The sequence below is a fragment of the Ascaphus truei genome, chromosome 3 (genome assembly GCF_040206685.1).
Source record: "Ascaphus truei isolate aAscTru1 chromosome 3, aAscTru1.hap1, whole genome shotgun sequence".
Classification (NCBI taxonomy): Eukaryota; Metazoa; Chordata; class Amphibia; order Anura; family Ascaphidae; genus Ascaphus; species Ascaphus truei.
In genome coordinates, this window is record NC_134485.1 from 162,997,160 (window position 1) to 163,141,338 (window position 144,179).

Below are 144,179 nucleotides of genomic sequence, written 5' to 3' on the forward strand. Positions count from 1 at the left end.
CTCGGACTGACTCTCAATCTCTCTCTGACTGACTCTCTCTCTCTCTGACTCTCTCTCTCTCTCTGACTGACTCTCTCTCTCTCTCTGACTGACTCTCTCTCTCTCTCTGACTGACTCTCACTCTCTCTCTGACTGACACTCTCTCTCTGACTGATTCTCTCTCTCTCTGACTGACTCTCTCTCTGACTCTCTCTCTCTCTGACTGACTCTCTCTCTCTGACTGTCTCTCTCTCTGACTGACTCTCTCTCTCTCTCTGACTCTCTCTCTCTGACTGACTCTCAATCTCTCTCTGACTGACTCTCAATCTCTCTGACTGACTCTCTCTCTCTGACTGACTCTCTCTCTCTCTGACTGACTTCTCTCTCTGACTGACTCTCTCTGACTGACTTTCTCTCTCTGGCCGACTCTCAATCTCTCTCTGACTGACTCTCATCTCTCTCTGACTGACTCTCTCTCTCTCTGACTGACTCTCTCTCTCTCTGACTGACTCTCTCTCTCTCTGACTGACTCTCTCTCTCTCTGACTGACTCTCTCTCTCTCTGACTGACTCTCTCTCTCTCTCTCTCTGACTGACTCTCAATCTCTCTGACTGACTCTCTCTCTCTCTCTGACTGACTCTCTCTGACTGACTCCTCTCTCTCTCTGACTGACTTTCTCTCTCTGACTGACTCTCTCTGACTGACTTTCTCTCTCTGGCCGACTCTCAATCTCTCTCTGACTGACTCTCAATCTCTCTCTGACTGACTCTCTCTCTCTCTGACTGACTCTCTCTCTCTCTGACTGACTCTCTCTCTCTCTGACTGACTCTCTCTCTCTCTGACTGACTCTCTCTCTCTCTGACTGACTCTCTCTCTCTCTCTCTCTGACTGACTCTCAATCTCTCTGATTGACTCTCTCTCTCTCTGACTGACTCTCTCTCTCTCTGACTGACTCTCTTTCTGACTGTCTCTCTCTCTCTCTGACTGACTCTCTCTGACTGACTCTCTCTGACTGACTCTCTCTCTCTCTCTCTCTCTCTCAATCTCTCTCTGACTGACTCTCAATCTCTCTTCTGACTGACTCTCTCTCTCTCTCTGACTGACTCTCTCTCTCTGACTGACTCTCACTCTCTGACTGACTCTCTCTCTCTGATTGACTCTCTCTCTCTCTCTCTGACTGACTCTCTCTCTCTGACTGACTCTCTCTCTGACTGACTCTCTCTCTGACTGACTCTCTCTCTCTCTGACTGACTCTCTCTCTCTGACTGACTCTCTCTCTCTCTCTCTGACTGACTCTCTCTCTCTGACTGACTCTCTCTCTCTGACTGACTCTCTCTGACTGACCTCATCTCTCTCTGACTGACTCTCTCTCTCTGACTGACTTTCTCTGACTGACTCTCAATCTCTCTCTGACTGACTCTCTCTCTCTGACTGACTCTCTCTCTCTCTGACTGACTCTCTCTCTGACTGATTTTCTCTCTGACTCTCTCTTTCTCTCTGACTGACTCTCACTCTCTCTCTGACTGACTCTCAATCTCTCTCTGACTGACTCTCAATCTCTCTCGGACTGACTCTCAATCTCTCTCTGACTGACTCTCTCTCTCTCTGACTCTCTCTCTCTCTCTGACTGACTCTCTCTCTCTCTCTACTGACTCTCTCTCTCTCTCTCTGACTGACTCTCACTCTCTCTCTGACTGACACTCTCTCTCTGACTGATTCTCTCTCTCTCTGACTGACTCTCTCTCTGACTCTCTCTCTCTCTGACTGACTCTCTCTCTCTGACTGTCTCTCTCTCTGACTGACTCTCTCTCTCTCTCTGACTCTCTCTCTCTGACTGACTCTCAATCTCTCTCTGACTGACTCTCAATCTCTCTGACTGACTCTCTCTCTCTGACTGACTCTCTCTCTCTCTGACTGACTTTCTCTCTCTGACTGACTCTCTCTGACTGACTTTCTCTCTCTGGCCGACTCTCAATCTCTCTCTGACTGACTCTCAATCTCTCTCTGACTGACTCTCTCTCTCTCTGACTGACTCTCTCTCTCTCTGACTGACTCTCTCTCTCTCTGACTGACTCTCTCTCTCTCTGGACTGACTCTCTCTCTCTCTGACTGACTCTCTCTCTCTCTCTCTCTGACTGACTCTCAATCTCTCTGACTGACTCTCTCTCTCTCTCTGACTGACTCTCTCTGACTGACTCTCTCTCTCTCTGACTGACTCTCACTCTCTGACTGACTCTCTCTCTCTGACTGACTCTCTCTCTGACTGACTCTCTCTCTGACTGACTCCTCTCTCTCTCTCTGACTGACTCTCTCTCTCTGACTGACTCTCTCTCTCTGACTGACTCTCTCTGACTGACTCTCTCTCTGACTGACTCTCTCTCTGACTGACTCTCTCTCTCTCTGACTGACTCTCTCTCTCTGACTGACTCTCTCTCTGACTGACTCTCTCTCTCTCTGACTGACTCTCTCTCTCTCTGACTGACTCTCTCTCTCTCTCTCTCTGACTGACTCTCAATCTCTCTGACTGACTCTCTCTCTCTCTGACTGACTCTCTCTTGACTGACTCTCTCTCTCTCTGACTGACTCTCACTCTCTGACTGACTCTCTCTCTCTGACTGACTCTCTCTCTGACTGACTCTCTCTCTCTCTGACTGACTCTCTCTCTCTCGTCTGACTGACTCTCTCTCTCTGACTGACTCTCTCTGACTGACTCTCTCTCTGACTGACTCTCTCTCTCTCTGACTGACTCTCTCTCTCTCTGACTGACTCTCTCTCTCTGACTGACTCTCTCTCTGACTGACTCTCTCTCTGACTGACTCTCTCTCTCTCTGACTGACTCTCTCTCTCTCTCTTGACTGACTCTCTCTCTCTGACTGACTCTTTCTCTGACTGACTCTCTCTCTCTGACTGACCTCTCTGACTGACTCTCTCTCTCTGACTGACTCTCTCTCTGACTGACTCTCACTCTCTCTCGGACTGACTGACTCTCTCTGACTGACTGTCTCTCTCTGACTTTCTCTCTCTCTCTGACTGACTCTCTCTCTCTGACTGACTCTCTCTCTCTGACTGACTCTCTCTCTGACTGACTCTCTCTCTGACTCTCTCTCTCTCTGACTGTCTCTCTCTCTGACTGACTCTCTCTCTCTCGTCTGACTCTCTCTCTCTGACTGACTCTCAATCTCTCTCTGACTGACTCTCAATCTCTCTGACTGACTCTCTCTCTCTGACTGACTCTCTCTCTCTGACTGACTCTCTCTCTCTCTGACTGACTCTCTCTCTCTGACTGACTCTCTCTCTCTCTCTCTGACTGACTCTCTCTCTCTCTGACTGACTCTCAATCTCTCTGACTGACTCTCAATCTCTCTGACTGACTCTCTCTCTGACTGACTCTCTCTGACTGACTCTCTCTCTCTCTGACTGACTCTCTCTCTCTCTCTGACTGACTCTCTCTCTCTGACTGACTCTCTCTCTGACTGACTCTCTCTCTCTGACTGACTCTCTCTCTCTGACTGACTCTCTCTCTCTGACTGACTCTCTCTCTCTGACTGACTCTCTCTCTGACTGACTCTCACTCTCTCTCGGACTGACTGACTCTCTCTGACTTTCTCTCTCTCTCTGACTGACTCTCTCTCTCTGACTGACTCTCTCTCTCTGACTGACTCTCTCTCTCTGACTGACTCTCTCTCTCTGACTGACTCTCTCTCTCTGACTGACTCTCTCTCTCTGACTGACTCTCTCTCTCTGACTGACTCTCTCTCTCTGACTGACTCTCTCTCTCTGACTGTCTCTCTCTCTCTGACTGAGTCTCTCTCTCTCTCTGACTGACTCTCAATCTCTCTCTGACTGACTCTCAATCTCTCTCTGACTGACTCTCTCTCTCTCTGACTGACTCTCTCTCTCTGACTGACTTTCTCTGACTGACTCTCAATCTCTCTCTGACTGACTCTCAATCTCTCTGACTGACTCTCTCTCTCTCTCTGACTGATTCTCTCTCTGACTCTCTCTCTATCTCTGACTGACTCTCACTCTCTCTCTGACTGACTCTCTCTCTCTATGACTGACTCTCTCTCACTCTGACTGACTCTCTCTCTCTCTCTGGCTGACTCTCTCTGACTGACTGACTCTCTCTGACTGACTGACTCTCTCTCTCTCTGACTGACTCTCTCTCTCTCTCTGACTGACTTTCTCTCTCTGACTGACTCTCTCTGACTGACTTTCTCTGGCTGACTCTCAATCTCTCTCTGACTGACTCTCAATCTCTCTCTGACTGACTCTCAATCTCTCTCTGACTGACTCTCAATCTCTCTCTGACTGACTCTCTCTCTCTGACTGACTCTCTCTCTCTGACTGACTCTCTCCTCTCTCTCTGACTGACTCTCTCTCTTTCTCTCTCACTCTCAATCTCTCTCTGACTGACTCTCTCTCTCTGACTCTCTCTCTCTCTGACTGACTCTCACTCTCTGACTGACTCTCTCTCTCTCTCTCTCTGACTGACTGACTCTCTCTCTCTGACTGACTCTCTCTCTCTGACTGACTCTCTCTCTCTGACTGACTCTCTCTCTGACTGACTCTCTCTCTGACTGACTCTCTCTCTCTCTCTCTGACTGACTCTCTCTCTCTCTGACTGACTCTTTCTCTGACTTTCTCTCTCTCTCTGACTGTCTCTCTCTCTCTCTGACTGACTCTCTCTCTCTCTGACTGACTCTCAATCTCTCTCTGACTGACTCTCTCTCTGACTGACTTTCTCTGACTGACTCTCAATCTCTCTCTGACTGACTCTCAATCTCTCTCTGACTGACTCTCTCTCTGACTGACTCTCTCTCTGACTGACTCTCTCTCTCTGACTCTCTCTCTCTCTCTGACTGACTCTCACTCTCTCTCTGACTGACTGACTCTCTCTGACTGACTTGTCTTACTCTGACTTTCTCTCTCTCTCTGACTGGACTCTCTCTCTCTGACTGACTTTCTCTGACTGACTCTCAATCTCTCTCTGACTGACTCTCAATCTCTCTGACTGACTCTCTCTCTGACTGACTCTCTCTGACTGACTCTCTCTCTCGCTGACTCTCTCTCTGACTGACTCTCTCTCTGACTGACTGACTCTCTCTCTCTCTCTCTGACTGACTCTTTCTCTGACTGACTCTTTCTCTGACTGACTCACTCTCTGACTGACTCTCTCTGACGGATTCTCTCTCTCTGACTGACTCTCTCTCTCTCTCTCTGACTGACTCTCTCTCTCACTCTGACTGACTCTCTCTCTCTGACTGATTCTCTCTCTCTGACTGACTCTCTCACACACACTCTCTCTCTCACACACACTCTCTCTCACACACACTCTCTCTCACACACACTCTCTCTCACACACACACTCTCTCACACACACTCTCTCTCACACACACACAGACACTCACATTCACAGACACACGGGAGAAATCGGAACGGGGGGGGGGGGATCGGAACGGAATCAGAGCGAGGGGATCAGAGTAGGGGGGAGTCGGAGCGGAATAAGAACGGGGGGTCGGAACGGAATCAGAGCGCGGGGGGGAGCAGAATCAGAACGGGGGGTCGGAACGGAATCAGAGCGGGGAGATCGGAGCAGGGGGGGGGGTCGGAGCAGAATCGGAACAGGGGGGGGGGTCGGAACGGAATCGGAGCAGGGGGGAGCGGAATCAGAGCAGGCGGCCAAGGGGGAAGCAAAGCAGGCATGGAGCAGTACTCACCTGACTTTATCCATGCAGCAGGAAGAGGCAGGCCTGGCTTTGCAAGCTCAGATAGAGCTTGCTGCAGGCCCAAAAAAAATTCTGGCAGCGTGCCAACACGCGCCAGCCAATCAGGAGAGGGGGGAGGTTTTTCGGTCCATAGGCTGCCATCCTGTCACCTCTGATTATTGCATGAGGGAGGGATTCTCTATCTCATCTAGTTATACACTGTTTTTTTAGACACAGTTAATTTTCATTGCTCAAAAACAGCAAGCTTGACCCTACCTGTCCTTCTAACTATCGACCTGTCTCCCCTCCTGCCTTTTGCCTCCAAACTCCTTGAACGTCTTGTATTCTCTCGATTGCTACACTTTCTCAACACCTATTCTCTTCTAGACCCTCTACAATCTGGCTTCCGCACTGCTCACTCTACTGAAACAGCCCTCACTAAAATAACAGACAACCTCCATGCTGCCAAAGACAGAGGTCATTACACTCTGCTCATATTACTCGACCTCTCTGCAGCATTTGACACCGTGGACCACCCTCTTCTCCTCCACATTCTCCATACTCTTGGTATTCGGAACAAAGCTCTATCCTGAATCTCCTCTTACCTCTCCCATCGTACTTTCAGTGTCTCTTTTGCTAACACCTCCTCCTCGTCTACCGATCTCTCTGTGGGGGTACCCCAGGGCTCTGTCCTGGGACCCCTTCTCCTCTCTTTACACACTCTCTCTAGGTGACCTAACCACATCTTTTGGGTTTAAATATCACCTCTATGCTGACGGCACACACTTACCTTTCAACCTCTGACCTTACACCTGCTATACAGACCAAAGTTTCTGAATGTCTCTCTGGAATATCATCCTGGATGGCCATCCGCCAACTGAAACTTAACATGGCAAAAACAGAGCTCCTTATACTTGCTCCCAAACCTGGCCCTACTACCTCCTTCCACATTACTGTTGGAAATACGATCATTCACCCAGTAGCCCAAGCACGCTGCCTAGGGGTCACACTCCATTCCTCTCTAACATTCAAAACTTTTCTAAAACTTGTCGCTTTTTCCTCCGCAATATCACAAAGATAAGCCCTTTCTTCTGTTACTCGTCTGCTAAAACTGACTCAGGCCCTCATTCTCTCCCGTCTCGATTACTGCAACCTCCTGCTGTCCGGCCTCCCTGCCTCCCCTACAATCTATACTAAACGCTGCTGCCAGAATCACTCTACTCTTTCCTAAATCTGTCTTCGCGTCTCTCCTCCTGAAATCCCTCTCCTGGCTTCCGATCAAATCCCGCATCTCACACTCAATTCTCCTCCTCACTTTTAAAGCTTTAGACTCCTCTGCCCCTCCTTACATCTCAGCCCTAATTTCTCGCTATGCACCATCCCGACTCTTGCAGTCTCTCAAGGATGTCTTCTTTCTACCCACTTTGTATCTAAAGCCCTCTCCTGCCTTAAACCTTTCTCACTGACTGCCCCGCACCTCTGGAATACCCGAATAGCACCCTCTCTATCTACCTTTAAGACCCACCTTAAGACACATTTGCTTAAAGAAGCATATGAATAGCACTGTGGATAATCCTGGACACGATACATAAAGCTTGGCCCCCTGCAGACGCACTTACTAGAATTCCCTCCTACTGTCTCTATACGTTCTACCTACCAATTAGATTGTAAGCTCCTCGGAGCAGGGACTCCTCTTCCTTAATGTTACTCTTATGTCTGAAGCACTTATTCCCATGACCTGTTATTTATATTATTTGTTATTTATATGATTACAACATGTATTACTACTGTGAAACGCTATGTATATTTATGGCGCTATATAAATAAAGACATACAATACAATTTTAGGTTAGAGGTTTTTTTTGGCACCAGTGGTCACAGCACTTTTGCCTTTTAGCCTCACTAAGTACAGTTTAGTCACAATTTTTGTTATAATAGTTGAGCGCTTTTTCGTGTGGTATTTTTTAGTCTATTTAGTTCATGTTAAGTGTACCTGATGAAGAAAAAAGTCTCTAAGTGCGCTCTTCGCCTTCAGAACAAGTGGTGTGTATATATATATATATATATATATATATATATATATATATATATATATATATATATATATATATATAGTGGTTGACAAATCACCAAAAAATCTACTCGTCACACAAAAAAATCTACTCGCCACCTAGTACCAAACGTGTGCTGCTTGGGCCAATAGGAGCTCGCCACGATGTTAAATCCACTCGCCCGGGGCGAGCAAATGTATAGGTTTGTCGAACACTGTATATATATATCAGTACCGTGTTAGCCGTGAAAGCTCGCACAAATAAAAGCATTTCGTTAGCCACAGAACGGTATCATCTATTTATTTTTTGATTATATATATATATATATATATATATATATATATTTTCAGAGCCGAATCCCTAAATGCACCCTTAGACCTTCAGCTAAAAGTTCTGAGACTAAGAGAGGAGTTATGCGATCAGGAGCCAGCTCCGTGGTGTGGCTAAATTCAGAGCTGTCAGCTGAGAACTCCTGCGTGTGCACCCACTGCCTGACTGACGCGTGTTTTGCATAGAAACGCTTTTTCAAAGGCTTGTATGTGGGGAGCACATACATGTATGCAGGTTATCTTCACATACTGTGTTTAACCCTATGTATGTTTTCTGATAAGGTGCTAGCAGCATCTATAATACTCAACACTGACTGTACTGTTACACGAGTACCATTTGAGGTAGTGTAGTTCACATTAAGTGAGCAGTGGACAATTTAGTACCACATTGCACATCTGAGGTAAAGTGAAGGGACGCATTAACCCTTTCACCACCGTGAGGTATCCTGGACTTTATCATTAAAAGTTTCTATTACAGGATACGATTTTGTGTTTAATATTCTTTTTAATCACCATTATTTTAAAAGGATAACAATAAAGTTCATGTGTTTTTAGCATTACCATAATACTACTTGACGTAGTGCCCAAACTGGGTTACTTTTCTCTTTTTGTGTACAGTACAAGTTACTTACCCAGGGAGCACTGTCATAACTACACTTTAAGCAGTTGTGGGGGTCCCCTTTCTAGTGTAGGAACGAAGGTGTACCTATTTTCATTTGCCCAATGCTAGATGCTGAAAAAGCATGACAGGAAAGACTGGAATTATGGGGTTTCTAGATTACGATATTTTCGTTTTTCTGGTAATTTTCTCACTGATTCAGTACTATACAGGTCACCAAAATGTGGGTAACCGGTGCATCAGAATATATAAGTCCCAATAATAATTAATGATTCTTCTGTAGGGAACACTCCAATATGATGGTGAGCAATGATAACATACCCTAATAGGGCAAGGGACTAGTACCTAGTGCTAGCCAGCACAATGAACAGTACAAAGGTTGTCCCAATCATAATAACTTAGTATAGTATGTAAGAGAACACTCACTTTTGATTCCAATTCCGTCAGCGGAACAGTCCCATCAGGAATCCTGAACAGCGTGCAATCCACCAAACAGAAGAAGTAGAATGGGTAAACAAAGGCAGGGCACTGCCTGCAAATGATGGAGGCTATTGGTAGCAAAAAAATCCCTTCATTCGTTAAAAGGATTTTTTTGCTACCAATAGCCTCCTCCATCATTTGTAGGCAGTGCACTGCCTTTGTTTACCCACTATACTGGTCACCCCCTGCGAAGATTCATAACGTCAGAATACGGTCAAGTATAATAATCAAAAACAGAACCAAATCCGTCCACTATCTGCTCTGATTTTTACCCTGGCAACAGACCCACTGGACGCTCGTAAAAAAAACTAAATCAAAATATATTTGGCATCTACAAAATTGTCTGAATATATTGGCTCTATTTGCAAGTTATATCTTACTCACACAGCCTCTGATTTCCCTCCCCAATCTTTTTTGGGGCGTTGGCTACATTTGCATCCCTTTCAGGTTTCAAATAAATACTTCCAAATCAGTTGCACTGAATATCAACCTACCTCCAGATGTGATTAAATTGACTTTTACTTAACTTTCATTTTATTTATCTGGGCAAAATATCTTACCTCCCATACTCCAGCATTAATATTACGGATTAGTTCAAAACCTAAAATGGAAACGCCCATAAAAAGTATTGTATATCATGGCTGTGTAGAGTACGCTCTGTGAAAAATAACCTTTTTCTGTGCATTATGTATCTTGTTAGGACACTACCTGTACCCTTGGTTAGAAAACATTTGTGCAATCTCCAAGCTGTCATCTATGTTTATATGTACAGTAAATAAAAAATATCACTTGTGAGCACATTCACATGTCACACAGGTCTGCAACACTGCATTTCCCCATTATCACTTGGCATACAATGCTTCCACTGCAGCCAAGGATTCTGTGAAATGACATGCAAATGAGCACATAGTTCATATGGAATTATGAGAATATCTTTAAGTTTAGTTTATTATCTTTCAGTGCCTTGCCTAAAAATCTATTATATTGCATCTCCATTGAGTCAACTGGTTTAATGGCACTCAGAATAGCTGAAGGCACTACTCTGGCAAACTAAAAATCTGATTCCCCAAACATCAGTGTGGAATGGAAAACAGCAGGAATCTATAGTCAGATCTACTCTGGAAAATCTGTCTAATCTTTTGGAGAATAGATAACATTATAGCACTTATCTCTCAATAGGACTCACAGCACTTCACAATTACACTATAGTGCGCAGTACGCAACACATTTTTATAGACAGTTCCTTCCCGGATGAGCTTACAATCTATATTTTCTGGCACCTGAGGCACAGGGAGATAACGGGACTTGCCCAAGGTCATACGTAGCGGACAGCAGGATTTGAACCAGGTACCCTTGCTTTAAACTCAGTGGCATAATCAGTCATTGCCTTTACTCACGAGCTGCCACTCCTAGATAAATGTAAGTGAACAAATAACGTTTTATTTATTTTTACTATCAGAACCATAAGATCCCCGATTAACGAGGTGATAAACTTTCTTCCCCACGGTTTTTTTATTTCCCGTCTTGTTCGTTTACGTGGCAATAGTGATTGTAAGAACATCTAACTTTACATCCCAATATACCCAATTACCCCCTTTTTGTGAAACGGAAAATTCAAAAGTTTTATAAGAAAAAATCTTGGCTTTATTTTAATTTTTTAAAGTACTGTATATACTAAAAGGAGAGTATAATGTCAATGTTTTAGTTTTTTTTTCCCTTCCAGGGAGTGATTGCAGAAACACCACCTGCCATTGTAACGTAACAGAGGAATGGCTGCCAAAGGATTTAGTGGGTCCAGTTAGTAGCTAGGGCTGCTGATGTGTATTTTCAACATGCCCTCTCTTTCTATCACAGGCTCCTGAGTTGTAGGTAATCTGCTATGCAGGTTTCAAACTTCCTATTCAATAGTCAGAAACAGCACACGGTTAAAGACAGTAACGTTTATTCACTTGAATGGCAGTTGATGCATTGGAAGTTCGCTAACCTGTCTCACTATTGGCAGATTCACTACGAACCGATGTGGGGTGGGTAATCCAGCATTACCTGATATTTTAGTCCATTTTACTTAACATGGAATTGTGATGTGATACCCAAACGCATAGTGAATTACAGCGTGTGTATATATAGGAAAATGGCTCGAATATATTTATGCTTCTGTGAAAAGGCTAGGAGTAGGTATTTGAACTGGTTGGCACCACACCTCTTGTACAATTGTCAGTCCCGTTTGTCTAGTTCCAGAAATGCCAATCCTAATTAAAGAGGATTTAATATGCCTTGTATGTCAGTTATCCCTGACCTATTTGTGCGTTATGTGGGGCAGAACAGAACGTCTGGTAGCGTCAAAGCAAAAGGAAATAAATATACACTAAAAAGTAAATCTGAACTAATACATCTAACCACAAATTGTGAGCACTGGGAAAAAAAATGAAAAAAATAAAGGGTAAATGTAGTGTTCTAGCATCTCTACTGGCACAAAATGGTTCCATTGTCTGAATGGAACCAGTACTCCTCTTTCCAACAGCTGGGAGGCCAAGGCCACCAACATGTTCTTGAAAAAATTAGTAGACCATTAGATATGCTGACTTTTGTGCCCTTCGTGTCTAGGGCAAGGGGATGATGAATATAAAACTGTAGATCATATCATAAGTAGCCCAATATTCCAAGTACAGACTATAATACCTGTAAACATATTACAAAGCAACACGACCCAGATTATTTTCTTCTTGTTTATTAAATATTGCTTTATAGGACATGTTTACAACACGCCCAGACCATTTTTAGGTTAGGATTTAAAGCAGTCATATTAAAATACAGGTTTCATTATAAAGTTTGTCACAGTTTTACAGTATTCAAAATGACAAATAATTCTTTAAAAAAAAAAACCCAAGAAGAAAATTTGTTACATCAAATTAAACACATTTACATAAACAAAAAAAGTTTGGCATTTTCATAATCATTGCAGTATAAAACAGAATATTAAATCTGTTCCTGGCAAACTGATATTTAAACCTCCAACCCAGCTTGAAATGTGTTGTAGTAAAACACGCTGTACAAGAGCACTATACAAAATTTTATTTTTTTGATCATTTATATATATTTTTTTTGATGAAAGAAGTGCATCTCTGAAAATATCTGCCAGCTTTAGCTCATCGTACTCGTAGACAAAAATCCAATGGCAAAATGTTTTTTTTTTTTTTTTGTCCAAACATTTATATTTGAGAAAAAAAAAATATTTCCATACTGATTGCAAAATAGTGTTCACGGACGCCCACCAGGGGGCAGTGTAAGATTAGCCATTAAATCGCGTACCGCCGCAAATATTGTACATTCACCTGAGGGAACAAAAAAAAGAATTGCATTAGAAAAAACAATTGGCAAACATGAAGTCTGATATAAAGTCTGATTTTAGTTTCACAATGCACGGTCAGCAACCAAGGATTAAGCAGCTGTCACGGAAATGGCTTGCTTGATGGCTGTGCTTCCTCGATGCAGATTTTAATGTACGACTGCTTAATGTAGCCAGGAAAATTAAGCTTTAAGCGACCTGTTTATTTTGCTGTGTGCAGAATATTAAAATATGTAGAAAGACCACTGTATGGAGACCAAAAGGCTGAAACAGGCTTGTTCATCCATTGTTCCATGTGAATACAATATTTAGGGCGCCTTTTCTTTACTGTACTCATTATACCTGGAAGTTTTATATCATTTATATTTATATCATTTATATCATTACCCATCCTGGCTGAATTGTGTAGAAAGGAACAAAAATAAAAATAAAGAACTGTTAGAAATTACTACAAAAGCTAATCTGCCCTGTATATCAAAAGACATTAACGTTTTGTGATATTAACCACATACGCCCTTATTTAGTGCGCTGTAATGCCACTTCTCCTGGACAAAGTTTAGTCCCATTGGTTTGAATAGATTTAATACCTTCTACGCAACAGAAAATCAGAAACACAGCATACTGTATGTAGTTGGGGCCATAGAGGGCTAGGTATTAGATGCCAAAACCAAACAATCACTTTAATTTTTTGCTTTCAGAAGATTGGGGTAAAGGTAACAATTGACTCAATATTGACATTTCCGGTAACTTTATTGAAAATTGATTTTCTTTATAAAAGACAAAAATACTCAATGCTACATCCAACGTGACAAAAAATACATACAGTAGTTAAATACTTCAATGTTATTATTCTCATGAATAAGAATCATTTAGTTAAACCCTTTGGCCAAAGCCACTTCACAGCATGACCAGTATATGCAGGTCCTAACACTACCTGTGAAAATTCTCATTAACCTTTGCAGTGGAAGGAGAATGGCCATAATGGACCGGTCCTGCACAGGAACATGGAAAATCCCCGCTGGGGTTGTGTGTTTATTGATTTTCTTTATAAACCCAACAAAGTATAAGGTCTGAGTTGATGTAATTCTGTCTGCCTTCATCAAATGTATTAAAACTAATACCAACAACAGACGGTGCATTGTGTTGGCATAATTGGATTGAGACAGAGCCCTCAAGAGTTTTTAATATTTGGTCTATAATTTTTATTCAAGGCTGCCAGTGTAGTGTGCTAAACTTAGTTAAAAGAAAATACATGTGAAGATACATGTCACAGTACTATGTACATTTGCGTGAATTGACCTTTAAATTAATTTCTATCCCAAAACGTAGTTTTTTTGCCTGTGATGTTGAACACACACACACACGTTGGGGGGAAGTTAATGAGAATTGGGAGCGCCGTAAACCATTCCATGAATAAAAGTTACTGTTATCGTTAACTGTACATTACCTGCATTCATCCAAATGAGTAGGGGATGTCTTGGACACACCTCACCGTGAAGCAGTAAAGTAGTTTTGACTGGTCAAATGTGTACCCAAACTGTAGCCTTTAAAATAACATTTCTGATTAATTACCTGGACGTGGTGGATTCATCTCTGCAAATCTTTTCAAAATGTTGCTAACCATCAAAGGAGCCGCTACTGAAGAGTTCTGCTGACGGGGAATGTCTGCCTGCTGGGTTGTCCCTGAGGCCATGTCGTAGATGATTGGGACAATAATACTGACAGCCTCTGGTGGCACCGAAGTCTTTTGAGTGAGCTGAAGCTACGGACAGCAAGAACGGGAAACGTTACAAAACTATATTCCATGAAAGCCTTGTTTTCACGGTGCAGTTATATCAAAAATCAAATCTGAGCTAAATACAGTACAATATGAAAGTTGCCAATTATCAGTACTACACTACATTATTTCCTTCCCAAAATTACAAATGCAATTGTGAGAAATGCCACTGCCACTTGACACAATGGTTAATATTTCCTCTTCCTGAATCACCTACTTTTCTAATCCTCATTGTTTAATGATTCCCAACCCTAAAATGAGAGCAATATCAGGCTTTCAGATTAATCTGATTCTAATGTCATGTTCTGTGCCAGGCAGCAGATTTTCAGAGAACTTTTTCTCCCACTTAGAAAAGTTCAAAGCAATTTAGTTAAACCTACACCCTCCCCCAAGAGTAGAGAGGACTGCACCTTTAAACTCTGATGCCGGAAGGGACTAAACACTTACAAAAAACAGCATTTTGGATTTAAGCACCACAGCAGGAGTTCCTGGAGGAGCAATGGGTGGTGCACTGGGAGGAATAGTCAAACAGAACTGCACATTCCATTTCAGCTGGGTTGCTTGATCCGGAAACTGTTTAATGGAAGGGGGAAAAAAAAAAAGGAAACGGGAATTCAATCTCTCATCCATCCTGGATAGTTCTATGCTTTGATCTTGAACATAATAAATTTTATAAGGAAGTCTTTCAATATGGAAAGCTAAACACCTTTCTAATAGGATCAATCACTCCATACAACAAAATACAGGAGTTATAGTACAAGTAATCACTCACATAATACCACGTAGCCTTCCTGTGTGTATACACACACACACACACACACACACACACACACACACACACACACACACACACACACACACACACACACTTTGGCCTTGGTCTGTCCACTACTTTATGAAGGCCTTCCATGTACTGCAGTTTCGAACCTCATCTTTTCCATGTGGCTCCAACAAATTTTCTGATTTCTTAATCAAATCTTATTTTCGGTCGTCGTCTTGGTCTTTTGATATCAATTGCAATCCAATCAAGCACCAGCGATGGTCATTTCTTTGTGCCGACCAACAGCCATGAATTTTTTTTTTTTTAAATCTTGTGATTATGTCACAAACTTGTTTCCTTCCGACCCCATTTTTATTCTTCTCTTTAGGCAATACCCAAGATGCATATCTCCATACTTCTAGTTGTCTGAAGCTTCTACACTATCTTTGCATTTACAGTCTATGCTTCACATCCATACATGAGCACAGGCACAATACATTGGAAAAGTTTCCTCTTGAGGCACAGTGGAAGGTGGAAGGGTGGTCTTGTTTCTTCCAAATGCCTTTCATCCCATCTTCATTCTCCTATTGATTTAATTCTGATGGTTCCCATCCATTGTTACATGGTGGCAAATGCCTAGTTCTGGTTCTTCTAGTTGTATTCCATTTATTTGGATCTTTGTAGAGTTCACATATTTGTTGATCACTGTGGTCTTGCTGAGACTCATATGGAGGCCTGCCGTCTTTTTTGCGTGAGTTCCATGATTTGTTGCTGGAGGTCTTCTGGACAAGTGGCAAAAATAATGTCATCGGCAAATTGTATTTGAATAAAGTATTCACAGTTGAATTGGGTTCCTTTTTCTTTCCAATTCAAGTGTTGCTTTGACACAGTATCCCTGTCGCATACCTTTACTTACCCTGATCTTGGTTGTACTGTATCTTCATGTAGTCTAATGGTTAATGTGGCGCCTTGTAAAACTTCCTTATATTAATGTATGCTATTTAAACACTATCTTTCTTAATGCAATTAAACCGGCTGAGGTGTAGACACACAGATGTTTTGTGCAATCTACAAATCCTAAATGGGAGTAGTAGATTGTATTTATTACTTTGGGAAATCTCTTATTGTACAACTTGGATGTGGTCCATTGTGTTGCATTAACTGTGAAATCCCGGTGTAGGTTTGTGATCACAGGTTATTATGGATGATTTACATTGAATTCAGAGTTTTCCCGCATCATTTTTGTTTTTCTTTTCTTCTTTCTTTGTTGTGCTACTCCACCGGACAGTATAAGGGTATAAAGGGTTCATTTTACGGAGCATCATTTATTCTTGGAAAAGGCTCCATTGGGAGCCAAAATGTAAAATAAATCTGCAAAATTATTTAATTGAGTGACTGCCTTCGCTGTTCTCTCTGTACAATACTTATCAGTATTCAGGCTTACACGTTAATCATTCTTTAGTTGGGACTGACAGGACTGCACTGCACTAAATCGGATATAGAATGTGAAATATTCAAAATATTTATCTTGTATATTTATTATTTGACATTATGTTTAGTGTGAAGTTAGGACAAATCTTATCTAAAATACAGATGTCTTTCGTTAACCTTGCAGAAAAATCTCTAAAGTACAATATAATTCACAATATTTGGTGAACACACACTTGGGCAAAAATGTACTTGAAAAACAAAATGGACAAAAAAAAAATACAATTATTGATTTTAGTTAAATGTGACTTTTGCTTCCAGTTCAATGGAGTACAAAACCAAAGGGAATTAAAGGTCAGGGACAAAAATAGTCATGGTACATATTAAACAGCAGTACATAATAGGCCCATTTAAATATCTCCAGCTACAGCTATTATGTTCACTTTAATTCTGCATTTTAAGTAATAAACGAAGCTTGAAACATAATCACAGAAACCTATTTCTGATCCCTCCATTGGGGTCTTCATGGGAGGGAGAATAAGTGACTTTGCAGTTTCAATTACTTCCCATCTATAGAGCACTATAAAGATACATTGAAAATAACTACAAATGTAGGCCATTCATCAAGAAATTGAAAAGTTCACAATGCATTCGGCTTTTGTTAGAAACTAGTTAAAGGCTCATATCTAAATGAAAAAAGTATGATGTTTTAGGTAAATTCTATGATTGTTATGAGAGTCACCCTCTGCTTTTAATATAAATACATACCTTGGTTAAAGTAACTTACCAGTTCTAGTTTCATTATGTGGACACAGTCCCTAAGGATGTGTGTCGGAGCCCCTAATAACTTTGTAAAAGCTATCAGTGTATTCGCTTTGAATGGTGGACCCGCGACCTAAAACCAAAAGAATGTAATTAATAAGTTATACACAGTCAATGTCAATTGGTAACAATTGTTTGGAGGCTTGTGATTCAGCATCCCTGGTTTTAAGCCCATCTTTAAATAGCAGGTGTTGTGATGCACCTGTGAATAACCAGTCTATTAAGACTTCTTCCTCCATCAGAGCGGTAAAGAGAAGGTTTTCAGATATTGTTAGGACATGCAGAAGAAGGGAGACTGTGGCGATGTTAGCAAGCGTAAAATGCTTTAGCCAAAGAATATAACTAAATGACCCTCACTTATGAGAAGAAAAAACATAAGTATTTAACTATATAGTGCGTCATATTAGATGACGTCAGCGCGTGCCGTGGGGGATACAAAATACTACAACATTATTAACCAAAAAAGCATTAAAACAATCGCAATACAAAAAATACAGATACAAATACTAGGTATGACTTTCAAGGGTGAAAGAACACTGGAAAAGAAAAATAATACATAAATAAAAAGAAATATCATGAAATAAATGAATCTCTCTATTAAAAGAAAGAAAATACCTAACAAATGGATGGACTAGTTGACTAATATATAAATACATACAAGCACATATTGGTATAGATTGATAACCATTATATACAGGTATATATGTACACAAATGTATAAAACGTCAACATCCATTTGGAAAAACCAAAATTTGTATAATGAGCTGTGATAAACCTGGGAATGAAATAACTAGGGCCAACTAGTGTACTCAATAGTATAATAAATGAAAATAGATAAATATATCAATTAATCATAGATACTATAATGAAATATTGTGTATCAATTAATACACTATTGGCATGGAAGAACCATATGCTTGAACCAAAATTGTATTTATATTCTAAGTTAATAATGAAGCCATACAAGTATAACACACCTAAAGTAAATGTGAATGAGGGCAGTGTACAAAACAGGGAAAATTTATATAGAAATTGAACAATTATATATATGGACACCTATAAAAACTAGATGGATAGTATAATTTGTTAAAAAAGGTGATATATGATCATAATTCTCCCTTCTCAGGATTTAACCTGCATAAAATGCAGGACATCCCCCAGAGATATGAGGAAATGGGGCAAAAGATTAATCAATTAATAAACAAAATGCAGCAGAGGAAGACAATTATTGGTCAATGTAGATAGGGTGCCAGATCCCATTCAGAGTTAAGGCCGTAGGGTATTCTGGTTTTTAATGTGAAGATCCAATAAAGTTCTCGTTTATCTAGAAGTTCTACCCTATTACCACCTCTGATGGGATTTGGCACTTGCTCTATCCCCATGTAAGAAAATGTGTAAATACTTCCTAATCTGCAGTTGGTAAAATGTTGTGCCACTGGGTGAGTGAGATCTCCCTAATGAGTCTCATATGCTCCCTAATACGAACCTTCAGGGAACGTGTGGTACGGCCTACGTACTGTTTACCACATCCGCAATTCAAAATATAAATCGCGAATGTGGTATCGCAGTTAATGAAGGACGTACTAGGGAACTCACACCCAGTGGCAAACGATGTAAATGATGAACCAGGAAGCATATATTTACATGAAATACATTTAAGACATTTGAAACTCCCCTTAGGTAACCATTTAGTATTGTTATTTTGTTTGCTAGAAAAAAGACTAAGGGAGACTGAATTGGCAATGGTTCTGGCTTTCTTAAAAACGAACTGGGGACCTTCCGCATAAACATGTTTCAAAAGAGAATCCCCCGAAAGGATCTCCCAATGTTTTTTAATAATGCGTTTAATTTAACCTACTTGAGTGTTGTATTGAGTAATGAATAATGGCTGATTGATAGCCCTAATATCATGTTTGGGAGATTTTTTCCTTTGCTTGAGCAATAATTCTTCCCTGGTATATATTATTCACTTCCTCTAATGATTTTTCCAGATCTGTGGGTGAGTAGCCCCTATCTTGGAACCTTGTGAGAAGTTCATGTGATTGTTTGATAAAATCCTCATTGATGGAGCAAATTCTTTTTAATCTTATCAATTGTCCCTTCGGAATGTTTCTCAGAAGGGACTTCGGATGGCAGCTGTCAGCCCTGAGAAAGGTGTTGTGTGAATTAGGTTTCCTATAAACATCTGAACTAATAAACATATTAATATCAATAAATAATAACACGTCCAGATAATGTATGTGATGAAAATTATATGTGTGAGTGAAGTGTAAATTTAAATTGTTATCATTAAGGTAATCTATAAATAATAAAAGTGAATCTACACCCCCGTGCCAAATAAAAATAAGATCATCTATATAACGTTTGTAAAAGTGATAAACTGTCGATAGGGGTTTCTATCACCAAACACGTGTTTCGACTCCCACAAACCTAGAAATAGGTTTGCATACGAGGGGGCAAAACTGGTGCCCATAGCGGTTCCACGTGTTTGGAGATAGAAAACCCCAAACATAAAATAATTGTGAGTGAGAAGAAAGTGAATACAATCTAAAATAAAAGTGCTCTGTACAAGTGACAAAGTGGAGGGTTCAAGAAAATGTCTGACAGCTGCCATCCCCTGATGATGGTCTATAACCGCATACAGGGATGTGATGTCCAACGTTACCCATATAAAACCTTTTTACCAAATGATTCAATCCAACTGTTCCAATAGGTCGCTGCTGTCCCTAATGTAAGAGGGAAGTTCTCTTACAAAACTCTGTAAATAATGATCCACATATCTGGAAACACCATCTCCCAAAGATCCAATACTAGAGACAATTGGCCTCCCAGGTGGGGAGACCAATGTCTTATGGACCTTTGGGAGATGATGAAAAATAGGGACTGTAGGGTATGGTTGAAATAAACAAACATTCTAACTCCCTATGATCAAGGGCTCCTATCTAGAGCCATCATCTAAGAGAGATCTAAGTTGTTTAAGAAATTGTAGTGCGAGATAGACTTGAGAGATAAAGCCTTGAGTGATACCACATTCGCGATTTATATTTTGAATTGCGGATGTGGTAAGCAGTACGTGGGCCGTACCACACGTGCCCTGAAGGTTCGTATTAGGGAGCATATGAGACTCATTAGAAAGGGAGATCTCACTCACCCAGTGGCACAACATTTTACCCAACTGCAGATTAGGAAGTATTGACACATTTTCTTACATGGGGATAGAGCAAGTGCCAAATCCCAGAGGTGGTAATAGGGTAGAACTTCTAGATAAACGAAAACTTTATTGGGTCTTCACATTAAAAACCAGAATACCCTACAGCCTTAACTCTGAATGGGATCTGGCACCCTATCTACATTGACCAATAATTGTCTTCCTCTGCTGCATTTTGTTTATTAATTGATTAATCTTTTGCCCCATTTCCTCATATCTCTGGGGGATGTCCTGCATTTTATGCAGGTTAAATCCTGAGAAGGGAGAATTGATCATCATATATCATCTTTTTTAACAAATTATACTATCCATCTATTTTTTATAGATATAGATATATATATATATATATATATATATATATAGATATATCTCTATATCTATATACAGGTAAACCCCGTTATAACGCGGTCCTCGGGGTCCACCCCGAGACCACCGCGTTAGTAACGGGGTCGCGCTAATTTAAAAAAAAAATGGCCGCCGCATGCCTGATCGGGAGGGAGTGAGGGGGGAAGGAAGGAAGAGGTCTGCACAACATGCGGGCCGCATGCGGCCGGTCTGGCCTCTCTGTGCGGCTCGCGATGACTCTGGCCGGGCGCCAGTTAATTAAATAAATAAAAAAAAGTTTTAAAAAATGGCGGCGATTCATCCCTCCTCCCTCCCAGCCCCCTCCCTCTCCCTCCCAGCCCCCTCCCTCTCCCTCCCAGCCCCCAGGTTTTGCAGTGCGCGGTAGCAGGCTGCCGGAGAGGTCAGAGCATGCAGGGGGCGGGGCTTAGTACCGGGGAGAGAGGATGTGCTGAGCTGATCTAAAAGGTAGGTGTGTGTGTGTGTGTGTGCGTGTGCGTGTGCGTGTGCGTGTGGTGTTAAAATGGCGGCTGAAGGACAAAAGATGTTAAATCCAGCAACGAAAGGGTTAACCAGCAATAGGCCAGGCCGTAAGCTGCAGGTACCCTTGGGCAGGAGAAGGGTTTAAAGGGATGCCTCAGGCAGGGCTGTACATGACAAGTGAGATAATCCTATTATATTCATGCTGCCTTCCCATGGCGAGGGGGGGGGGGGTAGGCTGCTGACATGTGAGGGGGGGGGGTGGGCTGCTGACATGTGAGGGGGGGTGGGCTGCTGACATGTGAGGGGGGTGGGCTGCTGTCATGTGAGGGGGGGTGGACGGGCTGCTGACATGTGAGGGGGGGTGGGCTGCTGACATGTGAGGGGGGGGTTGGGCTGCTGTCATGTGAGGGGGGGGGCTGCTGACATGTGAGGGGGGGGTGGGCTGCTGTCATGTGAGGGGGGGGCTGCTGACATGTGAGGGGGGGTGGGCTGCTGATATGTGAGGGGGGAGGGCTGCTGACATGTGAGTGCTGTGAGAGCTGTGTGCTGTGAGCTGTGTGCTGTGTGTAGTGAGAGTGTGTGCAGTGAGAGTGTGTGCAGTGAGAGTGTGTGCAGTGAGAGTGTGTGCAGTGAGAGTGTGTGTTGTGTGCACAGTGTGCAAAAAAAAACCCCGCATTATAACCGAATTGCGTTATAACGGGGTTTACGTGTGTGTGTGTGTGTGTGTGTGTGTGTGTGTGTGTGTGTGTGTGTGTGTGTGTGTGTGTGTGTGTGTGTGTGTGTGTGTGTGTGTGTGTGTGTGTGTGTGTATATATATATATATATAATACTGAGTTAAGTTATGGTGAGTAAAAAAAGTGACAAAAACCCTCCACAGGAAAGCAAATATGCAAATATAACTGTATGCTCATCTGCATGTCTTAGGCAGGTCTGCAACCCCGCCTTTCCCCATTATCACCCAGCATACAGCACTTCCACTGCAGCAAGGGATTCTGGGAAATGACATGCAAATGAGCACACAGTGTCACTTTTTGCCTCAAAAACCATTTTTAACATGGTTCTCTATAGGCTTAAGCTTGCTGCATGGTCACAGCTTTGAGCACAGCCAGGGTGAAGGTGCATACCCAGAAAACCACCCACAGACAGCTGTTTCGACCTTGATGGGTTCACTTATTAAATAAGCACTTTGCAAGACTGTGGGTGCAGCCTTTTCTTTGCACTGCTCCTAAAGACCCAAGCCCATTTACCTCACTTAAAACATCAAACGTGTGTGTACACACACACACACACACACACACACACACACACACACACACACACACACACACACACACACACACACACACACACACACACACACACTTTAAACAATAGGTCAATGACATTGAATTTAACGATTCTAGAAGTAAACATTTCCTTTTTCTTTGTTACGTGGAAAATGCTTGTTTACAAAGAGAATAGGCAGATTATAAAAATCCTATGAAGGTAAAAGATAAAGAAAAAAAAAGTTTAAAAATACTTGTCTGTTTTAAAGAAGCCAATCACTTACATTTTGTCTATTAAAAATGCCACTGTCATTGGTTCTCTTTGATCCCAAGTCAGACCATTTTAAAGGAGGGGGCTCAGAAAACCGAATCAATAAGTATCCTTCCCTTAACCAGCCCACCCTTGGATGTGGAAAGGAGGGCAGTTCCTCCTGAACAGTGAGAAGAGGCGCCATAGCAGTATTTTTCAACAGAGGTTCCTAGGAATCCCTGGGTTCCGCTGGCATCCCTAAAAGGGTCCCTGCAATTGTAATGTCATTTGAAAATTGTACCAAATACAGAAGAATTTACAATGAATCTGATCTCAGACGCACTTTTAGAGAGAGTTGGGGTTCCTTACAATGCATCTGATCTCAGACACGCTATTAGAGGGGGTTGGAGTTCCTTGCAATGCATCTGATATTAGAGGGGTTGGGGTTCCGTAGAATTTCACAATATAAATTATAGGGTTCCTTAAACAAAAGAAAAGGGTTGAAAACCACTGTGCTAAAGGAATACAAATCTGTTCCAAATTCCAGCTTCAAACTTTGAAACGCAATTTAAAATACTTATAGGTATTTGATTTCTACATCATCCAGATTGCCAGGGTTTGGTTTTGTCCTGAAAGGGGAGAACTAAACAGAACATGAAAATAAATACCCTGGTTTCAAAGAATTTCTCCAAAACTTGCAGCTCCTCTGGCTTCCACTGGCCAGCGTTTTCAGGTGTAACTTTCAGCTGCAAAGTCTGGTTGGTAGTTGGGTTAAGAGCCACCCGACACTTCAATACGTCTGTCTTGAACATTATGACCCCCGGTTCATTGGAGTTTATTAGCTGCAGCTGAAATAAATGTGGAAATAACTGCCGTTACACTAAATAAACCTTGCTGACAAATGAGTTACGTTACTGAATATTATATTTTCAACCAAAAGAGAAAAAACATTGGACATGTGACCAGGAATGTTAAGCCTGCAGAGCTGCTACCTGCACCCCCTGTGGAGATGTGTTATCTAGGTAGCAGGGGGTCTCTGCATCTGAAATTAAAGCCGATCAGCTTCCCACCTATTAAAAATTTCTGACACGTTCTGCTGCTTTAAAGCAGCAATCCCCCCCCCCCCACAGACGTCTGTGTGTGTGCTCTTTAAAATAATGTTTGTTTTTTTAAATCAATTACTCTAGTTCCCGAGGTTACCATGGTAACCTTTAGGCTGCACTGTGCTCTGAAGAGAGCGCCATTTTAACCTCCACTTAATATTTCAAAAGCTTCTATCTGCTCATCAAAAAAAAACAGAAAACTGTTGAAAATGGCAACTGTAGATCTGTTAATGTAACATACAAAAATAAAATTACTTTGAAAGTGAGGGTGAAGACATTAAAATGCTATGCAACTCAAAATGGTTTACATACTGTCTCTTGCTGGATTATCCTCTGGAGATGCCGCCTCATATTAACCGATCCAAGGAACCTCTCAAGAGGAGAACACAGGTAGCTGCCTGCCAGGGCTGGTGCTAATCCAGGGGTGGGAGACGGCAGTAGCAAGACTTGCAAGGCACTGTGGGTGAGGATTGTAGGTATGGATGCAGCCCAAGAGCGCTGAGGTAGTTTACGAGGTGGAGGCATATTCGTCGGCATTGATAGAGAACCTGATTAAAAAACATTTTTTTTTTTAAAGTGCCAAACAAATGGCAATGGGCTAAAGTGAAGGGGGTTATTAATTCAAGTTAAAATACAAAAAGTATTCATTCTCTGTATCTCTCTCCAAACAGGGCCTCTTCTATACCTTTCAGTGGCCGGGATGCACGACTGATGAGGGGCATCCAGAGCTCAAGCCTGCACTAACTGCCAATGGTTTGAATAGCAGTTAAAATGGGATTGAGCTCCAATAACCCTCATTGGATTTTAGCTAATCTCCCCCCATTGTTAATCAATTAACCAGGTCTAGCAACACAAAACGATGTAGTAAATCTTGCCACCCATGACATCAAATATGAATGTGTAACATCTAATACATCAGGAACATATCCACTTTTTTAATCTCGTTATGACTTGTCATACTGTTAGGACAATTCCATATAAAAAGAACACATAGCCAGCCGTGTGTACCATAAAGACCATAATCCATTACATATAAAATACATGGCCGAGTGCGTATTATAAAGAGTAATCAATTACATATAAAATAACACAGGCATGTGTGCCGGTATTAATAAGACCGCATATCAATTGCATATAAAATACACTGGCATGTGACACTAGTAAAAAGTGAGCCATTACATATAAAATAATAAATGGACAAACACCCCTCCTCCCCGTCACAGTATGTCCAACCGCCTGTGAATAATCAGATTACGGATAAGGTGAAATTTAATAATGGAATGGGAAGTACAAATATGTGAAGCAATCTTCAAAATCCAGGGGGAGCATGGGAAAGAATCAACAGGGGAAAAAATAAAATATAGCATCTAAGTGCAGGTCATATATATCTTGGCTCATACAAAATGCCTATACACAGCGCAGAAGGTGTAAATAAGCAAATTCAAAACTGTGGCTATGTTCCTCTTGTGTAGGGGAGTCAGATAGTTCTTGCCTCAGTGAAGGAGAGAAATAGAAACCATAGCGCAGGTCAAAAAGTTAAAAACAAACTTTTATACTATGTAGGCATACTATTTACTCCTCACACTATTTAATTTCTTATGCCTGTAAAGTGTACATCATATATTGCTTTAAGAAAATATTAACATGTTTTACACACACAGTTACAATAGCTTCCTAAATGTCCTTTCAGATATAATTGGCAAATCCAAGCCTTATAGCAGGATTACTATACTATGGGGATGCATAATGCAATTCCCCTATTCCTTTAAATTCCTCATCCAAAAGTTCTTCTCATGCTTATTTCTGGCATATTTTTTTATGCAGAATGTTCTATGTATTATGTTTCACATATAGATGGTCCAGTCTGTGTGAAACCTGTCATTGTCCACATTAGATGTATTCATTGTGTAAAACCATATGCGAGGACTCGAATAATTTTTGAATTAGTTTTGAATTGGTTCTTAATTCAATCCACTATGTATAGTATATTACATGAGGGGGGGGGGGGGGTACACTCCTGATTAAGCGAAGAATTAGAGAAACGCGTCGAGTGGTAGCTCCCAAGCTACTACAGCACTTTAACGCGTTATACAGCAAGAAACCGAAAAAAAATGGATGCGACGTCGCGGAGCTTACGAAAGACACTCCGCAAGGCAGCAACAGTCACAGAAGGCATCCCAAACCATTGGTGTGAATGAGGAGACGGAGGCTGTGAGATGGCGATGACTCCCAACGTCCAATATACCTGCTGTGTTTTATTCACAAAGTGCGAGTATGATTCTTATCTTTTAAATATAAAGTTTTTTGCTCTATGGTTTCTATTTCTCCCCCTCACAGAGGCACCAACTATCTGACTCCCCTACACAAGATGAACATAGCCACAGTTTTGGATCTGCTTATTTACACATACTACACTGAGTATACATTCTATATGAGCCAAGATATATATGACCTGCAACCTTTAAAGGACAGCTGCACTTGGATAAGTTTTATAATTTTTTTTATATTTGCACTATGAGGCTGCTGTTTTTTTCCACATATGATGCCTGTATGGGGAAATACCAAACCAGAGATGGACTACCAAAGTTATCATTAAGTGCCTGTGCCCCAGTGTACACATATCTTACCATTATTTCTCAAGCTTTAAATTGTGAACGTACTTCACCATATACTGTACATCTTTCCGCTTAGTTTTGAGGTTGCGCTGATATATTCTCTGAACTATTTCATCTTGGACTGGGAAGTCTTCAAAATGTGGCACTTTTTACACTGTTTAGTTTAGTATTTTAGATATCCCTGTGGTTGGAGATTATCCTTATAGTTTGCCATAATCATGGGAGATAACAAATATGAAAACTTTTGCATAATAACTCCACATACCAGCTCGAGGGGAGTGAGATGCATCAGGGATAGGAGAGTGGAGCGAAGGATTGGCTGGAGACATTCCAGGCATGCGAGCTGCTGGTGAGGGACCGGACACTTGAGGAGAGCCTGGCCAATTCCCTGCTCGCTGGCTGGGTGACATCATGGCGTACGGTGAACTAGGGTCTAAGGTACCTGTGCAAGTTGCAAAATGAGATTTAAAATCACACCCTCCTCTTACTAGCAAAATGTACTTAATACAAATATGTACTTTGCGCTCTACCCAGGTATGCATAACATTGACAAACATCAACTAAATCAAGTACTACTAGTCAAAATCCACAAATCAGTCTGTAGCTGCTAGCTTTAGAAGATGGGGGTTTCCATTCCCTTAGAGTTCAAAACATATACAATATACATAACTGTATTATGGGACGGTCAGTCTTCATACTCTACAACCCTTTACCCATCTAACAATTACAGGTTACAGTAATGAATAGTGAAGAAGCCATATCGTCCAATCATAAGGTCACTAAAACATAACAGCAGCAGATGTACTGTAGTTAACAAGACTAGTTAATTTAAGGATATTGCCATTATTTTGGGACTACATCCCTATTGCAGTTTTGGGACTACATCCCTGAATTTGTGCTAGGAACTAAAGGATAAGGCCTGGGACCCGCTGCGCTCGTTGGCGCGGGCGGCAATGTAGCGAGTTCCCCACCAGCAGGGGAATCCTCGCGAGCCGGTCCCGGTCCCCCCTGGCGGCACAGCTGACTACACGCTGTGGCGCGTCAGCCGCTAGGAGACACAAGAGAATGGTGTTTCCTAGCTTCGACGCGTCACGTGGTGTGGCTGTGAGCCAATGGGGAGGGGAGGCTGCGGGAGGAGGAGAGGCTTCGGGGAGCGGGGAGGAGTGTGGAATGAAAGCAGCGTGAGTGCCTGTCTGTGTGTGTGTCTGAGTGCATGAGTGCCTGTGTGTGTGTATGTGTGTGCCTGAGTGCGTGCGTGCCTGTCTGTGTGTGTGTGTGTGTGTGTGTGTGTATGTATGTATGAGTGCCTGCGTGTGTGTGTTTTTTTTACTTACCTGCAGCCCGTGGAGGGAGGGGGGGGGAAGAGTAGCGGGTCCCTCCGCTCAAGCCACGCCCCCCCCTCCCTGTCAATCCTCCCGCTCCGGCCCCCCACGTCATGGCCGCGCCCCCTCACATCATGGCCGCACCCCCCCCGACCCGTTTGGCCACGCCCCCCCGCTACTACTGAAGTTTCCTGTAGACCGCAGATCGCGGTACAGCGAGTTGCACGCGCCGCCGGCAAGCAAGCCAGCCGTGCGGACGCGTGCAACGGGACCTTAGCCTTAGAGTCCAGCTTTAAAGTGAAGTAACTTTGCACTAAAAGTAGCTCTGGTTTAATATGGATAGATTTGTGTGCGTGCTAGATTTAACTCTCCGTTTCATCTTCCAGCAGAAGTACTCACCATGTGGGCTGGCAAAATTAGCAGTCTGAACCATAGTAATCCCCAGGGAGGAAGGAGATGGAGTGGGACCAAAGGATGCAGGTGAGGGCGCTCTCAGGGCACCACTAGGGGAACTGGCTGCATGCAGATTTCCTGGAAAAACAAACAGACTTCATTACAACTTAACGTACCATAAATAATAATTTGTTTGGTAACAGAACAGTGACAGCACTTCATCACATGACGTGAAATAGTACAAAGACCGTTGCATTCGAACATGGTATGCACAAGACTGCTAATTCGTCTAACCAGGGAGAAAATTTGACCAGCTTCTCTAGGAGTTAGGCTACATCAGTCTTAAAATTGTTTCAAAATGTATGCTTACACTGTAGAATTAAATTTACAATAAAACAGATGGTGTTTTTTTGCTTTAGGAGTCAAAGGGCAGCCATGTTATTTGTGGTGGAAGCCCGTCAGCGGTAATCCTCTGAGACAGAACAAACCTGTTCATACCATCCTTTTGTGGTCGTATGCAAAGTAGAGAGCAGAGCAATTAGTACATAATCTCAATTAACTTCAGCCTCCCAATGTCACAAATGGATAAGGACATCAAACATAATATTTAAATTTTCTGTCATTTGGCTTTTCCACTGTTGAAATGTATTTAACATCTGGAAACAATATATATATATATATATATATATATATATATATATATATATATATATATTTTTTTTTAATAGGTATAGATAAAATCGGTCTATAAAGAGGTTTAGGGACAAGGGAGTCAATTATTCATTTGAAAAGTGCAATCTTTCCAGCACAACGCTTTTTACAGCTTCTTGTGAAGACCACACTAGTATGCTTTACAAAAAAATTTTTTTACTTAATATTTCTTTATACTAATATTTTATGATTTCTTTAAAATCAATCATGACAGTTGGTTAACTAATGGTTTTAACCAGCTTGAAATAAAATTGGATTATAGGTGAAATAATGGCATCTCGCACTCAAAATACTATGAGATCCAGATAGAGAAATTATTTCACTCATAGTATCATACACAGAAATATATATATTTTTTAAAACAATCCATTATGTCTACTAGTGTTCCCTTTGAGGGATAGGGGGTCTCTTATGTGTCCATGCACCACTGCATATTCATTCTACCTATTACTATTTGGTGTTGCCGATACTTAAAACATTTTTATACCATAAATTGGATTATAAGAAGATAACACCAATAAATTTAGACCCCAGACTTGGAAGCCATCTGGTCCCCAAATTCTATATCGCAACTTTAGGATCCCGGGTAGACTAGAAGCAGTATTGAAGTTGAAAGCGACCATCTTTTCCCATCACCTGCACGTTAGCATGTGCTCCTTCCAGAAAATTACTCTAAAAATCAGTTAGTAAATACAGCCCAATATCTAAGCAGTGCAACTACATAAAGCACCATCCAGCTCTAGAAGATAGCTTAGGCTAAGCTTGTAGTAGGCGTGCGCAGGCACATCACCAGGCTGGTTCACCCTCATTGGCTGAACTGCTCACGTGACGTGAAAAAACAAAATGACATCTTTTGAAAAATCTGCCGCACTATGGCGGCCCCTATCAGCTGCTGCACTTTGTTCTCGCAGTGCACGAAATCACACGCACCGTCGCGTCTACTATAAATCGTAGCCTTATGGCCCATTCACATTCATGAGGTACCATCCAGCGCTAGAAAGGTGTTATATGGGGAAGCACTGTTTTGTAAATATGGGTAATCTTTACCCAGCTGAACATTGGTTAAATACGGGAGGGATATGCAGGCTCGAATAATTTTTTGATCGAAAGATGAAACTAAATGGCTCCTTGATTAAAAAAAACTTCGGATCAAAATGTAGAATTTCACTAAAAAAATTGTAAGCTTGGGAAGAGCGCAGGTTTTTTTGCATTTGTTTTACATATTGGTTAAATATTTTACTGGTGGCTTTCACCTCTACCTTCCAGTTCGCTTCCATAGCGGCTGCAATGCGTTGCTGGCCCCTGCGACAGTAAATATGGTAGTGGGCTTAAGCACAAGCTGCGTAAAAACGGCTTGCCATTAAATACGGCATTTCTTACCTGGTGACTGGGAGTGCATCATGGATGGAGACGGCGTAACCGTATTGTGATAAGATGCTGGTGGTGAAGTAAGTGGATACGCACCCGATGCTCCCGACTGCTTCGGAAATTGCTGAAATTGGAAAAGGCTCATTAGAAAATCTCTTGATCTCGCAGTCTGAACAGATTTAACGTTACCACATTAACAACAACAACACTTAATATTTACTGCTTGAGGAAGCTGCAAAAGCGCAAGTTAATGTAACAGAACACACTAATGCATTTTATTTCTAAACGCCATGTGATAGAAGACAAATGAACAGATGTGCTTACGGGAATATAGCACGTTAGGCACCACTCGTAGTCCAAACAGTTAGCAGAAGACAGGCTTATTTATCACACACTTCCAACAGCAAGATACAACTACTCTACATTAACACTAGCAAGGATTACTTTAAGAAGCACTATAAACATGAATGTGTTTCTAATTAAATTAAGAGTTCTAGTTCCTCAAAATGTCACAATCACAAGATTATTTCAGGAATGCCCAATTACAGAGCAAAGAAGATATCTTCCTCATTCTTTAGCTCTATACCTTCTACTAACACAATCTTAAGAGATAGGAGATAGAAAAAGGCAACATTTCAAACACTCTCTCCCTCAACACTTTGCACTACAAGTTCAATAGATAAGAGTTTTTGAACATTTCAATGACAAAATTATAGTGTGGTTCACTGGATGTTTTGTCTTTGGGAATATTCTCTCAACTGTCTGAACTCTGCATGAACCAAAGTTCTTCCGAGCACGCACAATTTTTTTTCTTTATTTTCTGAAATGTTGATATTGCTACACATTTTTTCTTGGACAGTTTTCCTACCCTATACTGCTGTATGTTCTCCTTACTTTCAATTTGTCTTTCATTCTGTCCTTCAAACTTTTCTACGTACTGCAGAGTTTAGCGGTCAACAAGATACTGTACTTTCCAAAGCAGCTAACAAAAAAAATGCACAGTACCGATGTCAAAGTGGGAGATTTCAATAAACAGTCAGATATTTAAACTAAATGATGAGCAGTAGGCCTGGATCCTGTGGCAGATGGGAAATACTGTGTCCAATGATTTGCAACATTAGGGCCTTTTCACCCCTCTATTATAGTTTTTGCCAGATTCAAGATGCAGTGTAGTACCTGCTGCGTTTGCTGCGGTTGTAGTTGGGATATCAACGATTCCATCATATCACCTCCAATAGGAGATGGAGGGTTGTCATCCTCGTTGACTGAACGTCGCCGCGCATCCTGATTGCTGTCGACAAACATATTCAGGAAAGTCTATAGGTAGAGGAAAAAAAGACAACTGCCGGTCAATTTTAAATCAAGATTGTCGGAATAAAAAAAAAAATAGCGAGCTTTTTCAGTTATATTAGCAATGCCAAGTTAGGACTGGTCACCAGCAGAAGACTGCATAAGGCTTGTTATATAGTAGGCGCTGGTGCCCGTGCGCGTTTAGTTAGGGTACAAGCAGTGATGCACGCGGGTAGGGGGCGTGACTTACGTCACAGCGTTAAGCCGCGCTGTGATTGGTCCACAGTGTGGCAGCAGCACGAAAATACAATTTTATTGTAATTATCCTGGTCTGCAGCACACAGCCTCCCTAGTATAGAAACGCCTGGCTAACACAGCCAATTCCAATTGACACGCGCACTATATTACAGGCCTATGGCTACGGCCCCGCTTTCTGCTCTGCACTCGCGCCTGCCAGGCTGGCGGTGCATGCAGCAGAGTTCCCCGGGCTGCAGTGAGCTGCAGGGGGAAAGACAGAGGGGCGTGACGGGGAACACGGTCATGACATCATCCAGCAGGTTCGTCCTAATTCTCTGAACCGCCGGGGGGGCATGGCCTAGCACTCATTCGCTAGTATTGCTCACAATTTTCTTGACTGCAGGAAAAACAGCCCGTGCAGCGCTGCGCCCACCCATTGCAGTGGGCCCAGCCCCATTGAGGGACGGCTCTTCTCCCCGCAGCAGGGACCTGGCCTAATGCCTAAAGACTTGCTGCACAATATTATGTAGAAGGCCAAATAAAGGATCATCTATTGATAACTTATAGGACAAGGTTTCACAAATTTCTCGTTATTTTGATATGGAGCTACAGACTCCGTTTTATAATAAAAACAGTGCATATCTGGAGAAGATCTGTATTTTCAAAGAGGGCAATAGTTTTGACTTGGGCCCAGATATACAAAAGGCTGCTAAGCTTTAGCACACCTTTACTCCAATTCAAATGAACGGGAGCTAAAGGCCTGCTAAAGCTTAGCACCCTTTAGTGTATCTGGTCCTTAAAAGTAATTGCATGTGTTACAGCGCACAAACAATGCATTAAAAAAATTGTAAACAAGAAAGCAGCCAACGAACTGTACCTTTAGACCCGGAGCAGGATAAAAGCCTTCAACTATTTTGCTGTTGTCGAAGAGACTGTAAGCTCCATCACGTATTGCCACAACACCACGGCTTCTACAGTAGATGTCTATGCAATACATATTTCTAAAGGCCAAGCGGATGTGTGTAGGTGACTGAGGGAGAATAGAAAAGCACTGGTAGGCAGTGTTTATTCGTTGTGTGAGGCCTAGCATTGGCACAGTTGGAAGCTTGTTGATGGCAGTTAAGGGAGCTTGAGTATCAAACAATACCTAGCGAGAAAAATGCAAAGCAAAATATCAGGCATGTTTAATGCACATTTCCTCGGCTTATTTCCGAACATTTTTTTACCCCCCCCTCCCAACTCATTTGAAACAGAACTCTGTAGTGGAGACTCCTCAATTGCATAGACATATAATTGTGCATACATTTTTAACAGCACCTGAGGAAGGACAGAGATGGCCACTAAGTCTCCCAATATGAAGTCCTTCAGTTTTTTGTTTTTTTATTGGCTAACCCCAGCAGCCACTTTGTTGCTCCCTGACAGGGACGTCAAATTAAGTATCTTGGCAATCTAGAGCAGCGGTGCGCAAACTGTGGGGCGCGACCCCCAGGGTGGGCGCGACACTGCCGACGGGGGGCGCGGGGTTTACAGAGGCCCCGCGCGCTTCCCGAAGGCACTTAAATTAAGTGCCGGGGGAGCTGCAGGGCCTCTGTAAACCTAACTTACCGTGGCTCCGGCGGCTTCCTCCCTGTGTCGCCATGGCAACGGGGCATCAAAATGACGCTGCGAGGTCATGTGACGTCATTACGCCGGAGCGCGGGTAAGTTGGGGTTGGGAGGGGGGCGCGGGAGTGAGGGGACAGCCGGCAGGGGGGCGCAGGGAAAAAAGTTTGCGCCCCCCTGATCTAGAGCAGCGGTGCACAATCTGTGGGGCGCGACCCCCAGGGGGGGCGCGAGACTGCCGACGGGGGGCGCGGGGTTTACAGAGGCCCCGCGCGCTTCCCGAAGGCACTTAAATTAAGTGCCGGGGGAGCTGCAGGGCCTCTGTAAACCATACTTACCCGTGGCTCCGGCGGCTTCCTCCCGGCGTCGCCATGGCAACGCGGCGTCAAAATGACGCTGCGAGGTCATGTGACGTCACGTTGCTATGGCAACGTGACGTCATTACGCCGGAGCGCGGGTAAGTTGGGGTTGGGGGGGGCGCGGGAGCGAGGGGACAGCCGTCAGGGGGGCGCAGAGAAAAAAGTTTGCGCCCCCCTGATCTAGAGTATGCCGAGCTGGAAGCACCACGGTTCAAGCACCAATACTAAATCCCCCCCTCCCCCTTTTTTTTTATATGTAAAGCATGTGACATTGTACAATTCTACATTTTTACTTGAGCTGGCAAACGTTTGGTGCTCCAGTTATAAATCTGTAAAAATCCTGATTGTGTGCCCAACAATGTCTGCATTTTTGTTAAAGCAATCCTTCAGTTAGTGTAACTCAGCAGCTACAATGTATTACTAAAGTAACATTATCTATGGTTACAGTTTGCAGCTCAAACTGCTGGGAACATTGGCAATACATTATCACAAACAGGAAAGTATTGCAAAGATCTTGCACTGCTTGGGATGTGCACTAAACCCCACTATAGAAATCCAAGGATGCTTTAAAACTCATTAAAAATGGCATGAAGCTGAATAATTAAAAAAAATAAATGATCTAATACTACAGAATTTATGTTCTTTAAACCCACATAACATTTCACGTTTTGCTTCTTTTAGTCAAATGTAAAACAAAAGACATAAACTAATAAAATGAGCAGCAGTGACTGATACTTTAATCCTCTGTTGGCACTGTCACACACAGCTATCCCTACAGTACTGGAGAAAATGTTTGTTCTGCATCTACCGATGTTAAAAAGACAAAAAGCTCTGGATATAAATGTAGAGAAAACGGCAAAAAATAGTTGGGCAGAGTATTGATGTATATTTAAACTTCCTGCCACTAGTTGAAATTTCTCCAGCAGGAATTAAAGCAGCAGTTCAAACTGCTGTTCAAGAAAAAAATAAATTATATATATATATATATAAATATATATATATATAAATATATATATTTATATATATATATATATTCCATTCAATATGTGCATCTATACAATATACACACTGATCATGTGACCAGGGGTGTGCCAGAATCTGTTTCATTAGAGGAAGGGGGGTGTGGCTTTGTCAATGGTTGCTATAGGGACAAAAAAATGCTTGTTACATTATAATACATTAAGTCTCTTTTTTTTTTAAATGCTACAAGTATTTTCTCATAGTACAGAACTGATTAAAAAAAAATATGTAGGATATTGCTTGAGCTGCAGCTTTAAACTGATTAATGTTTCTATCTTTTTGAAGTTAAGCAAAAAACGTTAAACACATTCTGCTTAAAAACAGTTTATAAAGAGCTAATTTAACATCTGTAGTTTATGTATTTTGCAAAAGAAATGTTCATTACCATTATCAGTAGATAACCAACACAATGTTTAACAAAATACCTGCAATAACTGCACAACGTTTGGCGTTTTGTTGAACATCTCCTGCAGCTGGTGAAGAATGATATTGTGACAGTTACTGCAACCAGAATTCGGGCCAGTGGTTCCAAGCGAGATGTTAAATTTATGGTGGATAGAATTCCACTGAATGCTGATCTGCAACAGGGGGGAAAAAAAACAAAACATCAGGACAGACAGGACACATGTGGTATTAAAGACCAGCATCGCTAAGGGATTACAAAAATGAATCTAAGAATTCCAGTTTATGTGCTGTCCTCAAGATTAGTGCACAATGCATTGTCTTGTCCAGAAGTGGTCAACTCCAGACCTCAAAGGCTGAGCCACTGATTGAGTCACCAGTGCTGAAGCAGGGATGTCCTTAAAACCTGACCCGTTTGTGGCACTTGAGGAACTGGAGTTGGCCACCCCTGTTCTAGCCAGTCTGTACACAACGCCTCCATATGCAAGGTGATGATGCCAGAGGGTCTTTGAAAGCATTGAGTTCCTGGGGGCCCTGGCAGCAAAAAGTGTTGAGACACTTGTCCAACATGTCTAAAAGGAACACTTCTAACCATACTATCTACTGCATACATTCAACTTCAGGTCTTGCCAAAACATGGTAGGATTCAAGTGCAGTATATCAAATGTAGGTCTAGAAATATTCTATTAATATCATCCTGCGTTTAAAACTTTGTGTTGTGATTATTTTAAGAGTCAGTAAGCAACTATATCCAAGACAATTTGTCTTGTCTTTCAATGACAAGTGTACAGCAAATAAAAATATCACTTCAGAGCACATTCACGTCTCAGACAGGTCTGCAACCCTGTCTTTCCTCATTAGCTCTTAGCATACAATGGTAACAGTAGGAAGGGGAAGCAGGGGCAATAGGAAGAGGCAGGCCAGTTCTGAGCTGACACATCCCAATAGATTTGCCATATTGAGTGAAGATATTGAGAATGTCAGGGCAGAAATGGCAAGGCTGAGGGAGACTGATTCCTATAGCAGCCAGGGGAATAGTTCCTCCAGCACAGAAGGTACTCAGGATGCTCAGATACCAAGAAAGATTGTGGTAGTAGGGAACTCCATTATTAGGAGGGTAGATAGGGCAATCTTTAGCCATGCCCGCATGAACCGAATAGTTTGTTTGTTCTACCGCAGGGAGACAGTCTGAGATTAGGAAGGCTAATGCATGACTAAGAAAGTGGTGTAGGAAGGAGGGTTTTGGGTCTTTAGAGCACTGGGACTCCTTTTCTGAGAGGTGTCATTTTAATTCTAGGGACGGATTGCACCTCAATGAAGAGGAATCTTCTGTGCTAGGGGGGTGGAGGGGGGGAGAGAATGTTAAAAAGGTTGGAGATTTTAAACTAGGATGGAGGGGAATAAAACAGATAACGAACTAAATAGATTAGATGAGGAAACAAGGTGTTATGAAGGTAGAATGAGGGCAAGTTCGAGTTTGACAACCAGCGAAACACCCATAGTAAATACAGAAAATACTAGAAAACTTCTAAAGACGAAGCCAAGTTGGCGCAGAAAGTAAGGAGCAGATAAAATAATAGTAGACAGGAAAAAAAAAAAAACCCTTAAATGCATGCTTGTTAATGCAAGAAGCCTGACAGATACAATGGGGGAGCATGAATTAATAGCTGCAAGGGAGCAGTATGATATCATTAAGTTAGAGTTATTCCCTTTTTCGGAAGGATCGAGCAAATCAAAGAGGAGGTGGAGTATGCTTATATGTTAAACCGGATCTAAAAACTATAATAAGGAAAGATGTTTATGAAGGGAATGGTGAAAATGTAGAGACGCTGTGGATAGAAATTAGCAGTGGAGGTAAAAATATTAAGAAATTGTTTGTAGGGATATGCTATAAACCACCAAATATCTGTGAGCTTGAAGAAGCTAAAATACTTTTGCAAATGGAGAAGGCATCAAAACTAGGTCATGTTTGCATAATGGGGGATTTTAATTATCCAGACAGACTGGGGCAATGAGATTAGCATAACAAAAGGAACAGGTTTTTGGGGGTGCTTAAAGACAATTACCCAAATTGAGGATTCAACCAGAAGAGGGGCAATACAGGATTTGGTAATATCAAAATGTAGAAGTAATACCCAAAACTTCCAGGACTTGAATATGTGTTAACATTGATCATAACATGGTCTCATTTGAAATAAATGATCAAAAACAGATTACTTGGGTTCAACTTTATAAAGGCAGATTTTAATAAACTGAGGTCTAATCTACAAGTAATACACTGGGATTATGTTTTTGCAGGGAAAAATGTAGAAGATAAATGGGCAGTCTTTCAAACATTGGTAGAAAAGCACACTTATCAGTGTGGCTAAATAAACAGGTAGGGGAGGAAATGGACAAGAAGAGGCAGGCGATTCTTTAAATCAGAAGGGATCAAAGCATCATATCAGAATTATAAGGAATGCAACAAAATTTACAAAAGGGCAATCAAATTAGCAAAAATGGATAATGTAAAATGGATTGCAATAGAAAGTAAGATCAACCCTAAAAAGTTCTTTAAGTACCTAAATAACAAAAAAAAATTAGAAATGAAAATATAGGACCCTTTCAGTGTGAGATGGGTAGGCAGATTAATGGAGATAAGGAAAAAGCAGAGGTATTAAACACATTTTGTAGTGCTGCAGGAGAAAGCCACAACCTCCATATTAATGACCAATTGGTTAACTGAGGAAGAAGTTAATAGGCGGCTTGAAAAAATTAAAGTAAATAAGGCACCTGGCCCCGATGGCATACATCCAAGAGTTCTCAAGGAGTTAAGCTCAGTAATAGCCAAACCATTATATTTAATATTTAAGGACTCCATTTCCACAGGCTCAGTACCACAAGATTGGCGTAAAGCAGATGTGGTGCCTATACACACACACACACACACACACACACTGTCGTCCTACACACACACACACACACACACACACAGTCGTCCTACACACACACACACACACACACACACAGTCGTCCTACACACACACACACACACACACACACAGTCGTCCTACACACACACACACACACACACACACACACACACACACACACACACACACACAGTCGTCCTACACACACACACACACACACACACACACACACACGTCCTACACACACACACACACACACACACGTCCTACACACACACACACACACACACACACACACACACACACACACAGTCGTCCTACACACACACACACACACACACACACACACACACACACACACACACACACACACTGTCGTCCTACACACACACACACTGTCGTCCTACACACACACACACTGTCGTCCTACACACACACACACACACACACACTGTCGTCACACACACACACACACACACACACAGTGGCCCCCCCCCACACACACACACGCTGTCGTTCCCCCCCCCACACACAAACTTCGGCAGGTAAATGGCAGATGAGTGTTAATACAGATTTACGTAAGGTTATGCATTTGGGAAGCAAGAATAAACAGGCAACCTACAAATTAAATGGGGATAAATTAGGGGAATCCTTGATGGAGAAGGATTTAGGAGTGCTTGTAGACAGCAGGCTTAGCAATAGTGCCCAAAGTCATGCAGTAGCTGCAAAGGCAAACAAGATCTTATCTTGCATTAAACGGGCAATGTATGGAAGGGAAGTAAACATAATTATGCCCCTTACAAAGCATTAGTAAGACCACACCATGAATATGGAGTACAATTTTGGGCACCACTCCTTAGAAAAGACATTAGGGAACTAGAGAGAGTGTAGAGAAGAGCCACCAAATTAATAAAAGGGATGGACAATCTAATTTATAAGGAGAGGCTAGCTAAATTAGATATATTTACATTAGAAAAGAGGCGTCTAAGAGGGGATATGATAACTATATACAAATCTATTTGGGGTCAGTACAAGGAGCTTTCTAAAGAACTATTCATCCAAGGGCAGTACAAAGGACATAGGGTCATCCCTTTAGGTTGGAGGAAAGGAGATTTCACCAGCAACAAAGGAAAGGGTTCTTTATAGTAAGGGCAGTTAAAATGTGGAATTCATTACCCATGGAGACTGTGATGGCAGATACAATAGATTTGTTAAAAAAAAGATTGGACATATTAGAAAGGAAAGGTATACAGGGATTTACCAAATAAGGAAACATGGGAAGAATGTCCAGGGATTAATCCGATTGACAATTCTTGGAGTCAGGAAGGAATTTATTTTCCCCCTTATGAGATATCATTGGATGATATGTCACTATTTTTTTTTGTTTGCCTTCCTCTGGATCAATAAGGAAGTAGAGATATAGGATAAAGTATCTGTGGTATAAATTTAACATAGGTTGAACTTGATGGATGTATGTCTTTTTTCAACCTCATCTATTATGCAACTATGCAACTATGTAACTATGCTTCCACTGCAGCCAGGGATTCTTGGAAATTACATGCAAATGAACAGTGTCAGCTCTTGCTTCAAACCCATTTTAACATGGACCCATGTAAGCTTGATCAGTGTGCAAACAGTGTGCAAACATAATACTTCGTCATATATTGTCAATAGAGGAGAGAAAAGCCTTTTTTGTATGCCCTCAGTTCATGTAATGTATGAAGTTACAACGCAACCCTTAATATTATTTGCAGGTATAATCAAAACCCAACATATAAAACGTGACATGGGGTGGAAAACACAATATAATCCCCTTAACTGGGAAAAGCGTCAGTGAAATGACTGAATATGTATGTAATAGTCACTTATAAGTTTTAGTGTGGCCCCAACGTCACCAGTCAGTGCGATTCAGACCAGTGCTAGACAAAGAAGAACGGTATAAAAATGTGGGAAGGAATGTGGTAATGTCACTGCATTAATCCCTGCCTATAAAGAAGCAAACTTGGTTTGAACACCAGTATCAGCTTTCCTTGCAACGTTTTTCAATGCAATTTTGATGGCAGAGGCAGATCGATTGCTCTATGGAAGTAGAAATTTTGCCTGTAAAATGTTATGTATAGCTCTGTACATACATGAAAAAAAAGCGTCTGGCATTAAATTCTTAACATCGCCATATGTAGTATTCGGTCTCTAAATCACAGAGGACATACAAAGAAAAGCCTGGGAATCACTTCTAAGATGATACATCCACGTTGTGACATACAATCTTCTACCAGAAAAGATATAATGAGCTATCATTCACTTGTGAACTCCGTCCTTGAAATACTTATTTAGTTCACATTTGTCTCTTTGCACTTACCGAGCTCCCTTTAGTTGCACCGTAACACAGGATAAGCTTGCGATAATTGTAGACCCTAACCTCTGAGAAGAGATTTAGGTGAGGAGGTATATCTTCGGAGACAAAATAAACGAGCAAGATTAGTTTGCAGTCAACCTAAAATAGTTTACAAATGCAGCGCAAGATAAAATGATTTCTTAGACAACGGTACCTGATAAACACCGTGAGAACTCCAATACACATTCATATAATCGGGCAATACTATTCCAGTCATTCAGGAACATCTCTACCAATTTTCGCCCACCTACTGGTTCAGACAGTGGATTTTCATATGTCAGGTAGACATGGCGTGTTGGACCTAAGATAAGGAACAGGTAAGAGACCATCACCTATTCCGCAGGAGTGTCAAAAAGACGTGTTAGGGTCAAGAATTCCATCCTACCTTGTTCCCTGGAGACAGTGCTGTTTAAAGGACAGTTTGCAAACACCAGCTCGGCAACCCATGTGCGGTTGTTCCTGCCTTGTAGTCGGAAAGTGCAATCAAGTAGCGACTGCTCTAGTGCCTTCTGAGTTTCTTCGCCTGTTCCTTTACATGGGGGAATTCTTTGGCAGAAAAGAAGACATGTGAAGATAACAGAAAATCGATACCCAACTTACAGTCATTTTCTTGGAGTCCATTCATGGCAGTGCACACCAATTCCCTCCCAAAAGTTATCATGTCTAAGACGATGAAGGTTTTCTAGTTAAATAATTCAGCTTTTGAACCGAGACTACCTGGAGAGGGAAGGAGGGGCTATTTATGGTTTTTCCCCAGGTAGAGATTTCTGTCCTCTCAGCTGGAGGGTGGAACATAACCCATTGGTGGCCACCGACATGGGGACAACCAGGAAACGTTTTTATAAAGGGTCATTCACAATTAAATATTCTGTGGCTCTGAAACAGGACTACTATTTCCCAGTCCCTGCTAAACATTATAAAACAAATTGAAATAATACTTGTGAGCACATTCTCATGTCCCAGGCTGGTCTGCAAGACTGTTTTTTGCCATTATCACTTAGCACTTGGGTGTGCAAACTGGAGGGGGGGGGGGAAGACGGGAAATTTTGTAAGGGGCGCGGCGCTTACAGAGGCCAGAGAAAAGGTAGGGGGGAGTGCAAGTAGGGAGGAGGCGCAGACCAAAGTTTGTGCACCCCTGGCTTAGCATACAATGTATCCACTGCAGCCAGGGAGCCTGGGAAATGACATGCAAATGAGCACAGAGTGTCATACATACAGTTACATAATAGATGAGGTTGAAAAAAGACATTCGTTCATCAAGTTCAACATATGGTAATTTTAGACGACATACTTTATTTTATGTCCGTACTTACAGTATATTGATCCAGAGGAAGGCAAACAAAAAACCCCAGTGAAATATCATCCACTGATATCTCATAAGGGGAAAAATAAATTCCTTCCTGACTCCAATAATTGGCAATCATTACTCCCTGGATCAACATCCTTCCTATGTTTACTTATTTGGTATATCCTTGTATACTGCACCTTTCCTTTCTAAAAAGATGTCCAACCTTTTTTTGAACAAATCTATTGTATCTGCCATCACAGTCTCCATGGGTAATGAATTCCATATTTTAACTGCCCTTACTGTAAAATAACCCTTTCCTTTGTTGCTGGTGAAATCTCCTTTCCTCCAACCTTAAGGGATGACCCTATGTCCTTTGTACTGCCCTTGGGATGAATAGTTCTTTTGAAAGCTCCTTGTACTGTCCCCGCATATATTTGAATATAGTCATCATATCCCCTCTTAGACGTCTCTTTTCTAATGTAAATATATCTAATTTAGCTAGCCTCTCAAATTAGATATGGGGTGCACAAACTTTTGCCCCTGCCTTTTGTCCTCTGGTGCTCACGCGCCCCTCCTCGCTCTGTGTGGCGTCGACACACAGCGTCATTTGATGCTGCGTTGCTATGGCAACACGCGTGTGACATCACACCACGTCAAATGATGCTGCGTTGCCATGGAGACGCTGGCTGAAGCAAGGTAAGTTTAGGTTCCAGAGGCCTCATGCAAGACCCTGGCATTTGGTTTTGATGCCATGGGGAAGAGTGTGGGGCCTATGCAACCGCCTGCGCCCCCCCAGAAAAATCACGTCCCCGCCGCCCAGTTTGCACATCCCTGAGTTAGATTGTCCAGCCCCTTTATTAATTTGCTGGCTCTGCACTCTCTACTTCCACAATGTATTTTCTAAGGAGTGGTGCTCAAAATTGTACTCCATATTCAAGGTGTGGTCTTACTAATGCTTTATAAAGGCGCATAATTATGTTTACTTCGCTTCCATCAGTTTAATGCAAGATACAATCTTGTTTGCCTTTGCAGCTACTGCATGACTTTGGGCACTATTGCCAAGTCTGCTGTCTTCAAGCACTCCTAAATCCTTCTCCATCAAGGATTCTTTTAATTTATCCCCATTTAATTTGTAAGTCGCCTGTTTATTCTTGCTTCTCAAATGCTTAACCTTACATTTATCTGTATTAAACCTAATCTGACATTTAACGGTCCAAGTTTCCAGTCTCTTTAAGTCATTCTGGAGAGACATTACATCCTGCTCTGATTCTACTACCTTACACAATTTAGTGTCATCAGCAAAGATGGAGACTTTGCTCTCTATTACTTTGAGGTTGGCATAAACACATTAAAAATCAGGTGTCCCAGTACTGATCCCTGAGGTACTCCACTCACATCTTTAGCCCAACCTGAACAAGTTCCATTTATGACAACCCTCTGTTGTCTATCCTTCAACCAGTTTTCAATCCAAGTGCAAATATTTTTATGGAGTCCAATTTACTTTATTTTTGTACACTAACGTCATGTGCAACCATATCAAAAGTCTCTGCAAAATCTAAGTGGACCATTTCAACTGCATTACCCTGGTCTATATTGCTACTTACCTCCTCAAAAGAAACAAATAAGGTTAGTTTGGCATGAACTATCCTTCATAAATCCATGCTGACCATTACTAATAATTTTGTACTCCATTAGGTATTCCTGAATATTATCCCATATTAAACCTTCAAGTAACATCCCAACTATTGATGTCAGGCTTACAGTTCTGTAATTCCCCGGTGTGACCTAGCTCCCTTTTTAAATATAGGCACCACATCTGCTTTACGCCAATCTCGTGGTCCTTAGGCCCCCCCCTCCCCCCCTTCATAAAAACACTTGGGGGGGAATGCTGAAAACAGATTGTGGATTTAGTGCGTTCCAGGTCTGCTTCACTGAGGTGGCTGATAACCAGTTGTACTGTGCCCAAAGTCCCCCTTTCCACACAGGACACTTTACCTCTATTCAGCAGGGTGAGGCACGAGGTAACATGTGGATAATGATACCTTACCTTCCACTGAACTGAATTGAAGTTGGTATATTTAGAAGCAAGTAACACAGCTAAATGTAAGTAGATGTGAATACCCACCACTTCAGAAAAAGAAAGGGTTACATCACAATCTTACCTTAATATTCGGATAGCGTGACTAAAACCATCCCCTTCTATCTGGACACCTTGGTGTGGGATCTCCATGTTGGATAACTGAAAAGAAAAATGCATTACACTTAAGCAAAACATTACAGACAAGATCACTAACTGAAACATGTAACATATCCCAGATAAATTAATGAAAAGTTCACATGAAAATGGCTCGACATTTACAGAGCTATGCAGGGCCATTTGTATCTTCTAGGGATTAAATTAGTACTCGACAGCATTTAGGATATAATTTTTGCATCTACAATACACTTGCATATATTTGACAAATGGAAAACTAGCACTGGTGCTCGGTTTAGTCACAATTATTTGACTAGTAGGAATTTGTATGTCTACGTGGCTACAGATTTTAATACCTCCTACCTTTTCAATTTTTTTTAAAAAAAAACACGACATCAATGCTGTAGGAAAGGACAGTCCTGTTGGCCATAGGGCATACAATCAAAACTGCAAGCATCTTAATGGCCTGCATCATCTCATTACACGGTGCAAAATGGTTATTTTTATTTCCCTTTCCTTTCTACACCTAGTCTCCAAAACAAGCACACAGCACCTTTAAAATACATTTTGCAAAACATCTAGAATGCACAAAAACAGCCTTTTACACAGATTTGTTTTCATATATAACATGCAACTTGTGTCAACAGTTAAGAAGTATCATTCATTTATGGATTGGTGTAATGACTGAAGTCTTTTACCTCCATCCGAAGTCCAATAAAGGGCATGTTGGAATCGCACATGGCCACAAAGTGGGCAAGCACTTTATTGAAGGCACACATTTCCCCAGTTCGCTTCGGTTTCTTTGATTCTGGAGATCCCTGGTTCCCAGACAGCTATTTATATATATAAAAAATAAATAAATAAAAACAAACAGTACTAATCAAGCCATTGGATCAAGGAAACAGTTGAACTAATGACGAACAATATAAATTAAAAATCTGTGTCAAGCAATCATACGGGTTAGTTTCTGGACTTCATTTACAAATAAAAATTGGCAGAAACCAGCTAGGGCATAAAACTACCTTACAGTATTTACACCTACACAACAGAATGCTACAGGAGAAAACCAGAGTAGCATTATAGGGAATACACAAAAATCAGAAATCTAACATAGAAAAATAGTCATGGGTCATGTAATGCAGCTATGTTGGGGACTCCAGCACCTGAGGTGTTAATATTAATTTTTCAAACCATACTGACTTAAATGATAAAGTAAAATGGTGCCCTGGTAAGAGCAGAGTTTAGATTTATTACCCATGCATTAACTGGCTGCTATAACCCAAGTAATTCCGGATGCATCTTTTCTACTCTCGGCCAGTTTTGACCCAAGGAAGCTGTTGCATTCCCCCAAACGTTGTGCAGCTTTGTGCATCTTACGCAAAATAAATGATTCAAATACACTATCAGATAGTTTGTGTTCGCGATTCTCTGTTTTCGTGGAACTATGCTAGGTGGAGACGGCAAAGGGGGTGTCTGCCATAGAAGAACCAACACCATTGCAAACCTACCTATATCGTTTACAAAACAGAGCGTGGGGTAAAAAATAACTAATTTTGTGAACTGCTAATCTATATAAGCATGTAGAAAAAGGAACAAAAGCTTGCAAGTAATCTCAGCAAATGGTTTCAAACTTGTACCTTGCGCTTGGTTCCAGCTTTTCCTTGCTTCCCAGATTTTCCATCCAAGGCCAGCACCTCAATGTTTGGCTTGAACCTCTGAAGCACAAGGGCAGTTGGAGGGCCATCTTCCCCCTCTGTGTGGCTAACAGAGAAGAAGTGGTAGCTGTACTCCAACTCTGTGGGGCTGCCAGCAACCTCAAACATCTCAACTACCTACAAAATTAAAACATAGGATTATGGTATCCAAATTTGTGCAAATGATCCTAGCATCTTGCAAAACCAGTCAAGGTCAACTGCAAATTGGAGTAATATTTACTATAGAAACCAATGCGCCAGATACATACATGTATATAAATCACACGTGGTTTAAGGGAACTGCACGATTTATCTACCTTTAACATAGAAACATTAATGCAGCAGTTCTACCCCCCATTAATATTCCCACTACCTTACTCAAATCAGGGGAACCACTGGCACAGAAATAAAGCCATCCAGTTCACAGGTAAAGTGTCACTACAAAAAAGTTGGACTGTGGGATCCAATCTAACAGTGATATGGGAGCAGCAGTTTGGGTAGTTCATAGTGCGATATGGAAATCCCCATAGAAAGAGGCATAGCTTTAAGTACAAATAAAGGAAATAAAAAAGGAGTATGCTGCACACCACAATGAAAAAAAAAAAAAAAAAATTATATATTCATATAGAGGTATCAGTACCGTGTTAGCCGAGCTTCAATAATCAAAAAATAAATAGACGATACCGTTCTGTGGCTAACTAAATGCTTTTATTTGTGCGAGCTTTCGAGATACACTGATCTCATCTTCCGGCGATGTTACAATGAATGAAGCAAGCAAAGGGTATACTTAAGAACAGTGTCTCTTGGAATGTTATCTGTGCTTGTCCCTCCCCCGTGTGTGGATGTGATTTATGGCTAGAGGTGTTAAATGGTTCCTGAAAGTTAGTGATGTAAGAGTGTGTGTGTATCTGTGTGAATATAAATGAATGGAGAGCCCACAGTGTATACAGTGCTCTACAAAAGGTGTGTGTGGAGTGGGAGTTAATATTAATGGTGTGGGTAGGTGTGGAAATGTGAGAGATTGTTGCATAACTAAAGATGTGTGTAGATACTATGTGGCCCTTATTGGTGTATAGGGATGGAAAAACAAGGAGTATTTGTATGTGTAAGAGACAGCTGTGTGTGCATACATATAGCACAGTATGTACAGACATGGCCTATTGCGCTCATGGGAAGAGTTCACTTGTGTCAGTAATAACTCATAAAATTTCGATCTCTGTTTAGGCCACTGCTAAGTGTCCCGAACAGTTGCATAAATTTGAATTCATGCAACAGTCTCTCTTTCGGTGTTTTAAGATTACCTTTGAGTATGGCAACCCTCAGATCGTTCATCTTATGGCCAGAGTCAGAGAAATGTTCGCCGACAGAACCGTCTCTTGTTCCGCGTGTGATGCTGTGGCGATGCAGGTTCATTCTCTTGTTTAGCCCCTGCCCCGTCTCACCTATGTAGTAGCAGCCCCCTGGGCATTTCATGCACATGATGAGGTACACGACATTGCTGGAGGAACAGGTGAATCTTCCTCTGATTTTGTATTCCCGATTCCTGTGTGGTATTTGTATTGTGTCCGCTGTGTAGAGCATTGTGCAGGTTTTGCATCTTGCGTCCTGGCATGGTTTCGTCCCGCATTCAGTTGTACTGCTGAATACTTTACTCCTCACCATAATATTCTTGAGATTATGAGGTTGTCTGTATGATAATAAGGGTGCTTCAGGGAAGACCTGTTGCAGTCTTGTATCTTCCTGGAGGATGGGTTGTAGTTCCCTGGCGATCTTGCGTAGGGCTCCTAGGTGTGGGTTATATGTGACCACCAAAGGTACCCTGTCGCTTGTCTCTTTCTGTTTGTATTCAAGGAGATCACTTCTTGGTATTATGGTGGCTTTGTGAATTTGCTGGTCTACAATTCTGTGGTTATATCCACGGTTTATAAAATCTGACCTCAAGGCTTTAATCCGCTGGTCTCTGTCTGCTGTGTCAGAGCATATCCGGTTGTACCGTATGGGATTTCAGCCTGCAGATACTTTCTGGGACCACAGGAGCCACTCACAAAGACAGTGACTAAATGCATCGAATTTATTCTGACCCATAACTACTTCACATTTGGAAATGACACATACCTCCAGACAACCGGGACCGCTATGGGTAGTCGGATGGCACCACAGTATGTCAATCTGTTCAGCGCAAAACTGGAAAGTGACTTTCTTTCCACCTGTCACTTGAAACCCCTTACATACCTTCGCTACATCGATGACATCCTCCTGATTTGGACCTCTGGCGAACAGGACCTCCTACAGTTCTATGACAACTTCAATACGTTCCACCCGACCATCAACCTCAAACTCACCCATTCCCCGGACGAAGTACATTTCCTAGACACCACCATCACAATAAAGAACAATCAACTAAAGACTTCTGTATACCGCAAACCTACAGACAGAGCCAGCTATTTGAGGGACAACCGCTTCCACCCGACACACACCAAACATGCAACCATCTACAGTCAAGCCATACGGTACAACCGGATATGCTCTGACACAGCAGACAGAGACCAGCGGATTAAAGCCTTGAGATCAGATTTTATAAACCGTGGATATAACCACAGAATTGTAGACCAGCAAATTCACAAAGCCACCAGAATACCAAGAAGTGATCTCCTTGAACACAAACAGAAAGAGACAAGCGACAGGGTACCTTTGGTGGTCACATATAACCCACACCTACGAGCCCTACGCAAGATCACCAGGGAACTACAACCGATCCTCCAGGAAGATACAAGACTGCAACAGGTCTTCCCTGAAGCACCCTTATTATCATACAGGCAACCTCATAATCTCAAGAATATTATGGTGAGGAGTAAAGTATTCAGCAGTACAACTGAATGCGGGACGAAACCATGCCAGGACCCAAGATGCAAAACCGGCGCAATGGACAGCGGACACAGCGGACACAATACAAATACCACACAGGAATCGGGAATACAAGATCAGAGGAAGATTCACCTGTTCCTCCAGCAATGTCGTGTACCTCATCATGTGCATGAAAAGCCCAGGAGGCTGCTACTACATAGGTGAGACGGGGCAGGGGCTAAACAAGAGAATGAACCTGCATCGCCACAGCATCACACGCGGAACAAAAGACGGTCCTGTCGGTGAACATTTCTCTGACTCTGGCCATAAGATGAACGATCTGAGGGTTGCCATACTCAAAGGTAATCTTAAAACACCGAAAGAGAGACGGTTGCATGAATACAAAATGTATGCAACTGTTCGGGACACTTAGCAGTGGCCTAAACAGAGATCGAAATTTTATGAGTCATTACTGACACAAGTGAACTCTTCCCATGAGCGCCATAGGCCATGTCTGTACATACTGTGCTATATGTATGCACACACAGCTGTCTCTTACACATACAAATACTCCTTGTTTTTCCATCCCTATACACCAATAAGGGCCACATAGTATCTACACACACCTTTAGTTATGCAACAATCTCTCACATTTCCACACCTACCCACACCATTAATATTAACTCCCACTCCACACACACCTTTTGTAAAGCACTGTATACACGGTGGGCTCTCCATTAATTTATATTCATACAGATACACACACACACACACACACACACACACACATATATATATATACACACACACACACACACACACACACACACACACACACATATATATATATATACACACACACACACATCACTAACTTTCAGGAACCATTTAACACCTCTGGCCATAAATCACATCCACACACGGGGGAAGGACACTGTTTTTAAGTATACCTTTTGCTTGCTTCATTCATTGTAACATCGCAGGAAGAAGAGATCAGTGTATCTCGAAAGCTCGCACAAATAAAAGCATTTCGTTAGCCACAGAACGGTATCGTCTATTTATTTTTTGATCACACACACACACACACACACACACACACACACACACACACACACACACACACACACACACACACACACACACACACACACACACACACAGTGCTGCTGGTTCAAGGAGTACCTGTCAGAGTAATTCCAGGGCAATACTCGGGAAAAGAAGGATCCAACGCTACGGTTTTGATTATAATGCAAATTTGTTTGTGTCACACAACGTTTCGATCTAAATAGGTCTTTCTCAAGTGCCTAGTCACTTGAGAAAGACCTATTTAGGTCGAAACTTTGTGTGGCACAAATAAATTTGCATTATAATCAAAACCGTAGAGCGTTGGATCCTTCTTTTCCTGAGTATAGCTTTAAGTACAACATTCATCAGTGGTTCATTGAGCACTTACAATGTAGTACTGTGGAAGGCGAGTGAGCTTTATAAACAGCTTGTGCCTCGAGAGGGTACTGACAGGATGAGTTGCATAGTTCGTCAGATGCAATGTTTCAGTGCAGACAGTAGGCAGATGCTTTACTGAATGCCTGCATCGCTGCTGTCCAAGCCAAAACCTGGAAACGAAAAGGATGGCACAGGAATTAGCCACACATCTCTATGTAAACAACCATCTGTTTCTGCCAAAAGCTCATATTTGAAAGAAATGTGGAAACCTTTGTTTTAATTACGTATTTGTTTTCGCAATACAAACATCTCTGTTTGAATGTGGTAGGGACATTTGTTTGGCATCCAGTGCCCATAGCCAACTTATCTTCAGTGGTAATATCCACATTTTTCTGGGACATTTAATGCCATCCATGGCACAAGCTAAGAAATAATCAAAACTATATTAAAATGGCTAAGGACTAAATAGAAAGAAGTACATCCTCCTTTAAACTGAGATAACATTGATTAATTCCGTATCATCCAGTACAAGCTGTCAATTCACACAAGAATACAAGCTCATCTAGAAAATAAGAAAAATGCAATGTTCTGATGGTCATAATGGCCACTAGCTTTCCAGCCGTGTGATGTAAAGAAAATGAAATGGGGCACTTTAAAGCAATCCCCCCCCCCTAAATCAAGAGGATTTTTTTGTACCCTATATGAACCTAGGGGCCTCCATAACTGGACCAAGGCATATAACACATGGAAAGGGAACCAAGAGGTAGAGATATATAATTCTGTATGTCTGTCAGTACTTGCAAAGCGAAAACAAAGATAACAGTGGGTTCGTCCAATGGGAGGCTGCAATGTCAGCTTACGATAATGGCATTGCTTTCTATTGGCTGCCAAAATGAGACTGACCCCAGTGGCCATATTGTTTCTCCTAGACATTTTTTTTTTTAAAGGGAATGTCAAAATTAAATATCTCAAGAAACAGGGGCCTGCATAGCTTGAAGTGCCATAGTACAGCTCCACGGTATCCTCATTTGGAAGAAAAAAAAAAAAAAAAAAAACCCACACCAAATAAAAAATAAATAAAAGCATAGGTTTAAGTGTGTGGTGTGTGTGACCTAGTAGCCATCCTGGATTTTTTATTCGCCTGGGGGGGGGGGGGGGAACCCGCTAATAATGTTGGTTCCCATATATTAAATTTTTAAATTTTTTTTTTTTAAATGCAGTTTGGCAGAACTTCTCTATCACATAGAATACAGGCATACCCCGCATTAACGTACGCAATGGATCCAGAGCATGTATGTAAAGCGAATATGTACTTAAAGTGAAGCACTACCTTTTTTCCACTTATCGATGCATGTACTGTACTGCAAACATTATATATGTGCATAACTGATGGAAATAACGCATTTGTTACAGGCTCTATAGTGTCCCGCTTGCGCACAGCTTCGGTAGAGGTAGGGAGCCGGTATTGCTGATCAGGACGTGCTGACTGGCGCATGCGTGAGCTGCCGTTTGCCTATTGGGCGATATCTCCTTACTCGCGAGTGTACTTAAAGTGAGTGTCCTTAAAGCGGGGTATGCCTGTATGTTAGTAGTAACTTACTTGAGTTGCTGAAGCCAAGGAATGATACGCTTCATGTCATCGTTTATGGATTTTTCAATTTCATCCAATGTTGCCTGGTCTAGAAAAAGAAAAAAATAGATATATATTTTCTGCTTTTTTTCTATCCAAATTAATAGCAACCGCTACTTGCTTACAAAACTCAGTGTTTTTGTGCTGTATGGTTGATCACTTTTGTAAAAAATAAAAAACAAATAAATAAAAATAAGTAGTGCATCTGAAATGACTGTCGTTCAGGTTTAAAACTTCAGAGATGTGCTTTTTTTCTTGAGATCAGACTCCTTTTACTAACGAGGCTTTTGAAAAAAATTGTATGAATTATTTCTCTAAACAGACCGTCACCAGTTAAAGGAAGTTAAATCAACTTATTTTAATGAGGAATAAGCAACCCATGTAAAACCAAAACCTGCAGGCTGATCACACACAATTTTAATGATAATGCCGTGGGATCTTGCTAAGAGAGTGATGAAATCATACGAGGTGTCACACAAAATTGACTAATTCCTTGGCCAGTCATTCCCTTGATGAGCTTGTCCACAGCGTCAGCATCGACACTTTCTGGCATTTGCGATGAAGCTTCTTCCCAGAGTACACGGTACCTTGCATATCAAACTCCCACAGACCTAGAACGCTTGTGGGATATACTCAGTGCCTCCATTCTGGCTGCCCCAAATGTTTCCATAACAGATTTTATCCACATGAACAAGTTTTCTTTTTTTTTTTTTAATCTGTAGTCTGTTTTCTGATGTAATATTCTTGATCCACTCAGGACATTCCTTCTGATGAAACATATACAATGCTTGTTTTTGGCCATAGCCTTTTTAGATGTAGTGGTCACCAACTGAAAATCCCCCGGCTAGCAGCAGAAAGAAGCAAGGTTCCAAAGAACTTCGGGACAGAGGGAACCCAGTAAGGCTGTGTGAGTGGCCTATAATGGCACAAAGAGGGAGGAATACCCAATCCGAGCAGGTAGAACAAAATAATTGGGGATCCTAGAGAACCCTTTTTAATTTGTGGCAGAAATGGTCTAACACCTCAGTTGGAGTGGCCATATTGTGTGCATCATCATGGGGACGAGAAATAAATATATACATAGGCGAAAAAAGTTTGTGAACCTCAATGATAATTATGGGAATTCCATAGTTTGTGTAAGGTAATAAGATCAGAGCAGGATGTAATTTCTCTTCAGAAGGACTTGGAGAGACTGGAAACGTGGGCAGGTAAATGGCAAATGAGGTTTAATACGGATAAATGTAAGGTTATGCATTTGGGATGCAAGAATAAGAAGGCGACTTACAAATTAAATGGAGATATATTGGGGGAATCCTTGATGGAGAAGGATTTAGGAGTGCTTGTAGACAGCAGGCTTAGCAATAGTGCCCAATGTCATGCAGTAGCTGCAAAGGCAAACAAGATCTTATCTTGCATCAAACGGGCACTGGATGGAAGGGAAGTAAACATAATTATGCCCCTTTACAAAGCATTAGTAAGACCACACCTTGAATATGGAGTACAATTTTGGGCACCAATCCTAAGAAAGGACATTATGGAACTAGAGAGAGTGCAGAGAAGAGCCACCAAATTAATAAAGGGGATGGACATTCTAAATTATGAGGAGAGGCTAGCTAAATTAGATTTATTTACATTAGAAAAGAGGCGTCTAAGAGGGGATATGATAACCAGTGTTCGACAAACCTATACATTTGCTCGCCCCGGGCGAGTGGATTTAATCCCAGGGCGAGTAAATATTGGCCCAAGCAGCACACGTTTGGTACTAGGTGGCGAGTAGATTTTTTTGTGTGGCGAGTAGATTTTTTTGGTGATTTGTCAACCACTGATGATAACTATATACAAATATATTCAGGGACAATACACAGAGCTTTCAAAAGAACTATTCATCCCACGGGCAGTACAAAGGACTCGGGCCACCCCTTAAGGTTGGAGGAAAGGAAATTTCACCAGCAACAAAGGAAAGGGTTCTTTACAGTAAGGGCAGTTAAAATGTGGAATTCATTACCCATGGAGACTGTGATGGCAGATACAATAGATTTGTTCAAAAAAAGGTTAGACATCTTTTTAGATGGGAAAGGTATACAGGGATATACCAAATAAGTATACATGGGAAAGATGTTGATCCAGGGATTAATCCGATTGCCAATTCTTGGAGTCAGGAAGGAATTAATTTTTCCCCTTAATGGGTTTTTTTGTTTGCCTTCCTCTGGATCAATAAGTAAGTATAGATATAGAATAAAGTATCTGTTGTCTAAATTTAGCATAGGTTGAACTTGATGGACGTACGTCTTTTTTCAACCTCATCTACTATGTAACTATGTAACTATGTAATAGTTTTTCCATGATCACTTTCTTGAATGAAACCCAGTCTTTCGTTAAATATCCAAATAGGGTTTATATTAACCAATTCCATGTCTTTTGAAACAAAATGATGTATGAATTAGACAAACAATGAGTAATTAAGGAGTCAGGATATGTGCAAAAGTAAGTGAAACCCTAGTTTTATCAGGTAAATTAAAGGGGATAATTAGAATCAGGTGTTTAAATAATTAGGTAGATCTTCAGGGGCGAGTTTGGAAGGTCCCATCCAATATAAAGATCAGAAGCTTTGTGAGTATTGTCTTCACCGTATAGGTGTGCGGAAACACATCAAGCAGTTATTGATGTCCATCAGTGTAGAAAGGGTTACAAAACCATTTCTAAGGATTTGGGGCTCCACCAATCCAGTCTGACCGATAGTCTACAAATGGAGAAAGTTCAAGACCACAGCCACTCTATCCACGAGCGGTCGTCCTATCCAAATCTCAGAACAAATCAGCATATCATCCAGGAAGTCACAAAGAGCCCCAGAGTAACATCCAAGGATCTGCAGGGCACTCTTGCCTTAGCTAATGCGTGTTCAGGACTCAACTATCAGAAAAAGACTGAAGATTAGTGTTCATGGAAGCATAGCCAGGAGGAAACCACTGCTCTCTAAAAAGAATATTGCTGCCCGTCTGAAGTTCGCCAAAGAGCACATAGATCAGGCCCGTCAAAATCAGAATAACGTGGGGGACGATTTTTATGTCCGACTGCAAGACTCGGGCCGCACCAGAATTTTTTTCTATAAACAGTCACTAACACCTACGCGTACACTTTCCTGACGTTTTCCTTAATAAAAATACGTTAAGGTCGCCGGTATCTCCCCTCTTCCCCTGCCCCACAACATACAATACACACCACAATACCATCACCACCCCCACAATTCCATCTCACCCGCACATCAGCCCTCCTCCCCAATTGCCCCACACCTGCACCCCTCCCATTGGGGTGCCATGCGGCCTTCTTCCGGCACGCACCAGCGGATGAGCATGCAGGGGGGGAGGAGACGGTGCAGGGGTGCACCAGCAGGGGAGGCGGCGTAGGCAGCAACTTTCAGTGCTCGCTGGACCGCCCTAGTCACTAGGCATGGCTCTCATCTCAGCTCTCCAATCTGTCGGCTCACTGGACCGCATGCGGCCAACAGGCCGTGAATTTGACAGACCTAACAGATGACCCACAAGACTTCCGGAACAATGTTGTCTGGATAGATGAGTCAAAAGTTTTAACTTTTTGGCCTCAATGAGAAATGTTGTTTGACGAAAACCAGACAGACACTGCGTTCAAACAGAAGAACCTCATCCCAACCGTCAAGCATGGTGGTAGGAGTGCTTTGGTTTGGGGCAGTTCTGCTGCCTCTGGACCTGGATAGCTTGCCATCATTGACAGAACGTAGAATTCTGCATTGTATCAGAAGATCCTAGAGGAGAATGTCAGGCCATCAGACCGTGATCTGAAGCTGAAGCAAAAGTGGGTAATGCAGCAAGACAATGATCCTAAACATACAACCAGATCTACAAAAGAATGGCTGCAGAAGAAGATATTCTGCATTTTAGAATAGCCTTGTCAAAGTTGGAACCGAAACACCATCGAAATGTTGTGGCAGGACCTTAAGCGAGCAGTCCATGCAAGAAAGCCATCAAATGTTAGAGTTGAAGCAGTTCTCTAAGGAGAAATGGGCCAAAATTCCTCAAAACCAATGTGAGACACTGACAAGCAGTTATAGGAAACACTTAGTTGAAGTCATTGCTGCTCAAGAGGTACTGAATCTAAAAAGGTTCACATGCTTTTTCACAGATGGATATTAAATGTTGAATCATTTGTAGATAAATGTTGAAAAAGTATCATGTTTGTGTATCATTTGTTTGACCAGGTAATCTTAATATATAAAATAGAAATTTGTGGGATTGTTGCTAGATGTGGTGAATCTGATTGGTCCGTGGGCCCGCGACTCATTGGCCAACAGGTACGCTGACATCACAGACAGAAGAAATGGTAAACCGCGGTCACAGCAACTCCAACAGCCAACGCATTGAAAAAAGTAAAAAAACTTTGAAAAAGTCCATCATTGGACGAAACGCGTCAGAGTGTACTGCTGCTGATGTTCACTGTTGGTCCTCAATAAAGTTTTTTACTTTTTTCAATGCGTTGGCTGTTGAAGTTGCCGTGACCGCGGTTTACCATTTCTTCCCTGTTTGACGTCACTTCCGGCTGGAGCACGCCGACACCTCGAGCAGCAAAGACAGAAGCTGCACACATTTCAGCGTCCTGACAAGATAGAAATGGAGTCTGTGAGTACTGACCAGCTGAACGGCTTATCGCAGGACACAGGGTGGAGGTGAGGCTGACGGACACCGGATCAGTGACTTACCTTGAGGCGCCTCTCCAGGAGCCCACCACCCTAATGTGATTCCGGATGGGCTTATATAGCCTTATATTTATAATTTTTCATGAGTGGTGTCTTTCTCCATGACCAATGGACAGTATCGCCTGGGTAGTAGCCTCGGTACACCTAGGGGTTAATCCCCATATCTCTCTACGACATCACAGACACACCTACTCCACTGTGACACACACACATACTGCCACAGACTCTCACCCCATCACACTCACCCACAGCTCACCTCCCCGCTGGCTCCCCCCCACCATCACCCCCCCTCACCCACAGCTCACCTCCCCGCTGGCTCCCCCCCACCATCACCCCCCCTCACCTCCCCGCTACCTTCCCCCCTATGCCACTGGCTCACAATATTAAAATGGCGCTCCGCACTACTCCATCCTGTCGTCACCCTTACCGCACGATTTCAACTGTGCACCCCTCTGGGCGGCGATCGGAAGAGGCTGCTCTGCCCCTCACCCCGTGGCCATCTCCCAGAGGGAAGGGAATGTCCCGCGCGGCCGCCACTGCCCTGCTCCCCCCTGTTGAAGGGGGAAGGCGCGTCGAGGGGAAAGGTAAGCTGCGGGTGAGGGGGGGGGGGGGGGTGAGCCGCCACAATATTCAAATAGCGATGTCCCGCGCGGCCGCCACTGCCCTGCTCCCCCCTGTTGAAGGGGGAAGGTAAGCTGCGGGTGAGGGGGGGTGAGCCGCCACAATATTAAAATGGCGCTCCGCACTACTCCAGCCTGTCGTCACCCTTACCGCACGATTTAAACTGTGCACCTCTCTGGGCGCCGATCAGAAGAGGCTGCTCTGCCCCTCCCCCCGTGGCCATCTCCCGGAGGGAAGGGCATGTCCCGCGTGGCTGCCACTGCCCTGCTCCCCCCTGTTGAAGGGGGAAGGCGCGCCGAGGGGGAAGGTAAGTGGAGGGGGGGTGGAAGTCGAATGGGAGGGTGGTGTGGTTTTAAAATGGGGTGGTGGTATAAAAGGTTGTGTGTTTCCTGTCCACTGCCCCCCCTCCGTCTGGGGGGGGGGCGGAGAAAGAGGGGGCGCACAGAAATAGGGGGAGAGGACGGAGCGGGAAATTTAACTCACAGATTTACAGTTACCTCTACATTGCACCACATCTGCCTATATAGGCATTTTTGCTTACTTACTAGTGTGTGTAACTTGCATAGATAGATATAAAATGAAGGGAATAAAGTGTTCATTATATACCAAGGAAAAATATTTAAACTAAGTGGTATTTGGAAAAACAACATTAACAATAAAAATCTAATTACAGCCAAAGAGAATGTTTGCAGAGATAGGACTTGTAGAAAAAGGGGGTACACTGATGTGGTCTGCACATACTTACAAATACTTTGGCCAAATAAATTAACTAAGTGACCCTCACTTGAGACAAACAGATACATATTTAACTATATGATTTGTCACAAACCCAGAAGCACTCCTTTATCCCAAATATATATGGTGCAGCGGGTTTGGGTTTTGAGCTTACAGGGGGTGTTTTGTGAACATTGATTTGTACCAACAGTTGCTCTTTCACACAAATCAATTGTTTTGATCCAGCATTTTCCCATCTGAAAATTATATTATTTTGCATTCAAAATATAGCACAGGTCTCGATTTCACTGAAATTATGACCCCCCCCCCCCCATCTATGGGCTGACTAAGTACGAAGAAGCCATTTGGGCCGAAGAATCCAATTTAAGTCTATGAGAGTTTTCAGCTGATACCGGCCTCACCGACAACGTCAGACTTAAGAATGGACAAATGGGCCGATTCAATAGTTATCTCCATTGCAAGGCTTACCAAACCCGTATAACATGAGCTGAAATATTCCGGAATGAAGATCCACAAATACATGTAGACACTCTGACCGGCCGCATGGTTCCAAGATGGGAATGACCAAAGTTGGAAGCGCAGTCTCCACAAAAGCTACACAAAAAAAAGAGATATATTGCAAATTGAGTTTCAACTGAAAGGTGCAGTTCCAAGTAAGATTAAACTGCACATACAGCATCAACAGTTGAAGCAGTAGGTCCCGCCCCACGATATTCTTTTTAACGAGTTAATGTATTAAGCTTCCCTTGGTGTTGCTATAGCAGTCAATTAGAAATGCACAACACGCCCGCTTTCGAAATAGGCATCCATACAGGGTGCCCGGGGGAAACAGGATCTTTGGCGATCGATCACAGGAGAACAGATCGATTGGCAGTTTACATAATTACAACAAACTAAAATCAGAAAACTGGCAAGAGGGAACACCCCTTTACAAATATCCCACAAAGCAGTGTTACCCATCAGTAACTTCATATTTTGAGCTTGAAATTAGGTATTGGGTTGATAGACCCTTGTCTTCTCCTCCTGTTTAATAAAATGTGAGCAATAGTTGACAGAGAAAATTACTGAAAACAAACAAGAACTTTAGGCAAACAAATATAGAACGTACAATTATCTTTGAGATTGAAACTCTTCAGGATGGCCTTCAACTCCTGCAGCTTCTGATGTGATCGGGCATGTACGCTATCGATCAGCAGTTTTTCTACTGATAAATGTTCAATCTTAAAAAAACAAAAAAAACAGAATGAGCCAGATTAGAAAACACTTAACGGATAAACATTAGTGGGTGAAAAACAAGAAAATGGAATAGGAAAAAATAGTAAGACAGACCAATCCGCATCAGTGCTAATGGTGGGATCAACAATGGTCATTTGCGAAGTTGATTAGGTTGAAAAGAAGACATACAATCGATAGAGTTCAACACATGTTCAAATTCAGACTGATACTTTATACTATATTTGTACTTACAGTACATTGGTCTAGAGCAGGGGGGCGCAAACTTTTTTCCCTGCGCCCCCCTGACGGCTGTCCCCTCGCTCCCGCGCCCCCCCCAACCCCAACTTACCCGCGCTCCGGCGTAATGACGTCACGTTGCCATAGCAACGTGACGTCACATGACCCCGCAGCGTCATTTTGACGCCGCGTTGCCATGGCGACGCCGGGAGGAAGCCGCCGGAGCCACGGGTAAGTATGGTTTACAGAGGCCCTGCAGCTCCCCCGGCACTTAATTTAAGTGCCTTCGGGAAGCGCGCGGGGCCTCTGTAAACCCCGCGCCCCCCGTCGGCAGTCTCGCGCCCCCCCTGGGGGTCGCGCCCCACAGATTGCGCACCGCTGGTCTAGAGGAAGGCAAACAAAAATCCCCAGTGAAATATCAACCAATAATATCTCATTAAGGGGAAAATAAATTCCTTCCCGACTCCAAATATTGGAAATCCGATTACTCCCTGGATCAACATCCATCCCATGTTTACTTATTTGGTATATCCCTGTATACCTTTTTTTTTTCTAAAAACATGGCCAACCTTTTTTGAACAAATCTATTGTATCTGCCATCACAGTCTCAGTGGATAATGAATTGCACATTTTAACTGCCTTTAAAAAAAAAACACACACACACACACACACACACACACACACACACACACGTATATAGTGCCATTAATGTACATAGCGCTTCACAGCAGTAATACACGTGACAATCCTATAAATAACAAATAATACAAATCACACAATGGGAAGAAGTGCTTCAGACATAAAAGTAACATTTAGGAAAATGAGTACCTGCTCCGAAGAGCTTAAAATCTAATTGGTTGGTAGGAAGACGGTACAGAGACAGTAGGAGAGCATTCTTATAAGTACGTCTGCAAGGGGCAAAAGGTAGATGTATGAGGTGTAAAGTATCAGCCACGGAGCTACTCAAATGCTTCGTTAAGGAGGTGGGTTTTAAGATGCGTCTTAAAGGTGGATAGAGAGGCTGCTAGTCAGGTTTTGAGGGAAAGGGCATTCCAGATGTGTGGGGCTGTCAGTGAGAAAGGTTTAAGGCGGGAGAGGGCTTTAGACACAAAAGGGCTAGAGAGAAGACATACTTGAGCAGAACACAAGAGTCGGGTTGGTGTATAGCAAGAAATTAGTGCTGAAATGTAAGGAGGGCAGAAGAGTGTAAAATCTTGAAAATGAGGACCTGGCAGAGTTTCAGCACTAGAGGAAAGAGCGTATCTTTGTAATATCGTAGAGGAAAACCTACAGGTTTTAGCTAACTTTTGAATATGAGAGGAGAATGTGAGAGGAGTCAAGTATTACCCCTAGCCAGCGTGTTTGTGATACTGGGTGTATGATAGTGCTTCCAACAGTAATGTAGGAGGAGGTAGTAGGGCCAGACTTGGGAGGAAATATGAGGAGCTCCGTTTTTGACATGTTAAGTTTAAGTCGGCAGAGGGCCATCCAGGATGATATAGCGGAGAGACATTCAGAAACTTTGGCTGTACAGCAGGTGTACTGTCAGGGGTTGAAAAGTAAATATGTGTCATCAGCATAGACGTGATATTGAACCCAAGAGATGTGATTAGGTCACCTACAGTGTGTGTAAAGAGAAATGGTCCCTGGACAGAGCTCTGGGGTAACCCCACAGAGAGATCGATAGAGGAGGAGGTGTTAGCAGAAGAAACACAAAGTACGATGGGAGAGGCAAGAGGAGATCCAGGATAGAGCTTTGTTATGGATTTCAAGAGTATGGAGAATGTGAAGGAGAAGAGGGTGGTCCACAATATCAAATGCTGCAGAGGTCGAGTATTATGAGCAGAGTATAATGACCTTTGTCTTTGACAGTATGGATGTCATTAGTTATTTTAGTGAGGGCTGTTTCAGTTGAGTGAGCAGTGCGCGGAAGCCAGATTGTAGAGGTTCTAGGAGAGAATAGGTGGAGAGAAAAAAATAGAGCAAGTGAGAATACAACGCGTTCAAAAAGTTGAGACAAAAAGGCAGGAGGGAGACAGGACGATAGTTAGAAAGACAGGTAGCATCAAGCATGCTGTTTTTGAGTAACAGTATAACTATTGCATATTTGAAGGAGGAGGGATAGGTACCACAGTAGACGGAGTTAAAAATGTGTGTGAGTAGGGATTAGAGTAGAAGCAAGAGGTTTTAGGAGATGGGAGGGAATGGAGTCAAGAGGGAAAGTGGAGATCAGCAATGATACATCCTCCTCTGCGACGACGGAAAGAGTGTCAAGGAAGGTAGGAGGAGAGTTAGGAAGAGGTTTATAATGGGAGGATACAGAGCGGATGTACTGACGTATGGATTCCACCTTTTCCTTGAAAGAGTCAAAGTCCTGAGGTGAGATGGAGGAAAAACAGGCAGCAGACGGTGGTCTGACTAGTGAGTAAAAGACAGAGAAGAGTCGGCATGGGTTAGACTTGTGCGTGTGATTAGTGAAGAAAAGTAGGTTTGTTTAGCCTGAGAGAGGGCAGAGTTGAAACAGGATAGCATAAATTTGTAGTGAAGAAAGTCAGCGACAGTGAGATTTCCTCCAGAGACATTCAGAGGAATGAGTGCAGGAACCCAGCATGCGTGTTTGGGAATTAAGCCAGGGTCTTGGGTTAGAAGGACAAAAATGGCAGAGAAAGAGGGGCATGTAGCTCGAGAGAGGAGGATACAGCCGAGTTGTATTTCCTGACCAAGTTGTTAGGGTCTGGAGCAGGGCTGGGAGGGGAGAGGGAAGAGCGCAAAGTGGAACCAAAAGCTGGTAGGTTAATAGAGCGCAGGTCTCTGCAGAAACGAGGGGTAGATGGAGAAGGGGAGAAGTGAGAGAAAATGAGATGGGATGATATTCAGAGAGGAAAAGGGGAAATAGAAAAATCAGAGAAAATGTTTTTTTTTTGTGAAAAACAGGTTTAGCTGTGGCCATCCTTGTGGGTGCTGGCTGCAGTCCACTGTTGAAGGCCAAAAGAAGAGGTTAGAGAAAGAAAGTGGGCAGCCTAAGGGACAGACGGGTCATCAATAGGGCAGTTGAAGTCCGCAAAGAGAAGAACAGGGGAGTCCGAGGAGAGAAAGAAGAGCCAGGTCTCAAAGTGAGAGTAAGAGTTCCGGTCCTGGCTTTAACACACCCTTACAAGGCTATAGAGCTTCCACACAAAGCCCTCTCTGTACTGGGCAATCAGAATCACCTGCTCTTGGAATTGCACTGCAGTCTGCTTGATGCTGCCTTCTGTGAAGCTCTGCACCTATTGGCTGGCTATGCTATTTAGATTCAGCACCTTCCCCCAAGGAAGTGGCTGAGCATAATTCTGAAATCACTGTGTTCCTGGTCACCTGTGCTTGCCACAAAAACACCTCTGCTTACCCTGCCTTAGCCCTTCCTGTTCCTGTGCTAAAGCGCTGGATACCCAGCACCATAGCTTCGTGTTCCTGTCAGCCTCCTCCAACTGGAGGTTATTCCTGTGCTGAAGCTTCGTGTTTCTGTGGCCTCCCCTATCCGGAGGCCTTTCCTTGTGCTGAAGCTTCCTTGTTCCGTTCCCTTTTCCTGAGAATCTCCCATGCTGAAGCATCTACGCTGGATCCCCTACGGTGAAGCTGCTCTGTTCCGGAGACCTTCCCTTGCGCTGAAGCTCTTCGTTGTAGCTTTCCTGTTGCCGAACCCTGCCTGTGACCTCGACCTTTCATCCTGTGTCGCCTGCCTTGACCCCAGCCTGGATAACGTTAATCCTGCCTTCTCAAACCCGACCCGGCTTCGTGGTCCAAGGTCGGTATTTCTCTATTCCCACCTCAGCCCTAGTTTGTGGCGAGCATGACCGTTTCAGTGAGAAAGACAGAAAGGGGGGAGGGGGTGAGTAGAGATAGGTGGGCGATAGATGACGACCACATGGACAGGTAGAGGAGAAAAAAAGCTGGATAGTGGGAACCTCAAAGAAGGAAAGAAAAAGGGAGGAAAAGGAAGGGTTTGGAAACAGCAGATAAGGGAGGTGGAGTCCCACACCTCCACCCCTGCTATTAGGGCAGAGTGTGTAGGGGAAAGAAAGGTACCATAAGAGAGGGCAGCTTCAAGTGCAGAGTCAGACTGATGGAGTCAAGTCAGTTATAGCAAAGAAGAGCAAGAGAGACTGTGAGAGAAAAAGAAGTCATGCACAGAGAGGACATTGTTGGAAAGGGAGCGATCATTCCAAAGGGCACAGGAGAAAGGGAGAGAGGAGGAACGTTGACAAGGGATGGGTATGAGGTTAGAGTGTTTGGCACCAGAAGGAGTAGAAGTTGCATGTGGGAGGCGAGAGCATGTGCAAATAAGGCAGGGACCAGGAATGGGAGAGATCCCCAGAAGCAAGGAGCAGAAGCATTGAAAGCAAGAGAATGCTTGAGGATGATTTCTAGGGGTGTGTTTTATTGCAGGGGGTATAGTTGGGTAGTGTCAGAGGGCGCAGGTAAGAAAGGAGTTCCTGTGCACTGAAAAGCAGAGAGGAAGGAGAGATGGAGATATATGAAGAGAGTTAGACATAATGGGGGCTGGAAGAAACACATATTTTGAAAAGAAGGTGAGGCCACAGCAAATATAAATAGTAGGAGGCGGCATGGCAGCAATAGTCTGGTGTTGAAATGCGAGATCTGGGTTAGAAAATGTCCTCCTTTCCTTTTTAAAGGAGTGGTGCCCAAAATCGTACTCCATATTCAAGGTGTGTGTGGTCTTTCTAATGCTTTATAAAGGTCATAATTATGTTTACTTCCCTTCCATCCATTGCCCATTTAATGCAAGATAAAATATTGTTTGTCTTTGACGCCATGGCATGGCTTTGGTCACTGCTAAGCTAAGCCTGCTGTCTATAAGCACTCCTAAATCCTTCTCCATTAAGGATTCTCCTAATTTATCCCCATTTCATTTGTAAGTTGCCTGTTTATTCCTGTTCCCCACATGCATAACTTTACATTTATCTGTATTAAACCTCATGTGCCATTTACCTGCCCAAGTTTCCAGTCTATCCAAGTTCTTCTGGAAAGAAATTACAGCCTGCTCTGATTCCACCTTAGGCTGGTTCTATAGTGCGGCCGCACGCTACGCCGTGCGCACGGCAGTTATAGATGGCTGAGGTTAGTCAGCCCTTCTATACAAGGGTCGCGCCCGCGCGCATGGCAGAGAGCTGACAGACAGTGGGGAAGACGGGGAAAATCATCTTTTCGCGCCGCTACCGGCGATGAGTGTGTGAGTGTGTGAGTGTGTGAGTGTGTGTGTGTGTGTGTATATATATATATATATATATATATATTTGTGGGTGCACAAATTTAATAAATATTTTATGTTTACCAATGTTTTTTTTAATAAATAATAAAACACACACACACACACACACACACACACACACACACACACACACACACTATCTAACAGCCCTTACACAATTTAGTGTCATCAGCAAAGATGGAGACTTTGCTCTCTATGCCAACCTCAAGGTCATTAATAAACAAGTTTAAAAGCAGGGGTCCCAATACCGATCCTTGTACTCCACTCACAACTTTAGCCCAACCTGAAAAAGTTCAACTTATTACAACCCTCTATTGTCTGTCCTTCAACCAGTTTACAATCCAGGTGCAAATATTTTAACCGAGTCCAATTTGCTTTATTTTGTACACTAACCTCGTGTGGAACCGTATCAACAGCCTTAGCAAAATCTAAGTAGACCACATCAACTGCATTACCTTGGTCTAAATTCCTACTTACCTCCTCAAAGATACTAATAAGGTTAGTTTGGCATGATCTATCCTTCATAAATTCATGCTGACTATTACTAATGTTGTTATCCATTGCTGTTCTAAACCTTCAAGTAATTTCCCCACTATTGATGTCAGACTTGTAGGTCTGCAATTCCCCAGTTATGATCTAGCTCCCTTTTTAAATATAAGCACATCTGCTTTACGCCAATCTTGTGGTACGGAGCCTGTGGAAATGGAGTCCCTGAATATTAAAATGTAATGGTTTGGCTATTAACTCCTTACGATCAGCAACCACTGATATAGTCGTGTTGTACTTCTTACCTTCATGGCCCGTTCCATTAGCTTAGAATCACAGGCTGGCAGGGGAGGTTCATGAGAAATTTGCAGAGGTTTCGAGCCATCGTTCTCATCGATCTTTATGGTGACCTTGTGGACAGATGCCGTTCCTGTTTTTCTTCCCAGTACCTGCTGGCTGCAAAAATCAGGATTATATAGATAACATGCCTTACTTTTTATAACCAACAGGCACACGGGTTCATACAGAATAAAGGCATAAATGTTTAAATTTAGTCGACTTACAAAATGACTACACATATTCCTGCAGTTTGCGGCAATGTGTAGAATGCTACTAGGTACAAGTTATTGCAGTCACATCAAATAGGTTTAATACAATAACAGATCTTACGTGTAGAACATCGCTATTTTTTTAATACAGTGGTAAGCAAATTCAATGCTGAACCTATTTAAAAAGGAAATGTAAATCTTCTCCGTTACAAACATCCTGCATGTTATTTAATGTAGTAGTGGCGAGAAATGGTTTAAAGCACTTGATCTTCCTATGTTCCCACCGGAATGCTATTTTTGTCATTTGTTTCCATTTGAAGATCTGTTCACCATACTGTACATTTAAAAAAAAAAAATTAAGTTAGCATGGCTACTAAGCCCCTTCCAATTTGCAACATAAACTGGACAAAAAAACCAAACATAAACAAATGGAATAAGCCAGTTTCTATATGAAAAACAAGAACAGCAGAGGTTGCCATGTGAAAACTATTGCTTATACAGATACGGTTTGAAATCTGCTATATTGAAGTCCCTTTTAGAATAGGTCATTTTGAATAAGCTTCCACTACCTGAAGGGCATGATCTAAAATACAATCTTTGAGCAAATGAAGAGGCAGCACATTGCAGATCGTGGTATCAAAAAAAAAAATGTGTATGGAGTGAAAAAAAGAGCAACAAAATACCCACATTTCGGCCCCTTACATCAGGACGTTCATCAGGGTGGTGCAACGAAGGACCCATTGATGAAGGACCTGTTGTAAGAGACCACAACGTGCAGCTTCTTAATTTGCTTTGGACCTTGCTTTTGGGGCAATGAGAAAGAGGGTGTTGGGCTTGCGATAGATGCAACGCTTGGAATTTAGACCAAAAAGTTCAATCGAGTTTGCAAAAAGCAAATTGATGATACCACAGATATGTGGAAAAAGGTTGCTTCAGACAACAACACTGCACATCACCCAGTCAACACCATCCCAATTGTCAAGCATGGTGGCGGCAACATCATGTTATGGGAATGCTAGTCTACAGCAGGGACTGGGAAGCTTGTCAGGATAGAGGGTAGAATAGATGTTTCAAAGTACAGGCGAATCCTTGAGGAAAGGACAACCAAGACAAACTGGGGAGGAAATTCCCATTTCAGCAGGACAATGACCCAAAGCCACACTGGAGTGGTTGAAGAGAATGAATGTTCTTGAGTGGCCCATTCAAAGTCCTGACTTGAATCCAATCAAACATTTAAGTTGAAACGTGAAGATTGCAGTCCATCCCAAATACTTACAAGAACTAGATGAATTTTCCCATGAAGAATGGGCAAAAAGTCACTATCCTACTGTGCAAAACTAGTAGAGACAAATAAAAAAACTCATCGCAGTAATTGCTGCAAAAGGTGCTTCTACCAAGTTACTGACTTTTAAGGGGCAGAATAATTATGCAACCAGTAAATTTACCTTTTTTTTACATTTCCCTTGCTTACATTTTACCTCCTCATAACAGTGTTCATTTTAACCACTACAGCTTTGCAGCTTTGATTAAAAAAAAAAAAAGTTTGTTTGAAAAACTGTGCATACATTATTTGTAATTCAACAAAATGTGACATTATTGGTAGGGGGGGAATAGTTCTACAAACCACTGTGTATACAGTTGTATGAAAAAGAAAGTGCACCCTCTTTGAATTCTATGGTTTTACATATCAGGACATAATAACAATCATCTGTTCCTTAACAGGTCTAAAAATTAGGTAAATACAACCTCCGATGAACAACAACACATGACATATTACACTGTGTCATGATATATTTAACAAAAATAAAGCCAAAATGGAGAAGCCATGCGTGAAAAACTAAGTATACCTTATGATTCAATAGCTTGTAGAACCACCTTTAGCAGCAATAACTTCAAGTAATCATTTTCTATATGACTATCAGTCTCTCACATCGTTGTGGAGGAATTTTGGCCCACTCTTCTTTACAATGTTGTTTAGTTCATTGAGGTTTATGGGCATTTGTTTATGCACAGCTCTCTTAAGGTCCAGCCACAGCATTTCAATCGGGTTGAGGTCTGGACTTTGACTGGGCCATTGCAACACCTTGATTCTTTTCTTTTTCAGCCATTCTGATGTAGATTTTCTGGTGTGCTTGGGATCAATGTCCTGTTGCATGACCCAATTTAGGCCAAGCTTTAGCTGTCGGACAGATGGCCTCACATTTGACTCTAGAATACTTTGGTACACAGAGGAGTTCATGGTCGACTCAATGACTGCAAGGTTCCCAGGTCCTGTGGCTGAAAAACAAGCCCAAATCATCACCCCTCCACCATCGTGCTTGACAGTTGGTATGAGGTATTTGTGCTGATATGCTGTGTTTGGTTTTCGCCAAATGTGGCGCTGTGTATTATGGCCAAACATCTCCACTTTGGTCTCGTCTGTCCAAAGGACATTGTTCCAGAAGTCTTGTGGTTTGTTCAGATGCAACATTGCAAACCTAAGCCTTGCTGCCATGTTCTTTTTAGAGAAGAGGCTTTCTCCTGGCAACCCTTCCAAACAAGCCATACATGTTCAGTCTTTTTATAATTGTATGGTCATGAACTGTAACATTTAACATGCTAACTGAGGCCTGTAGAGTCTGAGATGTAACTCTTGGGTTTTTTACAATTTCTCTGAGCATTGCACGGTCTGACCTTGGGGGGAATTTGCTGGGACGTCTACTCCTGGGAAGACTGGCAACTGTCTTGAATGTTTTCCACTTTTGAATAATCTTTCTCACTGTAGACTGATGGACTTTAAATTGTTTGGAAATGGCCTTATAACCCTTCCCAGGTTGATGGGCAGCAACAATTGCTTCTCTTAGATCATTGCTGATGTCTTTCCTCCATGGCATTGTGTTAACACACACCTGAATGCTCCAGACCAGCAAACTGCTAAAACATCGGCTTTTATAGAGGTGGTCACACTTTCTGCTGATTAATTAATCAAGGGCATTTGATTAGCAGCAGCTGTCTGCTACTTAGCATCTTAATTCCTATGGAAGCAGTAAGGGTGTACTTAGTTTTTCACACATAGCTTATCCATTTTGGCTTTATTTTTGTTAAATAAATCATGACAGTGTAATATGTCATGTGTTGTTCATCTGAGGTTCTATTTACCTAATTTTAAGACCTGCTAAGGAACAGATGATTGTTATGTCCTGATATGTAAACCATGGCATTCAAAGAGGGTGTACTTTATTTTTCACACCACTATGTCCACTGCTTTAATTTTAAACAGCACTTAATGTCTGCTGTCGATCTCGCACAAGCCCCTATTTAACATACTGGTAAGCCTTCTCATTGCTCAGGAAGAGTATAGTTCTTTCAAATTAAAAGAGCTGACATTTTACTTGGCAAGGGGAAGACTGCTTCAAAAGCACATTGAATATCATCACATGGAGTGTTACTACCTAGAAGTATATCCCCCAAAAATAGTTAATATTCCATTTTCTATGATGCAAATGAATAATGGACTTCACAAGACTCTGCTTAAATCATGAATTCATCTTCCGGCAATAGATCTCTCACTCCAACACATTATTTTTATACCACTCAAATAAAACATTTCAAAAATGCTAGCTTCCAAAAAAAATCTGTTCTTTTCTACCCGGGTCAAGCTACAATCTCATAAAAAAAAATAAAAATGATACTACAATTTATAAAATGCTGAATAGGGAGGTTTTTGTGTTTGTTTCTTTTTACTACAGTCTTTGTAGAAGGAACTTGAAATGTATTCAGTATAAAAAACGTACTTCCAAACAGAAAGAGTGAGGCATTTCCCGGCATAGTATCGTTCCACTTGCACAAGATCTCCCCAACGTTCTCTAATCAGCATTAGAGTCTGCGAATGGAGAACTTCTAGCTGAAGTGATAAGCAGAAGGAATCTTCACAGAGATGTTAAGGGAAAAAAACAAAACTGCAAAAGGAATACAACTTGCAAACGTACAGCTGGACTTATTACAGTATAAATAGCACTACTCCTCAGCTTGGTAGTTTTGCAATGCATGCAGGTAAGAAATAGATATGTATATTTATGGGGGGGGGGAAAAAAATCATATTAAGGGAAAGGTCGGAGTTCCCCTCATACATTAGAGCAACTCCAGTCCTCAAGGGCCACCAACTGGTCAAGTTTTCAAGATATCCCTGCTTCAGCACAGGTGGTGCAGTCAAAGAATGAGCGACTACTTGAGCCAACTGTGCTGAAGCAGGAATATCCTGAAAACCTGAGCTGTTGGTGGCCCTTGAGAACTGGAGTTGCCCACCCCTGCGTTAAAGAATGCAGAGTTCTAAATATCAGAGTTCTAACCCGTAGCAACGTCCTATTGTGCAGATCATTAAATCACAAATTTATCATAATATAGTTTTCAAATTCTTCTGTAGGAGGCTATCCGTTATTTTTCCCGATCACTTTAAAATCAATTATGTAAAATACGAACATTTATAACTAAATTTCAGCGTTGTCATTTTTAGGAGATTGTGTCTTTAAATGATATGTATTTTTTCAAAACTTCATTGGCACGCACGTTGTATCTTTTGCAAGTTATGAAAACTTCCACATAGAGTAATGGAAAAGCTCCTGCGAAGAGGACACGTTCTGAAAATGACACACACAAAACCTCCATGGAACTTACTCCAAGATCACAAGCTGAACAGTCGGTAAAAAAAACAAAACCTACTGTGTATACATGGAAACTTACATTCTTTTTCTGGTTAAGTAGTAAGGCAAAAATGTGGGAAGTTTATTTAATTTTTTCTCAAAAGGCAATTACTCTGCTCCAATTTTAACAAAATGCGCTACATTTATTAAAAACGACAGATTAAAAGTGAAACTTGTTCCCCTTTTTAAAGGATACGTAAACAGGTGTACATGTCCTGAAGTGGTTTTCCATCAGCGAACAGCCTTGACTGAACCAACTGGTGGATAAAGTTGATTTGCATGCTGTGGACCAATGCACGTCCGTCTTAAAGAATAAAAAAAATTATAGTTGGGGAGAAAAAAAAAAAAAGACTTTAGTATAAACAAGTAAAACCCCCAAAATTGGACAATTCTAATTTTCAATATATGCTCACCCTGTTTTTATCTGAATTACAAGGATAGTCAGCAGCACTTTGTTTTAATATATGCAGCCTCCGATTATCTTTATCAAAAACGAATTACCCAAGTTGCCATTTGGTTCGTTCTCAAGTGATCGATCAAAGATCCAGCTTACCAGGGTTCACTAAATGGCTGCCTTCCAGTTTCAATCAATCCTTCCATGTAACTCAGCAGCTATATAACCACCACTGGGCATATTGGCAACAAACTATCACAAACAGGAAAGTGTTACAAATATCTTGCACTGCTAAGGCAGTTACTAAAACCTGCTATAGAAAGCAAAGGAAGTTCAGTATATTAAAACTCATTAAAGATGACATTACCAGTTGAATTTAAACAAAAAAATGTTTTTTTTAGTAAGTATTATCTAATACTACAAAACACATTTAGAAAATTGCACGGATTGCTCCTTTAACCACATGCTTGGCGTTTACATAACATTATCTTGATGTTTCTCCCAAACTTCAAAGACAATGAATCTAGCTGTCTCCTCACAAAAGTGGATCAATTTCAGGCTAATACACAGGCAACAATAGAGCACAGCATCCTGTGGCAAAAGTCAAATAGACATTTAGTCTTTTTAATGATGCAGACATAGTACATTTTTGAGGAAATACCTTGTTCAGGTGTAACACCTACAGGTTTCAGATTTCCCCAAAATGTTCTGTACAAGGTCTTCATCATCAAAAAGACTTTAAAATGTCTATTTGATTTTTGTCACTGAGTTTGAGAGTGCCACAGGATACAGTTTTCAATTGAAGACCACGGAGCGATTTCTGCAGGGATTCTCGCTTTCCTGCTAGAGCACCGAGCACCATTTCGAGAGTGGAGTGCACTCTCTTTAGAGCTTTTGTAATACACAGGCAGGCAGACAGTCCTCAAATACATAGTGACCTATGCAGACAGAGAAGAAAAATCCTTGCACACAACACAAAATTATGATTAGAGTGTCATTTTTTTATAACTATTATAATAAAATGGAGACAGTCTGGATAGACAGCTATTCTCTCATTGGTCGCTAAAAAACATCCCAGACAGTATATAAACAATACAGTCATCGTGAGCAGATATAATAGCCCGACACCCAAGTTAACACAGAATTTTAAAAGCCAAGGCTTAACTGCAAAGTACTGTGTACCCAACGAGATAGAGAGATATATATACTTACAACCTGTCTGAAGAATGGTCCCTTCCAGGGTCTATGGCAAGTGATGAATCCCCCAGGGGGTGATTCAGAGTGCCTTATTGGTAAGTAAAGAGAGGAGGTGGGAAGGAGAAAGGTGTGTATCGGTAGTTGATACCCTGTCATTTCGCCTGATATTCCAAATCCTATATTCCCTTAGGGATAAAGCACATGTGTAGTCCTATTGTTCGAAGTAGATAGGAGCTTGCACAGAATGCTGGGAGTATGAGGCGAGAGGGAGAGAGATCTGGCTGCTGCTATTTAAAGTCTGGCCAGAATGGTTCCGCATAGCCAGTATTGTATGAGTACTCTTTGTAGTAGGGATAGCTTTGAGTTCCACTGGGAGAAAAGCGCTATATGAAAGTTGTTAAAGATGCTACTTGTCCAATTTACCTCCAGTTTCTTTATCTTCTACCAATATTTCCAATTTCAGAAGACGCCAAGGAATCTCAGGATCATCTCCCATTACTGTTAACGTTGCTTCAAATTCCCCTTCAACGCGGAACTTGACACGGCCATTAGCTGTGCGCAAAATACACAGAATACATTTTTTTTTAAAAACCCATACAACACACGACAGAATGATAATTCTAAAGAAGAGTTGGAGGATTATGAATGCCAAAAAAAAACAGCAAAGATGTGCTAGAGTTGAGCAATATATCCTGACAGGATTATAATATCTCGGTAACAAAATGACAAGTCGATATTGATCTTTTATTATCGAGATACTACTGTCAGTCATGTATGGGAGTCAATGGAATTTTAGGGACAGTTGGTAACTTGTTGCTCATAGAAAGCAGATCTGCCATAGTAAAAAGGGAACACGGCCGCCTCCTTCAATCTCCCCACCATAGTAGCAGCACCTCTCCCTTATCAGTCAGCCCCTTCCTCTTAATCGCTTCCCTAACCCCACATCTCTAATGTTAAGCGATAAGCGGCACGAGGGACATTTAATATATTTTAAAATAGAATACTTTTTTAAAACCTTAACTTTTTTTTTAAAGATTAAAAGGTTTTATTTATAGCAATAAATATCGTTACCGTGCTCAATGTCTTAATATCGTTAATGCAAGAAATGGCTATATTGCCAAAACATGCCAGGGAGTAATATTTTGTACAGATCATTGTGTTTTTACAAATGAATGGTTCCACATGAAAAAAAATTGGACTAATTGATGAGGGAAGAAACGCATCTCCTTATGTTTGTAAAATCCTTTTGTTTATATACATTTAATATTGTAACTGGGATAACGAAGCCTTTTCATGGCAACTGAAATAATGAATTAAGCATAGGTTGAACTTAATGCAGATGTGCCTTTTTTCCAACCTCATCTACTATGTAACCAATTTAGGGCAATTACATAACCTTACTTTGCTGAAATGAAATAAAAATTGCTACTAAAATATGAAACATTTGGTTAAAAGTTTTGTTTCTTGGTCGTTTTGTCCCGAGGAAGAAAACCAAAGAGTGTTTTTTTTTGCTAAAAACTATTGTCATCATGTCCTGTTATCACAAACCATCTTCTGAAAAAGTTAGATTAAGATTGTAAAAACTATACCAAGCATTTAATCACTGGTGAAACATTAAAGAGGAATTCAAGCACTTTTTTCTATTTACATTTATTTTTACACAGGATTGAAGCAGGTCGTCTCCGGAGCTGAACTCCATTAATTTCAGCTCTGGAGACCCCGTTGCTTCCAAAGATCCTTACCTCTGAAGGGGGTGTCAGAATCGCTTTGCCTTTTAAAATTCGATGTCACGTGGGCCAATAAGGAAGCCGGACTCGATGACGTCCCAGTTTCCTATTGGCCTGCAGGAGCTTTGAAAAGCAGCCTGCTACCCCCGTGCTTCAATCTTGCATTACTTTATTTTTTTTAAAAGTACTTGGATTGCCTCTTTAAAATCGGATTAGTGGGGCTTTCACATTTTTATATTCCCTACATTTAACATGCCACTCCCTTAAGTTCACTTTAGTCCATGCCATCTATAATACAACTCATTTAGTACAATGTGCTTTTCACCTCCTTATTCCTTAAAACAATGTATTCAACAATGCGCTACAGGTCTTCATGTAAAGGAGTATACAAGGGAATATAAAGCCATACCAACTGTGAGATTTGCCAGTTGCGGAGGGAGGTCTGTAGTTACCAGTCGATGCCGGAGGATCTGATTGAGCTGATGAAGTGTTGCCTGCTTCTCACTTTTGGTTATGGGATCCGGAGGGATTATTTTATCCTGTCATATACAAAGAAAATAAACCCCACACACTGCACTGTCAGTCTCATAACCATAGCCACAAGGCATCACGTGCCACTGCAAACAAATGTAGATCCTGCGACAAAGAAATCAAAGGCACCAGCAGTCTGTATACAAAGTATACTGTACCATGACATTATGATACAGAAAACACGCAGCATATGATTAAGTAAAAATACATGTATGCACATCAAGAGAAACGAAGACGCAGACAAAGTAAAGGTTAAAAGATACAATTTACACACAGGTTTAAATGGGTGATATTGTATTTGGGCACATACAAAGAAATTGTTAAAAACAAGTTTTTAAATGTACCCAGGCCTTAAAGGATACAACTTAGATTGTAAGCACTTTAAGACAGGGACTCCTATTGTTTGATGTCTAAAGCGCTTATTTCCATTGTGTGTTATAACATTCTTACAAGCAGTCCTCGTTTTACAACGCTTCACTTTACAACGAATGGCTTATCCAACGTTATGCAATGCATACCTATATTCATTTTTGCAACGCCAAAATGGCTTATCCAACGCTCTTATGACGCTTTGCAACGTTGTGTGTGTGTGTGTGTGTATATACACACACACACACACACACACACACACACATAAACAACATTGCAAAGCGTCGTAAGAGCGTATATATATATATATATATATATATATATATATATATATATATAATACAGTATATACACTATATAATTTATGTGTGTGCTGCATATCTTATTGCTTGCATAAAATATTTGGTGTATTTTAGTGTTAAAAATGCCTTCGGGAACTGAACCTTTCATTTAAACAGTGTTCCTATGGGAAAATGTGTTTCGCTTTACAACGCCATTTTGAGTAACGCATTGTGTCGGATAACCGAGGACTGCCTGTATTGTAAAGTGCTATGTACCTGGATGCTGCTACATAAAGGTATACATACATATAACTTAGGGTCTGTCTATTGGGAAGAGTCTAGAGACACACAATAATAGTAAAAACTATACGTTAATGTAGAACACACACAACAAATCCACAATAGTCTTCAACATACCATAAGTATTAAGTCTTAAAGGGGTATCCAGGATTCCATACCAATAGAGAGACTCTAGTACACAAAATAGCAAAAGCAAATTTGATGAACACCACATACAATACACTTGGTTTCTTTTGTGCACGGTTTATATTGGTGGTTTGGTCATTTACAGCAGCGGTGCGCAAACTGTGGGGAGCGACCCCCAGGGGGGGCGCGAGACTGCCGACGGGGGGCGCGAGACTGCCGACGGGGGGCGCGGGGTTTACAGAGGCCCCGCGCGCTTCCCGAAGGCACTTAAATTAAGTGCCGGGGGAGCTGCAGGGCCTCTGTAAACCATACTTACCCGTGGCTCCGGTGGCTTCCTCCCGGCGTCGCCATGGCAACGCGGCGTCAAGCCGTCGCGCCGCTCCTACAATAAGCGCACGCAACGGATTCAATACATTTGATTTGACGCGGCATCGCGTCGCTATAAGCGCAGCCGTAGGCTGCGGCCAGGGTGAAAGAGCGAGCTGGCGCTCATTTTGCTCCGGCGATTTGTGTCCTGTTAGTTGCGCGTGCGGGGGGGCATGTCAGGGGGGCACGGCCGTGACATCACGGAGCTCGTTAGCTCTCATTGGGCGAACTGCTCACGTGACGCATCAGCGAGCAGCAAAATCAAATTTGACTATCTCAGCAAGCAACAAGCTGACGGGCACGCACCCGCACCCTGGACAAGCACATTCAGATTAATCACTCTGATCGCGCCGAGCACGAGCGCTTCAACCTAGCTGCAGCCTTATGCATGGTTGTGCTTAGACAGTGTTTGTTTGCAGTCTTGACACCGATCTCCTTCACCTTTGTAGATTGCCTATTTTGTAGGCGATATTGATATGTTGAACTTTTCACCGCAGTTTTATTGTATCTATGCAGTATTCATTAAATTCACTTTTAGCTATTTTGTGTACTAGTCTATAAGTAGGAAGTCGCAGATACCCCTTTAAGACTTTATAGTTCTGGAATACTGGAGGACTATTGCGGAATTTTTGTATGACCTTTTTTAGGAACTAGGGATTCCTTATGTCAACGTGCACCCACGTCTATCAATTTGCCCCAGATATTTTAGGGTGGTTTAGTTTGCATTATAGGTTTACACATTATACAAATAAATTCTTCAAAGTGCAGAAATTGTTTGTCTATGTTGTGTTGGCTGCACAACCAGGATTCTCCTCGCCTGAGGCTGTTTTCCCGCTCTTTGGAATTGTTATACATCATATACACAGAGTTCAGTGTAGACATGAACACAGCTGTGATCTTTCAAAAGCTTTTCACACCATACATTTCATCTGTAGAACACTTATGAGCATTAAAATTTACTACAAGTCAACTCTTCCCTAGGCCAAATAGGAACTAAGACGTGAAAAGATAGCCTTAATTAGAATAGATATGCAAGACCTTCCCACCAAAGCACGAACTGCCCAGTGAGTATGTTTCAAGACCACAAGTAAAGAATCGGAAAAACAAACACATAAAATGGCACAGAGCTCACCCTAATGCATGTCGGCAATCTTGGGTAAGATCCTGTTGTCAGCACATCAATGGCATAAGGAATTGCAAAACTGGGTAGGCGAGCATGAACCAGAGCATCCCTAGCTAAGGATGCCAGGCGGTCAGCAGTGTCCACAAACAGTATAGTTTGCTGATCTAAGAAACTTGATATCATCTGACAAAGACAATAAGGCCATGTTAAAAAAAAAAAAAGTTGACTATCAAATTTGGTAAAACCACAAATTTATTAGTACGTAAACAGTCAGAAACATACTATAATTTTCAACAGGTTACATTTATACAACAAGCTGCTGAGTGGCATTGCCTCTTTTCTCTTACTAGATGGGAAGAATGGGGGCTTCGGAACTGAACCGTGTTGATGTCAGCTCAGAGTGCCTCCTGCTTCCCATATCAAAGGGCAGCCGGTAGTAGTCCCAGCTGGGCACAGAAAGTGCCTGTTTAAAAGGTCCCATGTCCCAATAGGAAATGGTGATGTCATCCCTCGCAGCTTCCAATTGGCCTGTGTGGGACCTTTAAAACAGAAGAGAAATACCGGCATCTTCTGAAGCAAGTATCTCAGAGAGCAGGGGGACCCAAGAGCCGAAATGAACAGTTCGGCTCCAGAAACTCCCTGCTTCCCACACAGGATATACAATTTTTGTTTTATAGGCAAATGTGAATTTTTATTTTTTTAAGAAATAACCCCCCAAAACACAAAAATAGTAAAGAGCACCAGCATATATCATCTCAATATAGACCACATTTTATGGGGTTCAGCACTAGTTACTAAAATTATTTATAAACTGTATTGGGGACAATTCCCCATGTATGCTTTATGCATTAAGGGTCGTTGACCACTAACAAAAGTTTGATCGATTCCATCATTTTAAAACAAACACGAGTTAACAAGTGCACATAAAAACATTTAAATTGTTGCAAATCTATTTCTAAGTGGATTCCAGGAACAACAGATTTAACTAGGACAGATTTAGAGAAAAGAATACAGTAGAAACTATTGCTACGAGGCTGTATTTTGAAACGCTGTCAAACCTTACCGCACATTTCTCCACTTTCCCTGCATTGTTTGCCCATTTCACTAGTGCTAATAATCTGACAAAGAGCTGACGTGTGCGGCTGGCAAATTGCACAATTTCAATCTTCCTGAAAACAGAACAAAATAGAATACATTACAATAGTATTCAATCTTTTGCTCCCCATGTGGCAAAACTATCTGCCAGAAATAAAACCCTTAAGTTCAATGATAACCACTATTTTGGACCTTTCACAGATTATAATATGAGTGGAGCCAACAAACCCAAGAATTTCTTACGAAATCTAGGAACTGCTAAACATTTTCATCAGAAAAACAAGAATGGAACAGCTAACCAATGTCTACCCCAAATTACCTTAAACAAATGCTTTATTTAACAGTATATAGTGATGAAATTCAGCTAGTCACAGTTATTAACAGTGTACAGTACATCTTGTTCATTGAAAATCTTAAAATACAATAAGTAGTTAGCTGCTAACCCTACATGTTTCATTTACTATTAAATCCACGCCACAGGGACAACCCAAAACAGATCACTGAAAAGGAAAGCTCTTCACAGCGCAGAATTATTTTATCTATATCAATGTCTTTTATATCGCATACACAGAGCAAACCCTGCTCCTACGCGCTTTTATGCCATCATCCCGTTAGAATAGGTATGTTTTTTTCAGAACGTGCTTCTCTTAATGGACGTGGTACTATTAAAAAAAACCTTGCTGGAAGGCACCCCAGGTTAGTTACCCAAAGGAAAAAGATGGATGGGAGGAAGGCACTCTCCTAAAATGTATTTAGTGCCAAGTCCACATGATGCAACTCTGTACCCAAGCATAAACCGTATATTTCAAAGTATCACAATGGAGGTTTTTTTTAAATTGTCATTTCGTTTTCTCAACTTTCAGGGATCTGGTTTTTTGCCCTTTAAGATTAGTGCAATTGCGTTTTCAAGAATAGCCAGTAGCAGCTGCCAGTGTCTGTAAGGGAAATGTCACAGATCATGTCTACCAATTGGCTTACAGTAAATTTACTATTGAGATATTTTCTCTTTCTATCAGAGTATTAATAAAGGTCAGTTCAAGATCTTCAAAACCATGGAGGGTGGAAGCTCAACTAAGGAGAGATACAGGAGAACATTCTGTTCAAATAATGTGTTTTAAAGCTGCAACCCATGCTGCTCAATGTTTTAAGGTGAAATCACCCAGAGCCACCCAAAATATAACCTTCTAAAAACAATAACAATCTCATTGGCTTCCCACCCGTGACTAGTCCATAAAACCACTGGACAAGGCATGATGTGAATTAAGTGATGCATGTATCACAGGCAATGTTTCCAACCATGACATTCAATTTAATAACTAACTGTTTTCTACAAGATACCACAAGCCTAATGTTAACTTTTCTTTCATGTTTCTTTTGTACAGAAAGGTGCTCCACCCATAAAGGATCCATAGCTCTATTTTATTCAAATATGTTTTGAATTGCAAATAAGGTAAATAAAGTAACCACATACAATCCGAAGGAATGAGACATCTCTAGTTAACTTATTCCTGTAGATATTGCCTAGCAATGTTAGCTGGAGAAAACAGCACACATGCTCATAATGGTACATGCCACATCTCTCTTCCACAACAGTCCTGCCGGTTCCTGGAAAGCCATTTTGCTTCACACTGTTCTCTGCCTTTATTGTAAGTTCACTTGTTGCTGCCACTGAGCTACTAATACTATAAAGTAGAATATGTTAGTATAATATCATAATTATTAATAAAATGCAAAACATATAGGGTAATATTTACCAAGCAGTGCTATTCCGTCAGATTCCTTCAAGCATGGCATAGTAAATAGGTCATTTTGAATCATTCAAGCGAATGGGCTGTAAGGTGCATGAAAAATGTCTCATGGAGTAACACCAATTGGTACATATGACCATTTATAGCCCCATTTTACTTGAATGGGGCTGCAAGTTGTTTTTCCGCATGGAAGGTGTCTCATGGAGTAACACTTACTAAATACGGCCCATTCTCTTGGTGAAACTCACCTTTCCATATCAGTCTTCCTTGGGAGCCTAAAGTGACACAGAAAAACAAAATGTTATTTTTGTCAATGACGGCATACAGAAAGAAAACAAAGAACAGCATTTGGTACTACTGTGGTCTGAATTCTCTGTACCTACCCTAAACAAGTGTTCTCTAAAAGTGTCATATTTAAGTTGATGATTTATCACAAAAGTGCCTCATTTTATTTTCACTGTTAGTAACAGGTCTCCCATTCTGACAAAACAAGAGACCCTCCCTTCAAATCATACAGCAAATGAAAGATCCATAAGGACTTTGAACTTAGAAAAACATTTAGAAAGTTGTTAAATGATGAGACAGCCGCTTTGTCAGAACACAGCCAAAAAAGCGATACACATTTTACGTCAACTCCAAATTAGACAGTGTCATCCAATTTAAGAGTGATCTATAAATATAGGTCTAAGAAATTCATGCAGCCATGAATGAGGTGGAATCCCTCTGCCTGTCTGCGCTGCACTACTATTTCCTATGGATGCTGCTTCAACACTATAAAAACTTGTATATTGTCTGTGGTGTGGACTATTTTATTCTGAAGCGTGTTGTGGAAAAGTGAAATATAGTCAAGAGCACAAGCATTTCGCTCCTTGCTACTCACAGATCTGCCAGCACGTTGATCTCCTGATAGGTCCTTTGTAGCAAGAAGTCAATTAGGGTGCTGAGTCGGTAGCCATGGCTGGCAGGCGTTGAAGTTACCACTGACCCTGGGGGAGGAGGCTGGGGGGCAGAAGTTGGCCCCCCAGCCGCCACAAGCTGACTGCTCTCCAGCTGCACAGGCGGCATGTTTTGGTCAGTGCTGGGTTTTTATATAGTGGAAACCCTGGATGACCAGGAAGGTGCAGACAGTCAATTAAACCCCTCAACAATGGGATATACCCAAATCAAGAGTTGACCCCAGTCCCCCAAAAACCCCTCTTAAATGTGAGATGAGAGGGTGAACACTAAATTATTGAAGTGGACTGTGACACCAAGATGGACAACCTACAATAATGACAAAATCAAGTGGGTGGAGTATTTGACTGAATAAGATTAGGGAGGGTGAGGACTATTTAAATATACTACAGATAAATTAAGCAGACCAAACTTAATATAGAAAAGTAAATGTTAGATTGGTTTCTCCAACCAAAAGTGCACCCAACAAAAATAATGATGACCCCTCGCACCCCCCCCACACCCTTTGAAAACAGCAGCTTGGCTGAGAAGGAAAAGGATGCGCCGGGGGTATAATTGGGGTGCAGGGGGTAGTGACCCAGGAATAGAGAGACAGGAGGGGGTTGGAAGGGCGCAGAGGGCAGTGACCCAGGGATAGAGACAGGAGGGGGTTGGAAGGGTGCTTGGGAACAGTGAGTGAAATTGCCTCAGGCTGCAGGTGGAGGGGGCACAGCTGCCCCGGGGGTAGACGCAGAATGTTATCCCGGGGTAGCAGGATCCGTGGGGTAGTCTGGGTGCCGGGTCCCGGGCTGCTCCTCTCCCGGGTGGTCTCAGCCCCGGCGCAGATCCAGGCGCTGCTCCGGGGCCATGGAGAAGGGAGGATTATAGGGAAGCAGGGCCGCCGCTGCTCGGTCTCCCGCCGCCCTATGGATCCTGGGTGTTAAGCTGCTTTGTATCCCTGTTACCACAAAGTTGCCAGGGGGACACCTCTCGCTTAGCCCCGGGCAACAGCTCCGTGCGAGTCCCAGGCCCTGCGAGTGGCCTCCATTACCACGCCGGAAGGGATTGAGCGGGACGGGGGCGCGGCCGGAAGAGCAGTGCGGGGGCGAGCGAGGGAGGCCTGGTGACAGGCGGGAGCGAGCGAGGCAAGGGACGCGCGTGCCCGAGGTGGAGAGGACGCTGGCGTAGTAGCGTGCGTCAATTGGAAATGCTGTCATTACAGCCCCTGGTATAACTGGCTACAGGTCTGCTGTCTGTGTGATAGAGATTCAGGCTGACCTTTCTTTAGCTGTTACCCTATGATATTACAGCTGCTTTTTAGTGTCCTGCTAATTCAGGGGTGGGCAACTCCAGTCCTCAAGGGCCACCAACAGGTCAGGTTTTCAGGATATCCCTGCAAAGTTAACTCAACCTTCGACTGCACCACCTGTGCTGAAGCAGGAATATCCTGTTAACCTGACTTGTTGGTGGCCCTTGAGGACTGGAGCTGGCCACACCTGTGCTAATGCAATAGAAGACCAGGACTGTATCTCTGTCACATATAGGAAGGAGCAGGAGTCAGTGGGCACATAATAGATTTGTCACATACACATTGATGGACCAACCAAGCTCTAAAAAACGTTTACATAGAGCTTGGACTTGGTTGGTCCATTGATGGTAATGGGGCCCCTGAAGCCTCGTCTGTACTGTATGACATCTATTGCATACACTTCAACTATTAAACAGGTCATGTACCTATTGCACCTTTGACTGTTTGTTAAACGATGATATCCCCCTCCCACACTGGAAAAACAATATCATAGTCAGAGAGACATAGTCAGTGTGGATTTATTGTAGCAGAAGCAAGCACACAATGTTTCAGGGGAAATTCCCCTTTAATCAGGTGATTAAAAAATGTTCCCCCAAATCTTTTTGCATTTGTTTCTGCTACAATAGAGCCACACTGAAATGTCTCTGACTATGATATCGTTTTTAAATAGTGTGTACCTACTGTAGATTACGTGATTCTCAGATAGACTATCAGTACCTGACAGAACGCAAGTGAAAGTGAGTGCCTCTTCCCTAATCATAAATAGACTGCATATACATGTAACCCTTTTATCATACCCCCCTAAGTGAGAATGGGGGTACACTCTTCTTGGCTACCTTCAGGTGGTTTTGGTGCTGTGACCTGTTGGCAACAGGAGGGCTGAGGGCTCTGCAATGGTGTGGGGAGAGCCAGGACAGGGAACAGGAGGAACAGATTACCTTGATATCTCTGTGGTGCAGTGCCTCCAGCCAGCAAGGATCCCCTGTTGATATTCAGGGGATGGACCCCCACTGACACTCCTTCATCTCAGAGACAGTAACCCATACACAGCATGCCTTTTCTGTATTTATTCAGCAGTCAGCTCCAAGACAGAGAATAGACAGTTCTCATGGTTCTTATCATCATCTGCTTCCTTCTCTACCTCCTCTAAATCAGAGCCCTGACCTAGGCAGCATGATTCCCTCCCCTTCCAGTCCTGGCCTGACTGGAAGGGAGAGACAGTTCTTCATCTAACTGACTTCTCTCAGACTCTTTCTCAACTGACAATTTTGGAGGGTGTCCCAATTTGAACATCCTTGGGGAGTGTCTCTAAGGCCTCGGGCATGGTCAGCGTTTATGCGCTGACCCGTGCTTAGGCGCGCTGCTGCTCGAAACTGAGCCCCTGCAGCCGCAATGAGAGCGGCTTTAGCAGGGGCTCGCGCACGCTTGCGGAAGCGTGTGTCTCACACAGTTTTGAAATTTGGCGCTCGCCGGAGCGCAGGGCCGGTCACGTGAGCGGGTCGCCCAATGAGGGCGAACCAGCTCTGTGACGTCACTGGCCCACCCCGCCCCCTGACGGCGCGCTGTGTAAGGCCAGGGAAAGCACCGCTTACCCTGAGCCTCAGCGCGCCTCCGCACTGTTTGGGGCACTATGTCCCAGGCCTAACTCTGACTCATAGCAAGCCAGAGCCGGATACAGATTGGCCCACACACATCAGGGGGCGTTCCAACCAATATCCACCCCTCAGATTGACATCCTCAGAGTTGCTAAGCCTGCCCTTGAATACTGACACATTATTCAAGGCTGGAATACACACACACAGGCCTAATAAAGGACTTAACCTTTCCACTGCCTGCACTAACAGGACTGACAGAGGAAAGGCCCAGAACAGAAGTAACTGCCGGGAGGCTATGTTACATACATATTCACAAATAAATCACAAAATACATGTTTTATTGGTAAAATAACCTTTGCATATATTAAATAATGCAAGCCTCTGTCGAACGTGCTCACTTGTTGAAAGACCCCCTATAGTGGATTTACTACAGTAAAGTGTACCTATTTCCAGTTGCTTAATATTGGAGGGTAATACACATAGTGCAAAATAAATGTATTTATATATATATATATATATATATATATATATATATTTTAAACTGTGTGAAGTGTCATTCCTACAAAAGATAACGTGCACTGTAATAATTGACACCGATCAGTAGAGTAGTAAAACATGCACTTATGTGGTGGGCTCCTCTTCCAATCCTAAAAAGGAGGAAAAGTAGCGTGCTAGCCCTCATAACATACAGGGAAGCCTTAGAGTTAAAAAAAAGTTGACAGTGATCCTGACTAGCATTGCCTTATTGGTGGCTGACAGAGATGTTAACCTTCTAGGACCTAACCCAATCAAATTTTCACTTTCTGAACCACAAAAATAGCATTTTAAGGTATATGGAACTGCTCATGCTAAACATTAGCGATCCTGACTTTATATCAGTGAAACTCACAGAAAATCATTGAGTGTTGCTTGGACTTCAAGCAGCAATCCCACCTGGGAAATGTTTGTTTGATCCTTTACATAATTGTAACAAAGGGGTCTGTCCGTGCAGGACCGTACTATTTTCCGCTCCAGGGACACCTCCATTCCTGAAATAATTACGAGTGTTCCCTCCTAAGGAAACAATATTGCCACTCAATCTCACAGAATCTGTCCACCAATAGGAAGCTGCGATGCCGTTGGTTGCGGCTTTGTTGGATTCTCCATAAAGAGCACTGACATCTAAGGCTGCGTCCATAGATGGACCAGCCGTGCTGAGGCGATTGGCCCACAGACGTCACTGCCCCGCCTCCAACCACCCCCCCCCCCCCCCACCCCGACTCCCTTCGCGCACGCTGGCTCGCCTGCAAGTCCGTGCAATCGCGCTGACTGAAGCAGGCGAGCCTCAGCGTTAGCGCGCCTCAGCTCTCCCCACACCTCTATGGCCCGGGCCTAAGACAGTAATTATCTAGGGGAACTGGATAGTCCCTGGTGCTGAAAATAGCAATGTTCAGCACTGGAGGGCTCAATTATTCTAACTAAGGAAAATAATAGATGTAGCTTTTTGCTGCGATTGCTGCGATTGCTGCGATTGCTGCTTCAAATTAATATAATACAATAAGTGCAACAAACAAAATCAGACAATTAGAAAGGAAATCCCTGCCCTGCAGATCTTACAATCTAAGGGATGTGTTGGGAGACTTACAGAGACAGCAGGTGAGAGAACAAGTGCAGTAGATGGCAGTGTTAGGCCACAATGGTTGGTGGGAAGGACTGTGGGTGTGGGACAGTAGCCAATAGTCTAGGTTATTGAAATGATTCAGTTAAGTTTTAAGGTTTGATTTGAAGGTGGGGAGATAAGAGGCTTAGTATATACAGTACCAAGTGTGAGGAAGTTCCACAGGTAAAGGGCAGTGAGGAAAAAAGGTTTAAGGCGAGAGAGAGCAGTATAGGTGAAACGGGTGGAATGTTATGAGCAGAGTGCAGGAGATGGGCAGGGATATAACGAGAGATGAAAGCTGATATGTAGGGAGGAACAGATGAGTGGAGAGTCTTAAAGGTTAGGAGGAGATCTTTGTAGGTGATTCAAGACTTCATGGGAAGCCAGGAGAGGGATATAAGGAGGAGATGAGCAGGGACTGTTCTGGGAGAAAGTTAAATGATCCTAGCAGCAGCATTTTGGATAGATCGTAAAGGAAAAAGTTGCGTGGCAGGGTGACCTGTTAGCAGAATATTACAATAGTCCAGACCGGAGAGGATAAGGGCATGCAATAGAGTTGTAGAAGTAGTTATGGAGGGAAAAGAAACAATGTTACACATAGGTAATGTTCTGTGACGACAGGATAGACGGTAGTACTGTTTATTGTAACCCCTCTTTATTTCACTAGATATGCTACTATGAAGGTGGGGGTCTGAGTCCGTCTCATCTGGATATAAATAAGACTCGTGAGTCAGCAATGAGACTGACTGAGATCAGACATGTGGGGCAATAGTACTTTATCTGTATATTTAGGCAGAAACACAATAAACCAGTTCAGTGGCCCTCTGATTTAAGGACCCCAGACAACACAGATGATACCTTATATACTTTGGAGCCTGACACATATATCTATCGCTGCGCTAATGTCAATGTCATTAATGTCACAATGTCATTAATCAGTCCCAATGCCGCATAGCATTGGGGCTCATTGACTTTATTCGCAGGGTTATACATGCAGGCCTGTTACTTCACAAAGTAAAGATGGTGTGTATGTATAGAAAGGATACTGCATGGCAGAAGGGCGACTCCGTGAACGTCTCTCCTTGTGTTCTACGCACGTACCCTGTGAGGAGTAACCGGGTACACCAACATGTACACTTGTCTGACTTCACTGGGTGCATCAAGATGGTCGCCAAAACAAGAAGTTAGCTTCTTCCTTGAACTGGTAATTGTCTATATCTGGTCTAGACCTATAAATGTTCACCAGAGTGATCAGTTCTTTGCCTAAGCAAGATATCTCTTGACTTGTGTTGCTGGACCCCGTCTGTTTCTTGTTTGTTGCCTTGCTGAACTTGCTGGAATTTGGACCCTGTTTGTCTCTCTCTTGCCCTGACCTTGGAACCGTGACCCAGACAACGCTGCCACACCTTGCCCTGAACCATGAAGCCGTGACCCTGACTACACTGACACACCCTACCCACGATCCCGGAACAGGATCTGACTATTCTTTCTTGTCTAAATCTCAACCAATCTCAGATAAAAAAGAAGAGTGCGGATAGTTCATCGTGTGGTAGTTGAAATTGAATAGAGCAAAGGAAGGAAATATATTGTCCTCACAAACACATTTACTCGTAGTAGCAAATATGTAGAATTTATTTATTTATTTATTTTATTTATAAAATATTTTACCAGGAAGTAATACATTGAGAGTTACCTCTTGTTTTCAAGTATGTCCTGGGCACAGAGTAAAACAAATAATACATGGTTACAAGTACAGAATGTCCTTTGTGTGCCGCTATCTAGTAGATCAGTACCCGTTTCTATGTGATTCCAGTATGAGGGTGAATGACACAATGCCGCCACAGTCCTACCAGTGTCTATAGTGAGTGCACATGCCCTACGCTTTTTGAGAGACAACCTCTCTTCTTCAGGAGCCAGTGCACGGATGACAGGGCTGCCAAGGGAGACCAGGACATGTACATCAAGACCGCAAGCACCAGATAGAACAAAGATGTTTAATAAAACAAATTTATTTCGACCGGCGTCAACAGGCACAACACACTACAAGGCTAAAGGCACAAACTCACTATAACGGGTTACGGGGGGAATTCATGCATACTAGGTGCCATTTCAACAGGCTTACCCAGGACAGAATCCACTCTCCGCGGGTCTCTGGTCCATCAAGACAATATGGATGCTATTCGGAGACTAGCACTTTCAAATGTCACGCTTGTCTGTTCAACCGGGCCTCATTCTGGGTGTCTTCGGCAAAAACCTCGGAGATACACTGTCACAAACATCCCACCTGTAAGCATGTGACCTGCCTATGGGACAATGGTTAATACATAGCTTAAGCTGTCCCGCTCTTCACCTCCGCAAAGGTCTCTCAAATGTGTACTGTAATATCTCCCTTAAATCCGTCCCATATACCACCAGTCACACACAGCACACACATGGGCACGTGACTTAGATTAAGCAGGGTTAATACACATGGTTACTCTAGCCAACTCACCTATAACCTGCGCATGGTACCTTCAATTAGTTAATATTAACCCCTTACTCAATTGCAATCATATTGCAGAAAGTGCAGAGAAGAGCCACCAAATTAATAAAGGGAATGGACAATCTATCTTATGAGGAGAGGCTATCTAAATTAGATTTATTTGCATTAGAAAAGAGGCGTCTAAGAGGGGATATGATAACTATATACAAATATATTCGGGGACAATACAAGGAGCTTTCAAAAGAACTATTCATCCCACGGGCAGTACAAAGGACTCGGGGGCATCCCTTTAGTTTGGAGGAAAGGCGATTTCACCAGCAACAAAGGAAAGGGTTCTTTACAGTAAGGGCAGTTAAAATGTGGAATTCATTACCCATGGAGACTGTGATGGCAGATACAATAGATTTGTTTAAAAAAAGGTTGGACATCTTTTTAGAAAGGAAAGATATACAGGGATATACAGTATCAAATAAGTAGACAGAGGAAGGATGTTGATCCAGGGATTAATCCGATTGCCAATTCTTGGAGTCAGGAAGGAATTTATTTTCCCCTTGTGAGATATCATTGGATATCTGGGGATTTTTGTTTGCCTTCCTAAGGATCAATAAGTAGGTATAGATATAGGATAAAATATCTGTTGTCTAAATTTAGCATAGGTTGAACTTGATGGGCGTACGTCTTTTTTCAACCTCATCTACTATGTAACTACATACAGTATACACGCTGCCACCACCCGAGAAAAGCAAATAAAAGATGTAAAATTAATAAATCTGCCAGGGTCTCAGGTCCCTGCTTATTATAGAAAAAACGAATGGCGCACAGCCAGGGAGTCAGGTGTGGAGTAAAAAAACTTTTTCTTTATTGCAGCATAGTAGGAGACAAATTCACCCCCTTGGGGGACACAGACAGGGACCTCCTACGCGTTTCAGACCAGCAGGTCCTTTATCAAGGAGTATGGGATGTGTACAGAGTGGGCACCTTTTATATCTAATGCTTAATTAGCAAATATCAAAAATCTGTGCAAAATTGAATTACGGATCCACTGGGCATGCGTGTGACGTCATCCGGCGCGCCACTTCAACAGCCCAGGGGATAGTGAGTAGGGACCGCCCCTAATGTCGCCCGCGCATGCTCAGTGTTGGCCGTGAAGGAACAGAGGGAAATTCCCTTACTCTCTGTATTCGCTCCCGCCCTCCGTGACGTCATGGCGCTCCCCGATTGGCTGGAGTACACCGCTGCACCACCAATGAGTATGTGAGGCAGACGAGGCTGCTCCAATCGCGCAGAGCCTCGCATATACCCACGGAGGGAAGGGAGAGGAGACAGAGAGAAAAAAAACATATACAAACTGACAGAAACTGACAAGCTAAAAAAATCGGTAAAAAAGTACTAATAAAGGTGCACAACCCAAATACAAGTCCCACATATACACAGACATAACACAGTGAATGACATAAATAGGATCTGTAATCCATATCAGCAAAATGCTGTCACCAGTGGAGGTTGTAAGATCTGCCAGTTCATGATCCCTTCACAGCACTTTAGAGGTTTAAGATCTAATGTTGAATTTCCGATAAAATCATTTATTAATTGTGATACGCAATACGGGATTTATCTCTTAACTTGCGGGTGTGGGATAAACTACGTAGGGAGGACAATAAGACCACTCAAGATCAGAATCCTTGAGCATATTAGACTAATCAGAAAAAGGGATATAACACACCCGGTCTCCAAACACTCCCCCAATGCCCCAAAGGTAGTCTTAATGGGCTAAAAGTTCAAGGAATCGAACAGATCTTTCCGAAAGAAAGAGGGGGTGACTTACTCAACCTTTTGGACCGCAGGGAGGCATATTGGATATTTATGCTCCAAACTAGAACACCCTGCGGTCTGAATGTTGAGTGGAACCTGGGCCATTTTCTTAAAACATAAAATTTGTTAAAATATAAAAATTCTTTCTAAATACAAATGATATATATTTAATACGGTATTGTGTTTGACAGGCATCTCATTACTACTTTGTTGTAGTGGTGACTTGCTTCTGTAAATATATATGCAAGTATGATATGAGTTGTCTTTTTTTGCCTTAACATTTGTATTCTCAACACTACTTTCTGTCAACTAGTCCATTATATTGTGTAGGTATTGGACCCTGACATATGGCTAGAACCCTTATGATCTATGGTTTATGTGATATCTAGTACGGCGGTTTCCTGATAGGGCAATTGCTATGAGTATCATTTTTGAATAGTATTGACCTTTTTGGGCATTTATGTCAAAATGGCTTATTTAACAGACATAGAATTTGTTTAAAATCAAATAGTACTATTGATTCTTCTTCACCTTTGGAGGTACAGATAAACAAGACATAATACATCAAGTCTTGTCGATTATCTCTCAATTGTTTTTAATATGTGTTGTGTATATGTGCAATAGTGACAGCATTTTGCTGATATGGATTACAGATCCTATTTATGTCATTCACTGTGTTATGTCTGTGTATATGTGGGACTTGTATTTGGGTTGTGCACCTTTATTAGTACTTTATTACCGATTTTTTTAGCTTGTCAGTTTCTGTCAGTTTGTATATGTTTTTTTTCTCTCTGTCTCCTCTCCCTTCCCTCCGTGGGTATATGCGAGGCTCTGCGCGATTGGAGCAGCCTCGTCTGCCTCACATACTCATTGGTGGTGCAGCGGTGTACTCCAGCCAATCGGGGAGCGCCATGACGTCACGGAGGGCGGGAGCGAATACAGAGAGTAAGGGAATTTCCCTCTGTTCCTTCACGGCCAACACTGAGCATGCGCGGGCGACATTAGGGGCGGTCCCTACTCACTATCCCCTGGGCTGTTGAAGTGGCGCGCCGGATGACGTCACGCGCATGCCCAGTGGATCCGTAATTCAATTTTGCACAGATTTTTGATATTTGCTAATTAAGCATTAGATATAAAAGGTGCCCACTCTGTACACATCCCATACTCCTTGATAAAGGACCTGCTGGTCTGAAACGCGTAGGTCCCTGTCTGTGTCCCCCAAGGGGGTGAATTTGTCTCCTACTATGCTGCAATAAAGAAAAAGTTTTTTTACTCCACACCTGACTCCCTGGCTGTGCGCCATTCGTTTTTTCTACTGGACATATCTGGATTCTGGATCCTTCTTGGCTTGCACGCCGGCAAAGAAACCCTGGAGATGACGTGAGTGGGGCGTTTTGGTTTAGACTGTTATAGTTAAGTCTGACTGTTAAAAAGTCATTGTGTTACTTACAAGTCTTATTTGCCTGCCCACTCCCACTGGTGTCTCCAGGGGCCACATTATTTTATTATTGGATGTAGTTGCTGCGGGTTTGAGCACCCCAATTCTCTATCTACCCTGCTTATTATAGAAAAAACTATGCACTTAACACAAAAATCTTTTGTAGAAAAATGTGTCCAAAAATGTAAATACTCTCTCCAGAGCGTGCAACAGTTCATTTAGAGCCCAAATCATTACTTATTAAATGTTTATATATATATATATATATATATATATATATATATACACATATATATATATATATATATATATATATATATATATATATATATATATATATATATACACATGAAGGTCAGTCAGCATACTGTAGTAGAAAAGGTTGTAATAGCAGATGCTAGTCCCATAGAGAATAAGTATGATACGAACCAATCCAAAGACCAGTAAAGAGACAGCAGACCGCACGGGGTTAATCCAAAAATCTATATTCACAACATGAAATACACGTAAGCCAACGTTTCGGTCCCACAGAGAGACCTTCCTCAGGGCCGTGCAACCCACAAGTGCAAGTGACCAAACATATATACCCTCACCCATAGTGCAATGCAAACAAAGGGAACCAATCACCAACATGCAATCAGACAAAATATGCAACATAGCTGTGCTCCGTGCCCCCTCCCCTATTACCTGATTATCCAAATGACTCATCATGACATGAGAGTAGGCACTTAAACTATTAGGAGAGAGACACCCTTAGACACTGGTCCCAGGGTCTACTGCCATTGCGGGGGAAAGTCGCGCGCCGCGCGTGTGCAGTGGGCCAAAACATATTGACTGCCGGAGCACCAGCAAGGCGAGTGCGCCGCGCATCACAGCTGTGAGCAGACGCCTCATTAACTCTCCCTGGCCACCAGGGACGCCGGCAGCGCAAAACGCACATGGTCCCTTTGTTTGCATTGCACTATGGGTGAGGGTATATATGTTTGGTCACTTGCACTTGTGGGTTGCACGGCCCTGAGGAAGGTCTCTCTGTGGGACCGAAACGTTGGCTTACGTGTATTTCATGTTGTGAATATAGATTTTTGGATCAACCCCGTGCGGTCTGCTGTCTCTTTACTGGTCTTTGGATTGGTTCGTATCATACTTATTCTCTATGGGACTAGCATCTGCTATTACAACCTTTTCTACTACAGTGTGCTGACTGACCTTCATGTGAATTTATGCTTTATGGGTTGTGCACCTACGTACTCTTTTCATTGCTGTACATTCCCTGCGATGGCCTAGCGGGGAGTTGTATTTAGGAAACACTTGGCCTCATTTACATATTTTATCTGCATATGGTTGTGACTATTTGTTATATGTGCAATGGAGGAATTTGCTGACATCACAGGCATTTTTTCGTCCCTATCGGATGTGGCGGGTTTCAGTGATGCAGAGGTCGCACAGATCCGCTTCACAGAGTCCTTTGATGACGTAGTAGGACCTGATAAGGCGGCTGATGTTTTCAATGAGCTCATTAAATTAAAGAAACGTGAAGTGGATTTTTATCTACATGGCCTCACCCTGTCACACTACCACAAAGCGAGGATGCTGCCAAGGGGGTTCAGGGTGAAAAATCAGCCTACCATTGGCAGATGTGACATGGATTTCTGCAAACGCTGGATAGCCATTTTAAACAAATGTTCTTTCGATCTTATGATTCTGGTCATTGACCAATCAAGCAAGGAAATTGCCAAATTGAAGAAGGACATTGCAGTAATAGAAACCAAACATGTGGACACCCTGGCAGCGGACACGGATACCAACTGGCTGGACAAGATGCAGAACACAATTGATGCCTATAGGGCGAATCTAATCAAGTTTAAGAAGGAGAAGCTCCGGCAGGTGACTGCGGACTACAAGGAGCGCAACGTCTACCGATGGCTCCTGGGGCTGGGTGAGACGAAGAGCGGTAGAAGCGGTCCACAGCGACGATACCAGCCTCGGTCTAGGCGGAGTGATGCCGCCAGGATGGGCTACACGACCAGTGATACTGATGCATCAGATGCCCCGGATAACGCCTCCATGGAGCCTTTTTTAGGTCCGGGCGATGGCGGTCGAGCGAGAACTCTCCCGCAGGGCACAACGCGCACAGACCCACCAGGAGAGGTGGCCGGAGATCGGCGGTATCCCGTGCGCGAAGGAAAAGCGACAAGGGGCACCAGGCAAGCGAGACGGTGATCTACAATCTATCGGACCACTCACTGACACCGGCAGAGGTTAGCATTCTACAGAAAGGCTTATCATTCGTGCCAACCCATATGCAGGATTCCTTTGACTGGGAGGTTGATATGTACAGACTGCACAGACAATTGAAGTTAAAGGATTTCTTCTCTAAGAATATTTATATTAACTCTTCTGGAGACATTACCCCAAATCCATTTAAGACCAGGAGCACCTTTGACCCGCACTCACTGAACCCCAACATAGCTGCATTTATGAACTTGGTGACTAAAGACACACGGAAAATTCTGAAGAATCATAAGACCAGCTTTTTTAATACATCGAGAGAGGAGAGAGCTGCCCTGAAAATGCTACGGGAGAACAAGGGGATCATAGTGAGAGCAGCAGACAAGGGTGGAGGGATTGTGGTTTTAAATTATCAATACTACAAGCTGGAGATTGAGCAACAGCTTGCAGTTGTACATCATTATAGACACCTCCCGGGGGATCCGACGATAGCCTACAAGAAGGAGATTGATGGCATCATCCGATTGGGCTTGAATAATGCCTGGATCACAGAAGAAACCAGCAAATTCCTGACTCAGGACCACCCTGTGATGCCAGTATTATACACACTACCCAAAGTACACAAATCTATAGTCGCACCACCGGGCAGACCCATCATCTCGGCCCGTGGGTCGCTGTGCCACCCCCTCTCGCAATTCGTGGATTTCTATCTACAGCCCCTGGTGGCTGGAATGGGTTCATACATCAAGGACACCACGGACTTTATTGAGCAGCTCAGTCATCTTTCCGTTAACACACCAGAATGTATTCTTGCTACGCTAGATGTGTCCAGCCTGTACACCAACATTCCCCATGCAGAGGGCCTAGAAGCAGTACGCACAAAATTGGAAGAACAGGGAGTCGAACAGGGTCCACCAGTGGACTTTCTCATGTTGCTCATTGAGGTCATCCTCCATAAGAACTTCTTTAAATTTGAGAAACACTACTACATGCAACTTACGGGTACTGCCATGGGCTCAAATATGGCACCGTCGTACGCTAATCTGTTTATGGATTTGTATGAACGGTTGCACATATTAACTGACACCACGCATGGACGGCATATCGTCAAATACCTTCGCTATATTGACGACATCTTCATTCTGTGGACGGGCAGTGAAGATGAGCTGCTGGCATTTGTTTCTGATTTAAACAAAATCCCCTCCTCAATCCGTTTTACCCTCAACCACAGCTACCAGGAAATTGCTTTTTTAGACACCATAGTGTACAAAATTGGAGGCACGCTGGCTACTAGAATATACCGGAAGAGTACAGACAAGAACTCCCTTCTTTGTGCAGCCAGCCACCATCCTGTACCACTTAAGAGGGGTCTCCCATACTCCCAGCTTCTCCGAGTGAAAAGAATCACCACTGATCCAGAAGAATCACAAAGGGCCTTGGCCCAAATGGCCGCACGCTTCCGGGAGAGGGGCTATTCGGCCAAGGACATCAACTTTGCCTTGCAAAAGGTTGGACAGGTTGATAGGGGTGAACTATTGACACCTTCGTCAGGCAGACCGGTGAGCAACAGGCTCAATATAGTCAGTACATTCAGTACTGCTACTAACAGCATTAAGCGCTGCATTCGGGGCAATTGGCGCATCCTGGAGAATGACGAGAGGATTGGTGCATATGCCAGAGAGCCACCTCTATTCTGCTTTCGTCGGGGACCAAACATTGGCGACATGGTCACTGGATCTGACCCAATAGACAAATATGCCACACCCACCACTTGGTTAGCCAAAAAACCTGGTTCGTACCGCTGTCATGGCTGTACCAACTGCAACTATATGCAGCTGGGCCCTAGCTACAATCACCCGCATAGTGGCGCACCGATTAAAATCAAACAACCACTGAACTGTGAGACAAAATTCGTGGTGTACTTTATTAAGTGTCCTTGTGGATTGCTGTACATCGGGAAGACTGTTAGGATGCTGAAAGAACGTATGGCCATGCACCGTTCAAACATCAGAAAAGCCCTACTGAGTGATGCCGCTGATATAGATCTGAAGTGTCTACCTGTGGCTAGACATTTCAAAGAAAAAAGACACACACTGGCCACACTTCGTTGTATGCCTATTCTGCAGGTTCCAGTCCCCCCCCGTGGGGGTGACAGGGGCAGGACCTTGCTTAAACAGGAAGCAAGGCTTATTTATGAACTAAGAACTATGACACCTGGTGGCCTAAATGAGGAACTTTCACTTAGCTGCTTTTTGTAGCTGTCTCCCTGCTTTCATTTAATTTTGCATTATGCCTTTTATATGTTTGTCACTCATACTCTGTTGCATCACTCCCTCTGCACTTTTGCACTTCCTTTGTCCTTATATATTATGGTGATGCTATGCGCTCCTTGTGCTCTATACCTCCATCTGTCCCCCTATGGTTCACCTTAACGCTCTGTGTATTACTATTCTGTTTAGCCCATTATTACTGTCAGTGTGTGGGTAACTGTGCACCGAGGCGGTTTTTCAGACTGCGCATGTGCGTTTTGCGCTGCCGGCGTCCCTGGTGGCCAGGGAGAGTTAATGAGGCGTCTGCTCACAGCTGTGATGCGCGGCGCACTCGCCTTGCTGGCGCTCCGGCAGTCAATATGTTTTGGCCCACTGCACACGCGCGGCGCGCGACTTTCCCCCGCAATGGCAGTAGACCCTGGGACCAGTGTCTAAGGGTGTCTCTCTCCTAATAGTTTAAGTGCCTACTCTCATGTCATGATGAGTCATTTGGATAATCAGGTAATAGGGGAGGGGGCACGGAGCACAGCTATGTTGCATATTTTGTCTGATTGCATGTTGGTGATTGGTTCCCTTTGTTTGCATTGCACTATGGGTGAGGGTATATATGTTTGGTCACTTGCACTTGTGGGTTGCACGGCCCTGAGGAAGGTCTCTCTGTGGGACCGAAACGTTGGCTTACGTGTATTTCATGTTGTGAATATAGATTTTTGGATTAACCCCGTGCGGTCTGCTGTCTCTTTACTGGTCTTTGGATTGGTTCGTATCATATATATATATATATATATATATATATATATATACACAGTGGTTGACAAATCACCAAAAAATCTACTCGCCACACAAAAAAATCTACGCGCCACCTAGTACCAAACGTGTGCTGCTTGGGCCAATATTTACTCGCCCGGGGGTTAAATCCACTCGCCCGGGGCGAGCAAATGTATAGGTTTGTCGAACACTGTATATATATATATATATATATATATATATATATAAATACAGTGCTTAGATTACAGAAAAAGAATTACCAAAATATAAAATTATAATAAATGCAGAACAGTCTCTTAAAATAAAAGGATAAAGCATAAAATAGAAATCCCTATACAGTACATTACCATATGTCATAGGTTTTCTCCAAGAGAGGTCACTGGCGTAGAAATTATGAGAAATCACATGTTTGTTCCAAACACACCTCTGTTGATAAATCTGAATTCTTAATATATTGCTAGGGTTTAAGTATTCTTTTTTCCCCATTGAAACAACATTAGCCAATCCCCTGTCGTAAATCGTCTGTGAGATTGATCACATTTTTGCTCTAATCTCTTTAGGGGGTAGGTTTTACAAATAAAGTCACGCCAATCCACTCCACATAATTTTGGTATCTAAACTCCATTACACTACAATTCAGCTATAAGAACAAAGGTTCATCCTAAACCTGCACTGGGACATTATCACACTGTGAACCAGGATTTACTATACACATTGGTGGTGTCATTTGCACAAAGGATAATGTAGCTTTAGCCATATAGAAATAACTTCCATTCAATTAATATATTGGAAATATATGTTATCATTATATGGCTCCTATGGCAGGGGGAGGGGGGTGTAAGTGGGTAAGGAGTTTAAGGGGAAGGGGTAACAAGGGTAATGGGATCCTAGCTGACCAAACAGTGAATTAGTGGTTGTTCAATGTTTCTATTTACAGCCAAATGTGTTGGCTATGAGTCTGTTCCAGACTGCCCCCCCCCCCCCCTATATTTTTCTCCGGTGCAGCAAGGGGGGACCTCTGGATTTTTTTAAGATTAGGGCCTATGTTTTTTGAAGCTTCCAGCGACTGAGCTCCAGATTAGAACCAACACTAACACCACCCTAACTCCTGTTACTAGTTTTAAATACCTGGGCATATGGTTTGACTCCCACTTAACATTCAGGATGCACATTGATACCCTGACGACCAAGATCTATGCCAAACTAGGGGTACTTTACAGGAACAAATCCTCCCTAAGTCTACTGGTAAGAAAACGTATCGCACAGCAGATGCTAATGCCAATTATTGACTATGGAGACATAGTATATGGCTCGGCACCTCAAACCCACCTTAGCAAACTTGACACCCTCTACAATTCAATTTGTCGTTTTGTTCTCCAATGCAACTAAAACACACATCACTGCGAAATGCTCAAAGAACTAGGTTGGCCATCACTCGAGTCTAGGCGCAAAGTTCACCTTTCCTGTCTTGCCTTTAAATTCTTTAAGGGCAAGCTACCCAGCTACCTGAACAAGCTCCTCACCCCTACTACATGCAGCACCTATCACCTGAAATCAAACTCCAAAAGACTGTTCATGGTCCCAAGGCTCAACAAAGTGTCCGGCCGCTCCTCCTTCTCTTACCATGCACCCCAAAACTGGAACAACCTACCAGAGACTCTAACATCCACCACCAGTCTAAGTTCTTTCAAATCTAAGGCTGTCACACATTTTAATCTGGTCTGTAACTGTTTAATTCGCCCATAATATAAATTATCTTTAACTGTGCATGCAATGTCTTGTATATAATGAATACTCTGCTCATTATGTAACTGTATTTGTAAAGATGTATTATTTGTCTTAACTCTGTGCCCAGGACATACTTAATATATATATAAAATATTTTATAAATAATAATAATAATATGTTACTTTGAAAACGAGCATTGGTTGCTAGGTTGTGTAGAATGCATCAAGCAATAATGATATTAATCACTTTGTTAGGGTTATACAGAAACAGAAAACTAGATTTATCTAAACACCTGATGTGACTTTTTAAAGCTGCAAATGGACGCTCTATTACAGAAGGTATAGATATGAGACAAAACATCTTTGACAAAACGCCTGGGGGCGTGAAAGAGAGTTTTTTGATTTATACTGCCATGCACATCTTGTAGGTGTAAATAAAATATTTTTAACCAGCAGTGTTTTCTAGCCCTTTTAATTTACAGAGTTGTGCACCTTCATGTTCCTGCTCTTCAGCTGAATTTGTCTTGTAGATATGTGTTCTTCATTATAACGCATTTCTGATACAGTCTGAGGATTAGCAAAAGGGATCAGAAGCCAAGTCCAGCATTGTCACGGGAGACCAATGCTTTTAACACCAAAATACCCAGATCCTTTGATTGAGCAAAGCAAGAGATAAAATAAATTGTAATTTATTTACAGAATGAACATACACATCTTGATTTACAATTACAATGAAAAATACACTTACTAGTTAAGCTGTTAAGTTTGGTTACAGGATGGATCTTTCACTGCATGACGAATCTTGTTACATGATGGAACTCCTTCCCCATAGGCTGCAAGATTTTTTATGCACTAACCCATGCAGCCAATCTACTCAATGGGAATAATTCCTTAACCCTATCATGGACTTTCCACTACTTTGCAAACCTGGCAGAGGGGCTTCTCAGTCTGCTCTGGGCATGTGGCGACTTTGCAACTTGGCCGCTTAGCATATGAGGCCAGTCCCCTCTACCTGGTGCAGCTTATTCTGGGCAGAGTAGACATTTGCCAGGGTAGCTTTGAAATTCTCTTCCTTGCTAACAAAAGGTTTAACACCTCCATATCCTGGATCACCTTTGAAGCTGTTGCTAACAAAAAGTTTAACACTCCCATATCCTGGACTGCCTTTGAAGCTTGGAGTAGCCACTCTGTATCTGGCGTGTTTGAGGAAAATCCCCATATGCCTAACATGTTGGTACAATTAAAATAAGGGGACTAATTCATCCATGTTTTATATAACTATTAAAATAGCGTGACATGATAGTTCATGATTTTACCCGAACAGTACTGACAGCAAATCTCACGGCACTAGGAGCTTCCTAGTGAAAGTTAGCAAAAAGCCGCCTGCTATGCTGCTAGCTGCTCGGTTTTAAAACCATTTTTCCTTTCAAACGCTTACACAAAAACAGTGCCACAGTTATTAAAATAACTTTACTCTGAGCCCCCCCTGGTTCTGGGGTTCGCGGACATATACTGCGGGACCTGAATTTAATTCATTCCCCTGCCCGGTCTTACTATTCTGGTCTGTGCTGAAGCAGGGAAATGTCCGCTGCTTTACACTCCTGGAATAATAAGATATACATATACAGTTTTTATCACAAAACACAGTGTTTCTGCCATGATTGGGTTGAAGAGCTGACAATCACAATTCCACCATATAACTCAGGGGCACCTAGCTGGGCATAATACCTTTATTTACTGGCCTGGGTGCCCCTTCACCGTCACACCTTCCCACCTCAAAGTGTAGGTGCAGTTACAACCGCCACATTCGGCGGTTTGACTGGCCGCACAACTCTTGAGGTTATAGGCTCAACAGGACTGTCCTTGTGGGATAGTCCATCTGCATTGCCATGCTCACTTCCCTTCTTGTGCTGTATAGTAATGTCGAACTTACTGGCCTGGGTACCCCTTCGCCGTCACAAGCATCCATATCGTGAGTCACCTGGGAAAACATACAGATCCAATGTTAATGTTATTATTTAGATTCAGTAAATGTTAATAAAGTTAGGCACGACTAAACTTAAATGAAATTGAATGGGAGTTAAGGTGTGAAAATATAGAAAACTTCAATAAATGTGTGCTCAAGTGGTTAATTTTTCTAATATTGATTCACTCAACATGGCGACCAAGGGATGAGTGACACAGGATATGGTCATCATGACAGGAGCCTAGAAAGCCAGTAACTACATTCGAAATGCGCAATGTAGCATCACATACTACCTTCACATTGAGGGAAATAAAATGCATACAGTTGCGGAACTCATAATGTTACACGTGTTCAGTCTATTGCACCCATCACATTGTAATAGCCAGCTATTCCATTGAAAACACTTTTCATCTACCGTCAGACTGTCCACTCACTGGGGAACGGTATGTAACCCTCTTTGCCCAGCTTCTAGGAAGATTACTTTTATGTGTTATGTATGGCTACTCCGCATGGGTTACCTGGACTCAGGGGTTGGATTCAGGTGACTAGACGATGAGGTAGCAAGGTTGTAGAATAATGGCTGCTAGTAACTTTTGTAGTACAACTGACATTTTTTCGAGTCCCCAAGCATGGGGTCAACTTTTTTCACAATGTTGCACTATATTTTATATCAGCCATACATGAATATGGTTCTTCTATTAGTGCTGACACTTGAATGGAGGTACATTTACTTAGTTGCTAAACGTAGATGTGGAGCCCGGCCCCCCCTTGTTGCTTTGTGATATATGCCTGTAAGAGATGAGTGCAGAGGTACATTTAATGGAGACCGATTAGGGTGAAATTCTATCTTGGCTTTATTGCTTCCTTTAACAAGGAAAAACATACAAAGACGACCAAAATAAAGCCCCACTCCACTTTGGAGAATAACTAAACCTTTACTCTAGCCCTTTCTAACTGGGTGGGTAGCTAAGCTGGTTACCACCCTAAACGCACACATATAAACTGTATATATATAGATATATACAGTGTTCGACAAATCACCCAAAAATCTACTCGCCCAACCAAAAAATCTACTCGCCACCTAGTCCCGCCCCCAACCCCGCCCCTAGTCCCACCCCCAACCATAGTCCCGCCCCCAACCTCGCTTTAAAGTAAAATATATAAATAAAATACATTTAATAAATTCCTAGTCAGAACAACATTCGTTTTTGACATTAATGTATTTATTGTATTACATTATACTACAATTCGTCCTGGTTACGTGTGTGTGTGTGTGTGTAAATGTCGGATCTAGAAATAAAAGCCAGGTGTGAATGACTAGTTTCCTGAACCCCTTAACTAGTGTCTGGACGTCCCCGCTTCACAATATCTAAAGCAGCAATCCCACCTGGGATCTTACCTGATCCGCAGTCTCTCAATGTCCAGGTACCCTCATTCACCCAATGTTATACATTGGAGGGGAGGTGTTCCTTACCTGTCTTCTGTGTTAGGGGGGGGGGGGGGTTCCGATGTCTTCCGTGTGAAGCTTGAGTCAGATCTGGAAGAAAGCAGTATAGGTTATTTCGGTGTAGTATAGGGCAGTTAAGATATATAGGGTAAATAAGAGATCCAGAGTGTGAGAGTGTGGGGGAGAGAGAGAAAGAGAGTGTGGGAGAGAGAGAGAGTGTGTGGGGGGGGAGAGAGAGAGAGGGAGAGTGTGGGGGGGAGAGAGAGAGAGGGAGAGTGTGGAGGGGAGAGAGAGAGGGAGAGTGTGGGGGGGGGGAGAGAGAGAGGGAGAGTGTGGGGGGGGAGAGAGAGAGAGGGAGAGTGTGGGGGGGAGAGAGAGTGTGGGGGGAAGGGAGAGAGTGTTGGGGGGAGAGAGAGAGAGTGTGGGGGGGGGGGGAGAGAGAGAGTGTGGGGGGGAGATGGTGGGTGACACACAGAGGGTGGGTGATACACAGAGAGAGAGGGTGGGTGACTGGCTGGGTGGGTGACTGGCTGGGTGGGTGACTGACTGGCTGGCTGGGTAACTGACTGGCTGGCTGGGTGACTGACTGGCTGGCTGGGTGACTGACTGGCTGGGTGGGTGACTGACTGGCTGGGTGTCTGGCTGGCTGGGTGACTGACTGGCTGGCTGGGTGACTGACTGACTGTCTGGGTGACTGACTGGCTGGGTGACTGACTGACTGGCTGGGTGACTGACTGATTGGCTGGGTGATTGACTGACTGGCTGGGGGTGACTGACTGGGGGGGTGACTGACTGGGGGGGTGACTGACTGGGGGGGTGACTGACTGGGGGGGTGACTGACTGGGGGTGGGACTGACTGGGGGGGTGACTGACTGGGGGGGGGTGACTGACTGGGGGGGGGGTGACTGACTGGGAGGGGGTGACTGACTGGGGGGGGTGACTGACTGGGGGGGTGACTGACTGGGGGGGGATGACTGACTGGGGGGGGTGACTGACTGACTAGGGGGCGGGTGACTGACTGACTGGGGGGGGTGACTGACTGACTAGGGGGGTGACTGACTGACTAGGGGGGTGTCTGACTATGGGGGAGGGTGACTGACTATGCGGGGGTGACTGACTAGGGGGGGGTGACTGACTGGAGGGGGGTGACTGACTGGGGGGGGGTGACTGACTGGGGGGGTGACTGACTGACTGGGGGGGGTGACTGACTGAGTGACACACAGTCACAGACACACACACACACACACACACACACACACACACACACACACACACACACACACACACACACACACACACACACACACACACACACACACTCACACACTCACACACACACTCCCACAGTCACACACAATCACACTCACACACAGACACACACTCACAGACACCCACCTCACTCACAGACACACACACACACATCTCACTCACAGACACACACTCACTCACAGACACACACTCACACACAGACACACATCCCCTCTCAGATGCTCAGCACCCCAAACACACACCATGTGTCCCTTCTGCTTCAGCAGCTACTAGTATACCTGGAGAAAGCCGTGGGTCAGCCAGGTTAGATGTTTCAGCACAGAGAGCAGAATGAACAGGCGGCCGGGAGGGTCCAAGTGTTTCCTCAGCCTCCCATTCTGCAGAACTACAGCTCCCAGAATCCCCTGCTCCTCCGTCAGGGAGTTATCACGGATCACTTCTCAGGGACGGCTGTGAATTCAAGGCCCGCTGCCACCAGCGGTGGCTGGGAAGAAGCCTCCCTACCTCACACCGTGCCTGGGCCTGCGCTCGCCCTGCCGGATAATAAGAAGACTTGATCCACGGGGGGGGGAAGGGAGCAGTACATTCAGGAACACACCGGAAAAATAAAAAATAAACACAATAATAGTGCAGTATATTGAAACAATAGGGGAATTAGCTGAATCTTGGCTCTGATGAAATTCCCACTTACAACAGGTGGAATAAAATAGGCAATGGTCTGACTCTGTCAGGAAGTAAGAAGAGCCAGCACTTGTGCACCGGCAGCCTGCACACTGTGAGCCTCCTGAGATCGCCGCAAGCAACCGACGCCGCAGCACACCCCACCCCCCGATGCGGACACTGACGCCGCAGCACGCTCCCCCCCCCCCCGAAGCGGACACTGATGCCGCAGCACGCCCCCCTCCCAAAGCGGAAGCGGTTCCCCGGGCAGCACGCTCCCCCCCCCGCAGAAGCGGACCCCGGGACAGCACGCCCCCCCCCCCGCGGAAGCGACCCCCGGGCAGCACGTTCCCCCCCCCTGAAGCTGAAGCGGACCCCCGGACAGCACGCTCCCCCCCCCGAAGCGGACCCCCGGGCAGCAAGCGGGGATCGGTGGCAAGGGGGAGGAGATCAGGAGGGGGGAGGAGATCGGGGGAAGGGGCTAACCCAGAGCTGCCTGCCAGCCCTCTTCCCCGTGTTAACCCAATCAAAGAGGGAAATTATTTATTTATTTAAAAAAAAAAAAAAAAAAAAATTGGCGCGAGCAGGAGAATTTATAGAGTTGCAGCAACGGCTCGCCAGCTGCCTAAATCCACTCGCCATGGGCGTGTGGTTAGCATTAATTGTCGAACACTGTATATATATATGTATACATATACAGAAGAAAAGGAGTAGCGCTATCAGTGTGTGAGTGTTGATTTGTTCTAAATTAGTGCTATGAAATTTGTGTTCAATGTGATAATGTGAAGTAAACTTTGAAATAAAATATATTATACTGATATATATACCGTATTTTCCGGCGTATAAGACGACTGGGCGTATAAGACGACCCCCAACTTTTCCAGCTCTCCCTGCCTGCCCAGCCCTCCCTGTCTCCATACCCCGGGCGTCCCGGACGCCTGCAGCTTGCTCCGAATCCTGGTGAGTGGATTTTCTTCTACTTGTACAGCGCTGCCCTTGCTGCTTTCATACGGTCGCCGCATGCGGCGGGGATGCGGCCGCGGACGTTTTTGAGCTCCCCCCACCATATGCGGCGACCGCAGATTCTCCATTCCGGCTCGGAAGTTTCAGCACCCGCCCTATAAGACGACACCCGGCGTATAAGACGATACCCGGCGTATAAGACGACCCCCGACTTTTGAGAAGATTTTCCTGGGTTAAAAAGTCGTCTTATACGCCGGAAAATACGGTAACTAAAAATAAGCTATATATATAAAAAACACAAAAGGAAAAAATATGAGGGAATATGTATCAAAAATAGAACTGTGTCCAGTAAAAAAATAAAACAAATCAGTCCACTAATGGATGAAAATAAGTCCAGAAATGTATTCCAGTCACTGTATGGGGAGAACGTGATAGAAAAGAAAAGTGATCTGCGCTCATATAATCGTGATAATTGTTCTGTAAGTGATTAAATAATCATAACCTTGTGATTAATAAACAAGAAAAACCTGTTAACAAAATTGAGGTGATGCTGCTGCCTCGTGGTGTAGCTCCACAGACCAAACTAGTGCAAAAACAGAAAAAAAGACAGCGCAAAAAACCTCATTGTGTAGTGTATAAAACAATATTGTATTAAGTATCAGGTAAGTATCGCACATACATCAATAAAATCAAAATCAGGCAAGACATGTTAGGGACATGTTACCACTCTGTGCTCAGAAGACCTCAAATTGGGGTCACCGGGATCAGCTCTCCTCCCGCAGGCTCCGTGGGATCGATGCAGACCTCTTATAGATCAGTCCCAGACCTCTGCCGGGCGAGGTACAGGCGCTGTAGCTGCCACCACGGAAGGAGAATCCTCTCCGGCCTTGTCCACCACAAAAGGGGATTCCCTCTGCCTCTGCCAAGCCAGATGCAGACGATGTAACAGCCGCCACGGAAGGACACTCCTCTCCGGTTGCTAGTTCCTCTATCCTGGATCACAAGACGCACGCCAGTGACGTCATCAAGCGGCGTCAAGCGGCGCCAGCCACAGACCCAAATCGCATGCAGATGAGTTGCTGTTTGAGAGTTTAAATGTCCCGAATATGTCCAGAACCACAAAGTGGTATATAAAATAACAAATGGCAATAAAAAAACCTCGTTAGATGTAGGGAGAATGCGCCCTCATTCAGTCCAACGCGTTTCGTGTATCAAACACTTCGTCAGGGAATGGAGGAGGTAATGAAAGGGCGCTTAATATACCCACAATCCCCCTGTGATTGGCTGTTTACAGAAATCCAGCCTCTCACGTCAGAGGTATAGCATACAATTTAAAAGACATATCGCTCTTAATACAAGTAAACATTCACATTACATAATTATTTATTCAAAATATTAAATGAAAAAACACATTTTAGATGATGCTAAAAGATAAAGAGACATGTATTAGTCATGGGATTACAAACCAAGTAAAATTCATCAGTAAACTAATCTTAGATAAACTAATGATAAAAGAAAAAGATAAAGAAAAGATAAAAATAAGGATTAATCAGGGGAGATTCCTAATATTGAATGAAGGTATGGTATTCATGCATATTAAAATTGTATTAAATCTCAATAAAAAATCTCGATAAAAAGACTCAATAAAAAGACCATACATCGAGTTCTTCATTTAACCCTAAAGGAGACAGAGTTTGCAGCTTATAAATCCACAAACTCTCCTGTTTAGAGATCATCTTGTCCCTATCACCACCGCGTCTCCCAATATTAACAGTTTGGATACCTATATACTTCAAGAGACTAGAGTCGCAGTTATGCTTGTTTTTAAAATGCCTAGAGACACTATGGTGTTCCATGCCTAACCTAATATTTCTTGCATGCTCTAAGATACGGCTTCTGAGGTATCTTTTTGTGCGTCCCACATATTGGTACCCACACGGACACCGAAGTAGTGTCAGGATCGCCTAGACCTCCTGCCTAGCCATAGCTTCCTTGTCTACTGGGTGTGCTGCTGCCTTCTGTTGGCTCTGGGTTCCTCTGTCTGTCTGTCTTCTTGTTGTTCCTGTCTCTGTCCTTATAGCTTGCTTCCTGTCTGTTGGTTTTGCCTTTGCTTGAAGTCAGATTCCTAATGTACATGCTTCTGATATCCTGATCTGTTTTCTGTACCTGTACCATAGAAGTCTGTTCACAGTAAAAGCCCTTGCTGGTATCTGGCTTGTCCCTGTTTATTCCTGTTCTCAGTCCCTGCCCCCAGACCTGTCCTTGCTCCCCTGTCCTGTTCCCGTCTCCTCGTTGCTGACCTCTGCTTGTTACCTGACTTCGCTATCTGCCGCCTGCCTCGGACCTCTGCTTGTTACCTGACGCCGCTACCTGCCGCCTGCCTCGGACCTCTGCTTGTTTCCTGACTGCGCTACCTGCCGCCTGCCTCAGACCCCTGCTTGTGACCCCTACTACGCTTCCTGCTGTTCCGGCCTCCGAGATCCTACCCGCCACAGGAGTCTCCCGTGACAGAAAGCAAAGGCCACTTCTGGATCTCGCTGGAACAGATTCTCTGCCTTCCTGCTTCAGCAGACCCCATCCGCTTGGAGGAAGATAAGCACTTTTTTTTGTTTTTTGAAATCCCAGTTTGGATCCTGAAGGTTTTGTTGCTGCAAAGGTTTCTGCAGGGTTTTTTGTGCCACTTTCTCCCTGAGAAGAATTCCCTTTTGCCATTTTCAGACTTTCATTACCTGGACAAGAATTGTCTCTGCATTGTGGGTGGGCCACTGCAGATTTTCAGACTCACATTTCTATTTAAGACGGTTACCTTGATTTACTGCTTTCCCTGGTTGGACCACTGCTGTTCACAGGGTCCTCATTTCAAAAGACAAAAGTGCTCCCATTATTTTGTTGCTGCATGCTTTGATTTTCTTGCATCTATAGTTTTTCATATGATTGGTTCTAAGGTTTCAGGTTTACCTGCAAGTTTCCCTAAAGTTTGTTTCTCTGCAACATATGATATCCCTACGCCTGATATCAAAGGTTTCAGATTTGACTGCAGGGTTCTCTGTCTGATATTCCTATGTCCGATGTCAAAAGTTTCAGATCTAACTACAAGTTTTCTCTGTATTAGTTTCCTGCTGTCTATGATATTTCTATGCCTGATATCTAAAGTTTCAGATTCAACTGCAGGTTTTCTTTGTCTATATGATATCCCTACGCCTGATGCCAAAAGATTTAGATGTAACTGCAGGTTTTCTCTGTCTGTATGATATCCCTACGCCTGATGCCTAAAGATTTAGATGTAACTGCAGGTTTTCTTTGTCTATATGATATCCCTACGCCTGATGCCTAAAGATTCAGATGTAACTGCAGGTTTTCTCTGTCTGTATGATATCCCTACGCCTGATGCCTAAAGATTCAGATATAACTGCAGGTTTCTCTGTCTATGTTTTTTCCTTGCATTTATAATCTCTGTGACTGATGTTAAAGTCTCAAAGGGTCAGCTCTCCTATCTTGTGTCTCTCTGTGTCTAATATTCCTGTTGTTCATTCTAATGCTTCTGTTTTAAAAACACATTTCCTCTTTACTGGTTTCTTGGGAAGTGTGGTATAATTATGGCTCCCACTCAAACAGTCTTGAGCAGTAAATGTGAACACAGTACCACTGATTCTTCAGAACTTCTCAAAGCAAGGAAGAAGAAGAAAAAGAAGGGAGGCATTACTGTGGAAGTTGCAGAAGGAATTAAGAATGAAAATGTAACCTCAGAGTCTGCATTTGATGAAAGAGATATGCTGCAGCTTAAGGCAACTCACAGACGTATCCCAAGAATAGTGGAAGAGAAGAAAGATGCTCCTACTCAGACGCTTCAAGCTGCACGAAAAGAGATTGATTGTCTTCATGGACGTTTAGATAAAGCGCAAGAAGCTAAGGCTGCACTACAGAGCGGTCTATCCTCAGCAATTGCTAAGTGTGTTCTCCAGGAAAAAGAAAAGCACCAGTTGGAGAGTGACCTGGATGTCTTGTCAGGTGAGCTGGAGAAGGCATATGCTGATGCTGCTGAGAATCGGCGCCACGCTTCTAAAAGTAACGAATTCCTGGAAATCTCTATGAAGGAAATTGACAGGCTTAATACAGAGCTTAAAGTCTCCCATGAGGATATTTGCTACTTCAAAAAAGAGATGGAAGTCGATCGGGAGGAGAGATGCTACTTGACAACAGAGATACGTTCTATGAGAGAAATCTTCGAAGGGTTAAATATCAGTTTTGAAACTGTAACCCAAGAGTGCAAGAATCTCTATGTCCAAGTCAGTGAAGGAGATAAGAAACTCCATGAATTAGGAGAGGAGAAGAAACAGTTGGCCCAGGAAAAGTTAGACGTGCAGACAGCACTGCAGAATGCAGAGAGAGTGCTGCAAGAAGAACGTGTCTCCCTGGAGCGGCGCACACAAGCAGAAAATATGCTGCAGAGTCAGCTGCGAGAACTGCGTACACATCTGCAGGACACCAAGGAGAAATGGGTGAATGCTGAAGAAAAGCAGCGAGTTCTGCAGGAAGAAAGTTTCCAGACTGCCTACAAAATAAGGATTCTGCAAGATTATTTGAGTACCCAGTGTGTCCCCAAAGAACAGCATGAGGAGCTGAAGGCCACACTCAGCATAACCAGAGCCTCGCTGGAGGAAGAGCTAAAGCTAGCAGCTGAACACACATCTCAGCAGCTCACAGCGCTGCAGGCGCAGATCGCTGAGCTCAAGACACAGCTTGCCAAAAAGGAGGAGAGAGAGAAGGTTTCCGTCTTCAAGTGGCTGGCCTGACACAGCGCTATGAGGTCAAAATGGCCGATGCCTGCAAATTATTGGACCACACAGCCCGTGATAAGGTCCGGCTGCAGCTGGAGCTGGACAATGCCCGGGAGGAGTACCGGCAGCTGCAGATCAGAAATGAAGAAGATGAAACATATTTAAGCTTTACTCTGAGTCAGCTGGGAGATCTAGAGTCGCGACTCAACTCCAAAGAAGCCGAACTGACAACTGCATTGAGTGGGAAAAGAAGTGCAGAAAGACAGCTTCAAGAGCTGAAAAATCAAATAGCTGGTCTTAATGAGACTTTAGGTGATACCACGAAACGGCAGTCACAAAAGGAGACCATGGAGCGTGAATTCTATGTTCCCACTTACACATGTGAAAAGTCTGCACCCGTCATTGATGCCCACATTCCTGATGTCCATGCCTCTGCAATGGAGTTGAACGTATCCATTGGGAAGTTCCAGATTCCAAAACTAAAAGAGATATATTGGTCACAAAAAGAGACCACGGAAAGTGAATATGTCCCCTCTGCCGCATGTGAAGAGCCTGATGTATCTGTTCCCGATGCCCCTGCTATGACGTTAGACGGATCCCTGGTGAAGTTCCTTGCTATGCCTAATATTCTTGATGCTGATGCCAACGCTCTTGCGATGAGGATAAATGCACCTCTCACAGATTTCCCATCAGCACTTGACGTACACATTAAGTTGGCCTTCCATCAAGATTTCCCTGAAGAGCCTGGAGGGTTGTCCGGAGTTGTTGCTGATCCCTATGTTCCTGCAAAACATGGAGTGTTGTCCGAAGGCCATCGTGAGTCGGCCTTCCATCAGGGACACCTTGCTAAACCTGGAGGGTTGTCAGGAGGATCTACTGGCTCCTCTGCTCCTGCTGTGAAGACAAGCGCACGTTCTTCCGTTTATCTACGAATATCTGATGCGTCCTCTGCTGAGCCTGTGACCTACTCTGCAAAGTCAAGCTTACTGCTCACAGATTCTCTGGCATTTGGGTTGATGCATCCTGACATTCAACTGTTCCGAGAGAGAATTGAATTCCTCTGTCGGCTTTCTGATGGACTTTTTCAGTCTGTACCTGTGGAGTACTCTCTGCCCGATGACAAACCACCAGAGGTGGGTCACCTTGAGTCCACTTTTCATCAAGGCCTCCGGGAAGAGCCTGGAGGATCATCCGGAGAACGCTCTTGAGAGGGGGGAGTAATGTCAGGATCGCCTAGACCTCCTGGCTAGCCATAGCTTCCTTGTCCACTGGGTGTGCTGCTGCCTTCTGTTGGCTCTGGGTTCCTCTGTCTGTCTTCTTGTTGTTCCTGTTACTGTCCTTATAGCTTGCTTCCTGTCTGTTGGTTTTGCCTTTGCTTGAAGTCAGATTCCTAATGTACATGCTTCTGATATCCTGATCTGTTTTCTGTACCTGTACCATAGAAGTCTGTTCACAGTAAAAGCCCTTGCTGGTATCTGGCTTGTCCCTGTTTATTCCTGTTCTCAGTCCCTGCCCCCAGACCTGTCCTTGCTCCCCTGTCCTGTTCCAGTCTCCTCGTTGCTGACCTCTGCTTGTTACCTGACTTCGCTATCTGCCGCCTGCCTCGGACCTCTGCTTGTTACCTGACGCCGCTACCTGCCGCCTGCCTCGGACCTCTGCTTGTTTCCTGACTGCGCTACCTGCCGCCTGCCTCGGACCCTTGCTTGTGACCCCTACTACGCTTCCTGCTGTTCCGGCCACCGAGATCCTACCCGCCACAGGAGTCTCCCGTGACAAGTAGATAGACTACATAAGTAGTTTTACAATATATACAATCTTTAACAATAAAGCATTCTTTTGTAGTGTTTGAGACAAATTGTTTACGGTCTATATGGAGCATTTTACAAGCTTTAAATTTACCGCAGCTGAAATTCCTATTTGGTCTTTTTGGTAACCATGTTGTCCCTGATATAGGGTCAATTGGAGGCCCTATGTCACTGGGTGCCAAATAGTGTTTCAAATTTTTAGCTTTGCGGTAAATGAAGCTAGGTGTGGATTCGAGGGAAGGGCCAAGGACAGGATCATTGCGTAAAATTTCCAATTATCACTAATAATTTTCTGAATGTGTCCACTTACTGAGTTATATTCTGTAATGAACGGGACTTTGATTTTTTTATCAATCATATTGTCCTCTGTACTTATTTTGGAGTTCTTCTGTCCTAGAAGAGACTCCCTGTCCATATCATAAACCTTCATTAATGATTTAGGGCCTCATGCAGTAAGCGTTGATAAGGGATTTATCGCCATTTTATAGGCAAAATTGGGTTTGAGATTCAGTAAGTGCCGATAAGTGCTTGATTTCGCCAGGTTTCGGAGCCGATTATTTTGTTATGGCCAGTCGGCTGCCGATAAGCCTGTTTTCGCCACTGATCGCCACTTTTTTAAATCGGCTGGATTCAACAAAAAAAAACAGCTTATCGGGCCTGATCGGCACTACGAAATTGAGATGTTATGGCCAATTTCTCCCGCCAACTAAAGTTGGCAGTTTGGAGGGGAGAACGATCGCTAAGGCGGCCGGAACGGCACTTAGAAAAAAAAAATCTTCTGTACATCAATGGAGTCAATGGAGCGGGGACGTATAACAGTATAGTACTGTTTACGTTTCATTGCTCACAATACAAACGTCATTTGCATTACAGTGTGGGGGCATTCCCTGCATTGTGTCACAGCTGACGTGTATTATTTGCATAACATTATACTTTTACATGTTTGCAGCATTTGCGGGTCACATTACTCATCATGTGATGATGTGACAAGGGAAAATACTATACTCAACTCTTAAAGGAGAACCTCACATCATATCACACATTTTACTGAACTGAGCGACAATTATTTACATGATGTTACACATGTCACACATGTCACACATACACCGTATATTCATCTTCCTTTACATTACACAATGCTTGTAATGTGACACGCATCTTTAAACGTTCATGTACATCTGTCTTCTCATGTTTACATCTAGTTTTGGGTCCTCCCTATTTTCATGACGTCACTTATTGGACGCTCAATCACATTGCATGTTTACATTGTAACCGTAGCATTACAAGCACTTCAACCTAACTTATACACACATGTACAGTAATTCAGCATTGGGACACCTTGTAAACTCATTCTATAGCAACTATCCTCATTACACAAATGCATGCATATGCACACGACTATTCATTGTTGTCAACATGTCACAATAACATGCCTAATTACACATGTTACACAAAACTTTTCCCACGTCAATCTCAGCCTTTTTGCCTAATTACATGACTGACTGTTGCGTTCACAAGTGTTACATGCATTGCACATGCAACTATTTATTTGCAAGCAATGTTTCTACAAAGGTTCACGTCACATCATTGCCAAATATCATCATTCCCTGCAGAATACACACAACAAATACTTATAACAAGAACTGCACACAGCTTGCCACAGAAGTACTTTATTATGTTAATGTAACACCTTGCATTTTACTATGTCACCTGACATCATCACATACCTATTTAAAGGACGCCCATTACCTGCTCATTCACAGCTACTCATTTCAAAATGTTGAGATTGTTTAGGAGACGGAGGAACATTCTTTTCTATGAAATGCTTGATGATGAAGAGAATCATATAGGGCAAGGGAGGGACACACCGAGGGACAGTGACAGGGACAGTCACGCGGATACGACAGGGACAGGCCGAGGGACAGGTAGAGGGACAGGAGATCAGAGGAGAAGACAGAGGAGACAAGTTGTGCCTCGTCCGCGTCTGTACAGGGAGAGAACCCTGTTAGATGGGATGAGTGAGGAGGAGATTGTAAGTCGCTATCGTTTGAGTTCAGCAGCAATCTTAGCTCTTTATCAGGAGTAAGGGGAGATTTAGATTTTTTCACAGCCAGAGGTCGTGCAGTCCCTGGGCTTGTTAAAATGCTGTGCTCATTACATTATCTTGCTTCCGCGTCATACCAGACAACTGTGGGCATAGTGGGCGGGGTCTCGCAATCTACATTCTCGCGGGCCTTGACCCAGTTTCTCTATGCACTCAATAGACGCGCTAGGAATTATATTCATTTTCCTACAGAGGCGACAGAGTGGCTGGAAGTCAGGACTGGCTTTTATAATATAGCAGGGATACCATGTGTGCTGGGTGCAATCGATTGCACACATGTTGCTTTGATTGCACCTAGTCAGAGTGAGCATGTGTACCGCAATCGTAAGCACTACCATTCACTCAATGTACAGGTGGTATGTGATGCGACGATGAGGATAATGCATGTGGTACCCAAATTCCCTGGTTCCAGTCACGATTCCTCTATCCTGAGGAACTCTTCAGTCTTCCATGCGTTCGAAGAGGGACATTTTGAACATGGTTGGCTGCTGGGTGAGTACACATTTACATGTTCTAACACAAAACACTTTTTTATTTAGGAATGTTGGCATTGTACAATTTGATCACTAATGTCAGCTTATGTGTGCTACATTCATTATAGGTGACTCAGGATACGAAATTAGGCTGTGGCTCTTGACTCCGGTGCTAAACCCTCAAACTGAAGCAGAGGACAGGTACAATGCAGCCCATATATCTACAAGATCTGTTATAGAGAGGACATTTGGCCTACTCAAGACCAGATTTAGGTGTCTGGACAGAACTGGTGGGGCTCTTCTATACAAGCCTCAAAAAGTGTCTGATATTATCCTTGCCTGTTGCATTTTGCACAATGTTGCACTGAGGCACAATGTACAGTCAGACCTAGCTGAGCCTGTGGTAGACGAGCATCCCACCCATGTAGCTGCTGAAAATGAACAAACAGCCAGTGGTGGCCAGACACGCCAGAATCTCATCAATTCATTTTTTTCTTGTAAGTAAAAACATATATGTTCCAAGTTCTACTTTTATACTTACATTATGTTATCTTAACAATAATGTTTTTTTATATACCCTTCTGGTAGGACACAGATGAATATGGGTTGCACACCTTTCTTCTCTCTGCTGTGTGCACAAAGGGATGTGGCACCGGTATGTTATTGTTGCACAGGTTATATAATCCCTCTTCAATTTTACTTTAGTTGTGTGTATGTGAATAAAACTGGGGTAACAAAGCACTAATATTTTAGCATTGTGTTGTTCCTTATGCTAACACAATACACATATTATGCCCATACTCATTCATGCTTCTAGTATGCTTACATACAATGTTATTGGTGCAGTGTAACATGTACATCCATATGATGTGTACACCAGCCTGATTTACATTTTGAATGTCATTAAATATACATGGTGTTGCACATTTAACACCAAATACACACTTTGCTGTGTTGTTTACGGTACTGAAGATGGCATGTCAATGTTTGCAATTTATATATTGTTCCTTTGCATTATAGGTATATCTCCAGTATGACTGATCATGGTATGTATATTTGCTGACATCTCTCATAAGATGTGCCTACATCAATCTTCCTATAATTATTTGTAGTAAAAACCCAACATATTGGTTTAAACACAAATGTTACATATATGTACTTTCTGTATCATGTATATGCATTTAGCTACTCTTGAGCTTTCATGTGCATTGTATTAGAAAATGATTACTCCCATTTCATCACATTTTATGTATGTTTCCTTATAAATTCCATTAATGTAATATAGAGGTGTTTGGAGACAAGGGGATAACTGTAGTTATTTCTTTACTTACGGGAGATCATTCATCACGGATGAAATTGACTGATCATAAAACTCCATGCATGAATGCCTGCAATCACAACAATGCGTACTACATCTTATATTTAGCAATGTTGGTGTTTTGTAATGCTAGGAATTAATAGTCAACATTAATTTAAATTTGTGACATGTGTATGTATAAGTCACACGTGTGTGGATGTGTCCTACATGTACCAAGTGTTAAACTGTTAACAGAGAAGACAAATTTGTCGCTAATGTTACTGTCATTTAGCATTTATAATTTACCAATATGACAATGTTGGTAATATTTTTGGAATATAAATCACGTCACTTCATCATTATCATGATGTTAATTATCAAGTATTCTCACAATTGTAACGTCAATCACGTGCACATTAGCATAGACACACTTTGTAACACAACTGTTTGTGTCTGTATCAATTTGTGTAGGATCCATGTATAACACCGACAAATGATAACACCAGCTTTATTATGGTAGCTTATATCATCATATTGACTATACTATGTATTTTTAGAACGTTTAATAAACACAGTAAACTATAGTTAGTTAGGTTAATGAAATATACACAGAAACGTACTTCATTACATGATGTTGATGTCATAATCAGAACATCATGCATTGTAGGGGACCACAACATCTGGCCAATAACATTATTTGCTACTGTCCCAAACCATTTTATCAACATACCCATGTAACAAGAGATTTTTAACAAGAAATGGCTAGTTGGTTGTAAGTGTCCTTTACATTGGGAGAAGGAGTGGCTCAGTGAGTAAAGACACACACTGGCACTGAGATTTTGAAGCAGGGGAGTCTGGTTCAATTCCCGGTGTCGGCTCCTTGTGACCTTGGGCAAGTCACTTTATCTCCCTGTGCCTCAGGCGGCAAAAAATAAATTGTAAGTTCCACGGGCCAGGGACCTCAGCCTGAAAAATGTGTCTGTAAAGCGCTGTGTACAACTAGCAGCGCTATACATGAATATGCTCATATTATAATTATTATTATTATTGTTACATAGTTTCGACAGTCATACGTTCCATTACACAATAGAATTCACAAATGTGTTAGCAGAGTGGGAATGGTTGTTATATATAAAACACACCATGCCATAAAATGATAGTAGTCATTAAAGAACACTCAATAAAAATTCATGAGGCACTATTTTGCAACATCATTATGTTAATTAAGTGCTTATGCAATATAGGCATAAGGGTATCACATTTTTAATTGTTTGTTAATAAGCGCTGCAAGCAATATAAAATTAGTTCCATATGTAGTAGAGTAGTCGGTGGCTCCTCCTCACAATCATCTCATATAAAGGTAGACTCTTCTGAAATCATACATTGATCCGATTGTATATTCCCCGACATCTCTGAAATACAGCAAACACATGATGGTCAAATATGGCACCTTACTATATATGTATCCGTGACAACGCATTACACAGCTCTATATGATTGTGTACATACACACGTCACTCACTTATATGTTAGAAGTACAAGTGTACATCAGTATGTAATGTTTCTTTAAATTTGTAGCAGGCATAACTATGTATATGATGTGAACGTTGCCTGTATACTGAAAAATGTGCGCGCACATCTTAGTGTGCGCACGCACTTCACGCTTGGCTGCACTAACTGTTAGCGCATGCGCAAAACAAAGCGTACGTTGTGCGTTCAATACATCTTGAAAATACCATTAAACATAAAATCTTTATTTCAAATACAATGAATACGAAACTACATTCGTTCTAAACGAGTACATCTGTATTCTTTTTAAACAGACGTGTTTGGACAGAAAGGACGGCCGATAACACAATGCGCAAATGCAATACGTGTGACGTCATGTTAAACCAGCGTGAAACGCACGCTAACACTCCTCCCACTCAATTAACATTCGGCTAACGCCCAGTTGACGCCTACAAACACTGAGCCGCACACATGAAACACTGCAGTTACCTTTACTATAACAAAACATAACAGCCAATAGGCTTTGAGGCGCGCACGTCGCTTGGGGGCGGGACTTACATCCGTAATCCTTTTTAAGGACGCCTTGGGCCATGACAAGGGTCCCACGTCATACGTGGGGGACCCGCTTTTAAATGTTGCATGATAACAAAACAGGTATGTGTTAGAGTTATGTTAAAATGTTGCTAATATGGTTAAAGGGATAGGAAAGTACGTATATTTATTCCGTCAGCAATGTGTACTACTCTTTCAGGTTATACTATATTGTATTCGGCAACAATTTCTTTGTGATCGCTACATGTTATGCAGTCTGCAATGTTACGCTGTATCCACGCATTGAAAGGGAAAATGGTGGTTAAAAAAAAAAACAAAAAAACATTTAAACGCACAGTCAACGCATAACGGTTGTTATATTTACCATTCTTCTAGAATTAACTCTTCGTCTGGCTGCAACTGGTCGCTCCAGAAATGCAAGGCATTTTCATCCACGCTTGACCCACCCGCTGAATCCAGTATGACACACATCTCCTCCATGAAGCGCTCATAGGAATCGCCACTGCTTTCTTCAAACAATTGGTCGGGAGGTAGGTTCATTTCTTCGGGTTCCCATTCCAATGCATTTTCAGCTGAAAGGCTTGGTACATAATCATAGTACTTTTGTTGTTGTACAATGTGGGTTTCAGGAATGGAGGGTGCAGATATTGCAGCAGGTATCGATTCACACGGAACAGTAGTAGCGGATCCATTGCTATTGGCATTAGGAATAAATATGCCTTTCACAACAATATATGTGCCCTCTTTCAGGGTAAAATGCTTTTCCTTTGCAATCTTCCAGAAACCATAGGTGTGTTCTAGCTTATCCTGCACACGTTCAAAAAAGTCATTAGTTGATAAAGTGAATCTTATTGAGGAATTAAAATTCCGCGCATGCCTACGGTCTTGGTAATAAGGATATTTAGCTCGAATCAAATCATAGATTTGGCGTGTGCTTGCTTTGTGTCCGCGACTGTTCAAAATTGCTTCTGAAACCATGTACTTATAACCTAAGAGGGGATTCATATGGTTAACGAATTCATCAGCCATGTCAGAGTAGCACAAAAGATGTGTGCAGTTCTGTGTTCTTTGCTCATCAAAATGATTCTGCTCAATGGCTAACAAATTCCTGTATTTCGTTTTCAAGGTCAACAAAAGTAACTACTTTTACTCCTTATTTCAAACGCCAATTGGATGTGTCCTTTTAATTGGTTTAACTTTAGTGGTTAGTGATAGGCGAATGTGGGAAAAACATGTATCATTTTTTTATCTCGTTTGTGAAAACATTCCTACACTTTTATTTCAGTAACATTGAGTTTTCTAGAAAAATAACAAAGAGCACTGTGTGAAAATAGTGCTTAGACAGCCATATCAGTAAATACACACACCTGCAAAATGAAATGTTTTTTTCCCACATACATTTCTGTGTGTATTTGAAATTCTGGTTAACTACCTGTCTGCATGAGTTTAAATACGTGTGTATCTATATATATATAAATATATCTCTCTCATAAAAATATATATATATATATATATATATAAAGTGTATATTGTACTATATGTATAGTGTGTGTGTGTGTGTGTGTGTGTGTGTGTGTGTATATATATATATATGTATATATGTATATATATATGTGTATATATATATATATATATATATATAAAAAAAAATTTTTTTTTTTTTTATATTGCAGGAGTACACACAACATATTGATGGCAGTAAGTAGGCCTTGTATGAAACCTATTTAAATGGTGATAAACATGAGTGAATTAAGTAATAAACATTTGTTTGCACCCAATAATGTTAGAGGCTCACACTTAGTATAGTTGTCAAACATTAGGCCTGTATTATTAAAATAGTGTGTTTTCACAAGGAAGCATGAAGTGTATGTTTTTTGTAAATACATCTATACCAGTTTAGATAGTACTATATATACACACACACACACACACACACACACAGTGTGTGTCTGTGTGTGTGTGTGTGCATATATCAATACATACTACATATATTTTAGTATAAATTCAGAGATGTTCTTGAAACAAGAACACATAAATGATTAAAGGACAACATTACAATGGCCACCAAAGGTAAGTAATATTTAACACAAAATCCTGCTGTACACGTACAAGAAAGATGTTTGCAGTTAAATAGGTGCTTTTATAATTGCATGAAAATAATATGCACATGCAATGATTACATCAATTAACACACCCAAATGCAATGTTTTGCTGCAAAGTCAATTGCAGCTTCTCTAAACTTAGCAACTGGCTCCTGGTGGACCATTACTGAACAGACGATTAAAACATAAATATTTATAACACTATTCATTAATTAGGAGTGTTAACATTTCCAAAACTTCACGTGTACAAGAACATACTTGAAAGTTTGGAAACAACACAGTCTTCAGCATACATACAATAGTAATTAGATAATCTGAAGTCAACAAAACAAGGCCAAAGACATATTTTGAGAATTATAACATTTATTTTTTTTGTTCCTTTTGCGAGCGAGTAACAGGCCTGCTTGTTGTCTCTTGAATTTTCCTTTTTCTTTTGCCACCAACTTTAGGCACAACAGAGCCACTTTGAGTGGCCTCTGGCACTTCACGGGCAGGGCTTGTGGCCAGTGACTCACCTACAGGGCTTTTGGGCAGTGATTCACCTACAGGGCTTTTGGGCAGTGACTCACCTACAGGGCTTTTGGGTAGTGACTGTTCACCTACAGGGCTTGTGGCCAGTGACTCACCTACAGGGCTTTTGGGCAGTGATTCACCTACAGGGCTTTTGGGCAGCGATTCACCTACAGGGCTTTTGGGCAGCGATTCACCTACAGGGCTTTTGGGCAGTGACTCACCTACAGGGCTTTTGGGTACTGACTGTTCACGGACAGGGCTTGTGCCCACTGACACATGTGAGCAAGTTGGTAGACACTGCACAAGTGATGGTTGGTCTGTTTCATGTGTGTCTTGTTTTGTTTTTGTCGCCTCCTTTGTAGGTGTCTGCTGCTGAATTTGTACAGATGGCAGCGGTAGGATGTCATCAGGAACCTGCACAGCAATGTCTGCTACTTGACCGGTAACATTTGGGCCTGGTGAATGAATATCAGATGAATGTGGTGAAAACTGACCTGCATGAACAGATCCTGCCTGTGAGGTGTTGAATTGTGGTACATTAGTCATTCTCCAGTAATTAACTTGTGTTTGCTGAACAACTAATGCTTCGAATGAGGTGTTGATTTTTTGCAACTGTTTAGGCACTTCAATGAAGACTCTGTGGAGATGTGCCAATTGTGAAACTGTTTCTTCCTGCAGTGCAATCATCCTTTCCAGCACTGTCATCAGGTCAGAATGGCGACGGTTTTCTGCTTCCACAATTTTTCCCTCAGAAGCTACAATTGCATCATATGTGGTATTTGCTGGACGTTTTGGCGGTAAAACAGTTTCAATTGGAACCTCTTCATGGTCACTTGCTTGTATTTGTGTGTCTATGGCGGCGGCGGCGGCATCATCATCATCATCATCATCATCATCATCATCATCATCATCATCATCATCATAATCCTCTTCATCATGTTCTACAAATAAATGTACACATTATTAAATGGCATGTTAATCTCTGCTGTGTTACTATGTAATTCTACTGTGTCAAAAGAAACAACTAACATGTTTCCATACGTTTTATAACCTCACATTAAAAACTACCTTGACTTAAGAATAATGTTTGGACTCAGTATGAAATATGAGTGAATGAAAACTTGCTGTAAACTCACAACTCCTACATGATAGTTAACATCACTAACACAATACATGTTGCCTTACACTTCATTTTCACATACACTAAGTAATCGTATTTAAAGAACATGTGCAAAACAATTAATGAACATGACAACATAACATATAGAAGAGCACATATTATATGGCCACCAACTGATACACTCACCTTCTAGGTGTGTTGAGCTGGCTGACCCAGGTGAAGACACTTGTTCCCTCTCAGGTGACACATGTCCTTCAGGGGCAACTATATATAACAATAACATAAGTTTTACATTTACATGTGTAAATATTGAACAAACAGTTATTGTATGTTCTGTATTTATGAGTACGTAACAGCATCAGTTCCTTAACCCAAAATGTGTGTGTGAAAGTGAACATAAATAGTTGTAATAACAATGTACATGCCTGTGTACTTAGAACTTTTGAGTTCCCTAACATAAAACATACTATGTTTCTGCAGTAATGCGTGAGGATAAATAGATAAAATTTGAACATAAAAATCATATGTTGTGTAGTGATATCAGTATCATAATGTACATAACTATCATGAGATGACCATTCACAATGGTTATCATGAAGGTGGTCATATTGCAAAAAGTGTTGTTTTTGGTAGAGGATATGTGTGGTACATTAATATAAGATGTGGCACACCTGAATGTGGCTGTGACTCAACAAGACAACACATGCAGTGTGTGATAATGTGTCGTTGATAGTAGTAGTTCAACTATAGATATGAGTGAACAAATGTGTGAGGTACGCTTTGATAAGTAATGAGTTGTTGGGGCATTTAGTAGCTAAAGTGAAGCTTTCAAATGAGTGTGATTAACTTCAGTTGTGCTAGTCAGGTTGTAAGAACGGTATTCCCTTCCCCAAAAAGCCTAATCAGCCACACCTTTCAATTACTTGAAACAGGTGAAAATGGTGTGAACTAAGTTGACCCTAAAATGAGGCTGTAATTAGTGTGTGTGCTGAACCCCACCCCCTGTGTTGAAGTGTATGCTGTGATGAGATATTAATTGCAGCTGCTTTAACACAATGGTAGATGAGCTAAATAGTCGTGTGCAGTTTTTAAGTTATGAAAACAATGACATAAAATATGATACGTGTGCCTCATTATGCTGTCTGTATATGACTTAAAGCAAAAATGGACCTTTTCATAAACAACTATAGATGTGTTAGTGCAAGTGATGTTTGTAGGCCGTTGCATGCAATATATTTGATGCATGCTTAAAATAGGCAGTAATGTCATGTTTGTCGGAGTAAATTAAATAAAATACACAATAATATTCTACATATTTATGTTCTGTACCTGTAGCTAGTAATAATTTCTGATTTACATGTGTTACACATGTGTACTACCCTGTTGTTCCCCATCTTCGCCCACCATCAATTGCTTCCACTGCAGCAATGCATTTTGGGAATTCACATGTAAATGAGCACACAATGGCACGTGCTATATTAGTTACTGCTTTTAGTAGGACTACAACATATATGTCTATTTTGAGATATATATATATACAGAATCAGACATATACATATATAGATGCAGGTATGCTTATATTGTGAAGACAGTGTATAAAAAGCAGTGTAAATATGCAAAATAACTGTAAGCAACGACACACCTAGTACAGTAATATTTCTCACCTGGTGGAAATTGTGAGGGATAAATTCCTATATCACGGTCACCAGGTAAGCCTTCCACGACGACGGGAAGTAATTTTGCCCGAAGCAGCTCCTCCAATGGACTTAATATGAGACGTTGTGGTGTCGGCCCACCTCCAGTGCCAGTAGCATGCACGCGTTGGTGTTGTATTTTCTTTTTCAATTTGGACCTAATATCATCAAATCTCTTGTGACAATTCCGCTTGTCCCTCACATGATTCCCACACGCATTGACACCAATGACTATTGTGTCCCACATTTCTTTTCTGCTTGCTGAACTTGTCCGCCCTTGAAAAACATATAAAATATATGAGGTAAATGAATAATAATAGAAGCACCAGTTTCCTACACTGCTAGCTGTTCCAAGAGATAGCAAACATGCTGTTTTATGTGTAATATGTGAAGCACATGAGCATTCACTACTAAACCTATACATGTAAGCAAGGTTGCATTCATATTGTATGCAGTTATGGCAAATTGACCGCCTGTGTTTAGTTGTCCTTGTAAGGCATGATAAAAAGCTGTGTTTCCAGACTAATTAACATAGAAAGATATTCTGAACCCATATTTGCATATGAACAAAACTCAGATGACCTAGGATCACATGTATTTGAATAATAAATGTAAAGGTACACTTACCTAGTAAATGTCCATATATACTGTCATAGTGCTCCAGAATGCCAGTGACAAGAGCTGTATTTTCCTGGTCATTGAAGCGAGGATTACGTGGCTTCTCCACACGTTTCTTCCGAGCAGGTTTAGGGTCAGAGCTTGGCTGGTGCTGACTGGACTCTCCTTCTTCCAAATGGAAGAGCCTCCAAAAGCTGGCCACCAGCAAGCACGCCACCACCATCCACCCCATCAGCAACTGCGCCACCAGCAGCACTCACAGCACCAGCACTCCCACTCCTAGCACCAGCACTCCCACTCCTAGCACCAGCACTCCCACTCCTAGCACCAGCACTCCCACTCCCAGCAACAGCACTCCCACTCCCAGCAACAACACTCCCACTCACAGCAACAGCACTCCCACTCACAGCAACAGCACTCCCAGCAACAGCACTCCCACTCCCAGCAACAGCACTCCCACTCCCAGCACCAGCACTCCCACTCCCAGCAACACCACTCGGTGCACCAGCAACATCACTCCCCTGAACAGTACGTTCACTCCGACGCGTACTCGCACGAGTAGCACTCCCACTCCCACCAGCATCACTCTTCCCACGCTTTGCGGGCATACTTCCAGCACTCACAAAAAACAGACAATAAATGTACAGCCAATCACACGAAACACTTCCACATATAAAACAAGACAAAGATGTAAACAAAACAACAATGGACAAAGCTCACCCAATACACAACAAGTCTCTCCGTCAATATGCAAATGTTCAATCAGCCAGCTCTGTGCGTCTCTCTCTCTCTCACTCCCAACAACACAGAGAATGATTAGCAGTACACGTTGCCTTTAAATATGGCGCGCAATCCAATACATGCTTGTTTCGCCTGATTCAGCAAGATTTGTGATTGGGCAACCTATCAGCACCCCGCCACGCACGCCGATACACCTGTGTGTGATCGGATAATCATTGTGAGAGTGGGCGGATTTGTTTTCGGGTTGATTTTGAATGTATTCGGCACTTACTGCATACGGAGAGGAAAAATCGCCATTAACATGACTAATCGGTAAGCTTGCCGATTTCACTTAATCGACGCTTACTGCATGAGGCCCTTAGTGAGGAGAGCCCTATCATAACCTCGATCAATGAATTTGTCAAACAGAAGTGCTGATTGGTTTTTGAAGTCAGACAGTAAACTGCAGTTGCGTCTGATACGCATAAACTGACTCTGAGGGATATTGTCAATCCAGGACCTTTTATGGTTACTGGAAGACAGTAGAAAGCTATTGGAATCCACTTTTTTTTAAAAAGATTTTGTATTGATGTTCAAACCTATTCTTGACTCTAAATGGAGATCAAGAAAGTGAATTTCACTCACATCAGTCTCAGCGGTGAACCTCAAATTAAAGGTGTTTGTGTTGAGGTATAGTTTAAATGAATCTAAAGTGCACTCGTCACCTTCCCAAATACGTCAATATATCTTTTCCAAACAATAATGTGGTTGGAAAATGAATTGTTTTGCCAAATATATTGGTTTTCCCATATTCCAATATTCCCATGTAAATGTTGGCGTAGCTAGGGGCAAAGCGTGTCCCCATAGCTGTACCACATAACTGAATGAATCAGACTCCACCACTTCCCCAGCACGTAAATCATTTTGATTAGATAGTATTAAGTTCATTTTGACACATAATTATTTTCAATTTAATTAATTTTTTTTTACAGATCTGTGGAACGGCAATGGGCACCAGGTTTGCCCCGAGTTATGCAAATCTTTTTATGGACAGTTGGGAAGAAGATTATATTTGGAACAACTGTCCCCTCGGGGCACACCTGGTGCTCTGGCGCCGTTTCATAGATGATGTTATATTTGTTTGGTCCGGTAGCCAGGAACAGCTACATTCGTTTTTTAATTATTTAAACTTCAACGATAGGGATCTTTCATTTACTTTTAATCACCATAAAGATCACAAAGAGTTTTTGGACCTGAGTATTTATATAAGTAACAACCAAATAGAGACTAAGACGTACTTTAAATCAGTTCAGGCCAACTACCTTAGGGCGGACAGCCAGCATAACCCTGCCTGGATTCGCAATATTCCAAAGGGACAGCTCATCCGCCTGAAGCACAACTGCTGAAACTCAGAGGAGTTTGCTATTCAGGCGGATGAGCTTAAAGAAAAATTCTGTGATAGAAAATACCCAGAGAATCTGCTTGAAGAAGCGTCTCTCTTGGTGGACGAAATTGAGAGGGATACCCTTTTGGAATATAAGAATAAAAATCCACAGAAAGGTAAAGAGCAGAACAGTGGTGTGGCCTTTGTTACTCAATATAATGAGATGGCACCGAAGATTCGCCAGATTTTAAATAAGCATTGGCCAATCCTTCTATGTGATAATACATTAGCACAATGTCTTCCAGATAGACCTAATATTATCTTCACTAAAGCCTCAAACATTAAAACCCTATTGGCTCCGAGCTGTCCTCTCGATCACTCTAAATCAAAAGTAGCTAATACCAGCAAGGGCTTTTTTAAATGTACACTACCGACACGTTTAATCCGAGCAGGGCTAGTTCCGCAAGCCGGGGGATGCCCCGGCTTGCTAGCCCCAGTCCCTCGGCGTGCTACACGTCACCGATGCGCGGTCACGCGTCATCAGGTGTCAGCGCCCCCTGCACGCGCGTCCAGGGCTCCCCGAGGGAGCCCTGGTGTCCCGCGATGTGGGGGACGGCGGCAGGGGGTTCCAGGGGACCCGGCGGACCCGGCAGCGGGAGGGAGAGCGCCCCGATCGGAGGGCGCTCTTCCGCTGCTTCGGCACGCGCCCGGCACCCTCCGGCGCGCACCAGGTTACTGCTGCGGCCGAGAACGGGCAAATGCTCGAATAAACTCGGCCGCAGCAGTACCAATTGCACAGCTTGCACATTTAGCTCCAACACTAAAATGTTTACATCAAACGTAACCTCCAAAATATATACCATCAAAACATTTATAAACTGGCATTCTACCTTTGTGATATACTTATTACAGTGCCCCTGCGGCCTACAATATGTAGGCAGGACAGGCAGGTGCTACCAAAAAAGGGTATATGAACATATTTATAATATTAAGCGAGGTTTAACCACACATTGTGTTTCCCATCACTTTAGCATCCATCATAACCGAAGTCCAATTGGATTAAGATGCCAAGCTATAGAAACTGTGCAGGCCAGTTGGAGGGGGGGAAATCAACTCAATCAGATCGGTAGGCGTGAAGCCTATTGGATCTATGAGTTGAAGACCCTCTCTCCTAACGGTCTTAATATTGATTTTGATCTAGGCGTCTTTTTAAAATAATATTTAAAAAATTTTTTTGAAATAAATAATATAAAAATATTTTTAATATATTTATTTTTTAAATACTTGTTTTATTCCTTTTTATTCCTTTTTATAGTTGAGATTATATTATATATGTCATTATATTTCTATCCATCAATTAGCAGGCATATTTATGTACTGTATGTATACATTAGAAGTTGTTTCGTTTGTATGTTTTATGATAATCATTGGCATGAGAGCAATAGGTGTTGATATATGATTTCATCTGTTATTCTATTGAGAGTCGAATAGTATGTGTTAGTGTTCGTGTTTTTGTCTATGTTTTTTTTTTTCTTCAACTTATATATTTTTATTTTGTTCAGTACATAATATACATACAGTGAAAAAGCTCGTGAGATCAAACATTGTCAGCTTACTGCATTTGTCATTCAACCTTGTAATTGGGTAGAGGGTTTTGGACATATGGGGTAGACAGACAGACAGACTGGGGGGGGTCTCCGGCTAGAAGTCGGAGGGGAGAGACAAACAAAAAGAGGGGAAGAAGAAAAGAGAGAAGGAGGGGGGGGGAGTTCGGGGGGTCTCCTTCCATGATTCCTCCTCTGCCTCCCTCATGCTGGTTCTCTGCGTCTGAGGACTTTGTGCATACCCCGTAGGACATCTAACTCTTGACTAGTTTGTCTCTCTCATTTTCTTATAGGTCCCTCCTGGGGCAGGCGAGGTTTTGGAGTGGGTGGGGAGGGGGCGGGGGGGGGTGATGCATGTGTATAAGTGTGATGTGGGTTCCGCCGTTAAGCACTCCCTCATGGGAGAACGCATTTGCCCCTATCAAAGCCAAATTGAGGTCCTCTCCACTCCCTGGATTTCTTTCTGGGCTAACCATGGTGCCCAGACTTTTTCAAAATTTTCGCCAGTGTCATTGACCAAGCTTGTCAGCATTTCCATCTGGCATACCGTCCAAATTCTATGTCTAATATTTGGGATTGAGGGAATTATGTTCTGTTTCCAGCATGCTGCGGTCTCCCCCCTCATCGCCATAGCAAAGTGAGCTATCAACTTATTTTCTCCTTTAGTGAACCCGGTTGCTGGCCTGTTCAGGAGGAACAGCCATGGGTCTAATGGGACGGGTTTACCTGTAATAATGTTCAACCAGTCTTTAATTGAGTCCCAGACTGGGACGATTTTGGGGCAGGACCACAGCATGTGCAACAAATCTGCCTGCTGTCCACATTGTCTTGGACACAATGGGGAGTAACTGGGCAGGAATTTAGCTAATTTTGTGGGAGTGTGGTACCAGCGCATCATTACTTTATACAGTATGCGTTCTCCCTTAAGGTCGTGCACATTGAGCTTTTGGAGGTCGCCGTCACTATCTTTGTCCAGTCCTCTACCTCCAACTCCTCTCCTAGGTCTGTTTCCCATTGAGTCATATATCTGGTTTTGCCCTTTACTGTCGTGCTGGAACCGGTCACTTCTTTGTACATCTGCGATGTAAGTCTCACCGTGGATGTCCCTGATCGACAGAGCTTTTCGAAATTTGCCATAGGGGATTTTGGCTGAACTTTTTGATAGAACGCCCTGATCTGGAGGTACCTAAAGATCTCGGCGTTGGGGATATGGTAGTCTGATTTGACTATTTCGAAGATTTTTATTCCTTGTCTCCCCTCCAGATCGATCAATCGCTTTATGTTATTTTGTTTCCAGATAGAGAAATCTGTGCTGGACTGGCCCGGAGCAAAGAGGGGGTTATTCCAAATTGGTGTCATGCCCGATGCCCTGCTGGTCAGGCCACATTTGAGCCTTGTGCCTTCCCAGATCGACAGTGAGTTGGTCATTGAGGATAGCGGCAGTTTGGTGCTATTACGCACCTTCTTAGGGTACCAAATCAGGTGCTCTAGTTCCAATGGGGAGCATGCCTCTCGTTCTAACGCGACCCACCTTTTAGAGTCGGGGTTAGTGTGCCATTGCACAATTTGACATAATTGGGCCGCTCGATAGTATGACAACAAACAAGGTACCGCTAGCCCTCCCGCCCCCGTTTGTGTGCGCATTATCTGTTTGCTCACTCTCGCCTTTTTGCCTCCCCAGATAAACTTATCTATCTCAGTTTGGAGGGAGAGAGTTTCCTTCAAACTTAACGGCACTGGGAGCGTTTGAAAAAGATACAAGAGGCGAGGGAGCAAGTTCATTTTTACGCAGTGGATTTTGCCAATCCATGAAATTTTATTTTTGGCCCACCTATGGAGATCCTCTCTCAGGGTCCGTATCAGCCGCGGATAGTTAGCTTGGCTGATTATATTATATGTCCGCGTGATATTGACCCCCAAATATTTAATTTGCTGCTTTTGCCAGCGGAAATTGAAGTTAAGGGCAATTAGTTTTTCTACGTGTTTAGGGAGGTTTATGTTAATAGCCTCCGATTTGCTCTGATTGATTTTGAACCCGGAGACCCTATTGAAACGTCCCAGTAGATCGAGCAGGTTCGGCAGGGAGGTGAGGGGCCTGGATACTGTCAGGAACACGTCATCCGCATAGAGTGCCACCTTATGCGTCTGGTTTCCGATGGCAATACCTGAGATGTCTTTGCTATCCCGGATCTGAGCCGCCAGCGGCTCCATACACAATGCAAAGAGGAGGGGGGAGAGCGGGCATCCGTGTCGCGTACCACTCTTAATTCGGAAGGGTTCTGAAGCGAATCCCTGGTGGGTAACCCTAGCCGACGGGGTCGAATATAGCGCAAATATGGCTTTTGTTAATTTGTCACCCATTCCGAACGCCCCAAGCGTGGCCTCCAAGTATGGCCAGTCTATCCTATCAAACGCTTTTTCCGCATCCAGACTGAGCGCCATAACTGGTATGTCTTTATAATTGGCTATTTCTATCAGATCAATAATCCGTCGGGTGTTATCTGATGCTTGCCGACCCTGGATAAACCCGACTTGATCTGGGTGCACCAGTCTGGGTAGGATAAGACTCAAATCTATTGGCCAACAATTTAGAATAAATTTTGATGTCCGAATTAATTAGGGATATAGGTCTATAACTTTTACAGTCCTGTGGGTCTTTCCCTGTCTTGTGTATTACTGAGATGGACGCTTGGAGCATTTGGCTAGGGAACTGGGAACCGTTCAGCACTTGGTTAAACATACGGAGTAGCTAAGGGGCTAGTTGTTTTCTAAATTTTTTGTAGTAAAGGTTCGAGTACCAGTCGGGGCCCGGGGCTTTAGAGGGTTTCAGGTTTTTCATAACCTCCGATAGTTCCTCCATTGTAAAATCTCTACCCATCACCTCTCTGTCCACCCCGCTCAAGCAGGGTATATTTGAGTTGCCTAGAAAATTCTCCAGGGCCTCCTTATTCGTTGGTGATCTAGTTACTTTATCCCCATCATATAATTTTGCGTAGAAGTCTTTAAATTCCTTTACGATTTGTTTGGGGTTGGCGGTAATTTCCCCTGACTCTCGTCGTAGCGCTTGGATACTATAATTGTGTGTTATGGAGTTAATCATATTGGCTAACAAGGTATCTGGTTTGTTTGCTTTCTCGAAAAATCTTCTCTTTGACCAACTTAGTGCTTTCTCGGCCTGGGAGGTGAGCAGAAGGTTTAGTTTAATCTGGGTGTCTTTGATTTGTTGCAGAGTCGCTGCCTCGGGTACCCGTCTATGTTGCTCCCAGTGCTGCTTTAGCTCTGCTTGCACCTTAGTAATTTTTGCGTTGCGCTCTTTTTTCTTGCGGGCTCCCATACTAATCAAAACCCCCCTCAGTGTTGCTTTATGTGCCTCCCAGAGGGTTATATGTGAGTCAACGCTATCTTTATTTTCACTGAAGAAGTATTTAATCTCCTCTTTGATCTTTCTCTCAAGGTCTGGGATCTTTAGAAGGGAGTCATTTAGTTTCCAATTTGCTCTTGGCCTTTCCAGCCCTATCTGCGTGCACCTTAGCTCGATCGGTGCGTGGTCCGACCATGAAATATCATGGATCTCCGTATGGGTGACCGCGGAGACCAGTCTACTAGACACAAAGAAGTAATCGATTCTACTAAATGAGTCGTGTGGGTGTGAGTAGAAGGTGTAAAGTTTTTCTAGTGGGTGGGTTTCTCTCCATGCGTCCAATAGTTGGAGGTCTTTTAACCCTTGCTCTAGCGCGGAAGATCTGGGATTGGCCTTGTGTTTGTGAGGCCTTGAACGATCCAGAGTTGTGTTCATAGCCACGTTGAAGTCCCCGCCTAGGATTAGGGCTCCTTCACTGAATTTTTTTATAACCCCGAATGTCTTCTTAAAGAATTCTGCCTCATGGGTATTAGGGGCATACAGCGTGGCTATTGTTATGGGAAGTGCATTAATGGGAACCTGCTCTCTCGATCTTTTTTTACCTTATCTACTATTAGGCCTACCCTATTGTGAACTAGGATTGCTACACCCCGCTTCTTTTCTAGGGCGGAGGATAGGAATACTTGGTTATATTGTTTGTCGAAGTATTTGGGAGCGCTAGTGGTACTGAAGTGCGTTTCCTGGAGTAGGATGAAATCTGCTCCCTTTTTTTTGTAATCAGTGAGTGCTATCTTTCGTTTACATGGGGAGTTTAGTCCCTTAGTGTTATGGGATATAAATGTTAGAGGCATGTTGGTGCGGGGTACTGACCTTGTATTCTTAGTTTTGCTCTTGGATGTATCGATGTTGCTTCTGTTCCTCTGCAGTACTCAGCTCTGTGCGGGGCTTTGGCGGTGGACCACTTGTGTAGGAGACAGTGTGGGGGAGGGTAGACACAGTAGGTACGTGGGATACACGAGGACAGGAAAAAAACACTTACAAAACACATATCAACTTGGGAGAGTGGTCAGCGGCATAGTACCACTTTCTCTCCCTTGCCTGTGGGTCAGTGGATCTCTGGAACACGCCCTCCATCTCCTTCCTTCTCCAGAGGGCCGTGTCACCCCACCTCTTCCCCAGGGCTTCCTCAGGTTCTAGGGCAACTGCCCCAGCTCGAGGGTAGACACACACGGCGACTGTAGGACCGCCGTCCCAGCCGTCTAACTATCAACTTTATTAGTCCAAACTTGGTTCTAGCTAAAGTTTCGCATGTGAGATAGTCTGCGTAAAACCTCTGGTGTGAGAATAAACCCAGAACTGACCATGTAATAATAACTTTCCACAACTTGACCCACTTTCCTCTGTAGTTTTTGATGCCCCTCATATTGCCTGCTAAGCTCAAGCTCTCTGCTACATCCTGTGAATATAATCCCTTCCCTTTTAGCTCCAAGCTTTGACTTAGTTCAATGTAGCTGCACTTAACTTAATTGCCCCCCCAGAGGTACCTGTCAGTCAGGACCTTCCCCTGAGCCTCCCCATCCGCCCCCTCTTGTCGTTGTTGTCACCCCCTTTTCAGATTTCTACTTTGGCACCTCTACTTCCTATCTTACTGGTATTACTTTATTATCTTTTGTTTCTGTGGGCACTCCAGCCTTTACCTCACTCTCCCCCTGCTCCTTTTTTCCTCCTCCTCATCCTCTTAGAAGGCTCCTTCCGCTTTCTCCTGCTGCCCTCCGCTCTAGCTCCCTGCTTTACCTTTCGGGGCCCCGTATCCTAACCCCCCTGCGTCGCTCTATTAGTGTGTGTTGTGTTGCTGCTGTCCGCTATCTCCCCTCGGCGCCTTGTGATGCTGGACTGCTGGGCCGCTTCCGGGATCTTGTTCCTGCTCCCGCCCCTTCCGGCTTGTCTCGACCGCCGCCATCTTGGATGTGGCGCCTCGTTCACGCACCTCTCGCGTGAAGTGCTGCCTCCTTCCTGCTGACGTCGTCTGCTGCCGCCCCTTCTCAGTTGGGCTCCGGAGCTGGTCCAAGATGGCCGCTATTCTTCTTCTGCTGCCGTCAGGGGTACAGGTAAGTGGTGCAGTGGTGCTGTGATAAGCTAGGACCTTGTCTCTGCCGGGTTTTGATGAGAATGCCATGGGGGGGGGGGGGTGTAACTATGAGAGGGATCTTGGTGGGGTTTTCATGGGCATCTTAGGCGAACGGAGAGGTAGGGTCAACTTTAACTGTGGGGGAACACTGTCTCTTTATTTGACCAGTTACCGTGGGCTGCAGGCTTGGTTGTTTTTGTTGGGTCTTCCTCCCGCCATGTTGGGTCCGGGGCTGCTCTGTTTCCCGCCACTTCCTTCGTGATTTTATCTTGCAAGCCCAGTTTTGTAAGAAAGGCTCCGCCATCTTCAGCTTTCTTTATTGTGGTAGATGCCCCATTTCTGGACACCAGGAGCCCGAAAGGGAAGATCCAGCGGTATTTAACCCCTTCGTCCCTGAGGATCTTGGTGATTGGGGTAAGTTGCTTTCTTTTCAGCAACGTGGTGGGGGAGAAGTCCTGAAAAACTTGAATCTTGTGTGACTCAAAGGACGGGTTATTGCGGGTCAGCTGGGCAAACAGTTCTTTTATTCTAAAGTAATGGAAGCGGGCGATGATATCCCACGGGGGGGTCTCCCTGTTGTGGCCTGGATCTCAGGGCCCTGTGGCAGCGATCCAAATGCAGCTCCTGGGTCGTTTTGTCCGGCATCAGCTGGGTCAGCCACCGGGCCATGAAATCTTCTGGGTCGGTCTCCTCTTCTGGGACCCCCCTTATCCTCATATTATTTCGTCGCTCCCGATTTTCGGAGTCCTCCTGCTTGTCTAGAATGTCTTGGATAGTGTCCTTCACTTGGGCCAATTGCTTGTCTGTTCTATGGAGTGATTTCACAGTGGTGTCCAGTTTCCTTTCCAAGGAGTCAGTTCTGGACCCGATACTGCTTATATCTGCTCTTAGGGACACCACTTCGGCTTGCAGGCATCTCTTAATGTCCGCGCAGAATTCCTGCATATCGCGTCTCCGCATGATTCTGTTGCCGCTATCATTATCTCCCTCTCCCTCCGAGTCGGAGCCACTTAGCGGGAGGCCCTCCTGGCTGCGGGCACGTGGTTGATCCCCCTTGCTGTAATAGTCCATCATCACTGTGGAGGGGCGCTTTGCTCGTGTTCCCTTTGACATCTTGGGGGTATCCGAGGGCTATGTGGGCAGTTTTCGTCAGAATTGGTGAGGTTTTAACGCATTTATTGATTTTTTATTGTCGGCTGGGAACGGAGCTGAAAGTTCAAGCAGCCATTCAGTCCGTTGTCGCGCATGCGCATCCTGTCTATGTTTTTGTATGTAAGTGTAATGGGTTTCCCCCCCCCCCAATCGCAGATTATACTGTGGGTGCGGAGAAACATATATTGTTACCAGGTGTGTGGTGCGCTACCTGTTGGCTCACAGGAGGGCTGAGCTTCTGCCACGGGGAACCTGGGGCAATTATAATTCTATGGGTAGCCACTTACTCAATACAGCGCCTCCACCTGCGATGGCTCCCACCATAGGGGGAGTGGTTCCTCGCAGGACACATACAAACAACCAATACACAGTGATGTATAATAACTAGTGACTTTACTAACATGCAAGACAACATATCATGGCAATACCATAATAACCTGTGTCCCTCTCTAGAGGAGACACTTACTGCGTCGCGCAGGATGCTTCCCCAACACCAGGTGATCCCACCCAATGTCCCGAGAATACCCACCCAATGTCCCGTACTCTAAGAGAATGTGGGTGACTGCGCAGTCACTATTAAACTAAGGGCCCGTTGGTGCACTTGTTGATTTAATAGTACCTGCCCGAGCATTTCAGTGCTCGGCTCTCCAACTGGCTTCGCAAAGGATCCGGCGACCGAAGAACACCGGAACCACCTTCAGGACGATCCCACCCGGAGGACTGCTGCAGCCGCAACGATGAACTGCGCTCACCTCAATACACGGAGGCAGCGCCCACTGAGCCCCTAACTGACTTCACTAACTACCTGGACAATACTGTACTATAGGCCGTCCCTACAGCACAGCAACCTTGATGGCTTAGGGGGAAACTCCTAGGGGCCTACAGGGGTTAATAACCTGCCCCACTCACCTAACTCTTCTCAGTCCTGACTATTACTTAACTGATCCCAGCGCCTGCAGCAACAAGCTGTGACCCACTGGATGTGTGCAGCCAACGTGCTACAAAACACTGTGTCTGCCTGTCAGACCTCACGGCACTGACAGCTGTGACCCTGACCAGACAGCACACTTACACTAAGGGCAGCGTCCCTATCTTGGGCCTCCCTCAGTACTTACCCACTAACCTAGTGGGGAGTTGGGGCCTACCTGGGGTGTGGGTACCTATCTGGGTGCAGGAGATGCACTTGCTCCCCGCACCCTTCCTTCCCTCACAGCTCCCTGACTCCAACTGACTAACGTGGGGCAAGCGCGTGAAATGTATCCACTCTGCTGCTTGGGTCTCCTCTAGCCCTATTGGCTCCCTGGCATCATGTGGGGCGCGCAGAGGCTCATGGGACCTGTAGTCCCGGGCTAAAACCTTCCCTGGTAGGCTAGGGCTTCGCGGGCTTTTCCCTCCCCCTCCTGTGCCTGCGCAATCTCTCGGGGGCTGCCTCACTGTTTCCCTGCCTAGTCTTACGTTCGCGCGACTCTTCCCTGGCTCTAGGGTCCTTCCTGCGCATGCGCGATCACTGCGCATGCGCGAGTCCCTCTCTAATGGCGGCGCCCTCCCCGCCCGGCTCCGAGAGCGCCAGGATCCCTGTGACGCGCGTGCGGCCTTGGCAACCGGCTGCACGCGTCCCCGGCAACCTCCAAGCCGGGACCTGACCGCCCTCACCTCTGCGATCGCCAAGTGGAGCCGCCATTGGACTCGGCGGCACCCGCGATCGGCAGCTAGGGGAAGGGAGTGATGACAGGCTGGGGAGACCTGGCTACATCAGTTAGGCTGTGTTTACACAGGACATTACTGACAGGGGTTCAAACCAATCAAGGTTTATACAGGTTCATTCGATTGGTTTAACTTTTAGCCAATGGTGTTCATCCTGTCAGTATTTAAAGATTCCATGGACTGTGTTCAATTATCCCTGAAGAAGTGCGCGTGCGCATGCGCATGCGCACGAAACACGTTGGGCAGTTTGTGAGAGTGATTGCATCGAGCAGAGCAGAGCACTACAGGAGCAAGACCAAGTACAGAAGCAGGAGAAGGGAGTTTCGGCGATTTGTCCCGCCCTCAGTGACGTGTTTCCGGTAACGGAGCGGCAGACGGCATCAGGAGAACCAGCCCATGGTGACGCATATGGTGATGCAGAACTAAGGAAGCGTTCGGAGTCTCCGCTGATTGCCACGTGTCCATCAGAAGCTGCTGCCGGATTACACACACCGTTTACCCCTGCCTGTATTTATTTGACGTCTTGTAAGTAGGATTCCGGTTTTACCACCGGATCCGTCATCTGCGCTAGGCATTTTTATTGTTGTTTCATTAAATTTACTCTTTAATTATTTGTCAGCCTATCTGTCATTGTTTTATGTTTGTCTTGTCTTGTGTGTCTTGTATGTTTACTTACAACATTGTTGCACTATGATTTTTCCTCTTCTCTCCTTTGCTTCATACATGTAAATCCTTGCTGTGCAGCCTGCAGTCAAAGTTTGGATTTTCTTCCATTGGACATTGTCGTCATTATTTGGACATAATTGTTCCTTCATTGGACTTTAAGGCGCCGGTTTGTATTGTTATTTACATAACTGAACATAATATTGGTTCAGAAAAAGAAAATAATTATGTGATAGTATAAATTTTATCGCATTGACGACAAACTCACAATTTAGTGGATGTAGGTCCGTTATTGTTTGGAAAAGATATATTGACGATATTTTGTGTATTTGGGAAGGTGACGAGTGCACTTTAGATTCATTTAAACTATACCTCAACACAAACACCTTTAATTTGAGGTTCACCGCTGAGACTGATGTGAGTGAAATTCACTTTCTTGATCTCAATTTAGAGTCAAGAATAGGTTTGAACATCAATACAAAAACTTTTTTTTAAAAAGTGGATTCCAATAGCTTTCTACTGTCTTCCAGTAACCATAAAAGGTCCTGGATTGACAATATCCCTCAGAGTCAGTTTATGCGTATCAGACGCAACTGCAGTTTACTGTCTGACTTCAAAAACCAATCAGCACTTCTGTTTGACAAATTCATTGATCGAGGTTATGATAGGGCTCTCCTCACTAAATCATTAATGAAGGTTTATGATATGGACAGGGAGTCTCTTCAAGGACAGAAGAACTCCAAAATAAGTGCAGAGGACAATATGATTGCTAAAAAAATCAAAGTCCCGTTCATTACAGAATATAACTCAGTAAGTGGACACATTCAGAAAATTATTAGTGATAATTGGAAAATTTTACGCAATGATCCTGTCCTTGGCCCTTCCCTCGAATCCACACCTAGCTTCATTTACCGCAAAGCTAAAAATTTGAAACACTATTTGGCACCCAGTGACATAGGGCCTCCAATTGACCCTATATCAGGGACAACATGGTTACCAAAAAGACCAAATAGGAATTCAACTGCGGTAAATTTAAAGCTTGTAAAATGCTCCATATAGACCGTAAACAATTTGTCTCAAACACTACAAAAGAATGCTTTACGGTTAAAGATTGTATGTGGGACGCACAAAGAGATACCTCAGAATCCATATCTTAGAGCATGCAAGAAATATTAGGTTAGGCATGGAACACCATAGTGTCTCTAGGCATTTTAAAAACAAGCATAACTGCGACTCTAGTCTCTTGAAGTATATAGGTATCCAAACTATTAATATTGGGAGACGCGGTGGTGATAGGGACAAGATGCTCTCTAAACAGGAGAGTTTGTGGATTTATAAGCTGCAAACTCTGTCTCCTTTAGGGTTAAATGAAGAACTCGATGTATGGTCTTTTTATTGAGTATTTTTATCGAGATTTTTTATTGAGATTTAATACAATTTTAATATGCATGAATACCATTTCTTCATTCAATATTAGGAATCTCCCCTGATTAAACCTTATTTTTATCTTTTCTTTATCTTTTTCTTTTATCATTAGTGTAACGGTGTTTCTGGCCCGGCCTGACCCACCCAATCTGACATTGGCCCCTGTGGTCTAACCGGCCCCCATTACAGTGTAGATATGCCTGATGGTGCACCTGTTGGCTACAGGACTCCTGAGTCTCCCGCATGATGGTGTGTGGGGAGGACCCGTCAGACAGGCAGCTGAGGTAGTGTGCTGAGTCTCACCTAGTTCCAGTGCAGCGCCTCCACCTCACCAGGGTCCCTGCGTCCGCATGGGGATGATCCTGACGAGGAACTCCTCGGTGGTGCAACCTCCTGTGTAATCATTGGACTCTCACACACAGGGGTTTCTCTGATCAGCTCCATCTTTATTGTCACGGTGGGCATAGCTGCCCTCCACAATGGGTGTATTTAGCCGATCATCTCGCCCGTGCTCCCCTTTGATAGGTATGTCACCTAGATGAGGGATTCACTATTCCCGTAGGAATCACTGCCCTGTGCCAGGTCCCTGGACACAGTCTCCCATGGAGTTACTAGAACATAACTAACACTCTGCAGAACTTGAACTCCTTCCTGAACCTTGCAAGAACTTTCCAGCAACTGTACTCGCCTTGAACACTGACAGAACTCACTCTTTGACACAGTGCTGTGCCTTATGTAACTTCTGAGGCTGACACACCTCTGACATCACTAACCATGGAGTCAGAGCATGTGACCAGTCCCATCCATACACAGGGCACCCCACCAGGGTGTGAGGGAAAACCTCCATGATTACTGCTGGCATGCCCACACTTACCAGGCCTTACTGCCAACAGGAGAGATGACTGTAGGCATTTTACATGACCGCTACATTAGTTTATCTAAGATTAGCTTACTGATGAATTTTACTTGGTTTGTAATCCCATGACTAATACATGTCTCTTTATCTTTTAGCATCATCTAAAATGTGTTTTTTCATTTAATATTTTGAATAAATAATTATGTAATGTGAATGTTTACTTGTATTAAGAGCGATATGTCTTTTAAATTGTATGCTATACCTCTGACGTGAGAGGCTGGACTTTCTGTAAACAGCCAATCACAGGGGGATTGTGGGTATATTAAGCGCCCTTTCATTACCTCCTCCATTCCCTGACGAAGTGTTTGATACACGAAACGCGTTGGACTGAATGAGGGCGCATTCTCCCTACATCTAACGAGGTTTTTTATTGCCATTTGTTATTTTATATACCACTTTGTGGTTCGGGACATATTCGGGACATTTAAACTCTCAAACAGCAACTCATCCACATGCGATTTGGGTCTGTGGCTGGCGCCGCTTGACGCCGCTTGATGACATCACTGGCGGGCGTCTTGTGATCCAGGATAGAGGAACTAGCAACCGGAGAGGAGTGTCCTTCCGTGGCGGCTGTTGCATCGTCTGCACCTGGCTTGGCAGAGGCAGAGGGAATCCCCTTTTGTGGTGGACAAGGCCGGAGAGGATTCTCCTTCCGTGGTGGCAGCTACAGCGCCTGTACCTCGCCCGGCAGAGGTCTGGGACTGATCTATAAGAGGTCTGCATCGATCCCACGGAGCCTGCGGGTGGAGAGCTGATCCCGGTGACCCCCATTTGAGGTCTTCTGAGCACAGAGTGGTAACATGTCCCTAACATGTCTTGCCTGATTTTGATTTTATTGATGTATGTGCGATACTTACCTGATACTTAATACAATATTGTTTTATACACTGCACAATGAGGTTTTTTGCGCTGTCTTTTTTTCTGTTTTTGCATTGTATGGGGAGGCAAGCTTCTATGTGATCTAGCCAGATCAACGAAATCTACAAGAACAAAAGAACAAAAAGCGCCAGCTCCATAGCATAATACTGTTGTAAAAAACACATACATTTATTCAATTACAAGAAAGGCCGCCAGGACATGCACTCACTTCAAATATATAAAAAACATTCATGGGAGACAATCTGTAAACTTCCAGGAAGTGGAAAGGGGAAGATGCAGCCAGAGTATGTTCAAGGCAATCTGTGGAGTTGTAGTATGCAAGACAGATACTTATCAGTCAGATGTCATCAGGGCAATTGAGGGGAGAGATGATGTAATCCACCTCAGTGGTGATGAAGCTGGCTCCAGGGATGTGGTGCTCGTGGCATCTGAATGGGACCCTCAGTGTACCAGAGGGATAGTCCACACAATACAGTGTAGGAGCGCCACCCCAGCAGTGGAATAAGAAGAGCCTCTCTCCTCTATCTCAATGTCCAGCAAAATTGCCAATAGAAAGCCACATGTAGCTGCTGCAAATCGGCATACACACTTCCTTCTTAGTGTAATGACGTCAGTGCATTATGCGTCACGACGTCCGACGCGTTTCGTCACATGAGTGACTTCTTCAAGGGATGATTGGCTGACAGCCTGCCTGTCTATATATACCTAACCAATGATAATGCCAGATTGAGGTTGTAGCCAATCATGTCGTGAGCTTATTCAGCCAATCCATGCACTGATAACAAAATACACATTAATAAAAATAAAATATGCACATCATTAGCTGAACATAATACAATTGTCAATGTAGACTGTAAAAGTAAATAACATCATACTGTATCTATCTAGAGGGATATAAAGCAGTGTAATGCAGAACTTTTGATAAAAATAATAAATAATTAATAATGCAGACAAATATAAACAATAAATGAATCAATATAAGTGTATATATTCTATCCATATAACTAAAGATGTTTTAAGTTAACCACAACTAGAATAGGGTATGATATTGTTTGTTTTGCTGAATATAAAATTGAATAAAATAAAAATTATTAATTAAAATTATTGTAGATATTAAGAAATTAATATAAAACTATTTTAATAAAATCTGTGATGATGTCATGTAAATATCCCAAATAGAAATAGAACATTTAAATGTGATGGTCTAGAGTGTGACAGAGGGGACATGTACTAGATAAATGAACATTAAATGTAGACACCAATAAGAAAAAAGTACAATGAGAGTGTTATGAAATTGTGAAGGGATATATAACATGTTTAAACTACCATCTACTTTTGGACGCAGGTGGGAACGGAAGAGCAAGAGGGCGGAGATAGTCATAATATAGATATAACTAAAGAGATAGACTACACCAGAGTACTGGTGTCTATACATTCATTTAACCCCTGAGGTCTCAACGTGCCCAACTGGTATATCCAGTAGGATTCACGCATGCATAGATGTTTTAATCTATCTCCCCCCAATTTAGAGCTGGAGATACTTTCGATCCCAATGATCCTTAGATTTGTTGGATCTTTTGAGTGTGCACTAAGAAAGTGGCGTGGAACACTATGATTAAGAACTCCTGTAATGATCGCACGTCTGTGTTCTAAAAATCTAAGGCAGAGGGATCGCTTGGTATGTCCAACATATTGCACATTGCAAGGTGCTGGACAAGACATAAACCAAGTGAGTAGTTAAGCAGTGAATGGAACTTTTTTTTTATAACTTAAATTTTATTGAGTTTTACAAAGATATAGTACAACATAACATGCATATCATTTGTTATATGACAGCGAGAGATTTAAATTTACAGCACATGTTAGGTGGGTCTGCCCGACGTTTCGAGCCCTAATCGGCCGGGCGGCTCACTGCATAGTAGTAAATTAACTGAACAATCATGCGACTGGTGTAAATAATAAGGGCAGGGATAAGGTTGGTAAACATTATTCATAAATTATAAAACAGCAGCACCAACAACAACAAAAAAGTGAATGGAACTTTTAATGGGATATATAGACCCATTGGAGGAGGACTGAACAGATGAAGACACAATAAGATGTCTACACATAGTGCACCTGGATCTGCAGCATTTATAATTACCAACATGGCCTTTATCTAAATCCACAGTAGGGAATAATTCTCGTAATCTACTGGGGGCCAGTCGATTTTTTATGTTGGTTGCTTTGCGAAAGATAACAGATACCCTAGGTGTTAACTGTTTATTGAGATGTGGATCGCACATAACTATATTCCAGTGTCGGTTCAGCACTTCAGTAATTTGTCTGGAATACCCACTAAATTTAGTGATGAATTTAACATCCCCATATTTAGCTAGCTGATGTTGATTCTCAGTGCAAGTTGGTAGATCTGACGATTTGTTTTTGGATTTCTTAAGGAGGACATTTCTGTCCATCCTTCTCACCTTATTGTAGGAGTCTTTGATGATCTCAGAGTCATATCCTTTTTTGATAAATTGTAGTGTCAACCGACGTGATTGTTCATCAAATGCAGACAGAGTGGAGCAGTTCCGTCTGAGTCTATTAAATTGGCTCAGGGGGATATTCTTTATCCATTTGGGATGATGGTTACTACCCGCATGGAGGTATCCATTTACTGCAATATCTTTAAAATAAACCTTTGTCTGGATGGTATTACTTGCGTCGACCGATAAGACCAAATCTAGAAATACAATTTCATTGGGGTGACTCTCCCAGGTGAATTTCAATCCCAGATCATTATCTGTAAAAACGTCCATTGCCTGTTTGAGGCTAGCCTCATCTCCATCCCAGACGATCAGAAGATCATCTATGTAGCGGCCATAGAATACCAGACGTGCCCCCAGCCATGCATTGGGCCAGATGTACTTGGACTCCCAGAACCCCATAAAGAGGTTTGCATAGCTGGGGGCAAATCTGGTACCCATGGCCGTACCACAGGTCTGGAGATAAAAGGTGTCCTCAAACAGGAAATAGTTGTTGTTGAGTATGAATTCAATAAGAGAGAGAACAAACCTGCACTGGTTGGATGAAAGAGTAACATTAGCTATTAGAAAGTGCTCAATTGCCCCAAGACCAATGCCATGCTTTATACATGTGTATAGAGCTTGAACGTCACGGGTAGCCCATCTATAAGTAGATTTTCATTCGATTGAGGAGATGGAGTCGATGACATGAAGGGTGTCTCTGAGATATGATTTAAGTTGTACCACATAAGGCTGTAAAAAGTGGTCCACATATCTGGACACCCCCGACGTCATCGACTCCACCCCAGATATAATGGGTCTACCTGGCGGGTCAAGGAGACTTTTGGCACCTTCAGAAGATGGTAAAATATGGGGATGCGTGGATGAGATACAAACAAATATCTAAACTCATCTTTACTTAAGATAGAATCTTCCAGACCTTGTTGAAGTAAATTAAGAAGTGCCGACTGAAACTGGAGAGTAGGATCACTAGAAAGGGTCCTGTAGGCCCTGGTGTCAGACAGGAGTCTATGGGCCTCGGAAAAGTAGTCCTTCCGATCTTGGAGAACAATACTCCCTCCCTTGTCTGCCTGTCTTATCACCAGAGTCTCAAGACTCCTAAGCTCTTCCATAGCTCTTCTTTCACCCTGACTCAAATTACTCCGGATGTATGGTGATTCATGACATCATTTTTCTAAATCACCGAGTACTAGTGTGTAAAAGGTATCGATGTAACTACCTTTTGAGTGATAGGGGTAAAAGAGAGATCTTGGCTAGAGCATGGTATGTCTAATGCCTGCTACAGGAGATTCATCCATAAGTGCTAATCAATCTTCACCTGAAGATGGATCATGGGTGGAAGGTAACAAACTGTCAGTAAGTTGGGTGGATTCCCCCAATAGATCCCTGTAGGCGAACGCTCACAGAGGTATGCAAGGGAGACTGATTATAGTGAAATTAAATAAGTCTTTTATTGCACCAGGAAACCATCCAAACAAGGGGTAAACAAAGCTTCTATTCACTTGGGAGTATTTCTAGTGAAATACTATGCAGTTCACAACTCCCTTAGATAAGCATGTCTCCCAGCCCCAAACATGTAGCATGAAATAAGCAGATATAGAAAGTCTCATAAATGAAAGTCTTATCTGTTCCTTATGGTTTGGAGGGAAAATTTTCTCTGTCCCTGGTTGCTACCTTTTCTTCAGGGTTTGTCAGCATTCAGGTTTAGAAGTTTCCCCTGTGTCTTGAAAGCAGCTCTGCTGTTTCTTCTGGCAGGGCTCAAGACTGTTTGTCTCCAAGTTCAGCTCAGGTGTGAGCTAAGGAGTCTCACTTCCTGTCTCAAAAGACAGGCTTTTCTAAGCCATCTCATCAGGAAGGTGGTGTTTGTTAATTGACTACCAGCAGTTAACCACCATACTGCTGGATAAGAGGTACATTACCTGAACAGGGATAACTCCCCTGTTACAATCCCTAAGAGCATTCACGCACTCTGTCTCACTGGTACTGAGAGTCGGAGCTGTCTCAGAACTCCCCGTGGATCGAATAGAGAAATATTGCTTAAGTGTTAATTTGCGAATAAAACAATTCAATTCCACGAAGAGATCAAACGCACAAGGTTTAGCTGTAGGTGCAAAGTGCAATCCCTTACTGAGAAGTAGGGTCTGACTCTCAGTAAGTATGTGAGTTGACAGATTGTAAATGCTACTAGGATCAGGGATGTGTATTAGGGATCTATTTTTCTTTTGCTGGATGTACCTCCCTCCTCTTGTCCCTCTGAGCCCCTTTTTAATCCTCGTTCCTGTGTGTTCGGGATCTGATGTTATTTCTGCTCCCATAGTGGGTATATCTTGTCAAATCCTTGCTTGATTTGCTCGACTGGGCCTGCTCTAAAAAAGAAGGAGAAGAAGAAGATGAAGGAGCTCCAGTGGAAGAACATGTATTATGAGATGGAGCATTTTTTGGAATGGCCCCCAGGTCTCTATGATATACATCCGTTGTAACTGCAACAGAATCATCAATTCTTGATGTTACTTGTCTGTCAGAGAGTACCTGAAACATATTGGCTGTAACAAATGGGTCAAGTACTCCAAAATTCTCCTCCATAGATTCAGCACGTTCTCTGCTAGCTCCACTAGTTTTGTCCTCTTGGACAACCATGTGGGTGGGCAAGGAACTGGAACTTTTTTTGTTGATATTTTGATGGTTGTTATTTTTATTATTATTAGATCTCTGACTGTGTCGTCACTCTTTAGAGTAGTGATTACGTTTCCAGTACCTTACCACTTATGTAATCATCCTTGTCCCGATTAAGTTTAATATCCTTCCTATCTACCATTTATTTTTCATAGGAATATATACGATTGTTGGTGTTAATCTCTAACTGAATAAACTCAGGGTCCATCATGTGGGCCCTGAGGTTATTCTGGAGATCTAAAATAGTAACTGCCAATGCAGCTAACCTATCATTCCTATATGACACTATGGGGGCTATGCACTAAGCTCAATGGCTTTGCGTTCTTATTTTCCAAAAAAGCAGGTTCGTTAAAAAGTGAGGCCTGGGACGCGATTCACTAAGGCCTTGAGCCCATTTTTTAACGTACCTGCTCAAAATAGCTCATAACAGCCACAGCGTACATGATGCTTTTTTCCCCCCTGCTAGCGTTCTTAACCTTTACGTACGCTAGCTGATAGAAAAAAAAGCCGCATGTAACATTTGCATGGAGAT

At 42.9% G+C, this 144,179-nt stretch overlaps 2 protein-coding genes across 3 annotated transcripts; both read right to left on the reverse strand.

Moving 5' to 3' along the window:
* Positions 1-11,878: 11,878 nt before the first annotated feature.
* Positions 11,879-81,457, reverse strand: MED14 (mediator complex subunit 14). 2 transcript variants are annotated; one of them, XM_075589694.1, is made up of 31 exons: positions 80,322-81,457; positions 79,690-79,716; positions 77,662-77,767; positions 76,608-76,781; positions 73,912-74,041; positions 72,199-72,327; positions 70,381-70,488; positions 69,279-69,411; positions 65,263-65,413; positions 58,859-58,970; positions 58,219-58,344; positions 51,639-51,717; positions 50,049-50,208; positions 45,695-45,889; positions 44,756-44,890; positions 44,026-44,102; positions 40,961-41,121; positions 40,730-40,876; positions 40,540-40,631; positions 35,292-35,444; positions 32,764-33,033; positions 31,536-31,676; positions 30,372-30,483; positions 28,287-28,418; positions 26,831-27,007; positions 24,263-24,498; positions 23,516-23,695; positions 17,265-17,372; positions 14,737-14,862; positions 14,085-14,274; positions 11,879-12,498 (listed from the first exon to the last, which is right to left on the reverse strand). In XM_075589694.1, exons 1-31 carry the CDS (start codon positions 80,504-80,506, stop codon positions 12,425-12,427), a joined length of 4,326 nt encoding a protein of 1,441 aa, XP_075445809.1. In that variant the 5' UTR covers positions 80,507-81,457; the 3' UTR covers positions 11,879-12,424. The 2 variants fall into 2 exon arrangements, with proteins under 2 accessions (XP_075445809.1, XP_075445810.1); XM_075589695.1 differs by lacking the exons at positions 77,662-77,767; positions 80,322-81,457.
* A 37,401-nt stretch (positions 81,458-118,858) lies between these two features.
* Positions 118,859-120,556, reverse strand: LOC142490990 (uncharacterized). Its single transcript, XM_075593344.1, has 2 exons — positions 120,388-120,556; positions 118,859-120,022 (listed from the first exon to the last, which is right to left on the reverse strand). Exons 1-2 carry the CDS (start codon positions 120,482-120,484, stop codon positions 118,932-118,934), a joined length of 1,188 nt encoding a protein of 395 aa, XP_075449459.1. The 5' UTR covers positions 120,485-120,556; the 3' UTR covers positions 118,859-118,931.
* Between the last annotated feature and the right edge of the window lie 23,623 nt (positions 120,557-144,179).

Excerpts from the sequence above, each read along its gene's own strand:
- MED14 (XM_075589694.1), bottom strand. The coding sequence starts at position 80,506 with ATGCCGCCTGTGCAGCTGGAGAGCAGTCAGCTTGTGGCGGCTGGGGGG. Across the intron at positions 35,445-40,539 it reads GTGCAACTAAAGGGAGCTCG|ATCAGCATTCAGTGGAATTC; the intron begins GTAAGTGCAAAG and ends CCCCTGTTGCAG. Across the intron at positions 28,419-30,371 it reads GATGCACTCCCAGTCACCAG|GAAATCTGCATGCAGCCAGT; the intron begins GTAAGAAATGCC and ends TTGTTTTTCCAG.
- LOC142490990 (XM_075593344.1), bottom strand. The coding sequence starts at position 120,484 with ATGTTATTGTTATATATAGTTGCCCCTGAAGGACATGTGTCACCTGAG. Across the intron at positions 120,023-120,387 it reads CAGCTCAACACACCTAGAAG|AACATGATGAAGAGGATTAT; the intron begins GTGAGTGTATCA and ends ATTTATTTGTAG.